Genomic DNA, 144,179 nt, shown 5'->3' with positions numbered 1-144,179 from the left:
GCCTGCACATTACACAGAGAATAGCATGGGGTAGAGAGACCAATAGTCCCATTTCAAGGGTCAGACCTCAGCATTTTCCATTTCTATTCTATCTAGGCGTATAACAGCACACATTTTACAGTACTGTGTGTTGTTAGAGGGGAAAATAGTCTGTAGAATACTGTCATGATGTTTCATGGTTAGCACATTGGCACCTGAGAAGTGGACTATTTTTTTAGGACAGAAAATGAATGGTCAGCAGACTCAGGATTAATATATTATCCTAGTCTACTTTTATTTACAAATAGACAATTCCCGCAGAATGGCTTTGAACAGATTTTAACCACCCAAAGCAACAACATTCTGGCTTGAATACTCAGTTACAGAAAAAGGATTTTTTCACAACTACTCCTTGGACAAATTCATTTTTCCTAGTAGCAGAGTGCATGTCTTATGTGTCCCTTCTTAAAGATTTGCTCAAAGGGCAAGCCCAGTATTTGAAACCAGAACCCAGCACATTAATGGTCACCTAATAGCATAAAAATGAGCTATACCTGGAACCAGCTAGAGCAAATGGCCCAGGATAGAGGACTCTGGAGATCTGTGGTTGGCGGCCCATACCCCGATTGGGGTGACGGGCATGAGTGAGTGAGTGAGTGATTTCCTGAGTTATGGTGAGCCAAACGGTGCAACCCCTTAATGGGGCTTGGATCCAAATTTGCAACACAAAAGAAGCCAGTGTAAGTAAGGGACCACATCTTCAGCAGGTGTAAATCATCATAACTTCACTGATGTGATGTCTATTCACAGCAACTAAGCATCTGACCCACCTGTTTTATTTTAAAGGGGCATTTCTATTAGAGATAATAGCATCTGTAATATTTTTACTTGCTGGCTGTTTACGTCAATTTGTTTTTCATTGGGGATTTGCTTTTCCATGTTTCATATTTAATCTTTCTATAAAGACTTATTCCCGCCTAAGGAATAAAGATGAAAAGGATACATTTTAGTTAGATTTATCCCATTACCACCACATGACTCTAAATTGTGTTATGTTATTAATATAAGTTAGATTCTCATGTGTCAGGTCCTCAGCTGCCATAAATTGGCATAGTTCCTCTGAAGAAAGGATAAATGCTCTGCTGATAAATGTCAGCTGAGAATGTAGCGCAAAAGAATTTATATGGCCTCCATCCTCCCCAGCCCAGTGCAATTTTCATGACTTAATTTAAAAACAAAAACAATTCTCCTGGGTAGTAAGCCGATACTCCATAGCCACCCCCCCATGCCACAACTTCAGGAGGCAGAGATGGCAAAAAATGGCCCCTACACTAAGTGCTTGAGATAATGGAGCCAGCGGTTAGCAGAGAGCCTGAATGAAGAGGTACAACTTACAGTGCCTTTTTAATGTTGCCTTTTTAATGGTGCCAGGTTCAGGTTTAGACACATGGCTGGAAGTAGCAGATTCAAGAGATGAGGGCCTGCTACCAAGAATATCCCATCCTGGCTGCTTCATGCTTGGAAGTGTTTGCATTCATTTAAATTACTGGCAGCATAATGGGAGGTATAGTATAGAGTTCATACCACAGCTGTATTTGCAACCCTTTTGTGCCACTTCCATTAATATCAATAGGAGTTTCAGGAGTGGTATGAAGACGTATCAGCTCTCAGCGATCAATGGTCATATGGTGCCAATTTGTCATAAATCCATATTACAACAAAGAGGTTTGAAGCAATTATAATGTTTGATGACACTATTACATCCTATGCTGCATGAACATTGCTTTACCAAAGTATCCACAGGACAAATTTGCCTATGCTAATACCAGCCAACACAAGATCACATGTCGTGTATGTGACATACATGACTCCCGGTTCCACTTTTATAAGATAAATGCTTTGCACAAGATTCCACTGTGCAACTCTCTGATGTCCTGGCTAAATTCTTACCCGATTTATTTCTGCAAGCAGCATGGGGCAGCCAAATATCAATGAAGGAAAGCCTGGTCAGTACCTTGTGACGTCACTTGTAAATGGAACGCACACCTTTGGTAGTTTTGTGGCAGATCTTCGTCTTGTAAACCTGTTCTTCCCAGGCCACTGCTGTGTTAAGTTCTCAGCTGAATTTCAAAGAACAGGTTTCAACTGTGGCATTTTGGAATTTGATGAGCATTCATTAATGTGGGAAGAAAATCTTAGCTGTCTAACTCATGTCAATGTATTCATTAAAAACATGGGGCTTGATTATGACCCTACTTTCTCCACTGAAGTTAGGTACAGTTCTCACTGCACAGATGTCATCATTAAAAAATTTCTTCTAGCGTATAAAATTCTCCTGTTTGAGAGAGTCTCTATACTTAAGATGGGGAATACTGGCAGAACCTGCAATATTTCTCAAACCAGTGGGAACTAGTAGGATCTCACAGTAAGTAAGATCAGAATAAGGTCCATACAGCTTGCATAGATGAGAAATCCAAGCAATTTCAATAAATGAAAGAACAGTCAACAGATTTTTTTAAATTTTCTGAAACTTCATCTTAAACAGAATTCTGCCACCTACCCACTCTACCCTATCCTACTACATAGCTTTGACAAGCACAGTTCATAGTGCAACACAAGTGATCTGATATTGCCTTATAATGTTTCAGAGGAACCGCAAAAGAGAGTTGTTTTGGGGCCTTTCGTCTCTCTTCTAGGCCCTGATTCTGCAAAGCACTGAAGCATGTGCTAAACTTCAAGCCTGTGACTAAGAGTCCATCCCTATGCACCATAACTTTCAGTACATGCTCAAGTGAAAACTACAAGAGTAGTCCCACTGGGTATGTCTACACTGCAATTCAATACCTGCAGCTCACCTGTGCCAGCTGACTTAGGCTAAGAGGGTTCAGGCTGTAGGCTCTACAATTGCAGTATAAATGTTTGGGCTCCGACGTTCTGGAGCCCATGGGGGGGAGGGTCACAGAGCCCAGGCTCCAGCCCAACACAAACATCTATATTGCAATTTTACAGCCCCAGAGCCCAAGCCCCGCAAGACTGAATCAGCTGACGTGGGCTAGCCGTGGGTGTTTAATTGGAGCGTTGACATATCCACTGACTTTAATGGGACTCCTCATGTCGTTGAAGTTAAGAACACATTTTAATACTGTCGTGGTTCAGGGCCATGGAGTATAGTGTAGGAAAATTATTTTGATTAAGATATCAAAGTTAGATAACAAAAGTTTGCTCATGGTATCAAAATTGGAGCACACAACAAATAAAGGAGGGAAATGAAACTGGATTCAGAAACATTTGGATATTGGATTTGTTCACTTAAATGATAAATTCAGTGTAGATGTGTAAACTAAGAAAGTTAGAGCCAATGAACCAAAATAGAGAGTACATATTAAAAAGAAAAACCATGCAGAAATACAACCACGCCGGCCACATAAGACATTTAGGGGTTACCATAAAAAAAAATCCTTGAAGTCATCAACTCTGTGTATTGCTGTAGTAAAACAGACTAACAGGAAACTGTTTACTGCAAGCAGAAGGGCCAGAATATAAATGGAAAGATGCACTAGTGTCACTGCAGAGGCTATACAGAATAGGATATTTAGTTCAAGAATAGCCATAGACCTGGCCTCGAGAGGATGCTACCGGGGGCAATCGTAATGACAAGTTTTAATAAACTATTGTTAAGAAGAGAGGTTGAAGAGGTCAAGCTCTCAGAGGTGACATCAAGGTGACACAACAGAAACATTCAACATTATGGAAGAAGTGGCTAAAACGAAATAAGATAAAATATTCATGTAGCAGCACCCGCTCCCAGCCCCTCCACAAACGCAGTCAGAGACCAACTGAAGTGCAGCACTTGTGTCCTTTTATTGTTTGTGTCCCTTCCCACCACCTGTTCCTCTGGAACAGGGCTAACAGGGGCCTGGCTTGTTTCTCCTAGCCAGCACCCTGTTACAATTCACCTTGGTGATGAGTTAAAATGACAAGACAAGAAGTAATAGTATACAAATTAACTATAAATATAAAGAGAGAATCATCCAAAAGCATAGGACTTGGTGGTAATAGGACTCAACTACCCAGCTATCTGGTGGGAAAATAATACAGCAGGGCACAGATTATCCAAAACATTCTTGGAAATGCATTTGAGACAATTTTTTTTTTTTTTTTTAATGGAGATATCCCATCTCCTAGAACGGGAAGGGACCTTGAAAGGTCATTGAGTCCAGCCCCCTGCCTTCACTAGCAGGACCAAGTATTGATTTTGCCCAAGATCCCTAAGTGGCCCCCTCAAGGATTGAACTCACAATCCTGGGTTTAGCAGGCCAATGCAGGACGGAGGGGGAGGGCAGAACTGGGCCCATACCGGTAAGAGCTCCATTTTACTTTCACCCCTGAGTTAAAGGGAAGTTTAAGGGGGGGGGGGAGATCAGGAGAGTTGGCAGTTTTTTTAAAGAGATATAATTAAGGGCACAGGAGCAAACTATCCTAATGTGTAGGAAAGAGGAAATATTGTAAGAGGCCCTCCTAGTTTACCAGGCAATCTTCATGACCTGAAACTCAAAAAAGAGTCCTACAAAAACTGGAAACTAGGTCAAGTTATGAAGAATGAATATAACCCCCCCCCCCCCCCCCACAAACATGTAGGGACAAAATTAGAAAGGCCAATGCATAAAACAAGATCAAACTAGCTAAGGACACAAAGGATAATAAAACATTTTACAAATACATTAGAAGCAAGAAGAAGACCAAGCACAAAGTAGGCCCATTACTCAATGAGGAGGGAAAGACAATAACAGAAAGGGGGGGACGGATAGCTCAGTGGTTTGCGCATTGGCCTGCTAAACTCAGGGTTGTGAGTTCAATCCTTGAGGGGGGCCACTCAGGGATCTGGGGCAAAATCAGTACTTGGTCCTGCTAGTGAAGGCAGGGGGCTGGACTTGATGACCTTTCAAGGTCCCTTCCAGTTCTAGGAGATGGGATATCTTCATTTAAAGGAGATAGGTATATTTAACATAGTGAACACCAGTGTAAAGGGATTAGGATCGGAGGCTAAAAAAGAACAAGTTAAGAATTACTTAGACAGGTTAGACATCTTCAAATCAGCAGGGTCTGATGAAATACATGTTAGCATGTACTTTAGAACTGGCTGAAGAGCTCTCTGAGCCATTAGTGACTCTGTTTGAGAACTCATGGAGGACAGGAGAGATCCCAGAGGAGTGGAAAAGGGCATATATAGTACCTAGCTATAAAAAGGGGAATAATGACAACCCAGTGAATTATAGACCAGTCAGCTCAACTTCATAATCAAATAATTTGTAAGCACCTAGAAGATAATAAGGTGATAAGTAACACTCAACATGCATTTGTCAAGAACAAAGCATATCAAACCAACTAATATCTTCTTTGACAGGGTAACAAGCCTTGTGGATGTGGGGAAGCAGTAGCTGTGCTATATCTCGACTTCAGTAAGGCTTTTGATAATGTCTCATCTGACACTTTAATAAGTAAACTAGGAAATATAACCAAGATGAATCTACTATAAAGGTGGGTGCACAACTGGCTGGAAAACTGTATTCAGAGTAGTTTTCAATGATTCACAGTCAAGCTGGAAGGGCATATGGCGTGGGGCCCCTCGGAAATCTGTTTAACTGATACATTGATACTCTTCATTCTGAGGAGATGTTGCTTGCCAGTCACCTACAGTGGGATCCACATATACTCAAAGAAGAAAGAACGGTTCCCTACCCTACTGTAACTGAGTTTACTTGAGCTGTTGTAGTCAGTGTGGATGTCACAACATGTCTTCCATCCTCAGTCTTTGGAGGCCTGAGCTATCACAGGCTTTGAGTGAAGAGGAAATTGAAGGAGGGTCATGGCCACTCTGCCCTTTAGGCCCTGGCCTGGGAACAAGAGGAGGCACAGGGCGCATGCGTGACCCCAATGGACGCTGCTATTCAAAAGATTCTGATCTCTCGAACATGAGGCACATGCGCAGGATCCACACTAACCACAACATCTCGAAGAACCACAGTCACTGTAGGGTAAATAAACATTCTTTATCATTATAGTATTATTTCTAGGCAGTGAGTACAAGCACATAGACCATTTGTTTTTAGTTTAAAAAACCAAAAACAAAATAAAAAGAAATTGTCAGAGCCACACTAAGCAATGTCTGCCTGCACGTTCTGAGCTAACTTTGTTCTGATGTTGGTTTTTGTGCCTCATTAACTGTGCAGTTATTTATCACATTGCATTTCATTACACTGTGTAATGTGACAGTGAGTGGTACAGGCTCATGTGATGTGTCAAAATCTGAAAAGTCATCTGGGGAAAATATTGTTTCAAAAAACACAGTGGAATAACTATCATTTTTAAAATGATGTAGATGGTTAACTTCTCTTCTAATATACCGATAACCACCTGAAATGGTTTCTAATGGTTTTCAGTACCAGGATGAAATTCACCCCTGTGCACAAGGGTCAGCATAAGACATGTACACCTCAGAAGTCCTATTTGGAGGGGTCTGGTGAGCTGAAGTAGAATTTAAGTAGATGTTGTGTTGGTCTCCTACACACGTTTCAGAAAGTGGGTTTCTTCCAAAACTGATCTTGCTAAACTGGGTCATACCAATGGCTGACTTACTCTGTTATCTTGTCTCCAACACAGCCAGTATCAGAGGAAGACAGCTTGTGCCTTGCGTCAAATAATTGCTTTGACAGTGTCCATAGAGAAATGTGCCTAGTCCTCCTCTTTGGAAGTAAGGTTGAAATAATGAAGATCCTTTAAGCATAAGGAAAACTGGAACATCTCATAAGAAAATGAAGGCATTGCTCTGAAAAGGTGTTTTGATTATGGGTATTCTGCTTATGCCTGTTCAAAGTGCTAGATTTACTGCCAAAAACTAGTTAATTTCCCCTACTACACAGCAAATATCACAACTGCAGTAGAACATGAAGTCTTAGACACATATTACACCAGACTTTCCTTTTTAAGATTCTGTTCCCTGGTCCTGCCATGCCAATTTCCCTGACCATTACCTCCAAACATAGTATCAGCAGTCAGGATGGAGTACATATCAGATTATCAGACTCATGAACAAAATGAATTAATATAACCCTTGCTAAGCACTTTGTGATCCTCAGATTAAAGTTGCTATTTTAGTACAAAGGATTATTATTATTACCAGTCATGAATCCCAATTCTGAACACCCCCAAAGTTTTGAGGTCTTTGAAATCCAGATCAAAGCCTATCTGTGAATTATGTGCTTTGGGCCCATCTCTAAATGCCATATCCTAAAGCTCCTTCCCAATATCAGAACACCCAATGGGTTTGAAGCATCCAGATAGTTTCAGTAAAAGCTTTTAAAAACTGTTTTTGTACCTGCTTTATACTGTTGGCTTCTCCTATTTATCATGCATTTAATAAGTGTACTCCACTGCCCTATATTGCTAAAGTAATTCATGTTTATTACTAGTATGGTTGTTAGCATTAAATTAAACGTTGGTATTATGGCTTTAACATTCTATAATCACATTTTGTATACTGGAAGGTTTTCAATTAACACACTTCGTTACTCAGTATGCAGTAGTGAATAGGATAATGAGACCCAATCTTTGCAGTTTTATTGATCTAATCACATCATCTGGATCTCTTTATTAGCCAGTTAAACCAAACCTTCCTTCCCAACCTATTTTAAGTGATATATTCTACTGTACAGAATGATTTCTCTATACTTTAGGGTCTCTACTCACGAAAGATCACCAGCCTGTTTTTGAGAGCTCTTTCATACTTGAGACATCCCTTTCCTTACCAAATTTCATTCTACTTCTCATTCTCATTACATTCTACTTACAAAAGTGCAAAAAGAGATCCCTCCCCATTACACGATACATAGACAGTCAACTAAAAAATTGAGCTGAGTCAGACAAAAAAAATAAAGGGGAATCTCTCAATAGCTCCCCAAGACTGCAGTCACTTAATAGCGATAGCTATACAGTAACCAGGCCTCAGTCATCCACTGCAGCATTTATGGCCACCCAGGCTGTACAAACAGGGGAACCCACATGCATGCCAAATGGTGCCAAACATTCCACCGTAATACACTGTTATCATTAAATTCTGGTTACTTAGAAACTGAGAAGGATTAAAACTCAATTCCTCTTCCCCAACTGGCTGGAAAACTGTATCGAGTAGTTGTCAATGGTTCACAGTCAAGTTGGAAGGGCATACAGAGTGGGGTTCCTCAGAGATCTGTCCTGGGTCGGATTCTATTCAATATCTTCATAAATTATTTGGACAATGGGATCAAGAGTACACTTATAAAACGTGCGGACAATAACAAGCTGGGAGAGGGCTGCAAGCACTCTGGAGAGCAGGATTAGAATTCAAAATGGTCTTGACAAACTGGAGAAATGGTCTGAAGTAAATAGGATGAAATTCAGTAAGGACAAATACAAAGTACTACACTTAGCATGGAATAATCAATTGCACAAATACAAAATGGGAAATGACTGCCTAGGAAGGAGTACTGTAGAAAAGGCTCTGGGGATTATAGTGCACAACAAACTAAATTCTCTCTACTCTGCGCTGATAAGGCCTCAACTGGAGTACGGTGTCCAATTCTGGATACCACACTTCAGGTAAGATGTGGACAAACTGGAGAAAGTCAGGAGGAAAGCAACAAAAATGATAAAAGATTTAGAAAACATGATTTATGAGGAAAGATTTAAAAAATTACTTTATTTAGTCTGGAGAAGAGAAGGCTGTGTCTGCAACAGGATAACGGACTTCAATACATAAAAGATTGTTATAAAGAGGAGGGTGAGAAATTGCTCTCCTTAGCCACTGAGGACAGGAGAGGAAGTATCGGGCTTAAATTACAGCAAGAGAGATTAGGTTAGACATTAGGACCCCTAACTGTCAAGATAATTAAGCACTGGAACAAATTACTTAGGGAGGTTGTGGAATCTTCATCATTGAAGGTTAAGAACAAGTTAGACAGACACCTGTCAGGAATGGTCTCGATAATATTAGTCCCGACTCAGTGCAGGGGACTGGACTAGTTGACCTATCAAGGTCCATTTCTATGATTCTATGATTCCTGATCAAATTATTTCAATCCAAATGTAAACACGATGTTCCAGATCATAGCCTGTCCTGTGTACCTAGCACTGGTTAGGAATTTTCTGGCAGAACGTTTTTCTGTCAGAAAAATACCAACTCAAACAATCAAAACATTTTGCATAAAAGGTGTTGATTTCAATTAAATGTTGGTTTGGAAACTGTCCTGAAATTATAATCTCTGCCCTGAAGAGTTTAACAACCATAGTCTTGTTTATTTAGATTGTTGGTGCAGCCAAGTATAGAACTCAGGTGCCATTAGGGTCACCAGATAGCAAGTGTGAAAAATCAGGACAGGGGGTGGGTGGTAATAAGGGCCTATATAAAAAAAAGCCCCAAATATCGGGACTGTCCCTATAAAATCGGGACATCTGGTCACCTTAGGTGCCATATCCACCAGCACATACTGGATCATGGTGTACATGATACTGGGAGCTTAGATTCCTTGGGTTCTAATCCTGGGTCTAATCTTGATTTGATGTGTGCTCTTGTCACCCACTGACTTCACATGAATTTATGGATGTTTAGCACCTATGAAAATCAGGACTTAAGGCCAATTTTCAGATCTTGTTGCCTAAATTTAGGAAACTGAATAAATATTGCTCTGACCTCTGAAACTCAGGTCTCTTATTTTGGTATTTAAACATGAATCTAGGTGTCTAACTTTAAGTACCAAAGATAGAACATGTTATCCTTAATCTCTCTTGGTCAGTTTCTTACTGTTGTGAACATAAATTTGTTAATGTTACTGCTTATGCAAGTGAGTTATATCTTCAAATTGTATAACACATTATTCATAACAGAGCAATGAAAATAACAGATTATTCAGTTTGATAGCCATTTTGAAAAAATAGATTGACCCGAAACAAAAAATTTCCAAAAATGGTGGTGAACCGAAAAGTCAAAAAAATGTCATTTTGGGTCCAACAAAATGTTTCATTCAATCCAAAATTAAATGAAATGTTTTGTTAAATGTAGACATTTAACTTTTTAAAAATAAAATTGAAGAAAATTTCAAAATGAAAAATCATTTAGCATTGAAAAATCAAAATGTTTCTTTTTGAAAATATAAACAATTTGTTTTGGCACTTATCTGAAACTTTTTTTTTGCACCCCCCGCCCCAATATGAACCAGTAGCATTCTGCCTATGTGTGTAAGGCATACATTCAATGCCCCCAGAATTAATTAAAAATGTGCTTCAAATGCTGTCCTGCGGGTTGATTCTGTCCAGCCCCAAATACGCACTGTTGAACAAAATGCCAACCTCTGCACAGCATGACCTCGCATGCTACCTACATATTCATGGTATTCAGTAGATCAGTTCATTTGCAAAGTTGGTAGCTTTCCTTCGAGTTATTCTAATGTTTGGAACTCATCCAGATGTGTTTTACAAATCTCACTTGAACCAGTCAATTAATTTACGTTTCAGTCTGTATATAAAAATTATTGGGTAAAATTAGAGTTCATGCTAAAATAGTATCTTAACACCAACACTTAATCAACCACTTTCCATTTACTACAGAGCTTAAGATGTCTTTGGAGCAAAATATTTGCTTGATGTTAATGAATGCAGCAGCAAAATTAAGCCAGAATAAATTAATTCAAACTACCAGCAAAACATCAGTAGATTGGTCTCCTTTTAAACATGCCTTTGTGAGGCAGGTTTTCACCCTTTAACATGATGGTTGTTTCCATAATAAGTTTTATATGAAGTATGTTACCAATTGGAACCACTCCTAAAACCTTCAGAGCAAAAGTGCTTGCTTATCACGAAATGTGCACAGATTGTTTTAAAAAGGAGTGCATCACTCCAGAGGTACTGAGCACCTGGTTCTTTTCTTCTGAAGTGTAAGGGAGTTGTGGGTGCTTAGCAGCTCAAAATTTCACACTCCACGCCTCTTCCTGCTATGGTGGAGTTGTCAAAAACATTCAGCATTGCCTTAAATCTGCTATTGGGAATTTTACCATTCAAGTTATTGGAAATTTTACCATTGATTTTACTGAAAGCAGAATTAGGCCAATGATGAGTGACTTTGAGAATTCCACTCATGTTCTTACCTTGAATCTTACAACATTGTTAGAAGATTGTTTGGTTTCCTACTCTGTATGATAATTTTGTGCGGATATGACTATTCAAAGCAGAAAATGCCCTAAGTACTGTTTTAAAACAAAGGACAAATTTCTGCTCTTAGACTTGCATGGTAGCCCCCAGACTCCAATATTCTGTTATTCCTGTATGCTTGATTGTTCTGGCATTGATATTATTCTGTGCATACATGTGTAGAACTACACCCTGGAGTGTCACCAGCCACATCACAATACAGAATGTTAACCTGATGGCTTTAGGGCATAACTGTTATGTGAGAAAATGCCAGTTACTTATCAATGGCAAAGACAGTCATCACATTTCTTAATCAGGCAATATAAAGCTCCAGAAAACATTTATATCAAAGAAGTTCCACTGTGAAGTGTCTCAGGCCTTCAGAAATGTATATTCTTCCACTATCCATAGATCAGGAAAAATGGCAACAGTATCATACACTGGGCATCGAGAGCACACATTTATTGTGGGGATAGTGTAACTTTTATAGAAATTGGTCTCTGTTAAAGCCTAAGAATATTAAGGGTTGGGCAGGAATGTAAGTCTTTGTGTTTTACATATATATTAAATTTTGTTTTCTTCCTTAGACACCCTTTTGGTCCCTTCTAACTCCAGTGGTTCTATGATTCCATAAGCTTTACCCATTTATTCACTGTTTTTGCATTATCTTATTAACCATTAAAAATAAATATATTGTTAGCTTTCTATTGCTCCTGTTCTCCCTGAATTCAATTGTCTCTTCATCACTATTCTAGGCAGGAAACTCTGACTTCTTCCTGGCATCTGCCCCCACTGCTCTCGTTCATCAGCACCATGACTTGATCCTGCCTATTCTGATTGTAAAGTCATGCTTAAGATCAGGTTAGCATATGCGTACACTGCAATCTGGATTGTCGCATATGTAGACATACCTGACCTACCTTTGACCTAGCTTCTGATCTAGCTGCGGCAGCATGGGTTGCAGCCACTTGAATATGTACCCCAGATATTGGGTAAGCAAGGCTAGCCTGTGCCATTGTCTCTACTGCGGCGGCTTCACTGCTATTGTGAATTGAGCTAGCTCAGGTATTCTACACATGCTAGAGTTGTATCTCCAGATTGCAGTGTAGCCATACCTTGGGTATAGCTACACTGCAGTAAAAGACCTGCGGCAAGGAACGGCTAGCTCAGGGCATTTGACTTGGGTTCACAGGGCTCGGGCTGTGGGGCTATAAAATTGCAGTGCAGACCTTTGGGCTTGGGCTGAGACACCACAAGAGTGGTGGGTTTCAGAGCCTGGGCTCCAGCCCAAGCCCAGACACCTACACTGCTATTGTTAGCCCCACAGCCTGAGCCCCATGAACCCTAGTCAGCTGACCCAGGTTCCGAGACACAGCGCTGCGGGGGTTTTTATAGCCCTGTAGACATACTCCTAGTTATTACAACTCCTTACACAACCTAACTCTTTAGTGAAGATAAGCCCTGAGCAGGGAGAAAGCATTGTAAGCTCTGACTCACCCACTACTCCATTGCTCTCCTCTTGCTCCTGCTGGTTCAGACAGTTCCTCCTAGAAAGGGGTGGAGATGGGGCTCCAGGGCCAAATGTACTTGGTGGGGCCCCTCACTCAACCCTGCAGTGTTACTGAATGTATTATGTTGAGTTTGCACTGAGGGCTACAGAACCTCTGAACTACAACTAGCCTTAACCCTCTGGTCTTGGCCCATTTAGTTTTATTTGTAATATATTTCATGACCCCTGACACTGGATCATTGTGCTCTGCTAAAATGTCCTTGATGGTCACAGCCATTAGAACTTTGCAAGCACAAAGGCTGAGATTCAGAAATTTGTAGTGAATTTCTCATGGGACTGAAATCATGGGATCGTTTAAAATATTGCTTACAGGCAGGACTAGCAAAAAGACTTGGACACAGAGAGAAATAATAAAATTGTCAAAAAAGACTTTGCTCCCCCTAAACACTGTGCCGGTGTCGGTCAACTATTGTCAGAGCAGAATGTCTCTCTAGACCTTTGGAAATCAAAGGCTAATTACAGTACGGGATCTGATCCTGCAAAGTGTAAGCAATTCCTGTGAGATGCTGAGTGCCCTCAAATCCCTGTGGGGATGTCTACACTTGACTTTTGTCCCAAATTTCTCACCATTGTTAGCCCAGACATAGTGCAAGGGTTGATGGCCACCTGTGTATTTGCCACTTTGTCATTTAGGCCTGCTCCAAGCAGGAATTGACAATACAGTGCTTAAAATGTTAGCAGCCATGTAGATCCCTGTATATATTAGTGCTGTTGCTGTTACTGGCAGAGCTGAATCAGTGGCAACAAAAGTGGGAATTTTTGGCAATAAAAGTCTAGTGCAAACAACCCAATTGACTTCATTAGAAGTTGAGCATGTTATGTCTCCGGATTCAGTTAAGCCAATCATGTCTTTTTAATGATCAATACTGACACTAATTGGATGAGAAGAACAGCAAACCACAAAAAACAAAAACAAAAAAAAATGGCCAATAAGTTAGCCAATAAGTGGGTCATTGTTAGCAAATGCAGCTGGCTTCCTCCATTCCTACTTTAGTCTCCGAACAGTCCCCATCTGGAATTGCTTCCAAATGCAAAGTTTTTTTAAACGGTGATAAACTGACTGTTCCGTGCCTTAAAGGGGCAGTAACACCTTATCCACAGTCACTCAAATTCCTAAAGTTCAATATACCACAGGTAACACTCTGAGTACATCTAACTGAGTTGCTGGACCTGTGTTGTACAGCCATACTACACTATGCAGACGTTCTGACTTGGATCTGAAACTGTGACCACACTGCAAAATGACAGGGCTTGCACTCAAGTCAGAGGGACTTGGGCTGTAATCCAACGCCCTAGCAGCATCTTAGGACCTGGGTCCTCCAGAGTCAGACTGATCTGTGTGTGAATGCAAGGGGGGCTTGGGCTCAAAACTGACTCAGAGCCCAGGCTTAGTGTGCAGAGTAGACATACCCAAAAGATGCTCAGTACCTCACAGAATAGAGCCTCAAACTATTGATAACATAACATCATAATTTCAAATCCCAGAAAACTTTCATTGCATCAAAGCAATCAACATTATCAACAGAGTTAACATGCTTCGGGCTTGATTCTGAAACTTCTGCTCTTGATTTAATCCTTGTCAATTTTAAAAAGGCAGCAGAAGTGGTCCTGGGAGTTAGAGACCAGATAGCCTTGCTTCATAACATAAACATGTGGATGAACATGATATGATAGGAACAATCCAGGATGACTTCTGTCAAAGAAAGTTATGATCTACTAGAATTCTTCATAAAAGGCCTTTGACAGTTCCAATAAATTATATGAATTAGTTCTCCTTTATCCATCTTTTTGATGACATTCAACATCACAGGATGTTATTAGGAAACTAAGGTAGTTATGGGAAGATCCATAAGGTTCAATCAAGAACTGGAAATTAATTAAGGTAAAAACCAGTAGGAATAAAATGCCAATTTTCAACATGGAAAATTGTTTGGGGTGCCCTATTGTTCCTAAGACCAATATTTGATACATTCATTAATTGTCAGAGCAAGGTGGCAAAGTCTGGAGATGGCACAAAATTATTCATTGTAGTCAAGACCAGAGAAGACTAAAGAACTTGACAGGGACTGAGCAAAGCTAGGTGAATGGGCAGCACAATAGCAGAGGAATTTCAGCACTGATGAATGCAAGGTAATCAACATAGGAAGTAATAATTTCAAGCACTCATATATGTTGTTGGCTTCTAAATGAAATGTAACTACCCAGGAAGAGACAAAGGCATCATTGGGAACGGCTTAAATGAAAACGTGTGCTTATTGTGCAGAAGCTATCAAAAAGCAAACAAATTCTATCCCATTCTTTATACACCCCATATTTCAGCAGTAATATATTATAGGGATCAAGGATACATGGTTACCTGGAATACTGTGTTCAGTTTTGTTCACGTGTCTTCAGAAAGGATATAGTAGAAACAGAAGGGGTACAAAGACAGGCAATGGAAACCATTACAGGCGTGGAGAGATTTCCATCGAAGGAGAGATTGAAGAGTCTGGGACTCTTTAGTTTAGAGAGGAGACAAATTTGAGAAGGCCTCAGAGATATACAAAATGCTGGATAGTACACAAAGGGTATGCCTATTTACCCTTGTATTACAAGTGGTGGCCTTGCAAAAAAAAAAAACAAAAAAAAAACCCACCAACCCTAAAAGGAAATGCTTTTCTACACAATTTATAATTAGCCTGTGGAACTCATTGCCACATATAATTGAAGCCCAGAATTTAATGGAATTTTTAAAATTTAGACACATCTATAGATAATTAGAACATCCAGAGTTACACTTGACAGGAGATTTTGGAGAAATAATCTCTTATGAGCAAGTGTGACGAACTGGGCCTGTTCTTACTGTGGTGTGTGCTGGAAGCGGGCTGGAGAGATGGCTGGGAGGCAGAGATGGCTCTGACCCCCCAAAGGGGGGTGGGCTGGGATGCCCTGGGACCCCAAGCTGGACCTAACTGAGGGGGGCCCTGTTGTCTGTGCCTGCAAGACCTGTCTTGGATTGTATTCCTGTCCTCCAAATAAACCTTCTGCTTTACTGGCTGGCTGAGAGTCATGGTGAATCGCAGGAAGCCGGGGGTGCAGGGCCCTGAGTCCCCCAATACTCCGTGACAGCAAGTTATTGCATAGTTGTTTATTACAAGGTATTCCTCTGGAGCATCTGGTACTGGCTACTGTCAAAGAACAGATACTGGGCTGGATGAACTAGTAGTCTGATCTGGTCTGACAATTCCTATGTTTCCAGCAGAAGTCCTATTATCTTCACTGTGATTACTCATGTGATTAAGGATCCCATGTTTGATTAACAGCTGTAGGGCTAGACTATGAGTTTTCTTTGTAATTATATCTTTGTCCTTTAAATTTCATTTAATATTTTGTAGGTAGACCCCATCATGCTGTATCAATGTAAAATTACTCATCTATGTATCGGGCCTGCACCTTGAGCAGTCAAAGTTCTCAATCCCTAGATTAACTCTTCCTACAATTCCTTCGTAAATATAATATAAAACTTTCTCGCCAATGAGTAGGTGCCTTTATGTCTATCTGCAATTAATTACATTTACCATATACCTACAACAGTAATAAAACAAAACAACATGAATTCCTTAATTCAGCAGTTTGGAAAGACAATACAGCTGGAAAAATAGGCCACCTTCGTTGCTGCCGTTCATCAAAAAGCTAATCTAACTCCTGTACTCAAAGAAAGGGTTACATTTTCATTTCAGTAGTGCTGATGCAGATGGATATTTGAATGGGATATTCAATTGCAACATGCTTTGATTCTGGCCCCAGGGTTCTCTTTAAGGAGAAGTCTGAGCTAGCCATAGAAGAATTGAAGTAATATACACCACAGAGGGAGAACAGGAGTCACTGCATAACATCACCACAAATCTTAGGCTTGAAGAGCCTCCTTCACTTTTCTGAATGTTGCACCACCAACAAAAATGGTTACTTACCTTACAGTAACTGTGGTTCTTCAACCTTTATTGTTCATATATATTCCCATCGTTGGTGTGTGTGTGTCCAATGAGTCCAGATTCTTTGGGCTTTCGATGTCCATTGGAGGCTGCACCTGTGCCCTCAGTGTCCTCATGCCGCCAACCAATGCAAAAAGGGCGGGGCAACCCCAATGCCCCTCAGTTTCTTGGCCAATACTGAATCTAGGTGTTCTCAGAGTTCATAGTAGTAGGGAAGTGGGGTGGATTGTGGAATTTATATGAACACATCTCAAAAAACCACAGGTAGTGTAAAGTAAGTAACAATTTCTTCTTTTTTGAGTACTTGTCCATCTATATTTCCAGTGTTGGTGACTGACCAAGCAGTGACCTAGATTACAGCAGAGGGAGCTAGGAGTCTACCTAAACATTGATTGTAGGGCAGCCCTATCAAAATTAGTATCAGATCTGGATGCTTCCACTGGGCAGTAATACTGGGCAAGTATCTGCACTGAACCCCAAGTAGCTGCCCTACATATCTCCAGCATGGAAACATTTCTCAGAGAAGAAACAGAGGTTGCTTGTGATCTAGTAGAGTAAGCAGTCAATCTCAGAGGTGGGTCTATGTTTGCTAATTCATAACATAGCTTTATGCAAGCAGAGACCCAGTCAGACAGCTTTTGTGTTGAAGTGGCCTGTCCTTTCACCTCGTCCTTCCAGGCTATGAATGGTCTGAGGGATACCCTCAATGACTTTTTCTCTGTAGATAGAGAGTGCCCTCAGAGCATCTAGGGTATGAAGTCATTTTTATTTGACTGGGTTTTTTTGGAAAAATTACAGGTAGATGTATAACCTGATTTAAATGAAAGCCAGAGAGAGTACTTTTAGTAAAAGATAAGGTGTGTCTTTATGAAAACTTGTATATGGGGGACCTGTCACCAGTGCTTGTAACTCTCCTGCCACCCTTCTAGCCAAAGTTATTGCTACCCGAAAGGCAGTTTTAACTGAAAGATGAAAGAGGAACATGCAGCTAACGGCTCAAATAGTTGGGCTTAACAACTCTGTGAAAACAACAGTTAGCGCCCAATGAGAGGTAGGTTTCCTAACTGGGAAATATAACCTCATAAGGCCCTTAGGAATCTGGCCAACATAGGGTTAGAACATGTAGAATGCCCCTGAACTGGAGGATAGAAATCTGAGATGGCTGCTGGGTGACCCCTGAGTGAGCTCACTGACAGTCCAGAGTTCTTTAATGAGAGAAGGTAGTCCAGTATGTCTGGCAACTGTGCCAGTTATGGGCATAAATGGTGGTGGTGGGCCAAGATAATAAATCTATTTCAGTTAACAGCATAGTATACCTCGGAGAGGGATTTCTACTGTGGATTAAGACCTTTGGTACTTTGATTGAAATAGGTTCATTCCACTGAAGTCAGCTAGCCAGTATCCAAGCTGTGAGGTGCAGGGAACGTGGATCTGGTTGGGGGCACTGACACGCTCTGCAATCCTAAATCTGGCTAGAGGGGTAACTGGATCAGAGCTTGGATAAAGAGATTTTTTAGGTTTGTATACCGGAATTGTCTCAGCCATGCTGGAGCTACCACGATCATTCTGGCTGAGTCCTGCCTGAGTTTTCTGAGAACGCTTGGGATTAATGCAACTGGAGGGTAAGTGTATATCAGGCCTGGGGACTCAGGCCACGGAATCAGGAATGCATCAGGTAGGATCCTGAATCTGCTCCCCTCTGGAACAGAATTTTTGACAGTTCTTGTTTTCTCTGTCTGAGAAATCTGTCTTGGATTATGTTATCCTTTATCAACCACTTATGGTCACTTGAAAAGTGTCTGCTGAGGTGATCTGCCAGCACCTTCTGTGTTCTGCTGGTGACAGGTGTATTGCTCTTAGAATAATTTCATGACGGATACAAAAATTCAACAGACATACAGCCTCCTGATATAGAGGAGTGGATGTTGTTCCCCCTTGCTTGTTTATAATCAAACATTGTCCATCATGATTTGAATGGTCAGTCCTTTTAAAAGCTGGAGGAAAGTTGTGCACATCCACTGTCAGGGCTTAACTCCAAGACATTTTTGTCAAGCTTGTTCTCTGAGGTGTCCATATGCCTTGTGTTTGATGGTTGTCTCAATAGGCTCCCCACCCCATTGTGTAGATATCATCAAACATTTGGTGGCAGAGAACAGAAGAGAGAGAGACACTCCCTTGCAGAGAGTCTTTTCACTTGTATTGACATATCCAGGTGATGTATGCTTGGCTGATATACAGACTTCAACCACCCAGGCATGCGGTAATGGTGAAGTCTGGCATGTTGAGTTACATAGGCGCAGGAGGCCATTTGACCTAGCACCCTGAGAAAAGTTCTCCCTGGTATCTTCAGGTGAGTCTGTAGGTGGAGGGATAGGTCTAGTTTGGCTTGAAATCTTTCCGGTGTAGACAAGTCATTGCTGTCCTGGAGTCCTACAAATTCTAACCCTTAAGTTGGAGTCAGTATTGACTTTTCTCTGCTTACTTCCAGACTTAAGGAGGCAATAAGTTGCAGATTCCACTGAAAAGAGTATGTTACTTGTTGGTGTGACTTTCCACAAGTGAATCAGTTGTTTAACTACAGGAACACCTGGACTTCTTGGATCCCAAAGTAAGCTACCCCTACCGCTAAGCATTTTGTCAATACTCTTGACTCTGTTAGTAAACTGAATGGTAACACTGTACTGGTAGTGGTAACTGCCAACTTAAAACCTCAGATACCTTCTGTGGGTAGGGTGAATTGCTACATGAAAATAATCATCTTGGAAGTCAAGAACTGAATGCCGTCGTGTGGATTTAAGATTGGAATTATTAATGCCTGAGTCAACATCCTGAATTTAAGCTTGTGGATAAAGACGTTCACCTGTCTCAGGTCCAGAATAGGGCAACAAGCCCTTTTCTTTTTCGGAATCAGAATATGAGTAAACCCCCTTTCCCCTTTGATCTTGAAGTGCCTCCTCCAATGTGTTGAGATTCAGAAGTAACTACACCTTTTGATGTACCATGCTCTTGTGTTGGGGTGGCTGAAAAGAGACAGGGATGCTGGGGGGGCTGGAGAGGGTCTGAAACTGGATGGAACAGCCCATCTCTATGATTTCCACAACCAATGGTCTGTAGTGATGGAGCTCCAGACCCCACAAAATGAAATAAAGGCTTCCCAAATGGAGGGCATATGTAGAGCTGGGTGAACATTTTCAGACAAATAGTTTCTTCACAGAAAAATGCAGTTTGGGATCTACTAAAACTATTCACAAATTCAGCACAAATTTGCCAAATAGTTACAGGCAAAAAAAAATGTTTTGAGCTATATCCACAAGAGGGGCCATTCAGAAAGGAGGAAGAGGACTTGGTGGTGGTTCCCCTCTTTCATTTTACAACCGTGCAGTTAAAGCACTATCTACAACAAATCATGAAAGAAAAGGCCACATTGCGAGTGTCGAATCTGGGATGCTGCAAGTTCTGACTCATAGCCACAGGTGGTGAGAAGGAACGGAGGGATGATTGGGGGTCACCCCACTCTTTATGGCCTTGGTAGGCCCCCAATGGAAATTATTGGACAAAAGAATCCAGCCTTGAGTGCATTCAGTACATCTGCACCAACAGTGGCATATATATGGACAAGCATTTAAAGAAGGGTCCAATCCTGCTCCCACCACTAAAGCTTCCATTACCTTCAACGGGAGCATTAGTGAGCCCCAGATAAAGAGCTCTGCATCGCACATTATGTGCCTCGCTGTGGGGTATGCTAATACATCTGAAAGAAGGAGAAAGTATTATTCTGTGCACCATAAAATAACCAAGTGGCCCAAGTCAGGCAAGGCATGTTGGGAATTGATTTCCTGAATATGTTTCTAAAATGTACTTTGCTCTTTTCCACATGATATCCCACAGCCTGATCTGGAGGCATAAAAATCACAAACAGCGACATTTTACAACACTCTTAAAAGAAGTCTATAAATCATCATAATCATATAATGCACCTCTTCATTAGAAAAATCGGTTTATTTTAAAGTATAGGAGTTCTAAAAGGTTACATATGAAAAATGCTCATGCTTTAGAGTGCAGTAGTTTTAAAGGGTTATATCTGAAAGAAACAGAAAGAAATATAGTACATACCTTTCATTTCCATAATGATCCGGAGAACCCGGTGGGATTGTAAATTGCAGACTGAGGGCTAGGAAGGATAGCTCTTTTATCTTTTTAAAACTAACAAAGAATTCAATAGTAATAATGCTAAATTATTACAAAGTCTTTGTAATAATCACACCAATACAGAGCTCCTTATCTACAAAGCGTTTTACAAATTGTAACTCATTAACCCTTACCTAATTTCTGTAAGCTACATAAGTGTCAATTACCCTCTTATAACAGGTCTGAAAATGTATTTGCAGAAGCAGCCTATAGTTTTAGCTGCCTTTATTTTGATGTTTCTAAAATTTGGCACCTCAAAATTAAGGTAAACATAATTAAAGGCCACACTTGAAAATGTGGCCCTGAACAACAAAGGGAGCCTCCGAACTTGGAAGCTCCTGAGGAAACTCAGGAAAGTTAAAATGAAACAACTAAAGCAGAGACCTTAATGAGCATACATTAAATTACATGAATCTCCATATGGATGCTCTCCTTCAGAGGTAAAGTGGGTTTAGTTCACTGTAGCTTAATCTGGAGCCATCCTTCTTGGCTCCTGGTGTTGTCCTCAATTGACCCCACTGTGACCCTTCCTTGTAAAATATATTTGGATTGGCCCTGGACTCTACTATTTCAATAGTTTGGTAAATGTTGAGAAAGTAGTTCCTGAAAATATTTTTAGAGCTAGATCTAGTTTACCAGCTGATTCTTACAAGATTTAGGAAGTTTAAAAGGTTTGCCAAGCTGCTATCAAATTTTGTAATTAGACTGCTGTTTGACCATGGGGGTGTGGACATTTTCCTAGGGAACTTTCAGTGCTGAACTGTAAATCTTTTATTCCTATTACTGGTGAAAGTAATGATTCTACATTCCTTATCGGGGATTAGATTCAATTTGTTTTTGCAAACAAGCACTTTCACAGTAAAAATCTTCTTTTACAACCGGTGCAATGACTATTGGACCCTGCATAAATTAAGGCAAAGAAAAAACCCTTTTCATCTTCTTGGCTACTTTCTATTCCCCGATGATCCCTGGATGGTATTTTAATGGGGACCAATCCTACAGCTCATATTTTTACAAAACTTCTTTTGACTTCAACTGTCATGTGTTATCTTATGAGAACAAGAATAGATGCCAGATCTCCCATTGACTTCAATGGGAGTGTTACCCAAGTAAAGTCCCACTTTGGACTATGCACATGCCTGTTAATTTCTCGGTATGCCCAGAGCCCTAGCCTGGCAGCCTGTTCTGCATTTCAGCTCAGATGGGAGATATCCCACATTTTTAGGAGGAAAAGAAAACGTTTCTCAGGCAAACTGCTAGCCATTTTCAGATTCTCAGAGCTCTAGTATGTTAGAAGTCTTGAGAGAGAAGAATTAGTGGGCAGAATACAGGTGACTGGATTAAAGGTGTGTAATAAATACAATGCATTACTGGACCTGACTTTGGTCTGGTCTACCCTAGAACATTTTGCTGGGATAGCTATGATGGCTAGGAGTGTGAACAAAGAAAAAAAATCACACACACTCTAGTTATGCCAGCAACACCCCTCCAGTGTAGACACAACTATGCCAACAGAAGAGTGCTTCTCTTGGTGTAGTTAACATCATCCAGTATAGCTAAGCTGACAGAACTCCTTCTGACGGCTTACACGGCCTCTCCACTAGGAGGCTCTGCTAGCATAGCTATACTGGCCAAGGCTCTGTAGTGTAGGCAAAGCCTTTAGCTAATAAATGTCTCCATCACGTGATATTTATAACTTAAATAGAAAAGGGTGTATGTGTAATAATACAATGTAGGCAACAGTATTGCCAATAGTAAGTTTATATAAGGAAAAAAATAATCTTTGTGTGGATAATGTTCAAATAAAAGTCAGCACCTTAAACTGGTATAACAACAGCCAAAATAGTAAAAAGAGAGACATTATGGGAACTAAAGGAAAACAAAAGTTTATTTGCTTGTTCTGCTCTTTCTGCTACGATTTTATAAAAAAGTTGCCGGCTTAATTTAGCACTGGCAATTGCCAGGCAATGGTAGAATTGTGTCTTAATTTTCAATTTCTTTGTATTTCTGGGTTTGCCACACTCTACCTCTAACTACACAGAAATCCAGCAATCAGAACAGAGAACAGAGAGTCAGGACACCTGGGCTCTATTCTTGTTACTGCCACTGACTAGTTCTGTGGCCACAGGCACTGTATTTGCCTCTTTGTGTTTCATAGTCCCCATTTATAAAAGGGGGATAATAATAGTTACCCTATTTGGAGTGTCACGAAGCAGAATTGATGCATTTCTGTAAGGTGCCTTAAGTTGGAAATATTTGCATAGAAGGTGCTGAAGTAGTGTAAAATATTGTTTATTTTGTGAAGCTGATTGTTTTTAGTTTTTATTATTATTTTGGAGTTTAAAAATAAATTTGAAAATATAAGCTAAGGAAGCATCTTCAGTATAAACTTGGAAGACTTGTAGGTTCTTTGATTGTGCTGGTGAAAAACAGGCTGAGCTTACGGTAGCTGAAGTTAATGGAGTTTTTGCCTATAAAGTGATGCAAAGAAATAAATATTAAGCCCTTAATTAGCACAGGCAAGAAAGGGCCAAGTGTGGACTGGGAGATTTTTTCAAGTCCAGTACTATATATTTTCTCTCAGCCCAATACCTATCTCCAACACCTGGTCTGTGATCTTTAACAATATACATATCCATGTTTTGAACTGCATTCAGAATTGCTGGACAGAGAGGAGATCAATGAAATAAAGATACCTCATTTGAAGGGGAGCCACATTCAGATTTCAGCAAAACATATACAAATGTAATCTGACATTACATGACTGAAGATGGCGTCTACTAAACCTCCTTCTGAAATACTCCCTTTTCCTCCCTTCATTTCCTCTGAACCAACAAACTTCCTGAGAGATACAATACACTGGCTCTTACAATATTTATCAAATCATTTGCAGGCTGCTGAAGGCACTGACAATCTCATTCTTTGGAAGTGTGGAGTGGAGTTTCCTGCAGAGCTCTATTTTTGGGTTGCTACTTTTTTATTTATAAGAATGACTTGTCTGTAGTCATTTTTGACACTGCATTCTATATGTAATGCTGATGTTCACGTTTACTATGCATTTGGTTAGTGCAGTGCTGGCAATACCATACAAGTTCTCTGAAACTGTGGACTAGGTTGTATAACTACCAATTCTATATCAGTTACACCTACTTTTCAGACTGCATGCTTACTTCTATCTATGAATACAGCTCACACGGCCATTCTGTAGGAGAAAGTTCATGTATCCACCTGCACAGATGTTACAGATACAGGATTCTGCTGTCTTCTATCTGCTTTTCCCCCCTTCTAGTATGAAAGCTACAGTACTTGACATGCATAGTGACACAATAAGGATTAAGTAGAAATTTAGAATCTGTCATGTCACTTCCAAGTATTCAGTGTCTTTTGGTCTTTCTTAAAATTGAATGAAGGAAGACAGTTATGGAAGTAGAGCTTTCAGGATTCCCACTTTTTGCCATTTTATTTCATGGACAAAGAAATTTGAAAGGATCAATTACTGGCAAGCAATATGACACCCAGGATTCTGGAGTCACCAAATAAACCAATATCTCAACTTCTTGTAGAGACTGATAAAACCTGTGATTCTAAGTTAATTTGATGCCAAACCATCTTTATATTTCAAAGAGCAATAAATAGCGAGTCTACAGCAAAGACAAAAATATGAGAGGGCAGAGGGCAAGCTTGAGCTGTGCCTATGTTCAGGAAGAATTAATTCTCAGTTTCTTTAGGGCCAAATCCTCGACCCAACCTGGTTTGGGATAGGCTGGGAGCTAAGGAGTTCTTCAGGGACAGAAAAGAAAAGAAACAACTGAAGTGCGCTTCCAACCCAGGGAGGAATGTGCAGTGAATCTACATAGTCATGGATCTACCAGCCCCTCTGCAGCCATCCGCCAGCACATAAAACCCTGGTCCCTGCTGAGGCACAGATTGCCCCCAAGGAGCTGTGGTTTGTCGCTTGCATTGGTTGCAGATTCATACCTTTGCTGTTCAGGTGTGGGGCAGTGGGTCTAGAGCCAATGTGATGGCTCAAGGCCTTAGCCTAGATGTCTCTTACCCTTGGAAGAGCCATTCGGAACAAACCCCACCTTGGGAGTGAGAGAAGAGGGATAGGAAGGAGAGCAAGGGGTGCTACTGAGACTTGTGTATGGGGGCGCGGGAGACAAGCTGGCTCTGATTAGGAAGGGGAGTCCAGAGATTCCTACCTGCTCCCCAGCCTGATCCTGGACACCGTGGCAGCCACTCCAGACCCTCTGGGTCCCACTCTCACCTCTGACCCCCTGTGCATGCACAAATTTAAGTGGAAGCGGAGGTCCCTACAACATCTCCATTATGGGAATAAAGTGCTAGCCCCCGCCCCTCCTTCCTCACCCTGACACCCCTTCCTCACCTGACACCCCACTCCCTAGCAATGCTTTGAGGAAAATTACATATGGATCTCCTCTCTCCAACAGGTGTTTGAATGGAGGAAATGCTCTGGGCCACTCCATTGTTTCTTAATATATACACTGTAACAATTCTACTGTAAATATTTCAGTATGATCATGCACATTCTATAGAGTCCATTGCAATGCCTACATGGTGCTTATAAAAAAAATGGGCTTAAAGCTTTTTTCCCCCCTATTTTTTTTTTCAGTTTTATCAGCAAAAGCCTTCAGGCAGATCTTTACAGGTATTTAGGCACCTAACTCCCACTGAAATAGAAAATTTAAAAATCTGGCCCTTAATCATTATTTTTTAGACAATCAAAAAAATCTCTCTTTCAAAATGTGATACTACCCAGGCACTGAAGAATAGGACTACACATAATGCATCATAAGCAGAGAAGAAGTTTATTTTTTTTTTTAATTCTCATTTACTGCTGCAATATGGTTGTATATATTACAGGCACTGGGTGCAGTGGCATGCATCTGTTATCCCGCTACTTGGGAGGCTGAGGCTAGTGGATCACTCAGGGATTTTGGGCTGTGGTGCGCTATGCCATTCGGGTGTCCGGTGTCACTGACAGCCTGGCCTGCGGGAGCTGAAGGATTGGCTAGAATGACGTGAATGACGTGTTATGATTGGCGCTCTCTCTATGAGGGCTGATGGATTGATTGATCAAGGTGATATTACAGGCATGGAATAAAGGTTATGAAAGAACAGTTCTCATCAACTAGGGAGAAATGGGACACTGAGCTCTAGTTGAAAGCCAGTACAGACACTGAAACAACTTTTGAATCGAACCTGGCCTAGAGATTGAGAAAATGCTGTCAGTCAAGTAGGTTGAAAAAAACATTGAAGGGTCTGTGACTAAAAGTTGTTGGCCTGAAATGGCTGTTCAATGGCCTATGCTAAATGAGTGTCATCACGTTCCGACTCCCTGTGGACAGGTCTCCACATCAAAAAAGTCATCATCTTAATTGGCACTAATTGGCATAATTGCTGTCGGTCTTAGCCGATAAACCAAGCATAGAAAGAGGCACGGAGCTTGAACTACCTTTCAATCCTGCACCTGTTCTGTGAGTAGAGCGAGGACTTCAATATCCAGAGCTATCAATCCAGAACCTTCCACAAACACTAAACTCCGGTCAAACAACTTCAGAAAACTGCAAGATCTCATTATCCACCACCTCAATATTTCTGTATGGCAAGATGCCTACATTGTCTCACTTATATTATTATTTAATGATAGTTAAAATAAACTGCTTCCTGATTCCTCTCTAACATTTGGACTGCAGATATTGGACTGAGACAGAAATCCAGAAATAGAGACTAGATCAGGATATTCTCCAATTTTTACACATTATTTCTTGAGAAAACCTTTCAGGAAAAGAGGACAAGTCTCTCTGGGACTCAAGGTCTTCCAAGAACATCCCACTACTTCATTCCTGTTCATCGGTACCACTGATTTACATTATATTCAGATGTGTATGAAAAGCTTCTCCTGCAAATCCAAAATTGCCCAGTTTTGTCTTTCGGCCAGTTTTACAAGAAGAAAAAAGAGACCAGTGCCATTTCAGAAGCTTTCAACATGCCAAAGGCACTGCTTCTGATTTATCAAGGATGAAAGTCATGTAATAATAAAAACCCACCTTACCCTCCCTTACTTTATGGCAGATTACCTATCCTTTACTGACTGCTCCATTTACATTACCTCTGGATTTATCCCATTTCATTATCATCCATTTCTGCATTACAAGGACAGTCAGTAATCTATGCATTGGATTGTTTTAGAGGTGCCAAATATTCATTTCTTGTATGCAGTTTGTTGTTTTCTGGATTCAAGATCAAACTACAAATATATTTTTTTCAAAAACAATTTTTATTACAGAGTGGCCTCGAACCCATCACAACTGTCTTTTGTTCACAGCCATGCTCACTGAATTGTTATGTTATTCAGGAGTTCACGCCAATGAATTGAGCTAATTTAGACACTTGCAATGCTTAGGATCAAGCATACAACAAACAATAAAACAGCGAGTTTAGTTTAATAGTTCTGCTTACTATTGTGGGCAAGAACAGTGTAGCCAGAAGTAGTCCAGAAGTGTCAAACAAAGTCCAAAGGGTCAATCAAATGAAATCAAAGTAGCCTATATTAGAAAAAAATTACTGCAAGAATGTAAAATATCTATCTGTATACAGCGGGAGATAATTTGAACCTAAATTGAAGTAGCTATTCTTTTACCCACAGACATATATAGAGTCTTCAACCAACAGACACATTCCAGTTATTGAAATGGGATCACATCAGTCTAAAATAGTTTCATACAACTGAAGAACTTGTCAATAGATGAAGGAACTATTGGCTAGCACATCTTTGTCTGAAACAGGAATGGATGTTGGAAAAGGAGTTGTTATTCTCCTATTACTGTTTGAAAGTGTGCTATAAGTTATATATAGTGTGGAAAGACTAGATTTTTAGTGTGGAGGGAAAACTATTGTCCCTTGGTCTCAATTCACTTGCTTTCTATTATGGCATCTCCAATCAATATATGCCTCAATGTCTTCAGCTTGGTTGAGTAACCAAGGCTACAAATGACTACTGTCCCCAAGAGTTTGCCGAAGTTCTCTAGTTAAGGAGGAGAACATAATTCTTATTTACAATCAGTTTCCAGAATAATCATAAACACGGCTAGGCCGCTAGTAAATTTTTCTTTTAACTTTCCTTTAGAGCTTCTGGCATTATAAGAATATTTCCCAATATTTTCTGAGATCAAATCCTCTTGTTATCATGCTATTTTTATTTCTATTTTACAAGCCCCTAAAGAACATTATTGCCTGGTCATCAACCAGTGCTCCATTTCATTTTATGTATCAAATTCCATCTCTCAGATTGAAATCCAATCTGTTTTAGATTATTCTTTAGGTGAAGCAAGCTGGAAACAGGAGTCCCGTCAAACAGGACTAGTGTCATAACTAGTGCTATGCAAAGCTTTCATGATGAAATCCAAAACAACGTAAAACCTGCATGGTTTCTGGGTTCATTATAATGCCAAAAACATTTTTAAAAAATCTTAAACTTTTCCATTCTTTTTTCTTATAACAAACCAAACAAATTCTAGGTGATAACTTACGGAACACATACAAAAAATACTATTCATGGAAATGATAAAAGACCAAGACACAATGCTTGAATTCCTGCGTATTAGCCACAGTATTTCCAGCACACAGATTTTAATGGCACAGACTAAGTTAAAAAAGAGACAATAAAAAGGAAATCAAAGTCAAGAGGGAAGTGGCGGCAGGGAGCGTGGGGATTAGTTGACCAGTTCTAGGAAACTGTCCCAAATGAATTTTTCCTGGAGTGTGCCACCTATTGTATACGATCCTTTCCTTCTCAGGCAGGACTGCCAGTCCATTGTATCGTCCTTTGTGCCTTGAGAGGGGAAGGCAAGGAGGAGAAGTTTAGGTTTTTTCCAGGATAGCAAAATTTGACATATGGCCAGTAAAACTTTATGTAGCGATCCTCTTTGTACGGCTGGGCAGATGACCAGTACACAGGTATCTGCTTTAAGGTCAAGTGAAATCTCCTGGATCATGTTAATTCTGATTTTAGTGCTATCTCAGGAGCTTGAAACAACAGGGCATAACCAGCACATATATGCACGTGTGGCTCCTTCACCCCTCACCTCCAGCATTGATCTTTGGGGCAGCTTTAATTTTATAAAGTCTCGGGGGTGACCAGCACACCCTAACGATGGTTTCTTTGTTGAATGAGATAATATTGAAGGCCCAAGCTTGCTTCCTTGATCTCTTATATTCTTCTATTCCACTGTGGGGGTGAGATATTTACTGCCAGTCCCTTCTTGCATTTTTGCCTTATTATATCTATATTAGCTCTTTAGTGCATCACTGGGAACTCATGCAGCATAACTGATAGCCTGGGGAAATACTATAACTCTCTACAAAATTTGTTGAGTTCTGGTGCTTCCAGGCCAAATTCTGAGGTGAGCTGGTGACTGTGATGGTTCTTGCATTACCCTAAATCACCTTGTTACCCCCCTGCGTTGTTCCCCAGCTCCGCCTCCAGTAGCAGGAATCTCGCTCCTTAGTTAGGTGTTAGCCCCCGAATACCACTTGCCTGTCAGCCACTCAAGTACTCTCCTCTGGGCAATACCAGCCCTTTCTTTGTCTTGCCAGTTAACAATAGTGTACCCCAGTCCCTGATCCCCTGTGAATTGTTCTTCTGTGATATGCAGCTCCTGATACTGGCTACGCACAGAAATACCAGTTCTGTTGTCCTCAAAGGAACAGTACGCACACCAGCTTGTAAGCGTCAGCTCAGGACCAGCACTTTGATTAACAAGACAGCACTGAGATAATAAACTCTCTTATTTTCAGCATAAAGAGCAAAGTCTAGAGATTCAGGAGATAGTGAGCAAGGATAGTAGGAATAATTGGTTACATATAAAACAAAATCATAACAGGCTATCAGGTAACTTCCTGTCTAAAGAAGTTTTCTCAAAGTCTTTTTTAGCGTTTTGAACCAAGATTGGCTGATATTCCATTTTCAAGAATGTAACACACTACACATTTACTTCCTTGGTGCAGGATGAAGGGGTGTCTTCTTGCCCCATCCAGGGCAAACCAACACTCCAACAAACAACAGTCCATTGCCCTCACGTCAGGCCTTTGTTCGGCCTCCGGGCTCACTAATCCTTACTATGGTATCGGGTTTTCAATAGTCATTACCCCTTGTCACGGAGTTTCCATTCTACCTTTCTCAATGGAAAGATAGAGGAACCAGGCCTTTCCTCGCCATGGTTTCTGGTCCAGAGACTTTTCAATAAGCAGTCAAGCTTGACTACACAGACCCCTTTGCTGCCTTCCTGGACCACTTCCTACCTTTCCCAGCTTCTTCCCAGGCTCACAGTGTACCAGCTCTCCCCTCTCTCTAAGCCTCTTCTACAGACTCACTGCAGAGCTTCTTAGCACTATCTGCCATCCAGCTGGTTCTGCTGCAGGTGAGTTTTATGTTTCTCTGGCAGGGCATCCCTTACTCAGCAGGAGTCTTCCTGACTCCAACCAGGCTTCCCCCACTGAGGGGGAGTCAGAGATGTGCCCTCCTTCCCAGTCAGCCCCCAACTGAGCCAGGTTCAGCCCTTTTAACTGCCCCTTCCAGGCTTGACATCCACTGCAGGGGTAGTGGGGCAAGGCTGATTGAACCCACAGGTTCAATTGAACCCCCTTTGACCCAGTGTGGGCTGGTATAGCCTCCATCACAGATGAAAGGAGAAATCTGGGAAGTGTGGACATGATGGGTCTGATTCTTCATTGCCTGGCATCCTGTGTAGCTAGTTGCACCTATATAAAAGGGAGTACAAAGTGGGTGTAAAACACTGCTATTCTGATTTAGTAGCCTTTTACATTCACTTTGCACAGGTGCAAGGCAAGGGAGAATCTGCCTCTAAAACTGGGATTTTCAAAGGAGCCATAATGAGTTATGTACCTAAATACCACCGAAATTCAATGAGTTGGATACCTAACTCCCTTACCCTCCTTTGAAAATCCTAGCCTTAAAAATAGAGAGAAATATTTGCTTACATTTACATTAGAACCAAAAGCTACAAGTGGAGGGACAAACCTGGACTACTTGTGCAAGCTGAAGCTGGCAGGTTTCCCACAGTCCTAATTAGAAACAACAGGCCTACTAAAGTAGTAACCTGTCTGCCCATTTTTAGATAGCAGGGGCTCCCAGGTTAGAAATTACATCTCTTTCAGTTTGACTCAGAGGTAACTCCCAGTCTATTCCTTGTGACAAGTCTGAAATTAATTCTGAACAGTGAAGATCTAGAATTTAGTCTCCATCAAATTCCTCCAGAGAGGAGGAATGTCCTGTGATTTGTCAGGGTCCATCAGAAAGAAATCTGTGGAGGGTTTAAAGCTACAGCTGTTAAATCATATGCCTGCTTTTTATACTTTGCTTCCCCAATCTTCAATTTTTACTCTTTTTGGCCTCAGTCAAACTAACAGATCACCTTGAAAAGAGAGTTTTCTGTGCATCACTTTGCTATGTTGAAGCATCCTCTATACACTCAGGAGCGGCGCCAGGGTTTTTGGCGCCCTAGACGGGGGTCCTTCCGCGCTCCCGGTCTTCGGGGCACTTCGGCGGCGGGTCCCGGAGCGAGTGAAGGACCCGCCGCAGAATTGCCACCGAAGACTCGGAGGGACCCCCCCCAAATCCTGGCACCCCCCAAATCCTGGCACCCTAGGCAACTGCCTAGGTCACCTAAATGGAAGCGCCGGCCCTGTATACACTAGACCTGTAAGACCCAGAGTCTCATCTGCTATAAACTGGCATTTCTCCACAATGTAGCAACACCAATTTACACCAGCTGAGGATCTAGCCCATTTTTCATGCTTCTCCATTTTCATTTACAATTTGGTTAGAGGGTCTCTTTACTTTCTAGATCCATCATCTTCAAGAAAACCATGATGGCATCCAGTGGTTTAAAATTTTCTAGAATATATGAGTTATGTCTCCAGTTTTTCCATTCATCTGAAAGATTGTCAGGAGTCTCCTTCATCTGACCAGTAAATGCCTTGGCATCCAGACAACACCTGATTTACAGAGCATATGTTGACAAATGACTTATGTCTTCTATAAGATTAATTACTAATCACAATAAGAAATAGGCTCAACTGTTCACAGGTTCAATGTAAACTCATTTTTGCTGTAGTTTATGGCATTAATATTTAAACAATTAGACTAGGTACTGGGGAGCAATATGAAGATTCACACTACGATACTTAGTAGAAAAAAAGAACTTTAAGTTTTCCTGCTTGATTCTTTGTCCTAGGAAGTAACACAAATCCAACCTGACTGGGACTTTGATCTTTCATTTTCACTGGACGGTTTTAGTAACTCAATTTGCAAAGCTATCTGTATTGAAATTCCTTCTCGTACCATTTGTGCACTGCTCCTCAATGTGGAATACAACAATCAAAAAGACTTTGAGAAATGTAAAATCACATCAGCTTAAGAATCTGCCAGTTGTTAGTTTTAGCCTTTTACTGCGAGTACATATTATATAAATAGCATATTACGTATGAAAAAGCTATGTTCAAAGTATAAGCAGAGTCTGAATGAATTCTCCTCTGACAGCTAGCTAGGAGGGGAGAGACTTGGTGGGTGTCCTGCTCACAGTTTTATTATGAACCCTGCTTGTGGCATTTTCCCAAATTAATGTTGTGTGACTTCCCTCCTTTCATTAAAAGTTTCTTTTTTACACTCAGACTTTGTGCTTGTGAGTGGGGAAGTATTGCCTCTCAGAGGCTCCCAGGGGTGGTTTGTAATTTTCCCAGGTCACTGGGTGGGGGCTCGAACTAGTTCTGTATTGTATTGTTGTATTGTTGAAAAGGAACCCCTAGATACTGAACCCAGCCCTGGTTGCTGCTGGCTCTACCTGGCAGAAGGGTTACAAAAGAAAGATAGATTGCAAATTTAAGCTCTTGAAAGCTAGAAAATGAAGTTGTCTGTGAAAACTTAATCTGATCTCTTTGTGTAACAATGATACAGTTGTTAATTATATTATCAGATACTATTCTTCCCAGAGGACCCAACCTCATTCAGTGCCCAGGATGGATGTACTTAAGGAATGAGGCAACTTTTCAATATTTTTCTCCTCATCGTTCATTTAGTGGACTCTGCCTTATTTGCTGCATGCCATCTAAAGCCTACAATAATACAGAATCAGATATTTCCTTATGATCAGAGCTAGGTTGCTCATTGCTGTAATAGCTGCATGCTTCAAAAACATTAATGATTCCTAACCTTTCTGAAACTGGTCAATCCATTTCTATTAAGTCTTCACCATTTCAGGAAGGACACACTTATGTAATCAGAATTTTGTGGTTGCAAAGAATTTTTTTCCCCCGGCCACATTGGCAGGATCTTGAGCAGACGAGGGTTTGAGGACCCACATGGGAAAGTGGTGGCTGCCCTCTTGGGAAGGATTTAGCAGGCATCGGCATCATTTGTTAGAAAATTGTTTGTGCAAAATTCACCTAATCCTGTGAATGCAGAAGTCGAGCACTGGTGGGCTTCAACCCTTCTTCAACAGAGCTGGACAATTTCCCCTCCACCCCAGAAAATAGTAAGTTCACCAAAAATATACTTTTGGAGCATTTCATGAATTTGGTAAATAGTTCACCAAAAAAATCCAAACCAAGCCTGTAAACAAAAGCTTCAGAAAATGGTGAAATGGTTCTTCCATTAGACTTTTTTAAAACGAAACATTGATTCAGAATGTCTCAATTGATCCGAACAACATTTTTTTGGCTTTACGTTTTCTTGTAAAGAACAAAAACAGTTTTAGTTTGAAACAAACTGATTTTCCCCCTGATTTTTTGGTTTGGCTACTGAATTGAAAAACCAGTTACCTACTCAGCTCTGCTCCTCATCTTTCCCCATAAATCTAAAGGCCTGGCCAGGAGATTAGGAAAAGATGGGTAATTCCTACTCAGGACTATGCCTAACTATCCTTGCTTCCGAAGTTCCAGGATTTTATGAGCAATGCACACAGTTCTTTTGAACTTTCCATAACAATGGGGTGAGGGCAGCAGATTCGTAGGACTTAAGGGCTCATGGCATCCCTGGGAATATCATTCCAGAAATATTAATTAACAAATAACGTGTTCAGAATGGTATAAAAAGCATGATAGTTCCCCAAAGACACAACTAACAGCACTACATAGTACGTTGGGATATATCCAAAGATTCATGGGTGAATCATAAAGGCAAATAGCACGACAAACCAGTCTATTACAGAATACATAGAATACCTTTGCAAAAAACTATGCTAGCAAAGGGAAAGCATGTATTAACCTGTAAGATGCAGTGGGTGCCATTTCAAAGACAACATTCACTCACACTCTCTGTTGAGATTCCATAGAATTTCCCTATACGTGAAATAAGAAATAAATGAAAGTGTTGTGGATACATTGCAGTGGTAAATGTTGACTTTTAACAGCAAGCCATATATAAAATAAATGGACACTTTATAGTCCCATTAAAAAATTATAGTGCAGAAGGACAATGAAGAGCATCTCTATTAATCTGAGATCTAAAAATTCTCTATTGGAACCCTATCCTTTCTTTGCTGCTTTTCCTTTCGCACCTCCATTCAGCATTGTATCATTTCCCCTGTGTTTTCCATGCAGGGTATTTTACCTAGGAGAAGTCGGAAAGTGTTTGTTTCTTTGACAGTGGCTGATAATGAGTTTATTGGTGTAAAGATGTTTCATAAGGGTCAATACATAGCTTTCTCTAGAGGGACTCAGAGTTTTTTCAGCACATAGTAAACTGAGAATGTACTTTTGCTGCTTCTGAATCATATCCATTCCTGCAAATTACTGTGATTTCACCATTTTTGTTATGGATGAGACATGGGGGAGGGGGAGAGAGAGAGAGAAAGAAAAATCAGGTCAGTACTCACAGCATGGTCCAACAAAATCACTCTTACAATGACACAAAAGTTATTAATATGAAATGTAACTAGACTATCATGTTACTCTTTTCATATCTCATTACCACCTGCTGAATTATATCATAATAATTAGAGAGACGTCAATATCTTTTCATGTCAGATCACTGAAGATCAAGCATGGAGATGATACAATTTGCATTTTATTATTCCAGCTATGTCATGCCTCTCTGTTTACTGACATAGCTTTCTTAGGTGACAATAGGTGTACATATCGCCATTATGGTAGAAGGGATCCTAGTATTTCTTCATATGAACAATTTGTTTGATGTTTTGGGATTCCCCCAGGCCAGTAAAGGGTTTGGTCACTGTCTGCCCTGTAACCCTGGGTATCCTATGGCTGTGCAGCTTTGGTCCAGAGCTCTGATCCAACAGTCTGCCAGCAACCCAGAGGCCTCACCCTGGCTTTGCCTAACCTGGTTACGCTTTGTAGGCTGACCTTGGTACCATTCCAGCCCCCAAATCATCCCACTGCAGAGACCAGTGCCTCTCACTAGACCCTTACAGGGACAGTGTTAGATTCACTGCCTCTCCAGAACCAGTCGAACTCCAGCCTGTCAACTTTTGAGAAGTACAACTTCCACACCACTGGTGACTTATAATGAAAGCAAAACAAAATTCATTAACAAAAGAGCCTGGTTTGAGCATTGGCCTGCTAAACCCAGGGTTTTGAGTTCAATCCTTGAGGGGGCCATTTAGGGGTATGGGGCAAAAATCTGTTGGATGATTTAATTGGGGATTGGTCCTGCTTTGAGCAGGGGGTTGAACTAGATGATCTCCTGAGGTCCCTTCCAACCCTGAGATTCTATGATTCTATGAAGTGATACCAAGTAAAAGAGTTAAGGACAGAGTGGGTTACAAGCAAATAAAAGTGAACACATGCATCTAAAAGTCTAAAACTTAATCTAGCAAGATACAGTCATTGTGGATGAGACACGCCATCTTGGACAGTCTCCTTTCCAGCTTTTTATTGGCCAGCCTGGGCAGGACCATCACAGGAATCAAAGCGCTGGGTTTCTGTGTCTTCTCAGGTGAAGGATAAAGATGGAGTCACATTCTGTGCCTTATATCCCCAAAGGGATGTTTTTGTCTTACAAGTCAGGAAGGCCTCCTGGGGATTCAGTTTCCTGTGTCTCTCTGGGGTGCAGAAGCCATGTTAATTCTCTATCTCTCAAATTCAGGTTCAGGATAATCCCCACTGGATTAACTTGATGGCTTTGTTTACTGCTAAGGTAAACCCACATTCCTTTGCCTAGGATTGATATATTTATCACCTTTACCTAGGCTAGGCGGTCTTGTCAAGTTCTAGTAACATCGTACAGAGGGCATTCATATCTTCACATATAATACATGCATTTAACAATATGTCTAACCGGCATGTTATTAGCAGTCATACAGTACCTCACAAGGCATATTTTGTACTTATATTATTGCAGCAGTGCTTGGGTGTGAATACAGCAGTGCCTACAGTCACAACATTACATGAAAAGAAGAACAGGAGTACTTGTGGCACCTTAGAGACTAACAAATTTGCCACAAGTACTCCTGTTCTTCTTTTTGCGGATACAGACTAACACGGCTGTTACTCTGAAACAACATTACATAACATTGCTGTGGTCCATTAATAACAAAATGCCAGCTTCCCATTGAAATTTGAACATCTGTTTCTCTGATTCTATGAATGTTTCCATCAGCTCATTTGTTCTAAAGGACTCATTTGTTCTAACTGTTCTAGGCCAATTTCCAATCTGATGGAAGATAACCAATTTTGCATTACTCATGATCAAGGGATGGGCCTAGAAGGGGAACAATGTCAATGAACTTTAGCTTTTGAAAATTAAAATGCTGATGGAAACATTCAGCAAGTGATTTGATTAATTCTGTTTATCCAAACCAGCAGTATATATATTTATTACTTCACAAATAACCCTGCTTTTTGGTATAGGATCTGCCACAGCTAAGTGAGATACTGTTCTGTAAGGAATAGTGCATGCTGGGACACATGGAACTCTGGTCACCATCTCTAAAAGGCCTGGAGATTCCCCGGGCTGTCAATACCTATCGATTGAGATCAGCTACCCAGTGGTATAAATAAAGAATTGAATTTATTATATGACACATTCTTATAGAGCACAAAAGCTTGATTTATAGGAGAATAGTTGCTGACTCTCACCAGTTGGTTACACTCATCCTCTTTCATATGCATGTGCTTTATTACTATGGGATAAACAATTTATACATAAATAATACAGATGCTTCTCAGTCTGGTGAGATTGCACAGATATCTGATCTTTCATCAAGCATCCTAAAAGCAGAAATCAGGGAGGTATTGTATGAAGACCTAACAAAATATAGGAATTTTGTTACCCAACAGTAACCGATGTTCTTCATTCGGAATTAAAGAGTTACTAAAATTCTACCAGGCTCCTTTCGTTGGTAGCTTCTGAGATCAATAGCATCAAATCAAATGCAGCACAACCTGACAAATGCACTGATGAAATATTCTAGTTTATAATATATGGGAACCTAAAGAACTGATTCACAAGGATAGAAAAAAATAAATCAAAGCATGAGTAAGATTTATGAGCTGCTGAATAATATGTGTACAATCTCAAATAGATAGTAATTATTTTCTTCTTTGGAATAGGAGAATATCTTGGATGTGGGGGTCAGATAAGATTATATTCTCGGCCAATATTGCTTGGAAGGAAGAGTTGCTATTATGATGATTTACTGAGATGGAGAAGGAGCTTAGCATAAACATAAGCAGACATGATCTCTGTGTCAAGGACAAAACAAGATTGTTCTATCTATTCCTGGACTATTTAGACACATATAGCATAGATTTTCAGAAGCGTTCAGTATTGGCTTAATTTTGTTTCTGTTGAAGTACATGGTCAAACCCACTGACCTCAATGGTGACCAATGCTAAGCACTTTTGAAAATCCTGTATTATTAACCTGGTGTCTTAAGGACACAACTGAAGTGACAAGTCTGAGTCCAGGCCCACTGAAGTCAATGGAAAGACTCCCAATGACAACAATGGGCACCGGGGCAGACACTAGCAGAGGCTTTCCTTGAAGAGCTTTGTGGAAAAAGCGAGCCACATTCTCTGACTTCAATGAACCTTCGCCCACTATCATCATCGAATTTGGCCCAGTATGTTTTAAGGAGAGATTTGAAGGAGACCAAGAAGATTGTTTGGAGCACAAAGAGAAGGAAACAGTTCCAAATGTAAGGGGTAGCATGAAGAAAGTATGAAAGCCTGTGGTGGTGAAGGATGCAAAAGAAGCAGATAGGTGGGAACAGGGGTGGGCAAACTACAGCCCGCAGGCCGCATCCGGCCCACCAGCCATTTTAATCTGGCCCTCAAGCTCCCACTGGGGAGCGGAGTCTGGGGCTTGCCCTGCTCCAGCCAGGGAATGGGGTCTGGGGCCACTCCGTGCAGCTTCTGAAAGCAGTGGCATGTCCCCCCTCCGGCTCCTACACACAGAAGCAGCCAGGGGGCTCTGCTCCACATGCTGCCCCCGCCCCAAGCACCACCTCTGCAGCTCCCATTGGCCAGGAACCACAGTCAATGGGAGCTGCAGGGGCGGCACCTGCAGACGGGGCGGCACGCAGCAGTGCCACCTGGCTGCACCTCCGCGTAGGAGCCATAGGGGGGATATGCTGCTGCTTCTGGGAGCTGCTTGAGGTAAGCACTGCCCAGAGCCTGCACCCCTGAGCCACCCCCCACACCCCAACCCCCTGCCCTGATCCCTCTCCTGCCCTCCAAACCCCTCGGTCCCAGCCCAGAGCACCCTCCTGTACCCCAAACCCCTCATTCTCAGCCCCACCCCAGAGCCTGTACCCCCAGCACCACCCCCACCCAAGCCCGGAGCCCCCTCCCATACCCTGAACTCCTCATTTCTGGCTCCATCCCGGAGCCCGCACCCCCAGCCAGAGCTCTCACCCCCTCCCGCACCCTAACCCCAATTTCATGAGCATTCATTGCCTGCCATACAATTTCTATACCCAGATGTCACCCTGGGGCCAGAAAGTTTGCCCACCCCTGGGAGGCTTGGGACTGGAAGTAAGAGGGGAATTGAAAGTAACGAGAGCAAAACAAAAATTAAAGATCGAAGTACTTCTTAGATAAGTGATGCGGATCCCAGACAATGGTTAGTGGGATGCCACAGCCGCACCTTATGCACCATGGTGTGACAACAGGAGAGGGGTAGAAGCCCTTTAGTTGACTCTATACCACCTACGGATTCTCCTGGGTAGCAGGGTGCTAGTAGGCCAGCGTTATGCTTCCACAGCAGATATTGCTCAGACAAGCTGAGCAGGATTCAAAAAAAAAAGGTTTGGATATTGATATGGTTAAGATCAATGTTGAAAGTTATAACAGTAAGATTGGGGGGGGGGGAACCAACCAAACATTTGGGAAGGGATATAAACCCTCACACTTCAGGACATAAGCCAACCTCTGACTAGCAGGGGGTAAGGAAGAAAATTTCCCTGAGTTGGTTATTCCATGACTTCTCCACTACAGGGTCTCTTGCATCTTTATTGGCTCAGAGCACATATTGCAGAATACATAGCGGTACTCAGAGCACCAGTACTTGTAAGTGTAAAGCACCACAGAACTCGGATTAAAAAAAAAACACCCAGTCATTTGTGTAAGTGTACAGCAAGCACTGCATCATTCATAGGTTCAGTTAAAAAACACAGGGTAATAATAATAATAATAAATGTACATCATACACTACACAGTTCCTAACAGCCTTCAGATCTTCGGGCCAGAGCACAGTCCAACACAGCACATTAATGTGGCTGACCGTTAAAGTGCTCTTTCAAAGTCTCTCTAAACTGCATAGCTTCGCACTGAACTCTTGGTAAGGCCCTTGTGTCTGGTTGCTCCAACTCAGCAGACAGCCACTCCACCTCTGCCCTCCTCCCTTGCAGCAACTTTCCCCCCTTTGCCTCACAGATGTTATGCAGGACACAACAGGAAGCTGTAAACATTGAGATATTTTTCTCACTCAGATCCAATCTTGTGAGTAAACAATGCCAGCATCCCCTCAATCTACCGAAAGCACATTCAACTGTTAGTCCGCACCTGCTGAGCTAGTAGGTGAATCTTTTCTTGGTGCTGTCAAGATGGCTAGTGTTTGGCTTTATGAGCCAGGGGGAGCAAGAGGTAAGCTGGGAGCCCCCAGGATCACTATTGGCATTTTAATATTGTCAATGGTAATCCACTGAGCAGGAAAGAATGTCTCTACTTGCAGCTTTCTGAACAGCCCTGTGTTCTTAAAGATGTGAGCCGCATGCACCTTCCCTTCCAAGCCCATGTTTGTATTAGTGAAGCATCCCCAGTGATCTACCAAGGCCTGCATAACAATAGAAAAACAGCTTTCTATTGAGGTACTCTGTGGCAAGGTTGGCTGAAGCCAAAATAGGGATGCGTGCACCATCTATTGCCACCGTGCACTTTGGAAACCCCATTGCTGCAAATCCATCCACTACGTCCTGCACATCGCTGAGCATCACAGTCCTGCGAAGCAGTAGATGATTAATGGCCCTGTACACTTGCATTTTCCAACTCTAAAATGATTTCCCGCTGACTAGTAGCAATCTGGCATTGAAAGCTTCCAGAGCGCTATCGCCACTTGCGTCTCAACTGTCAGTGGAGCTCTCATTCTGGTGACCCTGAGCTGGCAGGCTGGGACAAGCTCAGCACACAGATTCAGGCATGTGGACTTTTGCATCCAAAAGTTCTGCAGCTCCCGCATATCATCTCAGACCGCCATTATGATGCAATTCCACCAGTAAGTGCTAATGTCTCAGGCCCAGAAGTGGAGCTCCACTATCTGCAGCTGCTCTGTGAATGCCACCAACAACATTGAATTGGTTTTCGCTATGTCCCTCAGCAATCTGTCCCTGAAGAAATCCTCATGTCTCCCATTGATCCGGTTCTTCCTTCAGCTCTGCAAATACCAGAGGATTGTGCCTCCTTTAGTTGCAATGTCCGTGAATACAGTGCAGAGCTCTGCAGGTTCCATGCTTCTGTCAGAGATGGCAGAGTGAAAAGTGCTGCATGGGTTTGTGGGATTTAAAAAAATTAAAGGTGCAACGTTTATGGGATATGAATGACGTTACGGGATGGAGAAAGCTGCATACTGAAAACTTGAACCCTAATGCCCAGAGATACCGGTGTGACTCATTTTTACCCCCAACACATTGCAAAAATTTCCCCAAAGTCATTGTGCTGGGCAGTGGCACATTGCAATACCGACCTATGGTATACAGCACTTTGCATCAACACAAGCACTCCTGGTGAGTACGTGCAGCGCTGATATAAGCCGATGCAAACAGCCATGTATACATGCACACTACAGTTATATTAACTTCAGTGGCTGAATGCTGATGTAAATAGTAACAGCCAAAGTCTGTAGCGTAGACATGGCCTATATTTCAGAGCTGCTCAAAGCTGCTGTAGTGGGGCTAAGGTACAGGTGTATTTGTTATAGATCTGTTCACTGAGCCTTTGGAGATATTGCTGGAAAAAGTATATTTCCTTATGTAAGATGTAGGCTTTGGTCAACAAACTTTAATTATCTGAGTTTATATAAGCTTTTCTTAAAAAGTTTAAACACAACTAAACCTGAATAAAAATGTTTATGTAATGGCTCTCCATTAAAATCAACCCCTTCAAAATGGTCTTGTGGAACGGTTGCACATCTAGGGCAAATTCCTGAAGAACAGTCAGTCATTCTTCATACAAAACCCAAAATGAAATCAATGGGAGTTTAGTCTATAACGTAAGGACATTTAGGAGTTCAAGGTTTGGCTTTAAGCAGATGAAAGAAAAGGGGAAATAGGGAGGAATTTGAAAGCCTATTCACCAGCAACAGTCTCCTTGTAACAATTCTAACTAGGTCAATGAAATGTATGCAGAAACCGAGCAGGTATCGTACAAGTATCTTACAAATGCAGATAGCTAGGAATAAGCCAATGTATATTTAAAGAAGCAGGTCTGAAACTTCAGCATTAAAACTGTCAGCTAAATCTGTCTTTCTGTGAATAAAAATCAGTAATAATCTTGTCTCTAAACTTTTTAAGATGCATATAAGGGATATATTACAATGGCACTGAAAGCTAATGGAGTCTGGAATATGAGCCTCATCTTTAAAGTGATGTAACATAATTACACATAATGTTCTTCTGCTGCGTGACAAATTTACAGGAGTTGTTTGACTTCTTATAATTGCTTATTTGACATTAGCGCCCATGTAACTGAATCACACAGAGCTCTAGACCTGACACGTTTTGTGGGTTTCCACTTGTCAGAACCTTAGAATTGGACCAACTTTCTCTCTTTAAGTTCATCCAGGTAAAAATGTTTCATTTGGTCCTTGCTTTAGATTATCTGCACACAGCAATGGGGGTGGAGATTAGTCCTTCCGCCTCCTCCATGTTGGTAGAGGTTAGAAGCACCAAGGAAGCAACACACTGAATTTTGCACTACTCTGTCTCATGAACTGCAATCCCTGATTTAGAAACAGCATTACCATTCTGAAAAAAGTCTCTCTCCTGCCCTCCTCAGCAACACATGATGTAGTTATGTGGAATTTAAAGTGAAGAGGAATAAGAAGAGAGATGTCAATTTCTCAAGACTTTCCATGGCATATAGAGAAACACACTCCATGCACTAGTGAAGTTATCTAGTTCAAAGGTAAAAGTAGCTATCTCTGTATCCCTCTTGCCTACCCCATCCCAACACAATCATTTCCATATCCGTTTGCGACCCTAAGCACTCCTGTGTTAATATCCTACACATTACTGCATTAATACTTGAACAAAATATGCCTTATGAGCTATGAAAGCTAACACCACACTGGCTATTAATATCATTGTAAAATGCATGTGCTAACCTTACATGTGAAGTTATGAAGTCCCTAGTAGCATTCTGCAGAGAACGTGTTTAAGACAGTGACAGCCTAGCATTGCTAGATTAATTTTTAGACTTTTAAAAGCTTTTTTCACTTTTGTTGGTTTGTAACCATTTCTGATTTTATCCCTTATACTTGAACTCACTTAAAAGAAAACCCTCTCTCTCTGTCTCCTGTTAATAAGCTTGTTTTTCTTTTATTCTAAAAATCAACCCAGTGCTGTGTTTGACTTGAAGTGATTATTCACTCCAGTTAAAGCAACACGCTGCTGTGCTTTTGTCTCTCTAAAGGAGCAATGGACCTTATTACTTCTCTGAGTATTCCAGGAGCGGGCTGGACATTTCAGAGCAGATGGTTTTGGAGGAATTTGGGACTGGGGGGGTGTTAGGGTCACTTGGCTAGTAATAACCAAGGCTGGTGGAGACCAGAGTGCAGGTATGTTGTAACCAGAGCTGCTTGCCACACGGACACTCAGTGCATGTTTGTATGCTGGGTGAGAGCAACCATACAAGGAGCTATAGCAGCAGTGCATTTTAAAGTATTCAGGGATACAGGACAAGCAGTGACAATCTCTCACTGGTCTGGGTTGAACCCCAAAATGTGACATCTTTCCACAAACTCTACTCTTATTGTCCTTCATGTGGGAACAAATCATACAGTTAGTTGAAGTTTTTAAATCCTGATTTAAGGACTTCAGTAACTCAGCCAGCGGTTAGGGGTCTATTCAGTGATGAGCTGCCAAAATCTTAGGAACCAGTTCCCTACCGGGTCTTCGGCGGCGAGTCCTTCACTCGCTCCAGGTCTTCGGCGGCGGGTCCTTCAGTGCCGCCGAAGACCTGGAGCGAGTGAAGGACCCGCCGCCGAAGTGCCACCAAAGACCCGGTAGGGAACCGCCTGGTGAATACAAGCCCCACGTGCCTCCGAAAACAGTCTCCCCCCCCATCTTACCCCCACCCACCTCCTGCCCCCGACTGCCCCCCTCAGAACCCGCAACCCATCAACCCCCTCCACTCCTTGTCCCCTGACCATCCCCTCCTGAGACCCCCGACCCTAACTGCCCCCCAGGACCACAGCTCCTACCCAACTTGCCCCGCTCCCTGTCCCCTGACTGCCCTGACCCCATCCACCACCACCGTGACAGACCCCTGGGACTCCCATGCCTACCCAACCCCTGTCCCCTGACCGCCCCCCCAGAACCTCCGCCCCCTCCAACCGCTCCCTGTCCCTTATTCAACCCCTCCTCCCAGCCCCGGCCTGGCCCCCTTACCATGCTGCTCAGGGCAGTGGGTATGGATGCCTCGCAGCCCACTGGAGCTCGCAGCCCCACCCCCTTACCATGCCGCTCAAAGCGGCAGGAGCTTCAGAGCTGCCCAGGAGCGGTCCAGAGCGCTGGCGCCAGCGGCGCGGCACGCTGAGGCTCTGCAAGAGGGCGGAAGGCGGGGGAGGGGCTGGGGGAGCCTCCCCAGCTGGGAGCTCAAGCGGGCCAGACAGGACGGTCCTGCGGAATGGAGTTTGCCCACCCCTTTAACAACTGGTTCTAAACTGGCTTCTAAATTTAACAACCCACTTCGCGCGAATCGGTGCGAACTGGCTCCAGGTCACCACTGGGTCTATTACAGGAATGGGTAGGTGAGGTTCTGTGCTCTGTAATGTGCAGGAGGTCAGACTAGATGATCATGATTAAGGCTCAGAGTCTGTCATGGAAGTCAGGGATTCCATGACTTTTCAGGACCTCCATGACTTCTGCAGCTACAGCGGCCAGTGCAGCCCCAGAGCAGTGGTCTCGGAGCAGCAGCAGCACTGGAGTTTGGTTGCAAAAGACTTTAAAGGTTGTGTGTTTTTAAATATAAAAAAAACCCAGCACAATATGAATAAAGAAGATTTTGATTGTACAGAAAAACCTTAATTTCAGAATAAACACACAAACAGCTGGCATCAGCAAAGCTAAAGCTATCTCCCAGCAAAAGCAAACCAAATATTACAAAGATACTGCACAGAATGCAGTAAAAATAACTTTTAAAAAGTTGCTGCAAACAAAAGATTAATAATGTAGAAGCCAAAATGAATGAACGTTTAAAAAAGCAAAAAACAAAACAAAAAAACCAAACACACCCACCTTTTCATGCGTACAACTTGCTATACAGAACAGATTATCTATTACCACTGGAATGGCTCAGTGCCTTGAGAAAATGCAAACCAATGAATGTCCCAGAATAAAGACCACTACAGGATATGAAGAGGAATACTCTTCCGGGAAAAAGATTATTGCACATAAATCAAAACCCACCAGCAAAAGGACACCGCATTAGAAAGGAAGACAGTGTAAACACAACCAAACAGACCCTGAAATCAAACAACATAGTACAAAGGTTTACAGATCCAAGTCCAGACAAGAACAACAAAAGTTATTATTCAAAGCTAAAAACTCACTCTCCACAGCAAATAGTCACAACAAAAGGCCAACAAGCATTTCATTATTCAGTACTTGGCCGGCCCTTTCTTATGAAACTCAGTTCTTTTTGTGTAACTGTAAGAAAGTGGCGGCTCATTCTGATTTTACACCGGTATCATAAATCAAGAGTGATTCCATGGAGTTACCATATAAATTCTACAGAAGTAAGATGACAATCAGGCCTGGCAGGGAAAGACTCCCATGACTGTCACAGGCTTCCAGACTATCTTTTAACTCTTCTGCTGCAAAGGGCCTTTCATCACTAGAATGGGGAATAAAATAAATCTCAAAAAAACACAAACCAAACAAACAAAAACCCTCAACCAAACAACTCATGACAACTTCAAACAATGATGTGATTAATAAAGTCATCTGTTCTGTATTCTTTTTCCAGCATTATCTATGTAGGTGCTTATATAGCTTCCATCACTGAGTATCAAAGGAGATGAATATTTTAAAGAAAATATTCACTAATTTTTTTTTCTAAAAGGCAAACAGCTACACTAACTCAGAAGGCAGCTGAGTCACACAGCCGCCTTCTTCTTTTGTATGGTGTGGTAGGTAGTAACGACTACAAATTGATATCTAGATTCGATAGCCAGCACATTGCCACAGCAGTGAGCTGGTGAACATCCTTCAGGCCCCCAGCGAAAGAATAAAGGTGACACTCAGGTATGACGTGCTCCATCGTTTATGCCTGGGGACCAGAGTCACATTCAGGTGTTTGCTTCATTCTTCATTTAAAGAGGGTCTCCCAGGAGATGTCCTGATGCCATTCAAAACCTGGTGGCTCCTCAGCAGGGTCAACGACGAATGGTTTGTTTTGAGCGGTTGAAATGCTCCATGTGGCTCTCCATTGAGCCTCAGTATTGAAGTTGAGCATAAGGGTCTCGATGCGGTTCCACAGACGGTTGCAGGATTTTAATCTTGTCTTTGTTAAGTGCTGGTGTTTTTCGTGCTTGGTGCAAATTCACTAATTTACCAATGTTGTCAACTGGCCATTGAACGTCGCATTTCCAACCTCCCTGTGAAAGTAGCAACGAGTCACACAGCAAATATATAGCTCTGACGAGAGTCCACCACAAAGCCAAGGAGGGGGTTAACAAGTCCTCTGTTGCAGCTCAATTGACAGTAGCAGTTTTGCTTCTTTCAAGTGCCAGAAGTATTTATGAAAGCAGACAGCCTTTTTTTTTTTTTTTTTAAGAGGCAGAAGTACAGCAACTGGGAGGGAGCGATGGAGCCACAACCCCATCACCTGGACCACACAAAGGGGGAAGGCTCCTTATAGCCACTCCCCACACTCTACATACACAAGGGCCAGGCAGATTCTGTGCCTTGGTAGGAGGGGTTCTACAGAAGAAGAAAGGGGGAGGCTGTCTGGGGTTCCCAGCCTATGTTTGTGAGCTTTTGGAGGACATAGACTGAGGTTCCTGAACACGGGGGGAAGGCACAGTGAAATCTCTGTCACAACAACTCCTTTCCCCTTTCATTTATTTATTTTCTACTCTCCTCCCATTCCCATCTCTTCTCCACTCTGCCCGCTGCTTCCCCCCCTCCCTTTACTTCTCTCTCTCCTTTTCTATTTCTCTCAAACTGTACTTTCATCTGAGGGCTTCTTTGATTTGCCTTTTCCTACCTCTCCCTTCTTTGCACTCTGCTCTCATTACAACACCTTTTCCCTGTGCTTTTCTTTATCTCCTTCCTCTACTCATTCCCCTCTCTCTCCCCCGCACAGTTCTTGCGCAGGTGTTCAGGATACTCCTATTAGACAGAATGTGCCCTCACCATACATCCGTCGTGTTGATTTGTAATGAGGGCGGTGGTCTGGGTTAGCTGCTTGGAAAGAGTTAGTGAAAGTGTTAATGAAATGTTAATGAAAGCTAAAGATTGCCACAGAGGAATATTTCCAAGTCATGGATTTAGACTGTTTCATTGTGAACAGACAGACAAACTTCTATAGGTACTAAGTGTTAAGCAGTATGCAAGAAGGATACCATGAAAGAGGGAGGTTTCAATATCCACAGATCTTGCTCAATACATGATCATATAAAGCAGCTATAACTAAGGGCACCATTCAGCTAAAACCTCCCGTACACAATGGGTACTTCATAACCCAGCGCTTACACATACAGATTTAGGTTTCCTTAGGCTCTGAATTTGGCCAAACACTCTCACCCTTTTCCTCTAAGCACAAAGGCTGAAAATATCATTGAGATAGACAGAATATGTCCATCTTTAGTGCAACCGAGACCCTTATCTTAAAACAATCAGATATGCACATTAGGCAAAGATGGTGGAATTCTTTACAAGACTGCTAGGCCATATGGCAAATATCAACTTACTGGGAGAGCCTCCTTTTTCAACAGATTATAAAACTTGAGAAGATGATGGTGTGGGAAGGGCAGATTGAGAATATATCCGAAGTCATCCTTTTTGAAGAAATATCTTCCCTGTTTTGCTATTTTGGTACTAGAATTTGGCTGGGCCTTGGCAACCGTTACCAGTACCTCGGGGGTTAACTACAATTTCAGTACACTGAAATCACAGTCCTTCAGGGTCAGTTCTTAACCCTCTTGAATCAAGTCACTTTAACTAAGCAATAGAAAAAGTTTCTGCAGCCACATCACATTTCCGAGGATTAGCGGAGTTAGATGCAAAGTGCAAGATATAGAGTATTCTACCAGACTTCATAGACATATCTGAAGTATGAGAGATTTAGTATCACTCTGCAAAATAGTTTGTCCTTATTGGAGCCTCCTCTTATACCTCTCATCCTTTCCTCCCACCTCACTCTTGTAAAAATCTCCACTACACTAAGGAAATCAGTAAAAAATAACACCAATAATAGAAATGCCAAGGTATGGCATAGATTTCTGTGATGTGATGTCCTTTAGTTGGGAAAAATTTGTATTTGTTTTCTCTACTTCGCGTCTTTTTTCTTGTAATAACTTATATTTAGAGTTCCTTTTTTACTCAGAAGGATTCCAAAGAACTTTACAGACGCTGTATAAACAAACCCCAACAGGATCCCTTCCTCAGCACTAAAATGCTGTCTCCTCTGGAATGACAGCAATGCTCAATATTTTAAGGATGAAAATTAAGATTAACTTCTCTAGCGGTAACCACTGAGATAATTTCAGTAGTTCTGCAGAACATAACGGCCCAAAATTAGCACATGGCACCAGCATGGTAGGGTTAATACTCCAACTCCTATGGAAACTACCAGCCAATAGGTAATGCCTACAGATACTGAGGCACGCAGTGCTACATCTCATCCACAGAACGGAATCTCCAGCCGCACAATACTTCCTCCCACATACAGCTCCCTGTTACACAAGCTATTCTCATTGCTATGAATTCAAATGAAGGAGTGTGTTAAAGTGTTTGCTTGGCATCATGAGTCAACTGTGCATGACTAATAATCAATGAGTAACATAGCGGGTATTTGACTAGCTGGTATGTATACTGGACAGTAGACGGCTAACTCCTTTTCAGCAGCTTGGCTCCCATCTACTCTATTTGATTTGTAAGCTCTTCGGGGCATGAGCAGTCTCTCACTGAGGCTATGTCTACACTTGAAGCTAAGGGTGAGAGATTCACAGCTTGGGCAGACATAGTTTTGCTAACTCTCATGGAGCTAGCGTGCTAAAAACAGCCACGCTAACATGGGCAGTGGCAGCATGGGCTAGCCGCCGTGAAAATAAACCGGCCTGGATCCCATGGGTATGTATTTGGGGCATCTAGCCCGTGCTGCAACTGTTGCTGCCTATGCTACCATGGCTATGTTACTATTGTTAGTGTACCAGCTTGATGAGAGCTACTGTGAGTATATCTATGCGCTCTGGGAATCACACCCCCAGCTCCAAGTGCAGACATAGCTGAAGTGTTCAAAGAGTGCTAGCACAACGGGACTGATCTCAGCTGGAGCCTCCATAATACAAATAATAGTTCCACTTCCCTTTTATTAATACCAGCCAGTGAGTAGGTTTTATGGATTCTGTATCTTTCTAGTGAACAGAAAAGTTTTGAGTAGAGCCACTGTTAGCTATTCAGCTCAGAAAACAAGTTTCTTGCAGATTAAGATGAGAACAAAACCTCACTGGTTTACCCTTTGATTTCTTTCTAGCTTGCTTTTACTTCCACACACAAAAAAAGCAGTAGGAGAGGTTCTTGTTTTTCCAGAGAGACACTTGTTCAAATAGGTTTTGAAAAATTGGTTAGAGATGAGCTGAATCCTCATAAACAATGGTTTGATGAGCACAGGGACACTTTTGAACATGCCTTTAGAGACATTTCTGCTCCTGAGGTGGCTGTAGGCCCATATCTAAACAAAGTCTTGACTGTTTTGAAATGAAGTTGCTATTTTGAAGGCTGAGCCTCACTCTGCAGCATTTACATCTCTCTCAAGCGGTTTCCCCAATTTCCAAATAAAGGGCTGTCAAGTAAAGTGGGTGCCTCACAGAAGCATCAGTGGTGGATACTGCGCTAGATGCCATGTTACAGCTAAACTATGTGAAGAGACAAGAAACTCCCTCTCTGCTTAGACTCTTCACTTTGGAGAGCTGTTTTTGTTTACCCTGGTAGGTTCCTCCAAGCACCCACAACAGCTCTGCTGTACTCTCACTTAACCTCTATCTACTTTAATTTACTCTTCTTCAAAACGGAAATAATATTTACCTGTTTCACAGGAATGTTATGATGTTTATTATTGTGAAAGTCCTTTGAGAGTCTTAAATGAAAGGGGCTGTGTATATAACACATATGCAAAGCATTATTTTCAGTACTGAGCAGTTGTTTAAATACTAGAAAAGAAACACAGAAAGCTAGGGATAATCCACTTCAGCAGGGGCTAGGAGATGTAGCATTCCTAAACCATCTGGCTTATGTTATCAATGGGAATTCAGCTTTAATGGAAGCTGCCATGGTTAGACAAGACTCATTTAGAGTGGCAGAACTGCATTTCCAGAAGTAGCTGCAGGGGTCAGTCAGTAAACACATCCAAAGCAAAATTCCAACGGCACATACCCTGCCTCCTTCCAGGAGGAACAGAGCCAGTTCTTTTCAACAAGAGCATTTGAACTGTGAGAGAGTCTGCTAGTTCTGCCCGTGCAACTCACTAGTCTGTTTTTCAGCCCAGCTTCACCACCCTCTCACTTCATAAAGCTGCCACGCTATAGAATGGTCACTTCCCTTTCAGAGATCTGTACCATAAAAAACACCAAAGCAGGAAGCAGCAAATAAATGGCGTTGTTGGGACCAATTCCTGTTCCTGGGAGGGAAATTAGCTTTGGCTAGAATCATACTTATTTTACATTTGGATGAAAGCTTTCCTGAATGCTTGCAAAACACTTTACAAATAAACTGATTTACAAGTTATATGCAACGATTACGTCAACCACCATGGAAATGCAGCCACCCTGGGATCAAGCATCGCAACTATTTAATAGAGTCCACTAGAACTACACAATAGATTTCCGATGGAACATTAAACTACAAGGGCAATTTAGCTGGGTCAAATTAATTGCCCAGTTTAGAATTTTTTCAGAGTAGCAGGGTTTATATTAGAACAGATCATGTAATTCCTCCTGAATTTATTCAGAGAGTTTTGCCACTTTTCTCCCTGTTCATACAATGCACATGACCAGAGTGAGATCCTTAATTTATTCATTATTTGAAATTACTGTTAAGCATTTTTCACAGGTTTTGTTTACTCTATTACTTCTAATTTGATGCCTGCAATTCAACATTCAAGCTGTGTTGCTTAGTCATAAAACGGTATTGTCTCTTCTTCAATGAAGGATAATAACTCCTACAGTCCGATTTTCGGAGTGAATGCTCACACAGTGTTTGAATGTGATAGCATCTGTCATAACTATAAAGGGAAGGGTAACAACCCTCCTGTATACAATAGTATAAAATCCCTCCTGGCCAGAGGCACCAAAATCCTTTTACCTGTAAAGGGTTAAGAAGCTCAGGTAACCTGGCTGACACCTGACCCAAAGGACCAATAAGGGGACAAGATACTTTCAAATCTTGCAGGGAGGGGGAGAGAAAGGCTTTTGTTTGTGCTCTTTGTTTTGGTGGTGTTCGCTCTTGGGACTAAGAGGGACTGGACATCAATTCATGTTCTCCAAATCTTTCTGAACAAGTCTCTCATATTTCAAACTTGTAAGTAACAGCCAGGCAAGGCATATTAGTTTATCTTTGTTTTCTCAACTTGTGAATTTTACCTTTGCTAGAGGAAGATTTATCCCTGTTTTGTTGTAACTTTGAAACTAAAGCTAGAGGGGATTCCTCTGGGCTCTTTGAATCTGATTACCCCGTAAAGTTATTTTCCATCCTGATTTTACAGAGATGATTTTTACATTTTCTTTTTAATAAAATCCTTCTTTTAAGAACCTGAGTTTTCCATTGTCCAAAGACCCAGGGGTTTGGGTCTTTGATCACTTTGTAACCAATTGGTTAGGATATTATTCTCACGCCTCCCCTGGAAAGGGGGTGTAAGGGCTTGGGGGGATATTTTGGGGGAAGAGGAACACCAAGTGGTCCTTTCCCTTTTTCTTGTTAAATCACTTGGTGGTGGCAGCGTACCAGGTTTTAACCTAAGCTGGTAGAAATAAGCTTAGGGGGATTTCATGCGGGTCCCCACATCTGTACCCTAGAGTTCAGAGTGGGGAAGGAACCCTGACAGCATCAAATTCACCTTCCGTGAGTAAAGCAAATGCAGGAATGGTTGGGGAAAGTGAATACAAAAGGGATACAAAAGTAATCTCAAATAATTCTTATTTACATTCAAATGAATATTAACTCACTGTTATATCATCCACATACCTATCTCTCATTAAAAGTACAACAAACCTCAACCAGTCAGGTCCTTGATTTTATCTCCCATCCCAATGATAGTGTGACACTGCACCCCATATTCTTCACAGTGATATTATTATGATGCAAAAAGAAGAACAGGAGTACTTGTGGCACCTTAGAGACTAACAAATTTATTAGAGCATAAACTTTCGTGGACTACAGCCCACTTCTTCTATATGCATCCGAAGAAGTGGGCTGTAGTCCACGAAAGCTTATGCTCTAATAAATTTGTTAGTCTCTAAGGTGCCACAAGTACTCCTGTTCTTCTTTTTGCGGATACAGACTAACACGGCTGCTACTCTGAAACCTGTCATTATTATGATGGAGTATGGCATAATTCTGATGTATTTTATGCAAGATAAGGCATGTAAGATGTCATAGGAAAGGTTGATTTGCTGAATATGATTATCCTATTTGTATGCATGTATCATTTTTGTATCTGAAGTTAGGAATATTGACTATGTATCCATTCACATGTAGCTATTCCATGGCAATGCCCACTAGGCAAAACGCTCTGTCTAGATGGCTGGCTGGGAAGGGCCCATTCAGCTTAATGAGCCATTAGAGAGAATAGGCCTTAAGAGAAGTTTGTCTCCCACCTGGGGAGCCTTCCTGAGGATGCTACAGACAGCCTCCAAGTAATGGCTTCTGTGACACTACAGGGATATGTGACCAAGTCACCTGGTACTGAACTCTATCTTGGGATGTCAGTATTTTTCCACTGATGGACATGGGAACCATTTGAAACAAAGGATTCCCGCCATACGCAAAAGCTATACAAAGGTAGGGGGAGTAACATCATCTTGTTTCTTCACTGACTCCCTGTAGCAAAGCGAGACTCACCAGTGTGGCGCCTCCCGCTGGTTGTCCTGGGAATTAGCTCGATTCCAGCTTGGAGCACACTCTGCTGGCTGGTGGAACCCCCAACCCTCTAAACCCACCTTGCCTCAGTGACTACTGCCAGTCATCATCTAGCCCCCACTCACTGGGGCAGTCTGCAGTCTGTAATGGCCACTTATCATTAGCAAGGGGTTAGGACCTGCTGCCTTTGCCTATTCCCAGGCTGTATCTCTGCAGCCCCAGTACCTCTGTGGGCCTTCAACAAGGCCTGGAGCCTGCGGTTTTACCAGGCTGGAGCTCCCCAGCTCCCTTGTCCTATTCCCCAGCACTGCTCCAGTGTAGGTGCCTTCCTCTCAGACAGCTAGCCCTTCTCCCTCCAGAGCTGGAGAGAGAGACTTCCTCAGCTCCTGGCCCACAGCCCTCTTATCAGGGCCAGGAGCCAATTGAGCTGGCCCCAGCTGTGGCTGCTTCCCCAATCAGCCTAGGTTGGCTGCTTTTAATCCCTGTTTATGGGAGTGGGGCAGTCACCCCACTACACTCCCCCACCCAAGAAGACTCTTGGAAACACCTGAGGAACAAAGTCTGAACTTGGGGAAGTGCTGGACCCCGGCTAAAGGAATATTTAGCCTGTGAATGGACCACCTGGGGATTCCAAGCTGTAAGCAGGTTCAGCTTGCCCCTTAAGAATCTGAGGGTGAGAATTTGCCATTCATATCCGATCTATGTAGAATATTAAGCTTAGTTTGCATTTTTTGGTTTATTTGCTAGGTAATCTGCTTTGATCTGTTTGCTATCCCTTAAAATCTCTCTTTTGTAGTTAATAAACTTGTTTTTGCTATATCTAAAACCAGTAAGTGGAAGTCGTAACAGCTTTTTGCCCCCAAGTTGTATATTCCTCTCCACATTGGGGGAGGGGGTGGATTTCATGAGTTTATGCTGTAGCTTCCTGTGCAGCACAAGATGGTATAATTTTGGGTTTACACTCCAGAGGTGGTGCATGCCTTAGGAACTGGGAGGGGCCCCTAGCTGGAACCTTCACATGCAGGGACTGGTCAGAGCATCTGCATGTAACTGCAGCTGGATGTGTCCCTACCTGTGTGTATGCTGGGAAAAGTGCAGGCTAGAGCCTGAAGAGGGCTTGGCAGTTTACCACAGCAGTATAGTATAAAAGGGAGCCCAGGCTGGTGGGTGAGGGGGCCTCAGTGGTACTCCAGTTCCAGGTGGCACCCCTGAGGGAACTCATCACCTCCAGCATGCACATTGCTCCATAACAATGCTGGAGCACAGGTTTACATACAGCATACAGAAGGATGAGTATCCACATAAAGTCGCAACAATGAGCAATATTAGCAGGTGTCCACGGTTTAAAAAAAAAAAAAAGATATCAGTTCAGCAAGACTATGAAAAATACATGAGGATTCCTTGGATTTAAATGTATACAGGGTTTGTGTGCGTGTGTGTGCACGTGCTCCTCCACAGAAATGGTGATACTGTGAACCTTTTAAAAGATAAATCCAACCAACCATTCAATGAGAAATATATAGGCTGAGAAGCGAGACTAGGTGAGGACATTTTACAGGGTGGAATAAGGGCTGCAACTGATGTGTGAAGTATGGTGACGATGAGCTTCCAGAAACATCAGGCAACAATCACACATTTGGGAGCTCTGAAGCATGAGCACATATGACTGACTGTCAGGCTGAGGTGTTGCCACAAGTGTCAATGATCAGTGTAAGGGACAAGCAAGCCTGCAACCTGCAGTGGTAGGAATGTGGTAGAGTCCTTGGAGAAGAGTGTTACAGATTTATAGTCATTTAAAGTGGTAAGGAGGAAAATGAGTAAAAGGAAAAGGAAGATGGAAAGGTGAATCTTTCTTTTCTTAGCAACTTGGATGCTCCTCTTAACTGAAAAATGTATTGACCCATGCCAGGACTCCCATCCTATCCAGTCTCAATTCTCAAAGCAGATAGGCTACGGTAATACAACCCTAATGCAAAAGCTGCTTGTAATGATATAATATATATGTTTTTAAACTAAAGTAGAGCCATCTGAGATTGTACTGGTGTCTTGATTACTTTGTACTAGAGCTCAGAATTCCCTTTTTTGGTGTCTATATTATAAACTGGAATGGTCCCGATATTCTGCCCATTTAAACTGCTACAAATCAGGAGTAATTCTATGGAATCCTAACGAGCCACACCAGGGTAAAACTGGTGTGATGATGGCATGTGTGTGCACATGCACATGGCCTGGGCAATCGAGTCTGATCGATATCTTCAAGGGCATCAGGGCAAGCTTCCTAAGTGCTTCAAAAGAGACCTGGGATCCGCTTCCCATTGCACCAATTTAAATCAGGAAGCCAGTGGGCAGTTGGAATCATTCCTTGGGAGTGAGAGAGGAATTCTCTCTCCTTATGCATTCGATGCTTTGCCTACATGAGACAGCTAACAAAGGCAACAATTTAGTCCGCTCTGAGGATAGTTTTCATAACATGGACATCGGTCTATTGTAAATGAGCCTGAACCCACCAATTTATTCCATCCAAGCCATCAAGCAGGAATGGCTTTGTTATTGCCCTGATTTGAACCAGTGACCCAAAACCAAAAAATTACATCCCATCCCTGGTCCCCTGAGCCAACCGGCCACTTTGAACTTTTCTGACGTTAATTTTTAAAAAGCAAAGCTGGGATTATAAAAAGATGAAATAGTTTGAACAGCCCCACAACAACAAATTGTCTGGTCAATTTATGACCCACTTCAACCAATTATTGCCTCTTGTGATAAGACCTCAGTGACAAACAGAAGATTTTTGTCTTAAAACGACTATCCTATAGAAACAAGCAAAGCCATATTTTTGTAGCTGAAAATTAGAAATCTATTATTGATATGAACATTAATTTTAGGATTCCTACCCAAGATTTGAAAGATGATGTAAAATGTGAAGATATATAACCATCATCATCCTGTACAATCTCCTTTTTATTATACATGGAGCCTATTTCCTCCCTGCATGAATATTTTATTCTGAATATGTATTTCGACTTCTTATTTAGCACTTTCCCCACAAGCTTCATTTTTGTTCCCTTCCAGCCACACATTATTCAGAGAGAAGGTGAGTAAGAGGACTTCCCACTGATATAATCTACAGCCCTCATCTTACATTTAGCAATCCAATATAAATCAAAACATCCCAAACAATTAAAAGACTCAAACTACCTGCAAATTGGGTATCACTTCATATCTCACTTGATATCACTTTCCTGAGGCTCTACACTCCTAATTGTAAATCACAGTGCATGGATAGCGTTTTTAGGTCTTGTAAAACTACCGCCAGTCCAGTTGATATATATTTTGGAGAATTCTTACATGGCATTCTTGTGCACAGTAATTTGCATGGTTTGTCACATGTATTTCTTTGCATCGGTGGATTCACTTGGTACTTGTCACATGAAAAAAGCCCTACCACTAAGCAGTTGGCCATTAAAAATAAAAAAGACAAAGGCCTTGATCTTCACAGTGACTAGTGATTTTTGGGTGCCCAATTGGAGACACTTTAAAGGGCCTGATTTTCAGAGGGTGGGAGCTGAGTACTTTATGAAAAACAGGCCCCTTTAGGGTGTTTCAAGAAGAGAACACAAAAACAGAGGCATCCATATTTGAAGAGTAAAAGAAATTTTTCTATTAGTAGTGGTCAATAGACCTGGCACCCCACCATGTATATTTTACTGAGAGACCATGTCCACTGAATTCTTTCTTTAAAACTCTAGCAGGTAGCCAGGTGAGATGCAGGGGAGGCTGAGGAAGGTTAAGGCAGAAGTTCTACAGTAATGCAGAAAGAGACAGAGTGTGTGTAGATTTAAATATTACCTGGTTTTCTTTATTCTAACCAAGTTCCTTGTTCTGTGCTAGAAGAAAGTAACCCCTTCTATGATTTTTCACTGGACATTTACTGAATGGTATCACAAATTAGTCATCTAGAGGATGAGTTGTCACCCCAAGGTCTTAATGTGCTCCTTTAAGATCCTGAGTCCAATTCACTTCTCACTTACATCCAATGGGATAAGAAATTTGCTTGATTTTTTTTACATCAACGTCTAACACTCCCTCACTAAGGTGAAATACCGCAGTGATGAGTACAGTATAGATCGCTACAAGGGTGAAGGTTCACATTTTAATGTTGTCAGCTACTGTGCACTAAATATACATTTTGCCATCAACATTTTGACAACAAGAGCAGTGGCCCAGCGTGAGTCCCCAGGTGCAGATGAGTGACTATTTCAGAGAAGGATGGCCCCGTAGTTAAGCCTGGGACTTAGGAGACCTGGCTTCAGTTACTCACTCTGCCCCAGACTTCCTATGCAAGGGTGGGCAAGTCACTGTGCCTCAGTTTCCCCCATCTGTAATAGGGGACTAACACAATGCTATTTCACTGTCTCACAGCAGTGGCAGTGGGGAGCTGCTTAAGTTCCAATGACAGCTAGAAAGAATATTGTAGAGCAAGGCTGTTTGTGGATAGCCTGCTACAGTAGCTGTAATTGGGGACAAGAAGTTGGTTTCCCTCAATTTTGTATTTAATTTCTCTAGGTTTAAGTACACTATCTAACAGAAGAAACTTAATTTAATGGATCTGGAAAACATAATCTTCATGGTCTTTTATGCTTGCTTTGTTCATACTACAGATACTAAAATTCCCTTTTTAGAGACTGAAGATACAACTTTGTTATTAAAATATATGTGCATCATGGCCTTACAAATCTCTAATAAACTGGGGATTAGTCTAGGAGTAGGACAGATAGACAGTATATTTCATTCAATCTCTTTAAAATAATGATGCATGCAACTTCAAGTCATTACTTTTTAATGGTCTTAAGCCTATTTAATAGCACAGTAATATTACAGAAAAGGAACAGAGAATTATTTCCACATTTAATTTTCATCACAAAAGTGAAAGTGGTTCTATGGCAGATAAGCAGCTAAAGCTGCTTGGTACCTTAACTGGGATATGACTGCATTAGCTCTGCTACATTACAGCAGAGCTAATGAAACAAAGCAAAACGATCAGTTTCAGACTCCTTAAAGCATTACAAAGTAATGTCTGGCTTGCTCCCAGGGATTTCCACACAGGTTCTAGTGTCAGAAGGCAGTGTACCTGATTGTGCTTAAAGTGTGAACAACTTCAGCCTATGTGAATGGGCTGATTCCTTACCCCATCTTCAACAGTCTGCACAGATCCTGATTTAGGACCCTGTTGCCCCTGAGAAGGGGCAGCACATAGAGACACAGCCCCAGGCCAGACCAGGAACAAACTGATGGGTCATAATCCAGTTTCTGGTTCTCTTCTTGCTCAGAGAAAGGGGTGAGCAAAGGAGGGGAAGAACATTATCTGGACCATCCCTCTATTTATAAATATTTCCTTTGGCACACTGGCTCAGCTGTGCTGGCTGGTGCATTGGCTCTGCCTGCTTCTTGACCCTCCTTCCCCACCAGCAAAGAAGGGGAAGTAGCAGCCCCATGGATTCTATTTTTCTCCTCACGCTGTGACCGACGATATGAATAGCCAGCATAAAGAAGTAAGGGGGCACCTGATATCCCCTTAGTTTCCTATGTGGGTCCATAGCCACGGTCACAACCTGGTCCTGAATGTCCAAACCCTTCTTGGGGTTCAGCTTTACTGGTTACCCAAAATAAACACAGGGAAAATCTCAACCTCAATTTCTTTCCCTGAGCTAGGCTGTTGATAGTGTTCTAATCCTCCTCTGGCTTAGCTCCCTAATTCCTTCTGCCTCAGAGAGGTGCCCCTCACTTCCACCCATCTATCCTAGTTGGAATTAAGGGGACTCACCTGCAAGAATGGCTCACCTGTAATTGCTCTGAAACTTAACAACACTTGAGATTTTAGTGACAATGCAAGAGCCCTGCATTCCCACATAAGGTTTTAGGGTACATCTGCACTGCAGTAAAAGACTAGGAATTATTTGGGGGAAGTTCTATGGCTTATGTTAGACAGGAGGCCAGACTAGATCACAAAGGTCCCTCCTGGCCTTGGAATTGGTGAATGTACAAGTCACACACTCCCCTGGGTCTCTCTTCTTTCCCTTCCAAATGCAAATCTAAACTTCCCAGCATGGTCCCATCTCTCACAATCAGACAGATTTTAACCGCCCTGGCCCAGCCACATTTTTTAAATAACTGCATGGGTCTCCCTCAGATTTTTCATGCGCATGCCCTATTCTCTGCTCATTGTATGTGATGTCCGAGATGGACAAATAGATTTTGAGTTGAGTCTCATTCATTTTTGGTTACTATGTACAAGTTCCAGTGCCTCCAGCATAATCCAGATGGGCACAAGTGGTGAAATACAAATCTGGATCCAGATGTCAGATGCACTAAAATACTTGAGGCTGTTCGGGTTTTGGTTTTGTTTCAACTCACTGTAAAAAGAGGTTCCAGTTATAAAATGTGGCTATGGATCCAAGTTTGGATTTCAAACACACTAGCAGTTTAGTACTGTTCACAAACTAGGAATTTACGGGGCCTCTAGCTGACTTAGGTCCTCGTAAGATATATGTAGTGGCTGTGGAGAAACAATTCACCAAGAAGTGGGGGAAAACCTTTGCCTTTTTTATCCTATTCTTGTCCATGCAGCCAAAGTGTTGGAAAGGGGCTCAGTCCTGCAGTATGCTATGCATTCTGGCCCCGATCCAACAAAGCACTTAAACACGTGCTTAGTTTAAAGTACTTCCATTTAAGCACATTTATAAGTGTTTTGCTGAACCAAGACCGGAGTGTTCAGTAACTCGCAGAAAGAAGCACTAAGCTGTGCTGAAAGTGGTCTGAAAAGGGCGGGGAGGGCACTATCCTTTTCTCCAGAAATGAAACCAAGATCCCGTCTGCCTGTCCCTCTGCTCCCCCCCCACCAGTTCTGTCCTCACATCTTTTGTTCTGCCCCCTCCTGCTTCACCTCCAGGGCCAGCCCACAACATTTTGGCACCTGAGGCGGGGAGCTCAAATGATACCCCCATACCGCCTCGTTTGGGCCAAAACTTTGAAAGGTTTCAATTCTGCCTTCTTCCTGTTCTACTCCTCTCATGGTACTGCTCTGCTACCTACCCCAATAAAGGAGAACTAACAACTTAAAATGCCTTGTTCAAACATTTTAAGTAACACAACTTTCAAACGCCTGAACAGCAAATGTAACTTTTCTTGTCTGCATAGTAAACACTGGAATTTTTATTTGTTTGAATAATCTAAGTGGTGCTTTCCATGCCTTCTTGGTTGCAAAGATTTGAACTGCTTCCTGAAGGTCCACTGTCCGGACCAGCTCATGCTCGATTGAGATAGTTGCAAGGCCGACCAGCCTCTCCTGTGCCAGGCTGGGAGTTGCGAGGAGGAACCATCCACTTGCTTACAGGAGGGGAGGTGCTCTGAGCTGCTGGGCTCCCCTCTTTCTGCTCTGGCCTCCCCACCTCTGAGAACACCATCATCTCCAGAGGAGACGGCAAAGAGCTCTGCTTACATCTTGTAGCAGCTCTGATTGGCTGCTTATACCCCAGGAGATGGGGAAATAGGAAAAGCAGCCAAAGGGGGATCCCCAAGGCAGGGCTGAAATGTGAATCTCTTAGCAACTGGGCTCAAGATGTAGAATTTTATTTGCCCGAGAGCACTTTAACCACTGGCACTAATCCAGAGCTAGTTTAGTTGACATTTTACAGACAGGAAAAACTTGGTATTAACACAGGAAGATTTTGCATTTGACCTCTGTGGGCCTGGTTCTCCTCTCATTTACTTTCAGTTACTGGGGTAATTCTTCTGGGTTCAACGGTGCTACTCCTGGTTTACACTAGTAGAGAGGAGGAATCAGATTTTTTAGCTTTTCTGCTAAAACATCACACACACATATTTGTCCTTTTCATTAAAAAAAAAAAAATCCCACTGCAACATAATCATGGCATTCTATAGACACACTCTTGCAGCTAATTTAACTTGGAAAAAAATCAGATTTAAGCAAAGATCACGTACCTCAGCAAACAGGGAGTATTTCTTTGGCTGAGGTTTAGAATCTTTTTCCTCTTACTATTATAACATGGTTGAAGTTCAAGCCATTTTTTTCTGGCAGACGTTTCCATAGCCAGTGCTTCACCAATAATTGGTTTCTCCAGGACAGTCAGGGTTTCTGCAAGATCCCGCTTTCAATGGTGTAATTACGGGATAGAATATCCGAGTGTTTGGAGATCTTTTATCTCAGCACTTCAGTTTCATGCACAGAAAATACTGGGGGGATAGCAAAGGAGTATATATCAGGCACTTAAATGGAGCACAGCAGCATCATGTCTCTCCTGTGCTTCTGTTCTAGAGCATGCACATTCCCCTAGAGAAATCTCCTGTTACCTGTGCAGTAGAAAATAACCTGCTTATATTCTGAAGTAGTTACTTTAACCTGGCAAACCTCGGTCTAGTATTTAGCAGGAAAGTTGTACATTTTCCTTAAAGCTTGTATAAGTGAATGGCACAAGAACCTCTATTTCTCAGTGCTGTAGCCTGAGCCATAGGAGAATACAACACATGGAGATGCCAAACGTGGAGATTTTGGCTCCTTAGGTCCCATCAGCCACATGATGCAGAAGAGAACAAAGTAGTAAAGGGAAGAAGGAGTGGGAGTACATGCTGGAGGAGAGGGAGTCAAGGGATACAAAGCACCCGAAGCCCCTTGAAGGAGGGAAACAGGACACACACAGTTGGACCTCTGTGGATTGTGGTGAAGAGGGAAGTTAATGCTGAAAGCGCTAAGCTGTTCTGTACATAATGCTTTCAATTGGATTCTTAGCTTGCAAATTGTGCTGTCTATCCCCCCCTCCCCATTTAATAGTTCGCTCCCATTCCCTTTCTTCACTCTTCTGCTGAAGCAGGTTTGCCTATTGTCTTCTATCTGGTTCTCTTCAGAAAATGGAAACATATAAAGCATTGGACAGTTCAAGGCACCTCCTTTGGACTGCCATTGAGTGGGACAAAAGACTCTAGAGGACATCTGAGAAGGACCATGCGTACTAACTGGATATGATGTTACAGGATGAAAAAGGAGAAGAATTGGAGAAGCACAATTGAGGGCTGATACATGGGGGAAGCCTGGTTATGCTGTTCCTCTCTCTACATAATCTTAATTTTACTCATTCTCCTTTCACATCAGTCCTTCAGCTAGCATTCCAAAATGGCAGCTACTCTACATATTCTATAAGATGACTTCCATGGCACCTATCAATCATGGAGTTGTGTGTGTGTGCGCGCGTGTGCGTGCGTGTATAAAATAGGGCTAAATTGTGAGCAGGTGTACATAGACTTCAGTGGAGTTTTGATTTACACCAGCTGAGGAGATAACCCACAAATATCTCTCTCTCTCACACACACACACACACGACAGTCAAACCTTTTCCAATTTTGAGTAGGTAATGAAATAACAATGTCAGAGTATTTCCCTATACTCCCTACTTGTAATTAGCTATATTTCAACAATACTACAAATAATGCAGTAATGTTATATGTTGACTGGGGAGGGGATTTTCAAAAGCGCTAAGGTGTTTGGAGCACAAGTTCCATTGACTGACAATGGGATTTGTGCGGCTACATTATAATGGTGTTTTTGAAAGTCTTCCTTAAGCCATTATAAAGCTTTCCACGGTGATCACTGTGTATACATACACTTAAAGCTGACCAATATCTCTGTTACTTCCTTGCTGTACCTGTTAACTCTTTAAGTAATACAGAAATTTGCTCTTTATAATGGAATAAAATTCATTTCAGTCCCTCATTAATTCAGGAGGTTGGAATGGTCTGAGTGATTAGCAGTAAAGAGCTATGACAATTTATACATGGTGAGTAACGCTATTTCAGACTCTGATATTTATATTCAGGTGAATGTCACAGAATGAGTTACACATGCTAAAGATGAACATAAATATTTAGTATTCTAAGCTAAGTCTACTGGCATGATTAATTTGGTCTTAATTTTGTATCTCACCATAGTCTTGACTACCAGCTATTCATTTAAAGGAGTATTTCCTCCTTAATTTAAACTCCTGAACAAATATTTGTATGAATGTTATTTTGCATTATTCACCCCTGGGGGAAAATAACCTAAATCCTGAATAATCAAAGGATGGAAGCAATTTAGAAAGCAACAATAATTGTTGCTTTAAATTTACTAATTTATTTGTAAATCTTATTCTCTGTGGCATGCATCATGGGCTCTCAACATGGGAGTCAAAAATAGGTGAGTCACCCTGCCCTTCCAATACTGCTAAATCGGAGGGGTATTGTGGTTAGCTCATGGCAGAGGAGACACAAGGGGTGGGGGTCAAGTAGGGTCACATCTCCCTCCCCCCGATTTGTTGCTCTGTTTGGACTGAACATGCTCACACAGAAGGAAGCTGCCCTCACACTGTCCCTCCCCGCACTCTACTTTCGGCAGACATGCTTCGTCTCTGGCTCATGGGTAGATGGAAAAGGAGATCCTGGAATGGAAAATGTTGACAACTATTAGTTTATTTTACATGGCCCCTTCCACTAGTGTGAATGGGGAGGGGAGGGTGGACAGCACGGGGTTTATACAAGTGGATTGGAGAGAGAGGGTTTGCACAAGTGGTAGAGGAGAGACGGCTCCTCCCCCTTTAGTTAACAGTCTCCTCTGCCGAAAATCTGTTTTGGAGTTGGGGCAGGGAGGGGAAGAGGAGAAGCTAGTTTTCAAATCATGTTCTCCTCTAAGTCCAGTGGATAGCCTCAAAGGAGTTAAGGACTCTGTGTTTGTACCTCTCTTGAAGGTGGGAATAGGAGTTTGTGCAGGTGTGTGGGGAAAGCCAATGGCAGTTCAACTCCTAATTCAGCATGGGGCTTATACGGTGGACTTTGAAAGCATTGATGAATCTGTCTTTCTTCCAATTAAGCCAGTTCCCTGAAAGGCTGATGTATGTTTATTCTAAAGCAAATCGAACAGTATAGGAAGAGATCTTAAAGTATAACTTAAAAAGCTGTTGTTAGATGGCTGCAAACCAGCCAGGCTTTAAAAACACCAGGATCTTGTTAATGGATATGACTGGAGTTTACCACTCTGGGAAAGCAATATCCCACCAAGAGCTGTCATCAGAGGGAGGACTTCCAAATTCATGCGATAAGGGTTTTCTGGAAATGGCCCTTTAAGCAAATAGCTGGTAGGCAAGACTGAGTGAGATGCAAAGTTAAGACCAAATTAATCATGGCAGTAGATTTATCTTGGAAAATTAAATATTTACGTGCATATATATTTACTTTCCTCTGATGTCTGAATGGTTGAGCTTTATTGGTAAAGCTCATAGAAAGCAACATTTAAAAGTCTCCTGGGAGGTTATTTGCAGAAAATACATTTAAAATGCGCACTCACAACGTTTGCTCTGGAAGTCCAATCCTACTGCTGGCTGTGTGCGCACAACTACGATGGGAGCCATGTAGACAAGACAAGCACATGTGCAACAGAAAACACGATGATCAGGCCCTGGAGGTGCTCATGCCCTCACCCAGGTCACAAACTGAAACTATTCCATATAACTGATCTAACCAGTTACAACAAATGAACACAGCTCAAACTTTGGAACACTCAGGTCAGCACCTTGCACTGCTGAATTTGGAAAGATACACTGAAACAACAAAGTCAAGGAAAACACAATCCACTTGTGTATAATGGGTGAGCAGAAGGGGCTAAATCAATTGAATGAATTATATTTAATTGAGAACTACTCTTCTCTAACATTTTCCAACCTGAATCTCATTTAGTTACTTTCTGCCCCTGTTTCTCTGTCCCTCTCCCTAGCTCCCTAAACAATTTACAAACTCTTTGCGATTTAGAATCATAGGGGTGAAATTCACCACTGGCAGAGGGCTAGCAGAGCCATGCCTAAACCGCTCTGATCTTTAACTAGTTTTCTTTGAATTCACACTGACCACATTTTGTCCCTTACCTTCTTCATTTTTCAGAGACAGCTGCACATTGTGTTTTTTTAGCATTCCTCAGCCTTCTTCCACATGGCTGGATTTTAATACTTCACCTGATTGCACCTCACTCACTAGATTTCTTATTTTCCTAAAATTTGCTTCCCTGAAATCTAATACCTTTATACTGCTACATTCTACAAGACCATTTCTTACTCTTCACATGGTCACCAGCTCCAGGCTTCCTTATAGCTTTCATGTTCTCATTTGATTCCCTGGTGTAGATCCAGGGTGATTCTGTAGCAGACGCCCACTGTCCTTATCTTTTGTTTTTCCACTGTCTGCTTCTTTCCTTGCCCATAGAATTTCATCGTCAAGTTCTTTCTTGTCAAATTACAGATCACCAGTGTTGGAAATATTTTAAGTAGACAGTGCTATTCCTCCACCTATTCTTCCCTTTCCATAAACTCACACTACTGCAATCCAAAGAAGTTTTTCCCCTACATCGCATCCATGGCAATACAGTACAAAAACAAAGTAGAAATGGACGTGCTATACAGAAAAAGCAGCATGATGCAAGGAGTATATACACCCCTGACCCACATTAAGGTTGGTTGCCAGGGGAGACTGAGATTTTCTGTGAAATCTTGAACCCTATTAAAAGGGAGACACACATGGGAATTTCATAACTGTGAAATTACTGTCATTAGTGTATTATTTACCTTGAAAGAGACTGAAAGCTGAGATGTTTTGGTCACACTAACATGGGGAGTATCCTTAACAAGAGAGCATCAAGAACACAGGAGGTAGATTATTAACAAAACAAAAACATACAAACACCTTACCGATTTTAGCACGTTCAAAAAAAGCTCTCTACAGAGGGGAAAAAAACCCTTCCTAAAAAATTCTTGCCTGCAAACAAAGATACAAGAGTATCACCCATATTGGCAATGACAAAATTAGTAGACATACATTAGCACACAGCTTCAGGTGTCTGTCTACCTACCATTATTTACAAGGGATACAGATAAGAATATAAGGAAATAATAGTTTATTCTATTCAAGCCTTCATTGCAACTGATGATGGAAAGAGACTAGCTCCTAAAGCGATCTGTTAACGTACATGAGTAAATATAATAGAAAGTTCAATCAGAGCAAAACTGGAATACATATTCATACTCACGTTCCTCCCTCTAAGGTCTAAAGAAACAGGAAGTTAGAGACAAAGGCAGCAAGACTATTATCTCAGTTTGATTAAGTATTATGAATGCAGGTTAATTTGTTTTATATACTAGAACCACATTATGAGAATTTTCTCAGGAAATCCAGAATCAAAGAAATTGAGGCCCAATCCAACACATTTTGAAAGCAGGACAGGGTCTTTCCATTGACTTCACTGGGCATCAAGGGAGGCCTTAAGTAGGGAAAAAGCAGCACTTATCTGAAAACCGTAAGTGGGGAAATTAGCCCTTTATGACCATATACTGGCCTGTTCATCTTGTGCAGAGCCGTTTGTGAGCTATTTTTCTATAAGAGGTGGACAAACTGGTTTAGACAAAATAATGACCCAACTTGATCGGGAACTAAACATATATCAGGTACAGAAATACTTGGATAATATGTTTTCCTCTTATTCTTCATTTTCATGGACCTCAGCCTTTCTGCCATTTCAGGCAGGGACTTGTAGGAGAAATTCTGTTCTGTAAAAGGGTTCCTCTTATGGAATTTCCAGCACAATTGAAGACAAAGTCCCAGAAATCTCTCAAGAAAACTTGCTCTAATGGAGGTTGCCAGCTCAGTTTTGCAAAGGAAGACAGTGTGGCTGCATAGCCAAACTGTCTGAGGTTCATCCATCACTAGTTTCTACTTCTAGGGTTTTCCCAAACACAGCCTGTGTTTACTCTGTACCTACGCCTACTCCTACAGGCGCTCAACACATTTACTCTCTACTGCCATCCAAGTCAAAGGGAACTGTGGTGCTAAGCACCTTGCAGAATCAGGACTACCAGGATTTCTTTTTTGGTATCTGATTGCGTGCACGCATCTTGGGCAAAAACTCCCCTATATGTTAATTTAAGCATTTTGTCCTTGTCCTAAAAGACATGCACAACCTAGCTCTCTTTTGCCTCCCTGGTGCAGATCTTCCACCCTGCACCACCCCTCAGTTCATGGCCCCTCTTAGTCTTCCTCTCCCACTCATCTTCATATCTCCGTCTATGGAACCCACTCCCTAGCCCGGTCTGCCGTCTTCTTCACTCTCTTTTCAAACAGCTCCTCAAAATTCCCTTCTTCCAACAAGCCTATTAACCCCCCGCCCCCCATCTCCCATCCCCTCTAAAAAAAAAAAAAAAAAAAAAAGTGTGTGTATTTTTAAAAAGCCCTCAACAAACCCATAAGGGAGTACAAGACACTTACAGCTCTTCCCCCTCTAGCTGTTGTTTCTAGAGATCATATAAAGTCAAAGAAGCAAAGACTTTTTCCTTTTTGTTTAGAAGATACCCAGCATCCTTTAGAAGTTATATAAAAGATACATTACTTATCAATATTATTAGCACTGCGAGCTTTTACTGAGTAAGAAGTGTGGGACTAGGCCATTTGTGCAGAGGTTTATTATTCTTATTGTATGCCTTATTTTTCCTGGTCAATCTTGCACAATTTTCTTCTCCATTGCTTTTGCAGAAATACCACACTCGCATAGAGATTAAAATTACAGCAGAGCAGCAGGGATGAGCACGGTGGAAAGGAAGGGGTCAGATCAGTGCAGTGGGGGTCACTGGGGGGGGGGGGGGACTTCAGCTCTGTCCCTCCCCCCCCAAAAAAATTCACACCCATGCTGCCCATCTTTCCTCCCCACCTCCTATATCCCCTCCCCAGCTCCTTAATCTGTGAGTTCCATGCCAATGCCCACTTCTCCATGGGGAGCAGGGTGAAGGAGGTAGAACTGGGCGGTGCTGGACAGGCACGGAAACAGGAAAAGATGCGAGGCAGTGAAGGACCAATATTCAGTCCGTGCATTCTGTGGTTAAGTAACAACTGCCAGAAGCAGTGGAGGTGAAGAGCTGGACTGTTGGACATGGAGATGCTGAGAAGCTGTGTTTAAAACCAAGCAAATTAAATGCCCCAGAACTTCATTAATGCACAGCTAAGGTATCTCAGTGTTGTCTTGTGACCTTCCAGAACTCTGTTTTCTGCTACACTCAAAGACCGAGAGCCAGGAAATACAAATTGATGAACATGCCATTCCTGCACCACAATCTTAACTCAGGCATCTGGAGCTGGCAATAGCCACTGGGAATGGTTCAGTAAAGATGGTGCCATAAGAATTGGACATGAGGAAGGACTGGCAGTGCACAGGGACTAGTCATGAGGATTGTCAGCAGTCTGGAGGCATACATGACTGTGGTCTCTGGGGCTAATTGAGGTGCAAATGCCTCTGAGGGACTCAGGGCAAGAGGGAATGGGTGGAGTAGACTCAGTTTGAGTGTAGGCCATGTGTAGATAGCTCTTGTTTGCTATGCTTGATCTAAACCAACATTTTACCTTGGAAAGAGAAGTTGTTAGTCTGTGTTCCACAACGCTTGCATGTTCTGTTCTCAAAGCATTTTGTAGCATCTGTATAGGCAGAGTGCTAGTAGGCTCTGTAGGCACATTCAGGGCCGGCTCCAGGCACCAGCGAAGAAAGCAGGTGCTTGGGGTGGCCAATGGAAAGGGACGGCATGTCCGGGTCTTCGGCAGCAATTCGGCGGCGGGTCCCTCAGTCCCTCTCGGAGGGAAGGACCCACTGCCGAATTGCCGCCGAACAATGAAGCAATGTGGTAGAGCTACCGCCAAAGTGCCGCCAATCGCGGCTTTATTTTTTTTTCCCGCTTCGCCGCTTGGTGCGGCAAAAAAGCTGGAGCTGGCCCTGAGCACATTGGGGCATCGTGCAAAAAAATCAATGTTAAGGTTGTGTTGTAGGGGTGGCATATGCCTTAACTTTGTGTTTCCTGGCTTTGAGGTTTGAGGTTAGCTGAATTCCATGTTTTGAAAGGGTACAAGGCAGCTCTGGGCAACCTTAAGTCTACATTAAGTTTTTGCACATTTAATCAACATTACATGACCAATGAAAAATCTTTGCCTGCGCTGCAGGCTACAAACAACTTAGCCAACATACATCAGAAGGACATACAATATATAAATTTCCCAACATCTCTTATTATTTGTATTACAGTACTGCCTAGAGACCTCAACTGGGATCAGGGCCTTATTGTGCTAGACACAGTACTAACATAATTAAAGACAACCCCACTCTGAATATAATACAATTTAAATGGTCAAGACAGAAAAAAAGGCAAAATATATATTACTTATACCCCATTTGCAGTATTTGCAGCTACCAATTTTATTTAGGAGGTCAGCAATTAGCTTTATCAATACAGTATGTATTGTCCTTTTTTAGGTTTTTGGCATGTCTTGGCTGTGACATGCTCAGACAAGCCAGAAGGACATGCTTTCAATTCACTGACAGGGGTGAGACATCACTGAACTTTGAAGCAAATACTTCACATTTGAATAAGCAATTTCCATTCACTTGTGTTCTTGGTTATAGGGTTTGTGAAGATCTGAAACAGTTAAATAAAATAAAGACAATTTCACATATTTGTTCCTTATCCTGATTAAAAACCTCTCCAGTAGTCTAGAGTGATGGTTCAAATCCCAATGGCATTATGAAGATTGTTCATCCTTACGCTTTTATATATATTCTTTGTTTAGATTTCAGATGCCTTAGATATTTTAGTATTGGAATTGTTGATGTTTATGGTTACTTGTATTTGAAGAAGTCAAGTCAAGGTCACAGACAACTTCCAATCAAATAGTAGCCTCAGGATAGGACCGAAAGGAATAGAGGTGGCTCCCCACCTCCCCCCCCCACCCCCAAATGTGGTCTCATATTGGGAAGTGCACTAATGTTGGTCCTCTTTGGCTTAAGTTACACTATGTTTTCTTCTTGCCAATACTGTTGTATAGCAGAATGAAACAAAGTTAGTACAGAGTCTTGACTTCAGTCCTGATTCAGCAAAGCTTTCAAGCACATTAAATTGAAACTCATGCTTAGTCCAGTTGATTTCAGTGAGATTACACACATACTTAAAGCTGCTGAATCAGAGCCCAGTGTAGCTACTTAGCACAGAGTAACTGAAGAGGCCTCTGTGGGAAACAAAGTAAAAGGTTGCTGCACATCAGTGTGTGTCATCTCATCAACAGATTTTAAATATAAATAAACTTTGATATTCATCAGAAGATCTGTTTACGCACATGCACCATAGCTGAAAGAGCCCCGTGTGTAAAGTTTAGTCACCCTTTGATAATAAAAAGGCTTTGCACCAGCTTTTATGTACTGTCTATGAGCAATCCTCAGGTTTAGCTTTGAGCACAGATATGCTTCGGGCCCTGACTTTTTACAGCTTCCAAACAGATTTGCAATTCATGGGCGCATCTGCTCCCCCCTTACAAATCCATGTCCAATTCCACCCCATCTATATCAACATCTTAGGCTCGCCACAAATCATAAAAGCCTTTCTTCCTGTGAAAAAAGGATACTAGACTTATATAATGGTGCAAATGAAGGCCCACAGATCCTTAATCATGTACCACAAATGCAGAATGTGTTCTGATAAAGAATAATCTCTGTACTGAATGATTTGTAATTGTTGATATTATGCATCACAACTTCTGCTCGAGTGGCTTTTAGACCAGTCATTTGTCCATATGCACCGGTGAGTACACTCAGATCCAGTGCACTCACCAAAAACCACAACAATTTAGAGTTACTGTGACAGGGCTAAAGTGGAGACTGCGGTGTCTCAGTAAAAACAAGATGATTTGGTTCCTATTTTCCTACTGTTAAGGTAAACACAATTCCAGCACATAAGAACTCTTTTGTATATTAGGACATATACTAGATAGTAACATACAAAAGACAAGATATAAAACATAGAAAATAAGATTGGTTCAGTATTGAAAGAGACAGCAAGTCAATTTCCTCTGCTACTTCTGATGGCTTGATTCTGAAATAAGATAAACTGTAAATTATGGAAGGATCACCCCCAAAGTAGCTTGTCTGAATTAAAAGAAAAAAACTATTATATATTGTAAAATTCTCTTTTTCATCAAGCCAAACACCTGCTCTGTTTTAATGGAGTTTGGATGGTTAAATACAAAGTAATGTCATTTAGTGATAGCAATGAATTACAGATGTTATAAATGAAAAAGAGCTATTGCTCTATGCAGTGCTGTTGTAGTCTTGTCAGTGCAGGATATTAGAGAAACAAGATGGGTGAGGTAACACCTTTGATTGGACCAACTTCCGTTGGTGAGAGAGATGTTTAAGCTCCAGAGCTTGTCTCTCTCACCAATAGAAGTTGGTCCTATAAAGGTATTACCTGACCCACCTTGTCTCTCTAAAGAGCTATTGGATCATCCAATCTAGTCCCTGCCAAATATAGGATTGTACCCTATAGGATAATTTCTAGTGTTTAGAAAATTTAGTCTAGTTTTAAAAGTCCAAAGATATGGGACTTTTCCTAGAGAGAAAAATGGACAGCCTAAGAGAGCCTCTCCTCTTGAAGTCTTCAAACATGCCTTTCTAAGAGATATGCTTTAGTTTAACAAGAAGTTATTGACGTAATAGACAAGAATAATTCCTTCTACTACTGGAATTATTGGGTGAAAACTATATCCCCGGGATTCTAAGCAGGAGGTCAGATTACATGATCACAGTTGTTCCTTCTGAGCTTAAAATAAGAATGGCACTGTCAAAGTTTTTTTGCCTTAATTTGATCTCATTATTCCTACTTCTAGTCCAATGATCCACACTAAAGTAATTCCTCTCAATCCTGGGTGTTAACATTTTTTGTGTTTTTTTGTATGGACCAAACCTCCTGAATGAATCCTAAAGAGAAAGTAGAAGGGGAGGAGGCTCTCTGGATGTTGCTCTTATTTTTTCAAAGAGCACATTTTTAATTTTAAGAGTTTTTTTTTTAGGGTTTTACATACTTGTTCATAAGCAACAATATCTATACAATAGTCACACCCTGAAAATAAAGGACAACCAGTAAGTCACTTCTTGAAAAGAATGATGATTTCACAAATAAAGAGGAACTACAAGACATTCCTACCTTTTGTCTTCCTAGCAGTGATTCTCAAGGAAACTGGAAGACAAAGAGAGATATGGGTCTATTTTAAAACATAGTATCCAGTGGCCACCTTTTTGCAGGAAAAATGAAAATGTGTTTATTCATACTCTTACCTGCTTATTACCTTTAATGTGCTGTGACTAATTCACCTAAACATAGGGTACCATAGCAATCATGCTCAGCTTCAGAAACTCAAAGTGATGAGGTGCACTGTGCTAACACTAAATATATGTATTTGTCAAATGCTGTAAATGTGATTTTATTTCAGGGAAACTAAACATATCTACCTATGATATATGATTACCCTTTTGTAATTATGTTTGGACAAGTAAAATGAGTTTCCTGTAACCTTTGTGCTTTCAGTTTTAAAGGACCGTAGCAAAAGGCTAGTAAAGTATATTCCTGTACAGTTTTCTCATTTCGAATATCCTTTTTAAAATTAACTCATAGCAGCATATTTCTGTGTTTATCCATTACTAATCCATAATTCTTTACGAACTGAACTCTCTCCCCCCTCATTAAGACTTTGTCTTTCTAGTTGTCATGCCAATAGAGGGAAAAGTCATGTCATACATATGCATGAATAAACAAAGTAGGTGCTCATTTACTCATAACACATATTGAACTAATATTTTGTTTGTTGATAAGTGTTTCCAGTTTTGTCTGCTATTAAATATGCCATTAAAATGAGTGGTCTAGTGTGTCCTACTCTTTAGAAGATGATTTACAACATATGAGATCTAAATGAATGTGCAACATGATGTGGGGTTCATAGAAATCTGACAGATTTATTAAAACCCTTCCCACTCTATATTGTAAACATTTCTCAAAGTGAGGTTTCCTAATAATTTTGCCTACTAGCATTTCATATGAAAATAGCTTACAGTGAGAGACTTAAGGAGCTCAATCGGTTTAGCTTACTGCAAAGAAAAATCAGGTGGTGACTTGATTGTGGGAGAAATTACCAACTCCCAAAGAGCTGCTTAATCTAGCAGGGGCAAGGCATAACAAGAACCATAGGCTTTTTGAGGCAGGGAACATCTTTTTGTTCTCTGTTTGTACAGTGACTAGCACAGGGGTTGGCAACCTATGACATGCGTGCCAAAGACAGCACGCGAGCCGATTTTTAATGGCACGCTGCTGAATGCCGGGGTCCCGGCAGGCAGCAGCATGACATTAAAAATCCAGCCCAGCCCGGCCCGCTCTTCTCCGCCTTCTGGCTCCCCCCGTGCGGGGGCAGGGGGCCGGGGGCAGAAGCTTGGTCCTGCCGGCTCCCCTACCTCTTCCCACAGTGTGCTGGATTCCTGCCCCTCCTCCTCCTCTTCGTTCCTCCCTCCCTGCCGGCTGATCAGCTGATGGCCCTTGCGAGGGAGAGGGTCGGGGAGGAGTGGAGTCAGCTTGCTAGCTGCTCCCCCCGGAGGCAGAGAAGAAGCGGGAACAGGGCCTTGGGGAAGGGTGGGGGGTGGAATAGGGGCATATCCCCTCCAGCCCCCTGCCATGAGCACCCCACGGCCCCAGCCCACACCCCCAGCCCTGACTCCCGCCATACACACCCAGCCCTCTGCCCTGAGCCCTGCAGCCCCGCACACACCCCAGGCCCCTGCCCTGAGCCCTGTACCCCCCCTCACACACACACACAGCCCTCTGCCCTGAGCCCTGCAGCCCCGCACACCCCCTAGGCCCGTGCCCTGAGCCCCGCACACCTCCCAGGCTCCTGCCCTGAGCCCTGTACCCCCCTCACACACACCCAGCCCTCTGCTTGACTCCTTCAGCCCCCCCCCACGACACCAGCCCTGACTCTGGCACCCCCACACATACCCAGGCCCCCCCATACCCTGTGCCCTGACACCTGCACCCCCCTCACATGCCACCAGCCCTCTGCCCTGACTCTTGCACCCCCCACATCCCCAGCCCCCACACACACCATGCACCCCCCATATCCTGACTCTTGCATCCCCCCACATCCCCACCCCCACCCTGAGCACCAAACGGGAGCTCCTGCACACACACACCCACATTCCCACCTGCACCCCTTGCACCAAATGGGAGCTGCCCAGGTAAGCGCTCCATACCCAGACCTCCTGCCCCAACCCTGAGCCCCCTCCCTCATTCTAGCTCCTGGCCAGACCCTACACCCCAACCCCCAGCCTGCTCCTTCACCTCCAGCCCTGTGCTCAGTGCACTCCCACCCTCAGTTCAGTGCAGAGAGAGAGGAAGAGAATGGGCCAGAACCAGGGAGAAGGTAGGTGCCCACTGTATGTGGGCAGGGCCGGGACCCCTGACCGGCAGCAGGCTGAGCAGGTCCGGCAGCCGGGATCCCGGCTGGCAGGAGCCAGCGGACGGAACCCCTGAGCGGCAGCGGGCTGAGCTGCTCAGCCCACTGCCAGTCTGGGGTCCTGGCTGCCGGTCCCGCACAGCCCGCTGCCGGTCTGGGGTTCTGGCTGCCAGACCCTTGCCAGCCGGGGTCCCGGCAGCAGGCCCCGCTCAGCCTGCTGCCGGCCTAGGTGAACAGAACCCCAGACCAGCAGTGGGCTGAGCAGGCTGGCAGCGCAAGATCAACATTTTAATTTAATTTTAAATGAAGCTTCTTAAACATTTTGAAAATCTTGTTTATTTTACAATACAAGAATAGTTTAGTTATATAATATATAGACTTATAACAAGAGACTTTCTAAAAAACATTAAAATGTATTACCGGCACGCAAAACCTTAAATTAGAGTGAATAAATGAAGACTCGGCACACCACTTCTGAAAGGTTGCCGACCCCTGGTTTAGCACAACGACTAGCGTTCCTCATCACTAGCATACTACTACTACTACTCCTCCTCCTCCTCCTCACCAGCATCATCACTGGCAGGAAGTTACAACTAGACAAAGTCAACTTAGAAATAAGGGACAGATCTTCAGAACAAAGAGTGATTACTTTTGTAACTAGTGGGTTCTCCATCTCTCTAACTACTGGCCCTGCAAACTCAACCTGGGATGTGCAAGTCAAGCTGTATTCCTCCCTTCTCATACTTCAGTACTAGGAATGAGAACCTTGGAGGCTAAATTGGCTCCTCATTGACACCAGTGCACTATTGTACCTTCAGTGAGTTTGTACAGGTGTAACTGAAACAGATTAGACAATTCTGTTGATGATGCACATGAATGAAAGAATCCAGCGATCTCTTTCAAATCTGTGCTGGCTCAATAACAGTAACAAGCGTAGAGCAAGACTGACTTGCATGCTCTGGCTGCTTTGCAATGCTGGTGAATCTGGCCCTTATTTTGTCATTGAAGTCAGCAGATATAATACACTCACAGAGCAGGTCTGTTGAGTAAAAAGGGGCCATTTTTTTCCTAGTCATCTTCCATGGCAGAACCATACAAACACTGAGAGGATCTAACTGTGATCAAAAAGGAAGTATTTTCATAACATAAATGATAGTGGCAATACATACTTGTGTGAGTGATATCAGAATTTGGCATTACATCTACAGTCAATGAATTTTTTCCTGTGTTCTTACCTGGCTCTCACTCATGCCCTTAATGTAGGATAAAGTTTGCAAAAGGTTGTTACTCTTGTCAAAGATAGTCAGATACCAATATTTGTCTGTAGCAAGAGGCAATTAAGGAAAAAGTGAATACAATTCTCAAACAAGGCCTGAAGGAAGTTCCTTGGATGCCTGAAGCTAAGCCTATCATATAAACTGAAAGCTGAAATTTTGAGGGCAACTATTTCTCTGAACATTTTTCCTGGTGTTTTTCCACAGAAGTCCCTTTCATCCTTGAAATACGTCCATGACACGACTATTATTAGTGACTAGGCTCAAAAATGTGCCACCTTATATGATCCGAATGGGTCCAGTAAAGAATTCTTTGAAAAGTACCATTAAGATGATTTATAGCCTAATTTTGGTTGCTATCGCATTTAGAGTCAGACTTATGACTGTGGGGCGGGAGGGAAGAGTCTCCCACTCACTTGAAATTCAGGAAAAGATTTCAGTATTGTGAGAGAAGCGCGAATGGCTGAAAAGTCATATTTTTAAGTTTATAGTGGCTACTCCTGGTTTGGTGTTGCTATGGTGACAAAGACAGCCTATACTAGTTTTGCAGCTGTTAGGTTATGGAGCTCCGAATGATACCTCTCAAGAATGCAGTTTTAGCCACTTTAGTCCAAGAATCCATCTAATAGGAGTTTATTACAATACATATATTATATTGGCACTTGCATTTCTCTGCATAGTTTTAAAAGCTGATTATAATAACAGCCATTACTCTGCAAAATTAACAACTAATGTGGATTAACAGAATGCAAACAATGAATATGTAATGCAAGAAAGCTGTGTACACCTTAGAGGTAGGTAATCTTAATTATTGCTATCAACCCTTTCTATTGCCCTAGACTAAAGTTTAAAAGATAGTGACCTAGAGCACTCCATCTTAGTGTGTTTCAAACTCTGATCCAAAGAAGCAGCGAGATACATTGGATCATAAAAACACAGGTCAAAATTAAAAGCAGATGGAGAACGAGGATAAATCTAGTTGATCCTCGCTCTCCATTTTAATACTTTAATTGTAATACCTTAATTTACGTAGCAGCTTTTAACAGGGGATCTCAAAGCACTATATTTGTGAGGAGGGGTGTACACCCCCCAACACCCACCAGTCCCTTTCAATTTCACCACGCGACACCCTGTGAGGTGGGTAATTTTTAACCTCATTTTATGATGAGGAAAGTCTCCAATTCCGAAGGTTTCAATTTTGGGGTTCTGAATACAACATAACATACCTTAAGCGTGATTTTCTAAATGCTGAGCCCCAACATGTGCCATGATTCAGCACCTCTGAAAAATGAGTCTACTTATTGAAGTGTCTAAATAGGGCGGCCAGCGTTCAGGTTTTTGATACTCGGTTTCAACATTACCAACCCAAGTGTTTAAAAATGAGACATGTGCCCCAAAATCATGAGTTTTTAAAAATAAAACAAAACGTTGGATTCTTTTTGTTTGCCTTGTTGTGTTTAAGCCTTTCAGATACACTTGTGTACATTTCCACGGTTTCCTCTGCTATCACGAGGGCTAGAAACTTAAGGCTCGTCTACACACACACACACACACACACACACACACACACACACACCCAACTCCTTTCCCCAGAATGGATACAATTATATAGGTATAAATGTGCTTTATACTGGTTGGGGACACACCAGCACAGAAAGGGGTACACAGCATCTTTATACCAGTAGAACTGCATCCACACAAGGGTCTGTACCAGTATAACTATGTCAGTTTAAAAAAAACAAAACAAAACAGTCATACTCCTCATAGACCTATACTTTGTATAGACCAGACCTAATATTTTTTTCATTAAAAATGAGATTCTCACATTAATCTTATGACTTCAGGACCTTGGTATTTAAGAAACACAGCAAATACTAGCCTGAAATTTGCAACAACAACAAAAAAAGGTCACGAGAGCTGGTAACTGCAATTTTGGGTCATAAAGTCAAATCCAGTCTTGCCCAAGCTCTACACATTTAAAAATCTCCATTTAGTTCAGGTCTGCAGGATTTATCCCAGAATGATTTGATGATACATGTCTGGGAACCATACTAATGGATTAGTCTTTCAAATGAAATGCAGTGCCATATCCCCAGTCCCACCCCAGACACAGATGCACGCCCTATCCAGTTCAGCATAACCATATGTGAAATATTGTTATCTCTAGCAATGATTCTTTGAAATGTGTCTCTTGCAGATCGGTTCACTTTGCGACTTCCTGTTCCAAACTTCTTCCTTTCTACCACCTCACTGCCCCATTATCAGCCTGAAAACCATTCTCGCAACTGTATTTCAAATGGAACCACAGTATCATCCAGTGGCCATTTAAGCTAATTCATACTGCATAACTCCTCTGAATGTTCCCAAGAACCATCAACTCCTACACTCTGATATTTGAAGAGGGCACTCTGAATTAACAATTATAGACCCTGCTAGACTCATTGATGGGCTTTCCCCCCACCACTGTCTCCTTTTTTAATTTCCATGGGATTCTACTTTTTGCTCTTTTGCAGAAGTCCTAGAACTAGATTTTCATCTAGCCTCAAGTCAATATATAGTTTATAGATCTGTGTCTGACAGCAAGATTTTATTACAAAGAGTAGGCGCATATTGTTGTTTGAATGTACCAAATATGGTCGTGCATTTGCATCCACAAAGTGGACTGGCCCAGCAAACACAAGTGCATATGTCTGCTGCCATTCCTTAATGTAGGCAGAGCAACATGATCATAATTCTGCTATGATACCAATGGTTCTATATTATGCCTCACAGATTCCGTACATGGATGCAAGGATGTGCTTTCCTTGAATCATTTCATCACAGTAGAATACCTAAAAAGCGGTATTCTCTGCAATCACTGCAAATACCGTTAGTAGTCTTCCATCTCAGCTCTAAATCCCGTTTAGACTCCTTATAAAAGAGCAGAGGTAACAGTGGGTTCAGTTATTCTGGGGGTTGGTTTGATGTTTTTGATCAAATCCATATGTGAAAAAACCCACTCCTCTTTTGAATCTAAAAAGGAAGAGCCCTTAATTACCAATCCTGTTACAGTAATGCCCTCCATGAGCCTTTTTCTCTACCTCCACTAGCAGAGTATTATTTTTCTCTGCGATACCAGCTGCATCCTTACTTTTAAGCTCTAAATTGAGCAAATCAAATCAACCTAACAATTGCTTAGGCATGTGTTGAATTCATCTAATATTATTCACAATTACTCTCATGTGATCTCAATGAAAATTCAAAACGCTAATTTCACATAGTTTAGCGTCATGTGTTCCTAGCATTTTTTTTTTTTGGCCCAGCAAAATAACCTGTGCATTTAAACATATGCCTAATTGTCACTGGTTTTAAATTAGTATCTGCCTCTTGCTGTATCTTTGGTTTTCTAAACTTCCATCTGTGGATGAAATGCCTGTGGTTTACAGCATGCATATGGCATACAATTAGTCCCTGGCATTTTTCTCATTCCACAGAAGCTTGTAATAAATGCCTATTAACATTACTATAATGAAAGATGACTTTCTGATCATGAATGCTGGACCCCGGGAAGCTTGGTGAAGAACAGAGAGCAAAAGTTGGGGATAAAAGGACTGCTGGTGAACTTTTCATTTTTTCCCCACATTTGGATTGTACAGTACCATGGGATTTCAAATATTGGAACATACTGAATTAAAATGTACAATTACAAAATTCTTACCAAAGAGAATTATGCTCCTATTCAAATTTACCTTAGAACCTACCAAGCATGGCACATGAATGATCTCAACAGGACACCTCCCTTGACTCACCCCATCCTCTTTATTGCCCCCTTCCCCTATCCCACACAACTCTTTACTGCTGCATAAGTGCTCATGTTCCTAGCACTTACGTGTTACCAACCAATGCTTCTAAATATAACACTGTTTCCAGCACAGTGCTTAAATGGTAAACAGAGAATTTAGAATCCTGAGGTTTGGTGCAAACCCACATTTACAGTACGCACAGAAGGAAATTTTGTTTTGTAAGCTATCTATAAATTTGGAAAAGAAAACTATTATTGGATTACTGTAAGTTTTTTGCTTGGTTTTGTTACTAAAATAGATTTTTGGGAAATCCTGATCTGTTTCCCAGCACTTATTTCAGAAAGCGTATTTTGGCAGAACATGACCTGATCCATAAGAGTCTAATATAGGGTTGCCAATTTTGGTTGGACTTATTCCTAGAGGTTTCATCACATGACAATCTTTAATTAAAAATTCATGTTTAATTTCTGGAGACTCTAGGACAATCCAGGAGGGTTTGCAACCCTATTATTGAGAAAACAGACAGCTAAATACTTTTATTTTGTGCTTATATAAGGTGATTGGTTTTTTCTTATTTTTTAATCTTCCAAATTTCCCTAGTAGCTCTAATCTGTAATAGAATATTAAACTGTAAAACATCTCACGTAGCTTTGTTGGTCATAGTTACTGATAAGATTTGATTCCTACTGTTTTTAAAAGCCAAGTGACAGGCTTTGTCAGTGCTTACATGACCTTTCTAAAGTAGTGGCCCAGTAGGAACTGCGTCAATTGCACTAACCTCTCGATGAACAATACACTGCAGAACCAGTGGGAGAGCAAGTCTTGATGCCTGTACTTGAATAAGAGCACCTTAGGAGAACACATTTATGAAATAGCGACAGGTCTGAAAGGTTATTCTCAATGTAGCTACTATTTCTCAGAAGTAAGTGTGGTTGTTTTCCAGCGACGCTCTCCCTGATTGGATTGGGCTATTACGTTGGGGCCTGGATCTGAAGGAGCAGGACGACAACAACGATTTATATGATACGGTCTTTATATATATGGAGCCTTTGTTCATACAATTGTACTGTATTTAGGGAGCACTAAAGTTACGTCAAGAACTGACAAAAGCCGGGAACTTGAAGGCCTGCTGCTCTCTAAGTTGTGTGTGGAATAAAAGGCATGCTGGTGTATCTGAAGTGCGCATCTTTTCAATCGGCTATATCTTACTCTCTCCCTCAAATTCACTCATACACAGAAGCCGTCCTACAATGAGGGAGTCCCCCTGGACTGGTGAAATCCCAAACAGCAATCCTGCATCACAGACCTTTTTTGGGCTAAAGATAAGGGCCCCCTTTTTTGCCTGCAGTGATTCTTACACTTTTGCAAACACTCTACAAATGGAGTTTACAAATGTAAAGTGTCTAAAGTTTACCACAAAACTCAGACTCAAAAATTATTCCCAGTGGTTTGACTCAGCAGACTCCAGGGCCAGCTCCAGGCACCAGCCCACCAAGCTCGTGCTTGGGGCGGCACCTGGAGGGGGGCAGCGCGGTGCTCCGGCTCCGGCTGCCGGGGAGAGCGGAGCCGCAGTGGGCTCGCCGCCCTCCTCCCAGGGCTCCGGCCGCCAGCGGAACCACGGCGGGCTCGCCGCCCTCCCCTGCCACGCTCGGGGGGGGGGGGGGGGGGAAGAGGGCAGCGGGAGGCTTTTTTGCCTGGGGCAGCAAAAAAGCCAGAGCCGGCCCTGGCAGACTCCATACAACTTTGAAGCTTTCTCAGCTAAGCTAAAGTACAATGCGTGCCTGAGTTTGAGCTAAAACAAAATCCAGTCCCGCCCACTGAAGTCATTGCAAGGTTTGTCACTAACTTCAGTTGGAGCAGGATCAAGCTCCAATCCAAGTGAAGTCACTGCAGGTGCACAGTAGTTCTTCACATTCCTTATTCAGTGAAGGAAAGTATGAGCAGGAAAGGAAGGGAGTCCTGGCAACAGAAAATCAAGCAGAAGAGTCCAGACATTAGGATCTTGGCAACAAACATCTTATTTCAGAACTTGAGGCTGTCTGGGATACCATGTAGAACATTGCAAGATGTGCTGGGGTAACCCAAGCCCACAAAAATGCTCCCATCTTATACAAATTGTTATCCCTTTTGGCTCAAGTGGTCGGCAAATATTCATGGAATGGTGGGTTGGTTTCATAAACAATTTCTTCTTCTAACAGAAAGAAAGGTATTTCTTTGGTGCAATCCTATTTATGTACAAAGATTGTACAAAGAGTCCCACTTCCATGAACGCAGTAGGAACAGACAACCCAAAGCAGTTTCCTTGTTCACAGTTCTAAGCCTACCTCTCCAGCCAGCTCTCTGCCCAGAAAAGTCTCTCGCTTGGCTTTCTCTCATGACTACACTACAAACACTTCTCTTGCTGTCTCCTGCTTTCAGGCTGCTCTCTCGGTTTTCCTGCACATCTTTCTGCCTGCTTCGGACCTAGATAGATAGATAGATAGATAGATCTATATCAAGAGAGAGGGAGAGAGTGCGCGCACGCGCGCTGCAACCAAATCAATCCCCAACTCCTGCTGTATATTCAGACTAGTCTTTGGGCAGTGGCTTCCCTTGTTTCAGCTATCGCTAAACAAAAGAACATTTAATTGTTCCCTCATTTAGTCTGAATGGAAGGTGGCTAGTATACCCCATGAGCTTCAACAAGATCTGTGACTGCCCACAGATCAAATAAATGCTTGCTGGGAGCCACCCGACCTCCAGCAGAACATTATTAATATCCAAAAACTGAATTAGCCATTAAAAGTTTGCAAAACCTACCTGGTTTCATGTCCCCAAAATAAAGACCATGTATGGCAAGAAGGACTAAATCTGCAAGAGTAGACCCCCAATAGAAACCTGCAGTAAAACTTTCACTGTAAAACTGTGTGAATTAGAGGTGACAAAATCCAGATATTTACTTTTTTACTTCCTCCAATCTCCAGTTTGTCATTTTTCCTCCCCTTGGACAAAAGTATGTCTATAGTCTGGTGTGGTGTAATAAACACAACATTGGATAGTGCATAGTCAATTCCAGCTGTGTTACGTGGCAGCACCGTCATACTTAGTGTTTTTCCAAACACATTAGCACATTCTCCTAATGTTCCAGGGACTATAAGAAATAAAATAAAACCTAAACTGTGCAACCTCTGTAAAATCCTGGAGCTGACCTGGCACAATCACACAATTCAAAATGGGATTTTTATCAAAGTATTTTCATCCCCAGTCAATAAGGGTCTGTATTTATAGATCATTTTTCATGTACATTGGCCACCGACTGCTCTTTCTATCTCTACACTGGTAAATATTTTTTTCCTTGTACAAAGGAAATAAGAACATCATAACCAAGATGAATTCCTGCATTAGAGCCTGGTAGCTGAGATGACAGTGACATACAGCATGATTTTAGAGTACTGTAATATCAGAAGTGTACAGTAAATTTGAGTTAGGGACGTAGCCTTGAGTTTTTATAGCTACAGTCCAAGGAGAGCAAAGATGAAGAGTGTGCCTACTCCAGCAACGCAGAGTCAAGTTGGCTCATTCAGAATAATCTGCCATGTCAATTAAATGTAACCTATAGATTGATCTTCCTGCAGGAGCCAGTCCAGGTGCTGTAGTTGGCATTTTGGCCTGTTTCATACAACCCTCCAAAATGGATCAATAAAAGGCAGGTAGAGTGCAATATATGGTGCCTATGTGTCTGGCTAAAAGAATTAATTAACTCAGTAAATGCTATTTAGCCACTTTAGTCCTGCTAGATAAATATAGGTATTGTATGGTTTATTCCATATGATGTAATTTAAAGGATTTAGGTTATTTTAGTACTGAAAAAAGGTGCAATTTTCAAGTGGGTGGGGACAGGGGAGGTATAATTTTGTACCTCTGCTTTCTGGGAGACTTTTCAGTATCAGTTTTATTTCCAAACTGTAGCTAGTTGAAAAGCAGACACAGTACATATCATATAAGTGAAGCGTATTTGGTTTTTAATACATTTATAGTAGGTCTCAATTTTTCAGCAGACATGAAGCCTGGGTCTTAGGAAATTAGAATTATTTAGGAGACAGACAATAGATGAAATCATCTTTTGCTTCTGTTGTCATGCACATAAATAAATGACTACAGCCCTGTCTATGTTCCAAGTTGCATTAATGTAATCAAAGCTGAGATTTTTAAACCCATTTATTTAAGCTTGTGAAAAATCCCGAGTGCGGACACTCTTAAATAAGTGCAAATCTGCCTTATATTGATCAACTGTGTTTATAAGACAGCTTTATACCCAATTAAGAGTGTCCATACTGGAATGTGCACTGGTCTAACTAAACTGTTCTTTTTTTTTAAAAAAAAGGACACACTTTTAGGGCAGGTCTACACTACAAAATTAGGTTAATTTTATAGAAGTTGATTTTTAGCAACTGATTTTATACAGTCGATCATGCGTGTCCCCACTAAGTGCATTAGGTCGACCAAGTGCGTCCTCAATACTGTGGCTAGCATCGACTCACGGAGTGGTGCACTGTGGGTAGCTATCCCACAGTCCTCGCTTCCCATTGGAATTCTGGCTTAAGCTCCCAATACCTGATGGGGCAAAAACATTGTCACGGGTGGTTTCGGGTACACGTCGTCGGTCTCTCCCCGAAAGTAACGGCAAACAATCGTTTCGTGCCTTTTTTCCTGGGTTATCCATTCAGACGCCATAGCATGGCAAGCATGGAGCCCGCTCAGCTGCATTATCGTGCAGTATATTCAGAGCCTCGTGCATTATCCTGCAGTATATTCAGAGCCTAGCTAGGAGCCGCCAGCATGAGGACGATTGTGAGGAGGACATGGACACAGACGTTCCTGAAAGCACGGGATGTGGTAATTGGAATATCATGGTGGCATTGGGGTATATTGATACAGTGGAACGCCAATTATGGGCTTGGCAAACAAGCACAGACTGATGGGACCACATAGTGTTGCGGGTATGGGATGATTCCCAGTGGCTGTGAAACTTTCGCATGCATAAGGCCACTTTCATGGAACTTTGTGAGTTGCTTTCCCCCACCCTGAAGCGCAGGAATACCAAGATGAGAGCAGCCCGGACAGTTGAGAAGTGAGTGGCGATAGCCCTGTGGAAGCTTGCAACGCCTGACTGGTACAGTCAGAATACAGCTTTTTAGGTATTCTACTGTGATGAAATGATTCTTCATCAAGGAAAGCACATCCTTGCATCCACGTATGGAATCTTTGAGGCAGAATACAGAACCATTGGTATCATAGCAGAATTATGATCGTGTTGCTCTGCCTACATTAAGGAATGGTAGCAGACATGTGCACTTGTGTTTGCTGGGCCAGTCCACTCTGGGCTAGCTCCTGGAGGCCAATACCATCGAATTGCACAGCGCTGCATCTGCACTACCCCAAATTCGACCCAGGAAGGTTGATTTTAGCGCTACTCCCCTCGCCGGGGAGGAGTACAGCAGTAGATTTTTAAGAGCTCTTTAGGTCGGCGGAACAGGGTTCGCTGTGTAGCCGCATTGCTTATAAAATCGACCTAGCGCGGCTAAATTCAACCTAACCTCGTAGTGTAGACCAGACCTTAGTTAAACTGCTGCAACTCTGAATATAGACAAAGCCTAACTGCCAAGCTTGTTAGCTGCTTTGCATAAGCTGATGCATGCGCAAGCCTGGGCCCGCAAGGATTTCCGTGGAGCTCTGTGCAGGTGTCTGCCCACCTAGAGCAACTTGCAGGATTAGGGCCTAACATTTTCCATTTGAAAATCCTGCCATTTATTCAGGCTTCTTCCTTCTGGGATGTAGCAAAACCATGCTAATCTGCAGAGTTATAATAGTCACTAAAAACCTGGTGATATTTTCCCCCCATCTCTCAGCCACGATTTAATGCAATTACTGAGACTTCATCATTACAATACACACACAGAGCAATGCACCTAGTCTAGTCTATCATACATTACAAATGATATAAACTAAACTACAAACTATAAAAATCAACAGAGTACATTTACGTGAGGCATCATTTCCCCTTTTATGAATGATCAAAGAAGTGAAGCAGCACAGTCCTGAAAACTCCTCAACTCAAACTTGGGCCACCAGCACTACATTGTGCCATCAGGGGAGTTCTGCTCAAAAACTGATGTTGCATTACAGCTCCCATTTATTAGAAGGGAGGTTCTACCTTAGTTGCCTTTCAATAAAAAAAATTGCCATTATTCATGGATACGAAACAAACATCCAAGATCAATTAGTTAGAATTACCTGGTGTACTTGGATTTCAGCTAGAGAGCACAGGATAAATGGCTGTTATGGGCATTTGTCATTTAAAAGTCTACCAACAAAACAGCAGTGCATTTTTCTAGCTCAATATTACAAATCAAGACCCAAATCTTGTGAAGACATACATACATGCTTAACTTCACACACTGCAAGTAACCCCATTGATTCAATGGGACAAACAACAGAATGTAAAGTAAAGCACTAAGTCTGCAGGATCAGGGCCCCCCAAAAAATCTCTTCCACCCACATCCATTTCAGCCCTCTCAAAATACCCTTCTCCCTGATTATATGAGAGGGGGAAATTAGGTGTTACTTGTACCCAGATTTGGTTATGTCAATAAACTCTACCCTACATTAAACTCCTTCCACTGGAACTCACTCCAAGCAGGGCATATGTTATTGTTCCAAATGGAATCTGATCAGCATTTAGAGCTAACTGTTTGTGTCTGCTCAATACCCTGTTATATAAGAATTCATAGTCATCTGGCATGCAGAACTGTTATTGACATCAGAGGAAGCGATCTACCCTGAACAAGTGCAGTTTATGCACCAGTGCCTATGGAAAATCCCCATGTGTCCTAAATTAGGGAGAGACACTTGCATGATTTTGAAAGAGAAGAATAGCACCTTTAGTATTATATTAGTCAACTCACTAACATGATGCAGATGGACTATTTTGGGACATGGAGCCTGAGTAAAGTGGATATTGAATTCTCCTAATAAGATTGCTGCACTTTGCTCTTCATATTTGTAAGTTTATATAAAATGTCATAAATGTATGTATAAATAATAAAGAAACATTTCTTGCGGTTTGAAATAATCCATACAAATCCTATCACAATAACAGCCTCTCCAAATTTTACCCCTAGGGTTTCTGATAACTCTGTCCAATAAAGAGTACAATAATTTCATCAGGCAAGAACCAGAAAGGCAGGATGGTAACTGGGTTTGGGAAATAATGGTAATGAAACTCTACACATGCAGCTCTTCAAACTGGCACTGATTTGATAAAAATGGAAAGTGCAAAGTCATTTTAGGCTCATTTTTTTACATCTTTCAGAGAGTTAAATACTTTTAAAGTGATTGCTTGAAACCCTGGGCTTTCTAATAAAACTCTCTCTATGGGCTAGACAGACAAAGATGTTACTGGTAGTATTTCTAATCACGCTTGGACCATGGGCTCAATCCTTTTTCATTCCTTACTCAGTCTAAGCTCCCATTGGCTTAACCACCATACATCCCTTGGTTGAATTTTAATAGCCTCAGCTGGCACTTGGGCAGCCGCCACAGAGATAACGAAGACTGAACTAATTTATTTTCTCACCTCATAGGGGTGGCCTTTCTAGGCAGAAGTTGAGATATACTGGCAGGGTGGTATGTGGAGACTTTTACTTCTGCGGCCCATGTTGTATGTACTCTATTTTTTAACAGGGGTTTTATTATTATTTGTGTTGCAATAGCACCTGGAAGCCCCAATGGAGAACAGAGCACTGTCCATATGGTTATATACCCGAGTACAATCTAGACTAACGAGCAGCTGTGCCATTCTTGCCATGCAACCTTGGGTGCCTTACGATGTCTTGCGGAAAGAGTTTCCAGCTGGGCCGCTCACAAGCAGACTTCTAGCTTGCAAGCCACACACTGAATGTTTGTGTGAAACTGCAGCCTGCCAGCCACACTTGGGTTACACTCTGGCTCTCCCCAGCCTTGGTTATACTGCAGGGTGATCCCAACATACTCCCGGACTTAGATTTCCCCTCAGAAATGTACGTCCTGTACTGCCCAGCCCTCTCCTGGGCAAGACAAGTCCATTATTCTTGAATAGAAGTAACATGCACACATCTTGTCACCACAAATGGAGTTTCCCAGACACTTCAATTTAAACACACTGGATTAGAAAAAGGGCACGTCCACACTATACATTTAAGTTGACCTGAGTTAGGTTGATTTACAGCCACCGCATTAATTACTGCGGTTTTTCACATCCATGCTACCCTCCTTCTGTCAGTGTTGTGCATCCTCAGCAGGAGCATTTCCACTGACTTAAGGGGGCAATGTGGGGGGCTGCTCCCTGGGCTCTTGGCTCCCTGCTCCCCACTGGGAGCCCAGGTGGCAGCCTGGCTGGGAGTCAGGAGGGCTCTAGCTGGAGCCCCCCACCTGGCCCAGGATGGCCACCTGCGCTGTCAGCCTGGCACATGGTTCACAGCAGGGAGCCTACCTTACTTGTCAATTTCACGGCTGCAGCAGGGAGCTGTAAAATTGAAAAGAAGGACAGTCCACAGCCCACATAAGTGTATTGCCCTAACTACACTGATATAAGCCCTATGCTGCTTGTGGAGGTGGACTTATGTTGCTGTAGTAGGGCACTTACACTGGCGGGGGCAAGGCTGTAGTGTAGACACTGACATAATTATGTCAACATAAACTGGGAATAGAAACTAGGTCTCCCAACTCCCTGTCCAGTAGACAATGTTGTATAGGTCTGTAAACACGTCATCTGTCATCAGCACTAAACTCACTTCACTACTTTGGGAGGAAGCTCTAGCACCAGAGGAAATAAATGGGGAGCCAGATCTCTTTCGCTCTTATTTACATCAGAGCATGAGGACCACATGCTGACATTGCCTCTGTCCAATGCCTTCGCCAAAAGATACAAATGTTTTCAGAATCCTTAGAGCAGAATTATTTAGAAAAATATGGTAGGTAGCAGGGCCGGGTCTAGGTTTTTTGCTGCCCCAAGCAAAAACATTTTTTGGCTGCCCCCCACCACAGCCCTGGGCTCACCCCGCCCCCTCCCCCAACTGCACCCTCCTGCTGTCCCAGCCCTGGGTCACTGGTAACTTGCTCCCAGGGTGGGTCATTCAGCAGGAATTTTGGATGTGCACAGAACACAGACAGGATTGGTTCTCATATGGTTACAGAACTGCAGTGAAGTGGAACAATTTTCAGCTTGTGTGATTGGAGGATATCTGGATGCATATTATAAGACTGTCCTACATAAATGAGGAAAAGCTGAGATACCTTTATTATTCTTTTGTTCCACTCTTTGTTTCTATGGGGACTGCACTATCACGATCTTCCTTTTAAACAAATAAAACAAACTTAAAAGAAAAAAAAAAGCAATGGCTGTTGAAAATAGCAATTCCAGTCCTAATAACCACTGGGAAACATTTCTTGCTCAATTTATTCTACTTTTTCTACAGCAAGTTACAGTGGATCAGTATATTTGATTTGGGGGAAATGAAGTAACAGCTGCCCAAATTGAGCTTGAGCACTCCTGAATTTTGAGGGTGTTCAAATCTGGAAGGCAGGTGCTAGATTCCCTTTCTGAATATGAGCTATATCTGGAGAGGAAAAGTCAATTTCTGCTTCCATGGCTCAGAAGTGGAAATCCTCCTAAGTGCCTGGTACTGTATCTAAAGCTGACCAGGTCCAGAGCCTCCCCTCCCTTACTTTTCATTTTAAATTCTAGTGGGATCCACATACCTCCCTTGCTAGGCTTCAGATAGAGAGGTTAGTCCCCCCAATTCCTTCTTTGGGGGAGAGCCCAGGGCTGGGGAGGCAAGAGGTGCGGGGGGGGGGGGGGGAGAAGAGCCCAGGGCTGGGGCAGCAGGGGTTGCGGCGGGGGGGGGGGAGAGGAAGAGCCCAGGGCTGGGGTAGCAGGGATTGCGGCGGGGGGGGAGAGGAAGAGCCCAGGGCTGGGGCAGCAGGGGTTGCGGCGGGGGTGGGGGGTGGGGGAAGAGCCCAGGGCTGGGGCGGCAGGAGTTGCGGGTGGGGGTCAGAGCTGGGGCAGCAGAGGGTGTGAGCGGGGGGAGCCCGGGGGGGGGGGGGGGGGGGACAGCAAAAAACCTAGAGCTGGCTCTGTTCCTACCATTCACAGCAAGCTGCAGATTTCAGTTCCATACTCCTTTCCCACACCCTTTCCTGTTGCTAGTGGCCAAGGGAATGCTGGGAAATGTAGTTCTTTCCCTGCTCCAGGGCTGGCTCTATAGGCAGGGAACTAACCAAGGAACTACAGCTCCTAGGGCCCCCTGTTGCTTCTCAGCTCCCATGCTGGATTCTTGAGCCTCTTGCAAATCTGCCGCCCCAAGCAACTGCTTGCTTTGCTGGTGCCTGGAGCCGGCCCTGGTAGGTAGTCTCCAAATGGATAGGAAAGTGCTGGTTTGACATTAACCAATGTCATCTATCATCAGGTAGAGCATGAACTTAGCATTCAATAAAAATAAATCTAGAGTCACTCTACAGCTGGCCCATATTCAACTGACAAATATCCAGCTCTGCATTTCTATGCAATCAACATGAACAGCAGCTGCTTTACTACTGAATTTCATTGGGACAACATTTTTCCTACTTTACTTGTTTACTTTTTTGAACATACATTACACATTTCTCTTTTCATTTTATGCTCTTCCCTCAAAAATATGCAAGAATAAATCATTCCTTCTACGTCTCTAATATGATTTTGTCACATTCTAAAAGGTCAGAGCATGTAACTGATAACATATGAGAGAGAGAGAAAATTAATGTTTATAGAGGATTGGGTTAGAGGAGTATTGTCATGACAGTTTCAGACTTTATATTTCTGTTGCCATTCTACAAACCTTTGCAACAGGAAAGTAATTCATAGGTGACCTAGCAAGTAGAGGTGTGCAAATATCTGTTTTTTTGGTTTGCTGGCAGTTCCAAAAAAGTTTCATTTTGTTAGATACAAAATGTTTTGTTCAGATTTCAAGCATTTTAAATTTAGATAAGATTGGAGATTTCTAAACAAAAAGTTGTTTTGAATCAAAACATTTTTCTTTAAAAATATTGAGATGACAAACTTTCAGAAAGTCAATTCTCCCCCCCCCCCCTTTTTTTTTTTTTGACTGAAACTATTCAGCAAAAAACTGACCTGAAATCACAAAAAACATGTTGGCATCACCAAATCTGCATTTTTTGCCCAGCTCTACTGGCAAGGGAGACATGTACAAGCTTACGAGTAGAAACATTTTCACTGTTTGCTCTTTTGTCATTCCCTTATTTTTGTTGATCAAGTGCAATACACAATTAACCCTGATTTGTATAAAATGCTACATGCATTTGAATTATGTAGGTATCACTAATGTAATATACTTTGTTTAAACCAGTGGCTCTCAACCTTTCCAGACTACTGTATCCCTTTCAGGAATTTGATTGGTCTTGTGTACCCCAAGTTTAATCTCACTTAAAAACTACTTGCTTACAAACTCAGACATGAAAATACAAAAGTGCCTCAGCACATTATTACTGACAAACTCCTTGCTTTTTCATTTTTACCATATAATTATAAAATAAAGCAATTAGAATATAAATATTGAACTTACATTTCAGTGCATAGTATATACACTATACTACAGAGCAGTATAAACAAAGTCATTGTCTGTATGAAATTTTTATTCAAATTGACTTCACTAGTGCTTTTTATGTAGCCGGTTGTAAAACTAGGCAAATATCTAGATGAATTGATGTAGCCCTGGGAAGACCTCTGCATACCCCTAGTTGAGAACCACTGGTTTAAATTATATAGTCCCCCCGGATGGTTAATTTAAAACATTACATGGCTTTTTCTTTGTCATATCCATACTTGACAACTCCCTGAAGAGCTTGGCAGGAGAGAAGTAGAGACAGCCATTCCCACTTATAAACATACTAGCCACTTGGAAGGGAGGCATCTGGCCCAGGACAGAGTAGGACTCAGGCCATGGCCTCCTAAAGACAAGAGTGGTTGGAGGCATGGGTCGCTCTTACAGAAACCCCTCCATGAAAACTAGCAGGGGAGGGACAAATACCAACACCCTCCCCCCGAGCGAACCTGCATGGTTCCTTTCACATAACCCAACTGAAACACACTGCAAGACTTGTGTTGTCTTGGCTACTTCTGAGCCATCGCTTATTCTTTCTTGCTTCTTTGGTCTATTATGGAGTTAGTTAACTCATTGAAGAAATCAATTGGATTTTTCTATTATTCAGCTTATACCCTTGAGGCATCACTTACAAACTTAACTGAGTATCCGGTGTTAAATGGAAAAAATGGATGTTTCTCTGTTTATATCAAAGTGACTTTTGTGGACATCGTTCCTAGTTAGAGGCACTGATGTATTTATCCTAACAGTTTTGGATACTGAGGTGACCCCATGGCACTGCTAGGGAGGTAGGCTGGGAAGAATTAGCCTACCTCTCTAATTCAGGAATGAGGGGAACAGAGCTGAGCTGGTATTAAGACAATAAGATAAGAAAAGAAGCTTAAAACTAACAGAGACTGACTGACAACCAGTGCAGCCAAGTCAAACAAACTACATGCTTATTCCATCTGACACTAAGCACTCAAGATCTTAGCAGCACTGTCTACCAAGCCGTAATCTCTTAATTGCACATTCAGGGATCTTATAAGAAAAAAAATTACAGTAACCAAAAGAGTGGATGAAACAAAAGCATGAAGGAGGACCTGAACAGCAGCAAGAATCAGACAAGGACATACTTCGGCTAGGTGATAGAAAGCAGATTTCAACACATCAGCAAGGAATGAGAGTCAAATAATGAAGAGAATGTGTCTAGACCCCTGTGGTTTATTGATCTGTTTAAATGGATTTAATGTTTGTCAATGGTATTGGATTGATGGTCCTACGAACCAAATTTCTCTAATTTTATCCATTTATTTCTATAGCAAAGATGCATCTGTTCAGAGATGTCAGCTGCCTGCTATCACATACAATGTTATGATGGGGTCTAGTAGCTCCTCCAGGGAGGCCCTGGCAGCATGGTGGCACTACTACTTCTCAGCATATGCGCAACATTCCTCAGGTGGCATACGACCGGGATTCATCACCCAATTTGATTTGCTGGTTGGATCATTAGCTTCCCCAGCTTGGGCCGGGTACTGATGGGGAGTGCAACGTGAATGCTGATCCCTGCCCCCCATTGCTGGCACTAGTGCTTCTTGAATGCAAAGGTGAAGCGTCCCAGCCAGCAGGCCTGCAGCACTCTATAAGCACAAGATGGTGCATACAAAAGGGTTCGTCAAGACTATGCATCACCGACAAGATCATTGGGAGCTCATGCTACATTTTTCCACCAATAGTGCTTAGAAGCACTGTATAATATGTTCCCTTCACGGCTTCCTGAGGCATTTTGCCTGCCTCCACCCTGGGCAGAAAGAGTGTCCTAAACCCCATTACTCAACCAGTACATCACTGAATCCAGACTAGTGCTACTCAGATAGCTCTTACAGCAATAATTATAATCAGTGCTCTGGTGAAAGAGTTAATGAGATGGTTGTCTAAAGCCATTGTCTATGAGCTACAAAGCTTGCAGCAAAAATCTGGCATAATCCCATAAAAATATGTGGTAAAAGAAATGTTAAGACTAATTACTGGTTCTTCAGCATATGAAGGAAATTTAAACCTATGTGAACAAATCTACTAACACGAGGAAACCTTCACAGATTAAGGAGTCATGTTATAAATACAGAGGCCTTTGTAACATCGGAGATAACAGATTTGCTGGAGTAAATCTGAAGCCATTTTACAAAGACATAATTTTACTGCTGTTGAGTCTATAGAAGCTAAACTATAAGAGAAACAGTAGCACATAAGTCACCCAGTGTCTCAGAAGTGCCCAAGGAGGGCAGAGTGGTAGACTGTGTTGAAATATGGTTTGTTTGAACACAAGAGTACCTTTGTGAAATTGCTATGGGATATCATATTAAAATTCCGTCTGTTTAAAAATGCTCCCATATTGGTCTCTCCGCGTGTGGTAACTATTGTTTGTTCAGAATTCAAAAGCCACTGGTGTGGAACAATACACATTATAATGGGCTGCAATATATTTTTTCTAGTCTAAAAATATCTCTAGGTACTGTAGATTTTAACCTTTGGCAAACAATTCATCTTTGCCCTAATCAATTAACTATTGGTTTTCTGGTTTTGACAAAGTACATAGAAATAATGGGAATACAAACTCTGTATATACAAAGAAGGTACAACTTAGGAAATACCCCACCTATCGGGATGCTAAATACCACTATTTATTTTTACCCTTATATTAGACATCCTGGAAACACTGATGGCTAATAAACAGATTTAATTCCCAGATTAGATCCATATCTCCAAACTGTAATTTCACTTCTGTAAATTCAGCTGCTTAAGAGAATGAAGGTGGAAAGTCTGATGGGCTGGTGATGTAATTTCAAGAACGAAATTACAGGAATGATGAGAAGGCTCCAGAAAAAAAACAAAAACTAATAATTTCCCCTCCTCCCGACTCATAGGTGCCTCTGGGGCAAGAACTGGAACAGGCAGGAAACTATCCATCTTACTTATGTATTTATTATGAAAGCATTCTCATGTACTAGGTCTTCATCACCATAGTAACCAAGCACCTATGTGCCTGGGTATGCACTTTTGATACCTGAAGTTTAGTGCATTGGTTTAGCTTCTAACCAATTATTGTAATCAAATCTTATCAATTATGACTGAACACAAATTTAATTGTTGTTCCTTCTTAATGTAATATTTTGTTGTTTGTTCAAAGTGAATTAGCACAGTAGTCTTAAAATAGTTTGCACAACAATACTGTCCCTTTAGAATTGCTCTCATCCTGCAAAGTAAGTGCTATTAAATAACAGAGTTCCCTAAAAGAGGAACTTGCAGTATACGAGAAATTATGAAGAACTTAGACGTTATTTAATTCAAAGTCTATAAAAGACCATATTAATGAGTCCCCTGCTCGCCAAACTATCCCTTATGGGCTGTGGCACCTTAGTCATGTGAGCAGTTACTCACTCAATGGGATAGCTCATGCAATATGAGTAAGGGATTCACAATCTGACCATATGAATGTAGATCCTTCTCTTTCTCCCCCACCGTAAACTGATCCTCATTTTCTTCAGACATATTCATTATTTGTAAATATTGGCCAAATAGTTTGGATGAATAATTTTCAGATTATGGGTTGGTACACAAGTTCACATTAGTTTGTGAATTGATCCCATAATGTTGGATGTTTGTTCCTTTAGAGTAATTAGTTTTAAAATGTAGGTGAAGATTGGATTAAAAAAATGGGTCTGATGCTCCTAAACCATTGGCGATGCATTTGAAAACAAAGCCTTTTGCAGGGGGGGGGGGAGAGATCTAGAAAGTCTACATTAAAAGAATGCACAGCCAACATTTGGCCGCCCTGGGCAATCTGTTACAAATACACTAACAAACAAAACAGACCTTCATGCAAGCTCTTTGGGATGGGGATTGTCTCTGTTTGTACAGTGCTCAGTAATGAAGCCCCCATAATATTGAGGCCATTGGGAGTTCCCATAATATAATGGTTCAGTAGCAACTAGATGACATTAATGTTAATAGACTCCACAGAATCCCCACTGGACTCTTAGAACACTGTTACCCATAGCAAACTTAATTCAATTATTTATTGATATAGCCAGGAGTCAGGGTTTGTTTTTATTATGGAACCAAATGAACTAAAACAAGAAAAGGTGTAGTATCTAGACCTCTAAGATGGGCTAGCCCAGAAAGCCAAGAGTTCTTTGTGTCCTCCTTCATCTGCCAAGTGCCTGACCTCCTAAAGGCACTCCAGGCTGGTATTATTGGAAATACCACCTACAGATAATAGCTCATCTGGGAAGACATAACACTGGTCTACAATTTTTGAGACGTCGTCTGCTTCAGAGATAAAATGTGCTATTTATTATGTATTTTGATGTGCTGAATTCAAATATGACAATTAAAACAACTGATTGGCTACTGTTTCTAAGATATTTAAGTTTTTACATTTTATGTCTATGTATATTGTGTAGATAGTAGAATTTTAATTATAAATTGTAAACCTAGGTCTTTTCATGTGTTTATGAATTGGAATTGAGGGCAAAACATTGCCATTATGCAGTAAAACAGCTTTAAGTCTCGTCTTCGATGAATCAATAAACAGTCTCCACTCATTTGGATCATGAACGATGTTGAGGGCTGCCATCACACCACTGATGTTGTTGCAGGCTAGAAGATCACCTTCCATGAAGAAGAATGGGACAAGATCCTTTTGACGGTCACAGAACATGGAAACCCTAACATCACCTGCCGGGAGATTCCACTGCTGTAGTCTGGAGCCCAACAGCTCTGCCTTACTCTTGGGTAGTTCCAAATCCCTGACAAGGTCATTCAATTCACCTTGTGTTATGAGGTGTGGTTCAGAGGAGGAGGATGGGAGAAAATGTGGGTCCTGTGACATTGATGGTTCAGGACAAGAAGTTTCATCCTCTTCCTCGTCTGACTCAAGTGAGAATGATTCTGGTGCATCAGGAACCGGCAGTCCTTCTCTGTGGGGTACTGGGCGTATAGCTGATGGAATGTTTGGATAATGCACAGTCCACTTTTTCTTCTTTGACACACCTTTCCCAACTGGAGGCACCATGCAGAAGTAACAATTGCTGGTATGATCTGTTGGCTCTCTCCAAATCATTGGCACTGCAAAAGGCATAGATTTCTTTTTCCTGTTCAACCACTGGCGAAGATTTGTTGCACAAGTGTTGTTGCATATGTGTGGGGCCCACCTCTTGTCCTGATCTCCAATTTTGCAGCCAAAATAAAGGTGATAGGCTTTCTTAACCATAGTGGTTATACTGCACTTTTGTGATGCAAAAGTCACTTCACCACAAACAAAGCAGAAGTTATCTGCACTGTTCACACGAGTACGAGGCATCTCTGCTCACTTTGGCTAAACAGAAATGTGTCCCTTTGCAAAATCAAACTCTGACAAATAAGAGAGCATGACACTGTTTGATTTCTAGAGCTGATATAGGGCAATTTGTTCAGTAGAGTGATGTAAGCTTCGTTATGATTGCATCATCCATGACTTCTAGGAATAACATGATGCAATTCATATCATGTATGATGCAATACCAGCTTCAGATTGCATCATTCATTGTTTTGCCTAAAAAGCAAGTACTGTCCAAACCCAGTCATAGATTTATTCATAGATCCAGTCAAAGATGTATTTTAGTCATTTCTGGTTTAAATTGAGATCTCTTCCCTTTATAACTCATTTATCCTCCACCATTCCCAAGTCAAGGGTCGTATATACTGACCCAATAGCATATTTTGAAAACTAGAGCCAATCAACAATTTTAAGCATCATTTTCATTCTCAGTGACCCAGAATTAGTAAAGTTTGACTACATTTATTTCAGCAGCATTTTGGCTGTAGAGCAGTGTAATCGAGTGACAGGAAATCAGCATCTGGTACTATCTCAATGTCATTTCTGGAAATACAACCCCTTTTCACAGTTGTGCTACCAACATGAGTTGGAAAAAGGTGAAACTCATTCAGTTTGAAAGTTCTACAATTTGGCTACCAATACACTTAGCTCCCTACTCTCTCCCAAATTACTCACATTTTGCCAGAACGGTTCACTTACTAATCTGTGTTACATAGTTAGGAAGAGAATGATTACTCTTTGCCCAATTAAACTGAATACAAGAAGCTATGGTACAACCAGTGGAGTGTTGTTCAAACAAAACATACGCTTCCAGATGATCTCACTGATGATCAGTAATCAGACATAGCATGTTTCTTACTTGCAGAGAGTGAGTAGGCATTCAGTTACGGTTTTAATTAAAAGTAACTTGGTTACAGTACTGGTTCAATGTAAATAAATTGAATGCATTTCGTAGGAGTGTCTTGGATGAAACCTTAAAAACCACAGGTCCAAGTGTCAACTGAATAAAGTATTAAATATGTCCTTTGAGGGTCGCAATATACACAGATTGAATCTATTTCCCCATGTTAAGTATCCTCACACCTCTTGTCAGCTGTCTGAAATGGGCCATCTTGATTATCACTACATAAGTTTTTTTTCTCCTGCTGATAATCCATTGCTCATCTTAATTAATTAGCCTCTTAGAGTTGATATGGCTACTTCCACCTTTTCATGTTCTGTATGTATATATATCTCCTTACTACATGTTCTATTCTATGCATCTGATGAAGTGGGCTGTAGCCCACGAAAGCTTATGCTCAAATAAAATTTGTTAGTCTCTAAGGCTATGTCTACACTATGGGGGGGAAATCGATTTCAGATACGCAAATTCAGCTACGGGAATAGCGTAGCTGAATTCGACGCATCTGATCCGACTTACCCCGCTGTGAGGATGGCGGCAAATCGACCGCCGTGGCTCCCCCGTCGACGGCACTTACTCTTAACTGGGCTGGTGGAGTACGCGCGTCGATTCGGGGATCAATTATCACGTACCGACGAGACGCAATATATCGGCGAGAGATCGATTTCTACCTGCCGATCCGGGCGGGTAGTGAAGACCAGCCACAGGTGCCACAAGTACTCCTGTTCAGTTTTCAGAGAGTGAGTTATGTTCATACAATCTCCAGTTTTGCATGAAATAGTTCTCAATATAAATCACAAATTTCAGGGAGGGGGAAGGAGCCTAGGAGATCTGGATCCTTACTTCCAACTCTATCTCAGACTTTCCGTGTGGCCTGGGCGAGTGATTTAACTTAAGATTTTCCATTAATAAAGTGGGGGTAACAGTACACATTTCTCTCAAGGTAACAGAGGCAGAGTTAATTTGTAAAACTTGAGATCCTTGGATGTACAGGTTATACAAGTGCAATCCATTCTTATTTATGTGGGCTAGTCAGCTAATAACAATACTATTACTACTAATTAACAGCACCCTCAGTAATTCCAATAAGACTGGTGTGGAATTAGGGACTTCAGTTTTTTTTTTAAAATGGGAATAATGTAGAGTAATGAAAGCATAGTAAGGCCCAGAGCCTGCTAGTCATTTTGCACAGGTGACAGTGAGGCCGATGCTGCATGGCTGCCCAGGTCAGTTCTCCACTGATTAATTTATATTAGCTGAACCCAGCTACTTCCATTTTGCCAATCTATTACTTTAATTCCAAAACACACTGTTTTTTTCTTAAAGCCCCAGGCCCTAGAATCACATGAGAATCTCACCTTTCATTTTAAAAAAAGACGACATCGCTAGCCCTCATGGGTGTGGAACAAAGCTTGAAAACATGAATTTTAAAGTCCCCCAAACCCATCAGGCAAATATCCAAAAGCATATGGTTTTAGTGAAGTCTCATGACATTTTGAGGCAAAGACCATGTTATTTTTTTTAACATTTGTGGTTGGCAATGTTGCAGCTTGAATTTTCTTTTCATAACTATTTACTCAATTCAACTATAAATCCTCTGTAATTTGATTTTTCAACCCCCATAGCGGTCATCTCCAAGCCTTTCTGCCAGGAAATGGAAGAGCATCTGTCTCCTAGATTTTGACTATAAGACAACAGTGGGTGTCAAAGTGGTCAAGGCCACTTCCTAGGTCACTAAAAGTTTGCTGTCTAGTGGAGCCAGCTGAAAAATGAAAGGATCCTACAGAAAATCAATGGCACCTCCATTAAAGTGCAGTCTCTTGCAGTGAAGAATTTGCAAAACCCACAGGGAAGCAACTTTTTCTACCACAGTTAGTTTCTAGTCTCTTGTAACAGATAACTCTATAGCCTGGTTTGAACCCTCGTAAAACAGAAGGTGATATCAGGTATGTATCCAAGACTAGTGTTTAGTCTCCCCAGATGCTTATACTTTCTGTAGTGGCAAAGTATGACCAGGCTACACATATTGCTGTCCTGAATAAAATCTCTAGTGTTTCCTTCTTCAGTGTTGTTCCACATGAGAGAACCCTTCTCGTTTGGTACGGGCTTCTTGACATACAAGTCCTGCCTTTCTACTTCTTTAGTTGTTGCCTCCCTCTGTTAAGCTAAGGTGATGAATTCATGAAAGACAGCTTTGTCTTGTGATTTGAACAATGAACGAGGAGCAAGAAACTACCGAGTTCTGATTCTAGCTCTATCTATAAAGTAAGTGGCCTCAGTAGGGTAACCAGATGTCCCGATTTTATAGGGACAGTCCTGATTTTTGGATCTTTTTCCTATATAGGTTCCTATTACCCCCCACCCTCATCCCGATTTTTCACATTTGCTGTCTGGTCACCCTGGGCCTCAGACAAATCTATTAACGTCTGATAGCAAAATCCTACCCTCAACTGCTCCAATGTCAAGCCAGAGTAGCTTCTGTCCCTCAACAAGTCATCATGTCAAGATGAATCTTAGCGTAGCAAAGACTGAGCAGTTCTTCTAGTGAGTCACCCAAAAGATAACAACATACAAAGTTTTAAAGCATATTGTACACATGCTCAGGTACTTAGGCAACGAGTGGCCTGACACTAGTTAAACAAATTCATAAAGTTCAGCAAGAAGTCAAGGAAAAGTCATTTAACTAATTTCCCTAAATTAATGGACAATATTATCAGTATACATTAAAATAATATTAAAAATTCAGCAAACTTGGATACAAAACTTCTGGTTTCACATATGCCTAACTTAAAATTCACAATGTAGTTTGTATAGATGGTAAAATTGCTAAGAGGAAGCCAGAGGAGACAGACAGCATCACTTATTGCATGCTAAACCAGCTTTTCCACATAACATTGAATTTCTCTTCATTGTTAGAGTTAATGTATTCTCCAGGAACAAAGCAACATTAGAAAAATCCAAATCTCTCCTCACCCAAAATAGCTATTCTCCCAAGAAAGAATTAAAAGTATTTAGACAGGATATGCAGTAAATATCTAATTTAGCCATTTGACTTGTTTGGAGAGAGAGATGAACCATGGCAAATATAGCCAACTGGACAGTGCTGATAATTATTCAGCATAAGCCAAACTAACCAGATGGGCACTTTGAACTGGTTAGAAGGACAGGTGGTCATAGTGCTTTCATATAACTATCCTCAAAGCACTACATCCAAAGAACAGTGCCAACTGATAGTGTATTATTACAAGAAAACCCACTTTCAGAGAGCTTCATTCTGCCAGCTTAACTCCTGTTAAGTAGCACTTATTCATAAAGGGGATGAAGAGTCCAGAAGGAGGTAACATCCACTAATGAACAGCTAGTGTGGTGGACCTACTGTCCCAGGAGGAGGGTGGGTAGGGAAATAGCTTGTAGCATCCTACCTCAAGGCCTGAAAACAACCACAAGCTCTAAATTTATTGAACCTAATGCTGCTTTGACCTAGAAGTAGTCAGACCCTTTACACAACAGTATAACCATTCACAACCTCATGGCGTTTCTAAAACAAAACATTTGTTGCAACAGGAGAAATTTAATCTCTGACCTTTATTTACGTTTCTCCCAATTCCCCAAACAATCAGCCTGCAACTGGAACAGGATGATATTGACAGGTTGATTTCTATTCCCAAACAATGGAGAGTCTGTCACTCCTCCTCCTTGACAGTATATTGACATCAGTGTGGAATTACAAGGTCACGTTGATTTGCAGCCCCTTGGGGGTTACAGAAGCCACAATCATCTGTCATAGCCCTCAGCATTCCATTAGAAGCTTGCTGATCTATCTCCAAATTTGCTAGTATGGCGAACATCTGTAGAGGAATCTCATTGCCCGCAACAAAAAACAGAGAGAGAGAGAGAGAGAGAGAGTCAGTCAGTGGTACACACAAGAATAAATTAAGTTTCCAAGAGGCATGAGGAGATATCAAGTTATCATTTATGATCTGTTAGATGGGACAAATTATGTTACATCCTCACTTTTTATTTAATTTTCTAAAGACAATGTGGGGATCCTTGCAGATAGTCAGTTGGAAGCGGGACAGTGACACTGATCTGAGAATAGGCTGGTTAGTCAAGGTACTTTTGATGTTCCCCATCCCAGTGTCACAGAACATAGCAGTGATGGATTAGGAATATAAAAACAGGCATACTGGGTCAGACCAAAGGCCCATCTAGCCCAGTATCCTGTCTTCTGACAGTGGCCAATGCCAGGTACTTCAGAGTGAATGAACAGGTAATCATCAAGTGAGCCATTCCCAATCTTCTAGCAAACATCCTGGCTAATAGCTATTGACCATCTTGACTAATAGTTATTGATGGACCTATCCTTCATGAATTTATCTAGTTCTTTTTTGAACCCTGTTATAGTCTTGGCCTTCACAACATTGTCTGGCAAAGAGTTCCGCAGGTTGACTGTGTGTTGTGTGACAAAATACTTCCTTTTGTTTGTTTTAAACCAACTGCCTATTAATTTCATTTGGTGACCCCTAGTTCTTGTGCTATGAGGAGTAAATAACATTTTCTTATTTATTTTCTCCACACCAGTCATGATTTTATAGACCTCTATCATATCCCCCCCAAGTCATCTCTTTTCTCTCTCTCCTCAGATGGAAGCTCTTCTATACCCCTAAATCATTTTTGTTGCCCTTTTCTGTACCTTTTCCAATTCCAATATATCTTTTTTGAGATGGGGTGACAACATCTGCATGCAGTATTCAAGATGCTGGTATACCATGGATTTAGATAGCAGCATTCTGATATTTACTGCTTGTCTATCCCTTTCCTAATGGTTCTTAATATTGCTAGCTTTTATGACTGTCGCTAGACAGAGTGAATGTTTTCAGAGAACTATCCATAATGACTCCAAGATCTTTTTTTTTGAGTGGTAGCAGCTAATCTAGATACCATCATTTTATATGTATAGTAGGGGTTATGTTTTACAATGTTTATTGCTTTGCCTTTATCAACACTGAATTTCATCTGCCATTTTGTTGCCCAGTCACCCAGTTTTGTGAGATCCCATTGTAACTCTTCATGGTCTGCTTTGGACTTAACTATCTTGAGTAGTTTTGGATCATCTGCAAATTTTGCCACCTTACTGTTTACCCCTTTTTTCCAGATCATTTAGGAATATATTGAATAGGACTGGTTCCAGTACAGACCCCTGGGAGACACCACTGTATGTATACACCTCGCTCCATTCTGAAAACTGACCATGTATTCCTACCCTTTGTTTACTATCTTTTAACCATTCCCTTAAGGGGGCATTCTGCTCTGAAGATAGCATTGTGGGACCCCATGTTCATTGCATCCCCAATTTCTCCATCAGAGGTGCTCAGTTTCCAGCAGTCCTCTGACTCACAATGGAAGGAAGTGGATTCTTTCCTTCTCGTATTAATATTAGGACTTCAGCAGGCCAAATTATACCTCCAGTGATGGAGTGGCTTACCTGGTCTAGTATCATGTTGTTCAAGTCTCAGTTTCCCCTCCATCAGTGCCCCACTTTCTCCTCAGAGATCAGCAATCTCCCTCTGGCTGGGCAGTTGATTTGGGGTTTAGTCCTTTAGTCAAACCAATGAATCCTCCCCTGCAGGGGCACAATCAAGTCCAGCAGAGAGTCCAAGTCTTCCACCCGCCTCTCTTGAAGGCCTGTCATTCTTCTCCCCTCTCCAGGCCATGACAATTTTCTGTCCAAGGCCTTCCATCGGCTGCAGGAGTTTTTCCACTGCCATTTAGTGTTAGCATTAGAGAGCTCAAGGCCTGCCTCTACTCAAGGTTCTAGCCAAGGGACTCTATTCTGTGCGCAGCTGGCAGCTGTCATACTCCAGGAATGCATGTTTCTGTGCTTCACAGGGCCACCTCCTCCAAAGCTTTGCTTGCTAGCTTTCTTCTTTCCAGACAACCCATCTCAGGATCCTTCTCCCTAGATCATTCCCTGGCCCTTACCCAATCCCTCTTCAGCTCATTTCCCCAGGTCACCATGAGTCTGGTCTCTCCTTGAAATGAGCAGGCAGTTCTTGTATAGTCCCGCCTCTTTTCCCAGCAGGCCTTGTTGTAGGCTGTGGTCCCATTCTGGGGAATTACAAGTCTCATATTGCCTCTGGCAAAGGGCCCAAATTTAGAGCAGAGATTGGCTGGATCCAGGCCTGACTCGAAAGGGACAGCTCACTTAATATGATGCCTGTGCAAGCCTCATTTTCTTCAAATTATGCCCTTTGATACCTTTGAGTAACCTTATTGCTAATGACTTAATAAATGGAGCTTTGTGGCAAATGAACATAAAAGAGGCAAGAACAAAGCTGAAGCAAAATTCATTAAAAAAAGTTTGACTCTGAAGTGTTTTCTGAAAGTTTTTCGCAGCATTTGCCCATACTGAAAGAGGATTGTAAAACAAAAAGCCATGAAGGGGGGGAAAAAAATCTGGTTTTGCAGGATTTATTGAAATCAAACCCTTCTAATATGTGGAAGGACTTGAGGCCTCCTCATGAAGGCAAAAGGAATTTTGAGGAAGCCAATGGGAGTTTGACATGCATTGGGAGTACAAGCTGTGGCCTATAAACAGTTACAGAAGTGACTTAGTGAATGGAGATAGAAAGAGAAGGTCAAATATAGCAAAGGAAACTGTTCATGATGATATGATCAAACTGAGATAAGAGATCACGAATGGTCTGTGCACAGAAGAGGACAATTCCAGTTACTCTAAATGACAACAACTCAGGAAAGGTGCCTGGACACATAAGAGAGCTATTTACTTCTAAAATGCTTGAGGGGAAAAAAAAAAAAAATCAGAGCTGTACAGGAAAAGAGGCAGTTATGATGGAACATGTAGGTACAAAGTGACCTTAGGGAATAAAGATTAGATACTTATAAGGAGGAGGAAGCTGTGTCTATATCAAGGAGTGACATACCCAGTTTAACAACCACAGCATAGACGAGTGACAGGAAATAAGCCAGGTATGATAAATAAGATAGATGGAAAACTTCCAAGGTTTAGTGATCAAGATACTGTGAGCTGTAATATTTTCCTGAGGGTGTTATTTCAAAGAAAGCAATTTAAAAAGTTTTTTTTTTAAATGGTTTAAAGGAGTGTGAATTGAAGAAAAACTGATTGTACTCCATTATTGTCTACAACACTTGGGAGTGTAAAAGTGGAAAGCATTTAAGTCATGGTTAAAGAGTGTGTGCACTACACTCAGCACAGTAACATCAGCTGAGTAATTTCAAATAGGCCAAATCATGCAGCCGTTCAGGCACAACTCAGGCTGAAATTGCTGGATTTGGGTTTAGTATCTAGAGGAGTATGTACTAAGCATCACAAACCAGCATAGACGGCAATGATGAAATGAATGTTCATGTGAACAGATTAACAAAATTCATGCAGTGGAGGACATTGACTACTAGGCCAAGGGGAGATAAAATAGCAACAGACTGAAGAAATGAGTAATGAATATTAAATAGAGCATCCTGACTTCGGGCTAAATTTGAGTTTGTTTGTTTAAGCTTATACTGGTTTACCCTTTTCCTTGTGTAGAGGCTGATTTACATTGACATCATCTGGCAGCATTAAGGAGCATTACATTCACACCTATGTTAAGGCCCCCTTTTACACTGCCAGAGCAATGGAGATGGGCTGTCTGATTTTGTGCTCAGGGAGGGATTCTGGCAAAATAATGGCCCATTTACTCAGTGACACCAGCTACAGTTTACAAGATGATCCTGAAGAAACCGAGCCTAATGTCATCATTTGATTCAATTCCACGATATCATCAACTTGAAAACAGGGCAAGAAAAGGCCAGACCTTAGCCTTCATCTGTCTTTTTTTTTCATTTCAGTTTCCTGTTTCCTCTCTTATACACTGGGGCCATGTCAGCTACGCACTAGTGAGAATGTATTTCTTTGTGCTGATGACAAAGAATGCAACCATCATACACTCCCTTAAGAAAAAAAGATATTTACAGTTAAAGTTGAATAGTGGGGCATCTTTTCCTCTAGCTGGGTTTTTCTAAGTGCCTTAAATGTATTGAAGTGGACACATAAGGGATCAGACGTCCAGCTGGTATAAATCAACACAGGTTTACTGACTTCAATAGAAATACTCCAGTAAGTTCCAAATGGTCCAACACTCTCTGTGTCAGCAGGGAGTGTCTCAAGGTTATTATGGGAAACATTACGTCGAACCATTGGGTTACTTCTTTAATTTGATACACTGTCATAATTTGGCCACAAAACAGGTGCATGTTAGTGGAGCTGAAGTAGAATTTATGTGGCTTTCTGGCACAGTTGCCAATATTTGAGGTTTTCTCAGGGGACCATAGAGGCTAAGACTCTGTGGATGGCAAGGAAGTTGTGTGCACAATATGGTGAATTTTTTGAAACTTTAAATTAGAACTATCTCTTATTAGAGAGTCAAAAATTATGGTATTTTCAGGCTGTTCTGCCCTCTTGCCAGCCCAGAGGTCCACTCAGTATTTTCTTTGCCCCTTAGGTAGCATCACCACCTGATGTTTCATCACAATAAGGCAATGCCAGAAAGACCCAGCAAAAGCCAGAGCAAATATTCAACACGTGTGGGGGAGGCAGAGAATACTGAATTGGAGCTCAGAGATGCAAGCTGAAATCTAGAGATTTGCTCATTTCTACACCAGTTCCTGACAGGCTCAGGGAGCCTGCATCTGGAACAGCTCTGCTTCTCAACACAATCCGGCTCCCACTACCTTTTATTTCTTAGAGGGAAAATGTTGTAGCCTCCTACTGTGACGGAGGGCAACCCCTAGGCCTACCACCTTTTCTGTGCCCACTGTGGATGTCTTATACCTCTCCTGTGGTATTTTTTTAAACTCACTTATCCAGTGCCTCCTTGCTCCACTCACCCTAGGAACAGAGCTAGATCTGCTGACACTGGTCACTGGCTTGTAGTCAGCAGCGAAGAATAGCAAGAGGGGATGAATGGCCCCTCTAACAGCAGCTTCAAGTGACCAGCTTCAAGAGGTTTTTGGTTTTTTTCCAATCCCAGCCATTCAGTATAGATAGGGGACCTAGAAGAGGGCTATGTCTCAAGACTGTCCAGCTCATAGTAGTGCTATGTTTTGGGTGACAAAATCTCAAGAGAAGTTCCCTCTAAGTAGGGTGACCATATGTCCTGTTTTTGTTAGGACAGTCCCCTTTTTAAGCTCTGTCCCAAACGTCACAATTTTTTTTGGCAACAATGGGTATTTATCCCATTTGTTCTTGCCTTAGGGGGCTGCAGAGGAATGTTCGGGCAAGAGCAAATGGGACACATGCCCGGTTTTGCCAAAATAGTTGTGATGTCAGCTTGGGCGGGTGGCCCCGCATAGTGGGGCTTGGGTGAGCGGTGATGCCAGGTGGGGCTGGCCTGAGCCACCTAGCATCATTGCTTACCCAGTGTCCCATTTTCACTGTAGGGAAATATGGTCACCCTACCTCTAAGCCACAAATTTTTTTCCTGACAATAGTAGGATAATCTACAAAGGGGAGAGACTGGAGAAGATCAGTTTTATAGGATATTATGCTCCCCCATCTGTATGAGGGTGCCCTGTTAAGTAAGCCCAGCAGCCTTCTAGTATTTGGACCATGATGCTTAATATCAACTCTAGACATTATATCTGCAAAACAAGGTTAAAAGAAACAGAATATGAATGGAAAGTCATATGTTTATCCAGGCAATTTGATAACAGCCTCCTTTGTAACGCTGTTCCAACACTTCTACTTGGGCCACTCACTTTTTTTGTGAGGCGATCGAGGACAAATAAGGGAAACCAACAACATTCCATTTCTGTACCTAGTACACAGAGAGTGGATAGATGTTGCTTTGCTGGAGCACTAAAATGGGATGCAGGAGATCTGGGTATGATTCCCAGGATCTGCCACAGATTTCCTCTCTCTGGCCTCAGTTTCCCATCTTAAAATGGGGATACTACTTCATTTCTCCTAACCGTTGTCCATCTCATCTACCTACACTGGAAGCTCGTCAGGGAGGGGCTGTCTCTTACTATGTTTTGGTACAGGGGTAGTCCATTTTTTTTTTGGTCAGGATCCAAATTTCTTAGTCAAGGTATAATCAAGATCCAAACTCCAGAGAAAATAATAAAAAACCAACAACAGCAACAATGATAAGTAAACAAAAAGATTTTGTAGTCCATTCAAGAGCATCTGGCAGTCTGGCTTTGTCCCATAGCCGGTCTATTGACTACCCCGGCCTAGGACAATGGGGACCTGAACATGGTTTGGGTCTCTGGGGAAGCCAGCGTAATACAAACATGCTCACATTATGTAATTCTGAAGTGGGCACCATTAAAACATGAGTATACTTTAAAACATCTTCCTATATTGACAGTGGTCGATACTGCTGCACCACAATTGCTGCAGAATGCCAAAGGTTAATAGTAGGGAACCTACCAAACTATTAAAAAGGAATTGGGAGGTGCAGGGTAAAATTATAAATAGAAAAATCTCTGTAAAATAAATAGGCAATATAGCTGGAGCCGGCAAAGGAACTGAACTTCAGAATTAAGGCCACGTTTCTATAATCCTTCAATTGTGTTTCATTATAGCAGCACACATGATGATGTAGGATGGACAGTAAGATCACTTATGGTTTTACAAAAGCCGGTTCCAAACGTGTGCTGAACCAATAGGAAAACAATGTTGGCTAGCCTGCAGACGGTCTCATTCTTCAACTGCACAAAAACCTGGGAATGGCACTATATGAGAGCAATTTGTTTTTGTCATGATGCAGTCGTCTAGAAATCGTATTTGTCCATCTGTTATTCGGCATCCTTCCTTTTCCTAAGGCACAGCACATATTGCCTTTATGCTGGAAGGAATTTAGGATTCTAGGTTGGCAAATGAGTTCATTGATCATAATGAAATATGGCAAAATATCAATAGTTCCTGTTCTGAGACATTACAAGGATTCACAGTGACTGGTTCCATGAACAGTAAAAGAAAATTCTGTTTCAACTTTTATTTGGAGTTTGATTGTCACCAGTGTAACTTAACTAATAGCAAAACTTAATTTTCTCCTACTAGTAAAGTACAATGTAGGAATGTGTAGGGTCCAGCTGGACAAAGCTTTAGCTACATGAGTACATGAGCTACTCATGTAAATAGGTCCACTGCTTAATACAGCTACTTGACATACAGGAATAATCTTTACTCTTGAAAGGTTTGCATGATCTGGTCTCATATCTTCTAATTATGGGCTATGGTGACCACAAAGAAGGAGGATCAGTTTCTACCGTGTCCATTGCCTTTTAAAAGGTGAAATTCACCCTTATGCAGAGGGCCAGTCCAAGACCTATACACACTGCATAGACCTTGTGTTGGTTCTCTGTCCAGGAATGAATTTCACTGTAACGGAACCAAAAAGTGCTCATAAGTTATTACTTCCACCACTTTTTTCATTTTCCAACCCAGCAAAATCAGTTAGTAATAATGCCAAGAAAGAAAGGAATTTATTGCTAGATTAGTACTGAATAGCTAAAACACCTGAAAGGAACTGCAATCCAGATTCACGGAGGTTAAAATCTCTCTCCATTCAGATTTTTAAAAAATTATTGGCCTGATTTTCAGAAGTGCTGAGTACCCAGAGCTCCCATTGACCTGGCTGGGAACTATAGGTGCTCAGCACCTTTGAAGCCATCGGGTTACAGGGGACTAACACTGCAAGAAACATAAGTGTGACGTTTATCTAGAAGCCTTCAACTCAGGCAGTGGCACAGTGCATTCGTAGTTACCAGTAATGATTTTAACCTAGTCTAGATGGACCAATCTTTCAAGTGGAGAGAGGTGATTTCAATTACATACTAATTTATATCTGGGCCTCTCCTGTGAGCAGCTTGTGCCAAATTGAATATGGTGCTTTTGTGATATGGGATTACAGTTAAAAGAATTAAGGAGGAACTACCTAATTAATTTCAGTTAATTTTATTAAAAGACTTATGTCTGTATGTGAACCAGCCTCCCAGAGGTGAAAGAGTGCAGTAGTATTTCATTCGCAAGGCCAGCCAGCCTCCATAACACATTATAATTAATAGAATTGTTGCCAGTGCAGCAGATCTGTATTTGCATATCTAAATAGCACACATGGATATCCGGTCTTCTCTTTTAGTGCAGAACTTCACAGCAGATACTGTTGTCTACTTAAAATGCTGTGGGCAGCCCAGTCTTTGCTGGGGGTGACATATCTTTATGCATTTGATTGCTATTGTTTTGCTGTAGATTACGGTTTTCAAATGTCATTGTGATCTACACAAAATGACAATAGCTGTAATTATACTGAGTAAGGAGGTAACATTCTGAGGTAAGGTGCTATTTACAACTAGGATGACACTTTATAAGAGCTAAGACACAGTCCTGGCATGAAGCAGAGTAAACAGGCTGTATGTGGACTAATTACCTGGAGGCTTGGGAAGGTCTGAACTTTCTTCTCTTAGCTGGGGTACAGCACTGAGCATCTACATGCCCTCTCCATGACTTCTAGAAGACTTCAACACTGCCCAATCCACAGCCACTACATGCAGGGTTAAGCCCCAGGGATAACCTGCCTAGTTGCAGACCCACTGACCCCTCCTGCATCTATCAAGTCCTTCCCACAGTCTGTCAGTGCCAGTCCTCAAAAGTCCCCTTTGAAGGTCTGCTAATGTGATCTTTGTGATTCTACAACCTTGGATGGCTGTTTGAACCCTGACCGGCTACATGCAGTGGAAGTCTAGTGATTCTACTATGGTCCTGTCTTACCAAGGCTTTTACTGAACCAACCATGTCTACTAAGGGTAGTTAAACACTGGAACAAATTACATAGTGAGATTGTGGAATTGCTGTCCTTGGAGGTTTTTAGGAACAGGTTAGACAAACACCTGTCGGGGATGGTCTAGATAATATGTAGCCCTGCCTCAGTGCAGAGGACAGCACTAAATGAACCATCAAGATCCCATCCAGTCCTCCATTTCTTCGATTCTATGTGCCACCCCTATAAACACTGATGCGCATGCTTAACTTTAGATGTAGAAGAAGTCAAGTTATACATTGACGTCAACTAGACTATTCACAGTGTGCAAGATTAAGCATTTGTGAAAGCGGTTGCAGGACTGGAGCCTCAGGGAGTGCTTCTTACAATATTCTGTTAGACCATATGTCCACTGTAAATGCAAAGTCTAACAACTGACTGTGGGGCCCACCCCATTCTCCCTTGCTCTTCCCCAAATCTGACCTCCTTGCCTTTTTCCATCCCTCGTTGTGGCACCTTTCCTTCCAGCAGGAAAAGCAGAATTTATAATGAGATTGGTGTCAATGCAGAAGTCAAACCAATTTTTATTTCTCCATGTGACACCAGTTCTGTATAAAAATACCCTTTGCAGAAATTCAGCTCTGTGCAATCTTCCTAAAGGTTTAGAAGATATGCTGTCCAGAGACATCGGGATTATTATTTAAAATGCTATTCAAACCATACTGTAGCATTCATGGAGTTATTTAGAATACTCTTAGTCCAGCCTGCCAAGAGCCTGACCTGCTATCACTAGTCATCGTCATTCTACTCTTAACATACCAAGTTCCAAACTTGGCGATATGGTTAAGCCTACTCATAACCAATCTGTAAGCACTGTACAGAAGAACTGCAGGAATGGGTAACGTCTGCAAAAGTCGTGCTTAAAGCAGATCAATAAAATTCACCTTTTGAGAAGAATGGAGCTTTCCCAATACTGTTTATGTGCATGCAGATAGTCAGTCCTATCTCAATTTGCTCAGCTAGATTAGAAACCTAATATCAATGGTTTAAACTAAAAAGCCTTGGAAGTGCTTACTTTTTCTTTTACTTATGTACAACATGAGGTTTTATTAGCCAATGATTCCTGTTGCAGGGTACAGTATCTAAGGTCTTGTAGCCTTGCATAGCCACTGGTATAAATTAAGATTATAATTTAAAATCAATATAATCAAATTTATGCAAATCTTCGTGTGAACACTCATATTTCAACATTACACTGGATTATTTTGGTTTAGCTCAAGTCAGTTAGAAACAGGTTTAACACAACCAAAATAAGCCATTCTTAAATCAAAATAAGTTTGTCCATGCAGCCTTTTGCGTCAGTTTAACTATATTGTTTTAAAGCCAATTAAGGTTATACCAATGCAATTTTCTTATGCAGAACAGACCTAAGAAAAAAGGAATAGGACTGTAAAACAAAACATTAAAAATACATAGGCAAATGCACATACTAATTTTATAGTACATATTTTAATGTAAAGGCAATGAGTGGGTAAGTTTTTTGTAATTAGTAACTGCACAGGAGCAGTTGATTTCACAATACCTGCAGGTGAATAGCTCTTCGTCGGTTAAAACAATCACAACATTTCTTTAGTGCATATTCTGTACACTATATCCTACAGGATCAACTAAAATAGAGTAAAAATGAAAAACAGAATGTGACACTTTCCTGGTATGGCTGATTTTTTTCTGAAATCCTTTAGAGATTTTCCATTTTCACACAGTTTTAGTTAACTCTCTACCATATGCTCTGCAGTATATGTATTAAAGAAATCCTATGCATGACCCCAAGTGAGAATCTGGCCTTATGTTTTTCTTCTCTCAGAAGATACTAGAATATATTGAATTCTATTTAAATTACCAATTTCTAAACTTCTCCTATGCTTCCAGGCTAGGAAAGGGATTAGCTACTTGATGTTAAAACTCTTTAAAAAATTCAGTGTGTATTTTCTAAATGTCTATCAATCACAATCACTGAATGATCAGCATAGCTGTTGTCCTACCTGGAGCCTGACATGCCTCTGTCAGCAGAGGCTGGGTAGAGAAGAGGACTAGGATGAAAAAATTATTACTTAAAATGTAGTGCATGACTGATCTCTCTCTCTCTCTCTCTCGCTTTCTTCCCATCCCCTCAGCCCTTCTGTCTCCAGCTAACCCAAACACACTCGGATGTTTGACTACTGTAGATTGTACATGCATCCTATGGCCATGTTGTCATCTTCAGTATATCATAGGCCTTATAAACAGACAGAACCTCTTTTGTGTTTATAAGCAGCTTTTTGGAACAGGGAATGCCATGTACGATATGCTCGCATGGTGCCTAGCACAATGGGGTCCCCACTGTTTGAAGCCTCCATGTACGAGTGCAATATAAACACGTAATAGTAAAATATACAAATAATGCTCAAGTATAATCTGTAATACCAGAAGAGCTTCAGCAGGTGGCAGCAAAGGGAGACCTGACTCAGGCCCATATCACAAAACTGGGTTCCCATCACTTTCAGACTAGAGAGAACCGGAAGGTGACACAGATGAAGGCTACCCGGTGAGATCAGATGCATCAGTTAGGGCTAAACTATGCTGATCTTCCTCAGATTGTTGGTGTGCACTTACAAGAGGAAGTGTTTCACAATATAGCTTTGGGGGGAATTGACGGGCTTTAAATAGGTATTTTAAAAAGTAACTGCTACCTTTTTCAGTTGAGAAAGGATTAGGAAAGTAACGTAACGGGCATTTGCTTAATTACTGCTTTTACATATTTTAGCCTTCCATTTGCACCACCTTCTGATGTGCAATTTCTGAAGAGGTAGCTGCTTGACCTCTGGGTTCCATGATGTCAAAATAAAAATAGATTGTTTTGCTTTAGATAGTAATTAGTAATTGCTAAATTTGCATCCAAATATTGCCCCTTATCAGTTAGATTGAATGTTAAGAAGAGTCACATCCCAAAGTTTCACAAAACTGAACTGCATCTGCCTTTTACTCTGCATGAATAATAATGTCACATTTTAAAAGTCAGTTGCACATACTGTGTAGTAACAGATAAAAATGTCCTCACCTGCATGGTGATAAGGTTATAGCTCTATTCCCTCAATTAAGATTTTTAATTTCTCCAAAAACAAGTGTTGTACGTGAATTCAAACCAAGGAATTACTGTGCCACATTTGTTATTTATAAAAAAAAAAAACTTACAAAGAAGAGCCAGAGAGAAAGAGCCTTGTATTTTATTGTTGTTTTAAACCTATTGTCATCTTCAAAATGGCATCAGTTATTGTGGTGGCTTTAAGTACTTAATGCAAAACCCATTTTTCTTTGTCAAATGCTTTACATGATATGAGGCGATATTAGGCACACAGACGGAGTACTTTTCTCAGCAACTCAGCCAAGCATGTGTGTCTTTCTCCTACTCTCCCCCCTCCCCCCGGATTTATGTTATGAAAAGATACATATATTGAAACAAATCATTTTCTCTGCACATGAAAAACAAAAAGATAGACATAGAAGAGGTGGTGGAGAAAATAGAACAGCTGTAAATAATTTGAATCCCAAAATATATTTAAAGGCAAGTTCAACATATGTTTCAATTGTTGTGATAAAACATACTGAGCTTATCAAGAAGCAGTATTTGGATGACAGTTTGTATGTGGCTTGAAGATAAGGGAACAAAGCAATTTTCTAGCGCTCTCCAATCCTTCAAGTGGGCAATTTTTAAAATCCCTGTAAATGAAAGATGACGTTATGAGGAGAAATAAGGTGTATTTGGTTATTTTTGCTCCTAATTTTATTCAAAGAATTTATGAAAGTGGTGTACTCAAATACTGTCAAAGAGCTACAGGGTACAGTGCTTACTACCAGAAGTAGTTCCATTCCCTTCAGTGGGGACTCCCAGCAATAAGTACATACTACACCTGATAGAGTTTGCAAGACTGGACCTTAAATGATTGCTGCATTTGATACAGCTTAGAACAACATGCATTAAAGTTTTAGTTTAATAAAATGCAGAGTAGTTTTACTTCCACATCCAATGGGTCCATTACCATAAATACAGAGGGCTCTTACACAAATACAGAGGATGCAGAGAAGTTTGGGGAGAAAAAAAAAAAAAAACCACGCTTCTTCCTCTCCCTCCCACATGACAAACACTGCCCTCTTCCCAACACTAAGCAAGTTAAAGGGAAAAGTCCAGCACATTAAGTTAAGAGACAACTACTGTAGGCCTCAGTCTACCAGGACACACATATGCATAACTTAAACACATTAATAGTCCCACTGATATCACATGCTTAAGCGCTTTGCTCAATTAGGGCCTTAAATCATTATCCAAAGACCATTTCTGTCAATGGGAATCTTTCCATGGATGTCAGAGGGCTTTCGATCAGGCCCTTAGTGCATAGTTCTTCACCCATTAAGTTGATGGCAAATCTCTCGCGGGGTTTAATCAGAGCAGGATTGGGCTCTTAAATCTTTGTACTCTCCATATTCTCAATAGCAAACCAACATGATGGTAGGAATGATAAAGATAATGGATTTCAAGAAGGCAAAATTTAACAAACTCAGGGAGTTGGTAGGATCCCATGAGAAGCAAGTCTAAGGGGGAAAAACAGTTCAAGAGAGTGGCCAGTTTTTCAAAGAGAGACATTATTAAGGGTAGAAGAGCAAACTATCCCACAGCGTAGGAAAGATAGGAAGTACGGCAAAAGACCTGACTTAACCAGGAGATCTACAATAATCTGAAACTCAACCCCCCCCCACCCCAAGAGTCCTGCAAATGTGAAAACTAGATCAAATTACAAAGGATGAATATAAACAAATAACACAAGTATGAAGGGACAAAATTAGAAAGGCACAAAACAAGATTACTTTATCTAGAGACATAAAGGGTAACAAGAAAACATTCTACAAATACATTACAAGCATGAGGAAGACCAAGGACAGGGTAAGTCTGTTACTCAATGGGGGGGGCGGGGGAGGGAGGAACAACAGAATATGTGGAAATGGCAGAAGCGCTAAATGACAGTTTCAGTTTTCATCAAAAAGGTGAGTAGTGATTGGACATCTAACATAGTGAATGCCAGTGAAAATGAAGTAGGATCAGAGGCTAAAATAGGAAAAGAACAAGTTAAAGACTAGTTAGATGTTTTCAAGTCACCAGAGCCTGATTAGATATATCCTAGAATACTCAAGGAGCTGATGAAGGAGATATCTGAGCCATTAGTGATCATCTTCGAAAAGTCATGGAGGACTGGAAAAGAGCAAATAGAGTGCTAATCTATAAAAAGGGGAATAAGGACAACCCAGGGGATTACAAACCAGTCAGCTTAACTTCAGCACCTGGAAAGATAATGGCGCAAATAATTAAGCAATCAGTTTGCAAACACTTATCTTCTAAGGCGATAAGTAAGGTTACAATTTTGTCATGGTTATTTTTAGTAAAAGTCATGGACAGGTTATGGGCAACAAATAAAAATTCATTGGAGCCCATGACCCGTCTGTGACTTTACTAAAAATAACCAGGGGGGCAGGGCTAGACAGTGGGGAGGAATAACAGCTGGAGACCCATGGGGGGTGGGACTGACAGGCTGAGCCCCGCCTTCAGCCTCCCGCCGCACGGAATCCGTGACTGCGATGACCTCTGTGACTAAATCATAGCCTTAGTGATAAGTAACCGTTAGCATGGCTTGGTCAAGAACAAATTATGTCAAACCAATCTAATAGCTTTCTTTGACAGGGTAACAAGCCATGTGAATAGGGGGAAGCAGTAGATGTGGTATATCTCAATGTTAGTAAGGCTTTTGATACTGTCTCACATGACCTTCTCATAAAGAAACTAGGGAAATACAACCTAGATGGAGCTACTGTAAGATGGGTGCATAACTGGTTCCCAGAGAGTAGTTGCCTGTGAACCACTGATATCAGTTCTGGGTCTGGTTCTGTTCAATATCTTCATCAATGACTTAGACAATGGCATAGGGAGTACACTGATAAAGTTTGCGGCTGATACCACACTGGGAGGGGTTGCAAGTGCTTTGGAGGATAGGATTAAAATTCAAAATGATCTGGACAAACTGGAGAAATAGTCTGGAGAAAATAGGATTAATTCAATAAGGCCAAATGCAAAATACTCCACTTAGGAAGGAACAAACAGTTGCACACATACAAAATGGGAAATGGATGCCTAGGAAGGAGTTCTGCAGAATGGCTCTGGAGGTTACAAGCTAAGTATGAGTCAACATTATAACACAGTTGCAAAAGAAGCAAACATCATTCTGGGATGTATTAGGAGGAATGTTGTAAGCAAGACACAAGTAGTAATTCTTCCACTCTACTCCATGCTGATTAGGCCTCAATTGTAGTATGATGTCCAGTTCTAGATGCCACATTTCAGGAAAGATGTGGACAAATTGGAGAAAGTCCAGAGAAGAGCAACACAAATGATTAAAGGTCTAGAAAACATGATCTATGGGGGCAGATTGAAAAAAAATGGGTTTGTTTAGTTTGTAGAAGAGAAGTCTGAGGGGGAACACGATAACAGTTTTCAAATGCATAAAAGGTTGCAACAAGGAGGAGGGAGATAAATTTAACCTCTCTTTAGCCTCCTAGGCTAGGACAAGAAGCAATGGGCTTAAATTGCAGCAAGGGGGGTTTAGTCTGAACACTAGGAAAAGCTAACTATCAGGGCAGTTAAGCACTGGAACAAATTGCCTAGGGAGGTTGTGGAATCTCTGTCGTTGGCAATTTTTAATAGCAGGTTAGACAAACACCTGTCAGAGATGGTCTAGAGAATACTTAGTTCTGCCTTGAGTGCAGGGAACTGGACTAGAAGACCTCTCGAGGTCCCTTCCAGTCCTACGACTCTATGATTCTATGATCGCTGCATATGCAGAAGTACACCACGAGAAATCCAGGAATATTAAAAGGTAAAGGCCTGATACAGAAATGCTAATCGATGTCAACAGGGTGAGAGCTGGCCAAATTAAAATGTAGTGTAAGAGGATGCAAATCAGTTGGCGTCAGCGGAGTAGTGCTGGGACAGAATTTTGACCTATGCACTCCCCTTGATTGATTTTAAGAACATTTAATGAAACGTAAATTCACTGAGAAGTATCATAACTGTTTTAATATCCCTAAAAGATGTGTAGTTTTCTTTCTATGAAAGCAGTTCTCTTATGCATTTTAGCACAGGTTCTTCTAAAAAAATAATATTTCCACACTGGAAACTAATGTAATATTTGTAACAGTTCAAACATTATTTTACAGGGATAATGGTTCATTATTTTTAAATACTCTGGAGGCAATGCAGAGATTTGAAAGCAAAAAGCAGAAGGAATATAAACAAATATTAATGCCTGTTTCATCTGCCGTGTAACATGGTGATCTGCCAGATTCTTTGTCTGAAATTCTGCTAGAATTTGATTATTAAAAGCAAGACTGCTTTTTTTGGCGCACCATGCTTATTATCAGTAATAAAAAGACAGAAATTAATAAGTGAATGCAACTGTTATTACTAGATAGTGTTTAAACCATTGTGGAACTTGAAAATGAATTGGGGCCACCTTTCGCAATTTCATATTCCTTCAGCAGAGGTTTTCCGAAAGCTACATTTTGCAATTATTCTGCATGATGTGTTGCATTCTGGTTTGGATCACTTATGCCACATTATGATGCATTCTTTGCAGGGTCCCACAAGGACTTTTATGTTTTACAAGATGCTTTTTAATTTATTCTGAAATGGCTTCAGAACTCAGGGCACACACGTAGCTTTCTGACTGGTTCTCACTGATGTCAAACAAATGTCAGTAGTGCCCAGAATGACTTTTGCCTTATAAATTCCATTACGTAACAGAGATGGCACACTCCAGACAGTGCATTTCTAAAGGCCCATTGCCAGAGAAGGGGCAACTAGTTCAGGTAAATTAAGAAATGACTGGAAATTTTATCCAAGCCCCTGAACCAGACAAACAAACAAACTCTGTCCAAATAAAGTCCTCTCCTCCCACCTGCATTTTCTATTCCATTTCTCTCATAATAAAAATAATAAAAAAAAAAAACAATTGGGGGGGTTGAATCAAATCTGAAACTTTTGAGAATTTTCAGTGAATTGAAAAAGTCTATTTCTGGACTGTTCAATGGCACCGATTCGAACCTGGGTCTCCCACATCTCAGATAAGTACCCTAACCAGTGGGCTAAAGATGATAAAGGTATGAAGAAGGGTGGGAAGGCATTGGAAGTAGAAGAGATGACATTCCCAGAATGACATTTGCCTCCTGTTTTGTGAAGGGCCAAAACTTATTTATGTCAAATTCATGAACAGGAACAGTTTTGGATCAACCGAAATAGCATTTTTCAGCAAATTAATTATTTGAAAATTTTCACCCAGCTCCGCTCTCACCACTAATTCAGCCAGCCTCCCCTCTCCATGGTTCACACCCCATGCAATCGCTCACATACTTCATTGGTCCTATTTTATATTCCAGTTCAGCCAGTGATGAGCTCCCAAAATCCTAATAACCAGTTCCCTACCGGGTCCTCGGCGGCACTTCGGCGGGAGGGGGGGGGCCTTCACTCGCTCCGGGTTTTTGGCGGCATTTCAGTGGCGGGTCCTTCACCCGGAGCAAGTGAAGATCCCCCCGCCACCAAAGTGCCACTGAAGACCCATCAGGGAACCGCGCAGTGAGTACAAGCCCCACGTGCCTGTCTCCCCCCCACACACCCACCTGACCCCAACCCACTTCCTGCCCTGACTGCCCCCCTCAGAACCCATAACCCATAAACCCCCCCGTTCCTTGTCTCCACCACCCCCACCCGAGACCCCCCCCACCCTAACTGCCCCCCCAGGACCCCACCTCCTACCCAACTCACCCCACTCCCTGTCCCCTGACTGCCCCGACCCTATCCACCACCACCGCGATAGACCCCCAGAACTCCCACGCCTACCCAACCCCCCACATTCCCAGTCCCTTGCCCACCCTCTCCCCCTTATCCAACCCCTCCTCCCAGGCCCGTCCCCCTTACCATGCTGCTCAAAGCGGCAGGAGCTGCAGAGCTGCCCAGAGTGCTGGCGCCGGCAGCGCGGGACTCTGCAAGAGGGAGGGGAAACGGGGGAGGGGAAACGGGGAAGCCTCCTTAGCTGGGAATTCAGGCAGGCCGGACAGGACGGATCCGTGGGCCGGATGTGGCCCGCGGACCAGAGTTTGCCCACCCGCCAGCCCCTTTACAACTGGTTCTACACTAGCTTCTAAATTTAACAACCGGTTCTTGCGAACCGGCGCAAACCGGCTCCAGCTCACCACTGAGTTCAGCCAATACTTGGTTCCTCCTTGTCATTCCAATATTCCATCCATTCAACTTCCAAACCTACTCCCAGTGCAGCTGCCAACCCAGTCTCTGACTGCCCCATTGCCACTTGCATTTACAATGCTACTTAACGCAACCTCTGGCTTCCTCTCTCTGGCCCAATTCTGTCTCCTCCCAATAGAAACTTGACTCTAGCCCATCTACGTTGGGTCATCGGGTTCCAAATTTGACTTATTCTCCCCTGCAATCAGAGAAGAACAGCTCTGAATGAGGATAGATTGACTCTTCTCTATTAATCTGATAAAAAAATAAATTGATGAACACAGCAATCATAACTTCCAACTTTAGGGCCTGATCCAATGCCCTTTGAAAGCAAGATCCCCATAGACTCCAATGAACTGTGGATCAGACGCTTAGTGCAAATACAGATACATGAGTAAAATGGGGCATTGTTCGATCTTTGAAAGATATCTTCTTTCCACATCCATAATGTCCATGGCTTTGGACATTAACTCAGTGAAACAGGAAAACACCTTCTACTCCTGAAGTTTTTGTTGATACATTATTTTTACCTCTTTGACTAAACAAATGGCTGATGGAGGAGAAAAAAGGGAAATAGTCTAGTGTTACAAAAATCTGAGCCAGAAGGGAAGGAAGAAATTGCCCTGACTCTAAAGTGGCAGCACTTTCTAGAGCCAAGCTCTATCTGTATCTTTAGCTTTTCCTGACACACACTGCCCCATTGCTATAGGTATGTTGTGTTTGATAAACTAGTAATTTTAACTATTACAGTAGAACCTCAGAGTTAGAGAATTACGAACTGACCAGTCAACCCCCCCCCCCCCCACACACACACACACACACCTCATTTGGAACTGGAAGTATACAATCAGGCAGCAGCAGACATACACACAAAAAGCAAATACAGCAGTGTTAAACATAAACTACCGAAAAATAAAGGGAAAGCAGCATTTTTCTTCTGAATAGTAAAGTTTCAAAGCTGTATGAAGTCCATGTTCAGTTGTAAACTTTTGAAAGAACCATAACGTTTTGTTCAGAGTTACGAACGACCGCCATTCATGAGATGTTTGTAACTCTGAGGTTCTACTATAGTCCTATAAGATTTTTTTCCAAAATTAACCCAGAAACATCACACATGATGATAGATCATAGAAATTGAGGTTGGAAGGGACCTCGAAAAGACATTAGTCCATTCCCCTGTGCTGAGGCAAGATCAAGTATACATAGACCATCCCTGACAGACATCTTTCTAGCATATTCTTTAAAGCCTCCAATGATGGGGGATTCTACGGCCTCCCTTGATAACTTATTCCAGTACTTGACTATTCTTACACTTAGAAAAATTTTCCTAGTATCCAGCCCAAATCTCCCTTGCTGCAGATTAAACTGATTATTTCTTGTCCTGCCCTCTGAGGGCATGGAGACCAGTGATGACCATCCTCTTTATAAACACACTTACGCTATCTGAATTCCATTATCAGGTCCCCTTCCAGTCTTTTTTTCCTCTCAAGACTACACATGCCCAGTTTCTTTAACCTTTTCTCATAGCTCAAGTTTGCTAAACCTTTTGTCATTTTTGTTGCTCTCCTCTGCATTCTTTCCTATTTGCCCACATCTTTCTTAAAGTGGGGCACTCAGAACTGGACACAGTACCCCAGCTGAGGCCTCAGCAGTGCCAAGAACAGCAGACAGTTACCTCCCAGGTCTTACATAGGACACTTCTGTTAATCCACCCCAGAATTGTGTTTGCTATTTTCATTGCAGCATCACACTGCTGAGTCATATTAAATTTGTGACCTACTATAACTCTCAGATCCTTTTCTGCAGTATGACTGCCTAGCCAGTTATTCCCAATTCTATATTTGTGCATTTGATTTTTCCTCCTTAAGTCTAATACTTTGCACTTGCCTTTATTGAATTTCATGTGGTTGATTTCAGACCAAGTCTCCAATTTATCCAGGTCATTTTGAATTCTAATCAAGTCCTCCAAAGTGCTTGCAACTCCTCCAGGTATGGTGCCATCCACAAATTCTATAAGTGTACTCTCTGCTCCATCAGCCAAGTCATTAATGAAAATATTGAACAGTACTGGACCCAGGACAGACCCCTGCAGAACCCCACTAGATTCTTCTCCCAGTTTGACAGCAAACCATTGATAGCTTCCCTTTGGGTATGGTTTTTCAACCAGGGTGCATCCACCTTATAGTGCGTGCACCTCAATCACACTTGCCTACTATGCTTATGAGAATATGCACTTAGATGAAACATTTCATACGAAATCTTACAGGGAACACTTAACGAAGGATATGCAAAACTATTCATTTATAGCCATCAAAATCAATACACCCTAATAAGGGTTCTATTTAAAAGGCAGCTGGGCTCACTGAATGATCGTTTTTAACGTATCTACCAAGGTTTCTTTGCCCTGTGGCTCACTTTTTGAAAAAGGAAAAGGAAAAAACACATATAGCTGGTCATATTTTGTCTCTCTCTGAATTTCTCAACCCTCTTTCCCCCATAACTCCAACTTAACCCACAAGGTCTCTAACATGTATAGGCATTTTTTCAGCTTCAAAACATATAGTAACTCCTCACTTAAAATCGTCATGGTTAACATTTTTTCGTTGTTACATTGCTGATTAATTAGGGAACATGCTCGTTTAAAGTTGTGCAATGCTCCCTTCTAATGTCGTTTGGCAGCTGCCTGCTTTGTCCACTGTTTGCAGGAAGAGAAGCCCGGTGGAGCTAGCTGGTGGGGGCTTGGAACCAGGGTGGACTGGAAGCCCCGCCCCCAATCAGCTCCCCGCTCCCCTAAGTTCCCCGGGCAGCAGCTGCCCAGCAGGTTAGCAATTGCCGGCAGTTCAGCTGTCCCTCCCCCCACTGCCATGTGCTGCTCCTGCCCTCTGCCTTGGAGTTGCTCCAAGACTCCTGCTTGCTGTGCAGGGGGGGGGGGGCGGAGAGGAGGAGGGGGGCTGTCAGGGTATCCCCCTCCCCACCGCTTACCCCATCTTCCATAGAGTAGTGGGGACTCACAACAGGGCTCAGGACTGAGGGAGCTTTCTGGCAGCAGCTGCGGTCTCAACAAGCTGATCTAATTAACAAGGCAGTGTACTTAAGAGTAGGGTCAGCATACTTAAAGGGCAATGTGCATCTCTCTCTCTCACACACACACGGTGTGTGTCTCTGTCTGCGATGCTGACTCCCCTCCCTCCATTCCTGCTGCCTTGTAGAGTGTGAGAGTTAACCCTTGAGGGTTCAGCCAATTGCTAGTTTACCATTTAGCAGTAAGGCATTCCCTGGGAAATATCCCACCCTCTGACTCCTCCACCTCAACCAAGCTTCACAATCATCATCACTGTGTACCAGTTTTAAATGGTTTGTTTAAAACTTATACTCTGTGTGTGTGTGTGTGTCTTTTGTCTGGTGAAAAAAAATTCCTTGGAACCTAACCCCCTCATTTACATTAATTCTTATGGGGAAATTGGATTTGCTTAACATCATTTTGGTTAAAGTTGCATTTTTCAGGAACATAACTACAATGTTAAGTGAGGAGTTACTGTACCTCACATAATATGACCCACTCATGTAAATTAGGCAAAAATTCCAGATACAGGCTCAATATGTCCTTGCGTTATTCTGTTGCCTTTTTTTTTTTTTTTTTTTTTTTTTTAAAAAAGGACATTCCACAGTCACGGTCCTATACTTTATAAGTATATCCACTGGACTTGAATGGTAGACATCATTGTCAGAAGTAGGTTTCTGTAAGACACACTAAGCTGAAAATGTACTTAGACCTTCAGTGAGCTAGCCCTGCCTATATAACACCCTCTAAAATGTTTTCCCCCCTCTGCTGTCTATTCCATTCCCAATGCCTAGACACTGATTCTGTACTTTTACATTTTCCATTGTCTCGGTTTTGTGTCATGATTTAAAACATTGCTAACAAACGGGACTGATAAAGCTTATGCTTCCAGACGGGAAAAATCTTAACAGCATAAAAGGTAACAAATGATTGTGTTTACTCTGTGGTAAGGTATTATGTACAGTACACCCAGATGAGGAATTTGAATTGACAGGTCCTAAAATCAATATGGATAGCAACAGCTTGAAAGAAAAGAAAAATCATCCAGAGATTTAGCTTCAAACCTTTCTGAAGCCACTTGATGACAGTTATGACTAAAAACAATTGTATGAGAAACACGCACTTGGGGAATAGCATTTACACGGGAAAACAAATAGTGCTTTAGCCAACTTCCAAGCTCTCTGGAGAAACTAAGCAAATTATACCCCAACCACACACCCAAATAAGGCAATAATAGACTAATTCTCACAGGATTTGATCCAAAAATTGTCATCACAAACAATCCCTGTTAATCTTACTTTAGCCATTACATCAAATAGGTAAGAGAAACTTAAGCATAGCATTACATATATTAACTATATATGCTAGCCATGCATTAAAATTTACATTATAGAAGGAAATGGAGCTTGTGTTTTGAGTACTAGCCACTACTGTACTAGAGAGATTTTTATGGTCACCAAAGGTGCTCTGTTGCAAGTGAGGCAGGCTTAGCACAGTTTATGCTGGTTCCCTGGTTTTGCCCTCCTCAGAAGATGCAAAGCCCTTTTATATCAGTATAATTACATTTATACCAATACAAGCTCTCACGTAGAAGTGTAATAACTACCCTGCCCCCCTCCCCCCAAACTGACAGTTTTAAGTGTAGAGCAAGCCTTCGAGGAATCCCCATTGGCAGCCTGGCTCCCTTCTCTTGAGTTACTGCTGAGATTTGAAAGAGACATTTATGGCACAGCTATGTGTGAACTGCTTTTGGATGCAGGAATAGTAATAATACAATACCACAGTGGGGCCTGAGCTCACTCATGCAGAATAAAAGTTTTGAAAGTATAGGAAAAGAGAGCCTACTCCTCAAGCTGAGTGCAATCACTTCCCCCTGACTTCATAGGAAGTTGAAGGCATTCAGCATCTTCCATTATTGAGTCCAAGGTCATAGACAATATTATGTTATTCATGCAGATGTTTGTCATGAGGTGCTTGGGTCCCCATCTCATTTGTTCACTCATATGGTTTGTTATTTAAAGTATGTGTCATTCTCCAAACATTACTATCATGGTACTGGGGTGTGATATTAGCTTCTAGGTTGCTCATTATTACTCAGAATCTACTATGATGATGATGTCCGTTTATTTATCCAAAGCTCCTCCTGACATTTAGGAAGTTTCCTGTGTTGTACGCACAAGTCCTAGATAGCAGAGAAGGTACACTGGGAATATACGTAGATGAAAAAAAGCAATGTCAGATTAAAGGATAGAAAATAAAAATCCATATTTTAATTCCCTCTCGTCCTCCCACCCCCATAATTTAGGCATATACTATTTTCATCATCCTGTAAATCTTAAATCTCCACTGTGTCTAATCAATTGTCAGAAATCTCATTCTGAAGGCATTGCCTTTCCCCAAATATCTGTGTCATGCCTGTAGAAACTGTATTTTTAATTATGCAGCACTGTGGATTTGTAAGTGGGAAAGTCTTCAGTTGCACCATAATGCTGTACAATGTTTAGTAATTAAGTGAGAAGACAATTTATTAGAGCACTGTGTGCACGTCTTGATAATTGGGAAGTCTAAGTACCGTAGATTAGCATTTTCTTCCTTAACACTAATTCAGAAATGGGCCAAATCTCAGGGGCCTGATTTTCCTCTTGAACCAAATTTACACCAGTGTAACTCAATTAACTTTACTGGAGTTGTTGCTGATTTACACCAGCAAAACCCAAAGGAGAATCAGGCCTCAAGAATATTATCCTAAATATGCAGGTTACCATGTGAAAGAGTCTAACATGAGAAGATCTCCTGTATATTTAAAATAAGGGTTCATGTTACAAGTAGTAACATTTGAGACTAGTTTGGGCAAAGGTTTGAGAATACAGCACCCCTGCAAACATCCCTGGAGAATTATAGTTTTAAAAAGCCACACACAATGCAAGGCTCTTACACCCTTCACATTACTTTTTCTGTGTAAGACCCAATCCTGCAAACCCTCACTGACATGAGTAGCCCATACCCAGTACAATGGACAGCGTAGGTAAGGACTACTCATGTGAGTCAGTGTTTGCAGGATCAGGTCCCTTTCCTCAAAGAAAGGAATCAGGTTTTTGTTGCTATCTGGTTTGTCCTGTTTTTTTCCCAATACTGCAGTGCCTAGGCTGGGTTCTAGAACATCAGACGCTTATTTTGGGTCCAGTCCTTTAACCTTTGCTCCTGTGAGCAGTCCCAGTGAGATCCAGGGGAGTATAATCACAAGAATCCATGAGTGGAGTGAGCCCATGCTCCCTTATGCCTAGGCAAAATGGGTCAAATTAAAGCAGTTATGAAGTCTTAGTGATACAGTGCACTGGCTGTTTGCCTTTGGAGACCAAGGTTCATATTCTGAGATAGTTTAAGTGGAAATGAGTCAAGGTGCTACCCAGTGTGACACATCAGACTCTCTGCTAAAGAAGGGCCCTGGTATGAGTATCAGGATTCAAATATTACTTTTGACATAAGAACAGATTATTCCATTTCAGGGGAATAGCACTTTTTTGCCACCTAAATATTAAAGCAGGAGCAAAAGGTGACTACTAAAGTTAAGACTACACCACAGTTTCAGATGCTCATGATTTAAAAATAAATAAAATGGACTCCTGGCATAACTCAGCTGAGAATCAGGTCTAGAAGTTTTTTTTGCTCAGCATGGAGCAGATTTTGATGAGTAAGACAGAGCCTGGGTACAATTTTCCACCGTGTTAGCGGGCATGACTCCATTTTGAAAAGGCTTTAGATGTCATAAGGCTGGTGTAAATGGGCAAAGAGCCACTGAAGTCAACAAAACTGCACCAATTAGCAGCAGAGAATTTGGCCCATTTTTTGGTTTTGTTATGACCATGATTTCTATAATAAAAGCCTTATGTACTATAACTTTCATTCCTCGAGATGAAATTCATGCTTGTTCTCCATTTCAAATTGAACAGTATTGGCAACACCCTTTTGGTCAGTACTAGGCCTGTCTGACGGGCCGAGTCATGTGTGGAAGCTTCCATTACAGCCTGCAATGTCTTTTCATTCTACAGTAGCTGCCTGCACTTTACCTGATCTTACCCGATGCCGGTGCTCTCTCTCAATATTGCTTACAGTTTGGTTTTGAAGTTATTTAACTAGTACGTGGGAGCTTCAGCTCTGAATTGCCTTTGTTTTTTTATAGTTGCGATCAGATTCTTAATGGTGCTGTAAAGGAATTAGTTTTATTAATAATAGAAAACATTAAGTAGTTACATCATCATCGCCCCACAATATTCCATTCAGATACCCAGCATCACCAGAAAGATTAGAGTAATTCAAACAAGGACACTAGCTACAGACAAAAGCTTTTTATTAATTATTTACCAATCTGCAGGGTTTCAATGCCACACAGAGTTAACTTAGCTTTCCAGATTAATTATTCAAATCTTTACAGTTCAAGAACAAGGCAGCTAGAAGAGGCACAACACACAGCAGTTCCTAGCAAAGCAACTCTCTTCTGTCCCAGGTCTCAATAGTTTACCTGGCTCGGTGGCACCTTGCCAAATCCCATCCGAAGGATCAGTCAATATATAAATTCAGACCAATTATAACATTTCTTATCCTCTCAACCAGGGCCGCCCAGAGGCGGGGGGGCAAGTGGGGCAATTTGCCCCAGGCCTGGGCCCTGCAGGGGCCCCACGAGCCCTGGCCGAGAATCCCTTCCCTGACTAGAGGCACCTTTTTAATTTTTACTCACCCAGCGGCGGTCCGGGTTTTCGGCAGCACTTCAGAGGTGGGCCCTTCAGTCACTCTGGGTCTTCGGCGGCGGGTCCTTCAGTGCTGCCGAAGATGTGGAGCGAGTGAAGGACCCACCTCCCCCGCTGACTCAGAGCAGGTGGTGCCTTATTTTATGTCCGCTCCCCCGCTTTGCCCCAGGCCCCCTGAATCCTCTGGGTGGCCCTGTGCTCAACCCCTCCCCTGTGTTTATAATTATTAGCATTAGAGGCTCCGCCTACCCCTAGGCACTAGTAAACAGTATCAGTAACATCAAGCAAACATGTCAGAGAAGGAACATAATTGCCAAGTGGATCAGACAAGTAGTCCATATAAGGCTGTATTCGGTTTCTGAAAGTGCCCAGCTCCAGCTGCTTTCAAGAAACCCTGAAATAAGCAGTTATGGGGAAACCTGTCCTTGTGGAAAGTTTCTTTCTAACCCTCCCATAGTTAGAGATTGGCTTATGCCCTGGAGCTGGAGGGGTTTTACCCTCCCCCAAACTCGTGTGTGTTGAATATTTAGTACTAAAGCTTAGATAACTGTGTTAGCTATAAAAGAGTCCAATTCTTTTTAAAACCGTGCTAAGCCCTTGGCTTTTAAGTAGATCATGGAGCAACTAGTTCAACCAGCTAATGGTGCATTATGTGGAAAAGGTGGCATGCCCAAGACACCCCCTCCACCTTCAGTCTCCACAGAGTGGTCGATAATAGGTTTATTATTTTTCCCTAACTAGGAGGAGTCTGGACCTGATCCCTCTCAAATTTCAAGGCCAGAATGGACCTCCTTGTATAACACAGGCCATAGAACTTCCCACCCCCCCCCAATAATTCCTAGAGCAAATCTGAAGTGAAGCAGCTGTTGCTTTTTCCTGCACAGTCGCTGATGTTGTGAGAATGACATTTGAAGTATGATACGAAGACGTCTGATTTTCAATTTTATCATGTCTTGCCATGCTCCCGGGAGGATAGGCCATGCTGACATTACTGAGCATTGCTCAAAGTGGTGCCTCACAGCAATGATGTTACACAGACGGATACAGCAGTTTGGCATATTAAACAATGGTTTTGCATTTAAATGAGGTGGCATAATAAGAAAATCCACTGTCCAGTTTGGGTTAAAAGTTCAGTTTTCGCGGTCTACTTTGTGATGTTTACTTCCACTCGCATTCAAATGCCTTACTGAAGTCTAAGTATATTATATCAAACTTTTAATCTCATCAAAAATGATATCAAGTTAGTTTGACAGGATCTATTTTCCATAAATCCATGTTGATTTGCATCAATTATATTATCCTCCTTTAATTATTTATGAATCAGGTCCCAGATCAGACACTCCATTATCTTGCCCTGTATTGATGTCAGGCCCATAGGCCTTTAATGTCATCCCATTAACCCTGTTTAAAAACTAGCACATTAGCTATCTTCCAGTATTCTGAAACTTCCCCAGTGCTCCAAGACTTATTGAAAAGTCAATTAACGGTCCAGCAAACTCCTGAGCCAGTTCTTTAAAAAAGTTATGAGCTAAGTTAAGAGGGGCTAAGTTTAGCAACCTCCATTTAACATCCTCCAGTGATACAAGTGGAATGGGAAGAGTGTTATCACGATATGATGAGATCAGTGGTTCTCAAACTGTGGGTCAGGACCCCAAAATGGGGTCGCCAGGGCCAGCATTAGACTTGCTTGGACCCGAGGCTGAAGCCCAAGCTTCACCTCCACTCGGGGTGGCAGGGCAAAGGCTGAAGCCCTCTCTCTCCCCACCTGAGGTGGCAGTGCTTGGGCTCTGACACACACCCCACCACCCGGGGTCATGTAGTAACTTCACCAGAATGGGGGTCATGGGGCAATGAAGTTTGAGAACCCCTGGACTACATCATCTGTCCCTCCCCCACCCACTGAATACAGAATAAGAATATGTATTGAACACGTCTGCATTTTCTGCAATTGCTAATTCTACCATTTCCATCTAGTAATGAACCAATACCATTGTCAAGATTTTTTGTTCTAATATATTTTAAAACACTCATTCTTATTGTCTTTAATTCTGCTGGCCATAGGTTTCTTCTTGTGTCCCTTGGCTTCCCTCATCAATTTTGTACAATTCCTAATTTCTCATTAATATTAGTTACTATCAACTTTTATACACACACACATATTTACAGCTGCCTTCACTTCCCCCGTAAAGCCAGGTCAGTTTTTTAAACTGTACAGACTTGCCCCAAAATCCACAATCGAGGAACATCTAGTAAGGTGTTTTAAAAATTATTCCCAATTATCTTTCATATTTTTCTGATTAAATTCTTCCTCCCAGCTGATCTGGCTCATAATTATTTTCAGTTTTGTGAAATTGGCTCTATTAAACCACAGAATATTTTTTTAATACATTTTACTGGTCTGGACAATGTTCTGCTTGCACATTATAAATGCGATCAAGTCACAATCACTTTTACCTAAGCTACCATTTATTTTTTGGTCTGTGATCATAGTTTCTCTTTTTCTGTCAAGAAAAAAAAAATCTAACAAAGAACACTCCTGTGTTTGCTGCAACACTTTTTAAATTATAAATCTTTATGAATTTTTAAATCTATAATGTTTAAAAGTTCCAAGGATGCTTTAGTACTGGCAACATGAAACCTCCAATATGTGTCACTCAAATTGAAGCTCATTCTCTTTGTGGCAGTTACCTATGCAGTAACCTCCATGGTCTAGCGAATGGGATGGGATGAGGAGAGTGAACTCACTTGCTCAAATGGCAGATGTCAGTGTCCATCTTCAACAGTTCCCAGGAATGGTCCATACAATGCAGAGCCCAATTATGCAGTAACAACAAGTCTGTATCCCTTTATTCTTGCATATGGGTCCTTGGATCTAGCTCCCATTGATTTAGTTTTCCCAAGGATCAATCCCTTAAACAAGGCTAGAATTAGGTTCTTAGTGGCAATAAAAAAGTTCCTAAACAAGGTATCTGGACATCCTCTTTACATTTGAACCAATGGCTAGGCTAGAGATTGGTGAATAGCTTCTCCCATTGCCTCATGCAATGGGTACATGAGAATGGACCTCCAGACTGGGATTTTCAAGTGTCTTGGAGAGTTAGGTACCCAAATCCTAGAGATTTCAATGGGATTTGAATGCCTAACTCCCATAGACTCCTTTGAAAATCTCAGCCTGGAGGTCCATTCTTGCCTGTATCTCAAACTGCAGCAGTTGACAGCTTAGGCAACCTCCAAAAAAAAAAGTTTCCTAATGGATTATAAATTATAGAAAGAACATTCTTTGCTATATAATTAATGGAAATTTACCATTTTTAAGCTTCCTGCAGGAAATTTTCCATGTCAAATCAATTTGCAGATGGGACCCAAGAGGCAGAAAAATCACAACTCCTTCAGTACGCTTCTTCATTAGATTGTTGCTGCGGGTTTAATTTTCAGTCACATTCTTTGATGACTTTGATCTTTGATGACAGTGTTAACTCTATTTGGTCCTCAGTACCACATTGATTTTTAAACAGTCTTTTGAGATACCCGCACTAATTATTTTGCTGGAAGTTTAATTAAATCTTTTCACACAGGAATAAGCTTTTCCCCACCCCACTTTGGAATAGCTGCTAAACATTAGAAGCCATGTAATCAGTGAAAAGGGAGGATGAATTATAATAGCTGGCAGACATGCACAGAAGGAAATGAAGCAGAATGTGGCTGCTAAGTACCAATTTCAGTGCAAGCAAATGTCTACTAGCCTTCTCAGCATCCATTGTCCAACACACACAACAGAATTCATGCCTGTTTGAGAGCAACAGGGGCTTTTGAAAATCTGGATTTGTTCTATTTTCAGTATAAATAGTTCTGTATACAATGTTTCCATTTGAATCAGACATTACATTTATACGTAACAGTGGCACGGTTGGAATTTTAAGGGTTTCACATGAGGGTGTGTTAAATTTAGACTCTGATGATTATAATGGATGTAAAAATATCTTAATTAACATTTTGATATTTACAAGACTGACACAAAATTGCAGGCAACTCTGATGACATTTTTATGAAAAAAAGGGAAGAAATGGAACAAGTTTCTCTTTAGGAACACACAGTTCTTTTGTCTGCGGTTTGTGTGTCTGGGGCTGTAACTAACATTTTTCTACCAGAGTCCTAGGGGTTTAGAACATTAGAATACACTGGAGATTAATTGTTCCCCAATGCCTCCCAGCCATGCATTCTGGGATGGGAAAGAGGGTTTTTAATTTTTAGGGATTTCCTCCTCTCTCCATTTATTCCTTCCCACACTTTCCACTAGCAAAATGAATGAATTGTTCACCACAAGTAACTCACCCAGCTCTAATTGGCAAATTGCTGTCTCAAAGATGCAAAACCTACATCCAGAGAACTTTATGCATGCATACACCATATATGTATGAGTAGATACACACATTTTTCATGCTGAATCAACTGATACCTGTTTAGGACTCGAGTTAGCATGCTCCTACATTCAAAGGCTGGGCAAAGCATTCCCTAGGTCAGACATCTGTTTATCAACTAACATATGTTCTAATGCTAATGGTATAAAATAGTGACAGTTATATATAAATAGTGCATTTTTGAAGAACACATCAATATCTGTTTCAAAAACATGCTATTCTTTCTATAAATGCTGTTTAGGAGCAAAAGAAAACTGTTTGGAAGCATAAGATTAACTAAATAAGCCCATAGTGTGAAGGAGCATACGGATCAGACACAGTACAGGTTAGGCTCTGACAGAAAAAAATCAAATGAAAAAGTCCCATTCAATTACATCACATAATGGCAGACAGCTAAAAAGTGACAAATTTATAAGTGCTTACATACAAATGCTAGAAGTCTAAAGACTAAGATGGGTGAACTTGAGTGCCTGGTATTAAATGAGGATATTGATATAATAGGCATCACAGAAACTTGGTGGAATGATGATAATTAATGGGCCATGCTAATACCAGAGTAAAAAATATATAGGAATGATGGAATAGATCATGCTGGTGGGGGAGTGGCACTTTATGTGAAAGGAAGCAGAGAGAGAGAGTCAAATATAGTAAAAAAATCTTAAATGATCCACACCATACCATAGAATCTCTATGGATAGAAATTCCATCCTTGAATAATAAGAATAGAGCAGTAGGGATCACTACCGACCACCTGACCAGGTTGGTGATGTGACCATGAAATGATCAGGGAAGTTAGAGAGGCTATAAAAATAGAAAACTCAGTAATAATGGGGAATTTCGACTATCCCCCTATTTACTGGGTACATGGCACCTCAGGACAGGTTGCAGAGATAAAGTTTCTTGAAACCTTAAATGACTGCTTCTTGGAGAAGCTAGTCCTGGAACCCACAAGAGGAGAGGCAATTCTTGATTTTAGTCCTAAGTGGAGCACAGGATCTCATCCAAGAGGTGAATATAGCTGAACCACTTGGTAGTAGCGACCATAATATATTTACATTTAACATGGAGGGGAAGCATCAAAGAAGCCCACCACAGTAGCATTTAACTTCAGAAAGGGGAACCACACAAAAATGAGGAAGCTAGTTAAACAGAAATTAAAAAGGTACAGTCCCCAAAGTGAAATGCCTGCAAGCTGCATGGAAACTTTTTTAAAACCACCAAAGAGGCTCAAATTAATGCCTCTATATAAATCTATGGTATGCCCACAACTGGAATACTGCATGCAGGGCTGGTCGCCCCACCTCAAAAAAAAGTATTAGAATTGGAAGAAGTACAGAGAAGGGCAACAAAAGTGATTGGGGGTATGGAATAGCTTCCATATGAGGAGAGATTAATAAAACTGGGACTATGATAGAGGTCTATAAAATCTTGACTCGTGTGGAGGAAGTGAGTAAGGAAATGTTATTTATTCCTTCACACAACACAAGAACTAGGGGTCACCCAAATTAAATTAATAGGCAGCAGGTTTAAAACAAAACAAAAGAATGTACCTCTTCACACAACATACAGTCAGCTGTAGAACTCATTGCCAGGGGAACGTTGTGCAGGCCAAAACTATAACAAGGTTAAAAACAAAAACAAAAAAACTAAACAAGTTCATGGAGGACAGGTCCATCAGTTACTATTGGCCAAGATGGTCAGGGATGCAGCACCATGCTCTGAGTGTCCTTAGTCTCTGTTTGCCAGAAGCTGGGAGTGGACAACAGGCAATTGATCACTTGATGATTGCCTGTTCTGTGCATTTCCCCTGAAGCACCTGGCATTGGCCACTGTCAAAAGACAGGATACTGCGCTAGATGGACCATTGGTCTGACCCAGTATGGCCACTCTTATGGTTAAGAAGTATGCAAAAAGCAGAATTAACGCTTACCGACTGGTGAAATAAAGTAGTGAAATATATTCGTGTTCTAATCTGAATTTTAATTCAGTAGAATTTACTCCACACACACTCACAGATCTAATTCCATTGGCTTCAACAGGACTATATAAGGGTTTTCAGGATTGGACCCTAAATTAGCAGAGGATCCAGTTTACTCAGTCCCAAGCACCACATGTGGTGAGTTCAAAATGATCAAAGTAGACTTCATACAAGGAAAGCGAATAGGAGCCTTTGCTAGGAAAGTGCAAAGAAGAAAGGAAGCAACTCCACAGAAACTGTATCGGAGGTGGTGTTTGGTGATGGAGATGAGCTGAATAGAAAAGACAGTGCAAACCAAGGCCTCTCTCAAAACAAGCATGGGTGCTAAGGGAATGAGTTGAAGGCCCCCCATAGGGACTTCGTTCTTCATGTCACATAGCTAACACGTCCAATTCAACAGCACACACTGAGCACAACCGGTTGAGGAAAAGGCTAGTTATTTTTGGACCTTGAAAGAATGACCTTGTGCATTGAGTACAGAACTCCTCATCCAGACAAGACTAAAAACAGGCACTGCTGTCAGTAAATAAACTGAAACGCAGACCATAACACTGCACAGTCTTAATCCGTCTGAAGCAGTGGTCTGCAGACACATGGGCATCCGTAGACTATGTCTAAGATTTCCAAATAGGTCCGCACCTCCATTTGAAAATTTTTAAGGGTCTGCAAATGAAAAAAAAGTTGACAACCACTGATCTAAAGACATACATTAGAGACTGCACCAGAACCCATTCTCAGTATGACAGAGTCATGCTTCGTGCAGGTCCCTAGGAAGGGGGGAAAGTTGGCTTTGCATACCCTTTGTGGCTACTTGGCTAGGATAATAGATTCAGCCCCCTGGTCAATTTTTCCTGGCTTCCCAAGTGTTCATCTTGGCATAATAAACACAACTCTTACACAGAAGTTTGATAGTTATTAGCTGCATTTTGGGGGAAAAAAATCATTTGCACTCAAGTTGTCCGATGAAATGTCTTTCCATTTTTAGAAGACCTATTATTGAAACTTGATTCTACTTGCCCCTATGCAAAAATCCTGTAAAATTTATTAAGAAAATCTTTTTATGGGTTATTTTAAAGATATTAAACACATTAGCCTAGGGAATGTATCCTTGCTATAGAATTATATAGATAGTTAAAAACACTATAGATAAGTTATAATTCTCTTTCAAGTTCCACCAACTGTACTAAATGTCTTTGAAACCTTTTCAGTTTCTCCTGTAGTAAATTCTACAAGATATTTCCATATGTGCAATGAACTTTCACCTTCCTCATCTTCAGTGTACAATCCTGTGCTCTTACAATGGACCCTTTTTAGTATCACAGCACATCCCAAAGGAACATAGTCTCCTTGCAGTTTGAATGCAACCTGACAAATTTAAACACACCCTCTTGAATCTCAAATCAGTCACCATACTCTACAATAGCATCTGTGCTCATTGTGTCAAGTGTTCAGGATATACTCATTATTGTATCAAACGAAACTACTGCTGTGGTGCAAACTATGGTTAAAAAGCTTCAGGGCAGGGATAATCCCTTGCTTTGATGTACATACAGTATCTAGAATAGTGGAGCAGCTGGGCCCCAATCTCAGTGGAGACTACTGTAATACAGTAACTGGCTATGCAAGGGGAAACTGTTAAAATGACTACACTGAAGTAAAAAAACAAAAAGAGAAAACTGGTGCTTTGCTATCTTTGTTCAGGGAAAAGAATCTTTGGTGGGAGCTCGTAAATATTGTACATTTTCAGGCATAAGTGATCTTCAAGTGGATGGTGTCTCATAGTGAGGAAACTCAGAAGCTGTACACTAAATTCTTACTGCTTCAGGGTTCTCATGCTCTTGCTGGAGCAATTTCTAGAACAGTGCACAATACAGAATAATTATTGAAGCTGTATGAAGCTGGCAGTCAGCAAAACCAATAGAGGGACCAATCCTGCAGTCCAGCCAGCATGCAAAACCCCCATTGAGTTCACTCTTGGGACTAAAATGCTTGAAATAAGCTAAAAACCAGTTCCTATGGTGATGTGAGTGCTTCCCTTGGAACCAGACACGCCCTATAAGCCTTCTGTCTTGCAGAACATGAGTGCAGAAAACCCCTTTTCAGTGGCATATTCTCAAGCACTATTGCAAATGTAATAAATGCCATCTTCAGTATCTGTCCCTGACCTGTAGAAGACTATGGGATATTGTACAGAGATGCAAGTGTAATGCCTAGAAAGTGGCCTTTACTTTCCAACAGGGCCGGCTCTGGGTTTTTTGCCGCCCCAGGCAAAAAAGCCTCTCGCCGCCCCGCCCCCCCGCCCAGCGTGGCAGGGGAGGGCACCGAGCCCGGCCGCAGGCCGCTCTCCCCAACCGGCCAGAGTGCCGGGGGGAGGGCGGCGAGCCTGCCGCGGCTCCGCTGGCGGCCGGAGCCCCGGGAGGAGGGCGGAGAGCCTGGCCGGGGCTCCGCTCTCCCCGGCGGCCAGAGCGCCGGGAAGAGAGCGGCGAGCCCACCGCGGCTCCGCTCTCCCCAGCTGCCAGAGCGCCGGGGGGAGGGCAGCGAGCTGGCCAGGGCTCCGCTCTCCCCGGCGGCCAGAGCGCCGGGTGGAGGGCAGAGAGCCCGCCGCAGCTCCGCTCTCCCCGGCGGCCAGAGTGCCGGAGGGAGGGCGGAGTGGCGGCCAGAGCGCCGGGTGGAGGGCGGAGAGCCTGCCGCGGCTCCGCTCTCCCCAGCGGCCAGAGCGCCGGGGGGAGGACGGAGTGCCGGCCGGGGCTCCGCTCTCCCCGGCGGCCAGAGTGCCGGAGGGAGGGCAGCGAGCCCGCCGTGGCTCCGCTCTCCCCGGTGGCCAGAGCGCCGGGGGGAGGGTGGAGTGGCGGCCAGAGCGCCGGGTGGAGGGCGGCGAGCCTGCCGCGGCTCCGCTCTCCCCGGCGGCCAGAGCGCCGGGGGGAGGGCGGAGTGCCGGCTGGGGCTCCGCTCTCCCTGGCGGCCAGAGCCGGAGCACTGCGCCGCCCCCCTCCAGGTGCCGCCCCAAGCACAAGCTTGGTGGGCTGGTGCCTGGAGCTGGCCCTGCTTTCCAATGACTCCTGCTGAAGGAAAAACTGCACCAGCTTCTCTCAACAGCCTCTCCTGGCTGACCATTGATCCACAGAGTAATTTGTAATGGGAAACTAACAAACCTGAGGAGGAATAATTTCCCAGAGAGCTGGGAACATCCTGGGAACATCAGAGAACTTTGAAACTAACCCAGCCCATCAACCCACTAGTACAGTTCCCAGCATACACCATAGTAATATTTTACATGGCTAAATTACAAAGAAACTTGTTACAGTGAAAGGATTTAATTAAACTTGGCATCTCAAGTATAGAATTTGTGTGTTTGACACAGACTAAGTCCATCTCTAAATACTGTTACTATCAATTTTATTTCTGCAGGCACAATATTGACCCTGCACTGGCCTTAGAACCCGCAGAGGGACGAATTGAGACCAGGGTGTTTACATCTCTAATTTTAGCAGGTTTTTCCAATCAAGAGCAGTCTGAGAATCCCCAAGTAGCCACATCTTTGCAGTGTGTTTCTGTGTAACTAGGTTATTGGAAATATTGTTCAGGCCCTTTTAGCAATATTACAGGTTTTGTATCTTTACACATCAGCAAGCATTAGTGAGTCAACATGGCTAAATGGAAGTGATATTTGCACCTGCCAGCCACACTTCTTGTCAGAGCTGAAAGTCATTTTGAAACTGCTAGAGGGTCAATGGGGAGGAATTCAGGCTAATTAGCACACAAGTTATCTGGTCCAATTATTCAACATAAAAAATAGCTGCAGAAGAAGAAACAGCCCCAATCTCATATGCTAGAATGTTTCCTGTAATGCCTTAGGAACACAATACAGCTGGAAACCTTATGTTCCTCATCTCTCAAATTAAGATCTGTAAGCTTTTTAAAATAAAATAAGTCACCCCAAGTAAACAGTTAAATCAAATCTGCTATCTGAAAAGGAAAGAAAAAAATATCTACCATAAAGACAGATTGGTAGTTAGATTTGTTTAGAGGCTATTGAATGTTTAAGAAAGTCCCCCATTTTGATCAGAGTGGGAGAAAATATAGATCTCTGTGGAAATTTGATTAGAATGGATTTTCTTCCCCAGCTTCAGTTCAAGTAGAGTACATTCACCCTTCATAGGGTTTGTTCATTGTTTTCTACTACACATGAAGCCAGCTCAATTTCAGACCTCATTGTTAGACAAGGCGAGACATTCAAACTAACATTCAGTAACTTCTTCAATCCAGCAGTAAGTAACAGCCACAGAGAAGTTGTTTGTTCTAAGTTAGCTAAATCTAGGGACTTGAGCAGAAAGGGGGTCCACACAGGGCCGGTGCTACTATTTAGGCCAAGGAGGCAGTTGCCTAGGGCACCAAGATTTGGGGGCGCGAAAAAGCAGCACCCCCAATTTTTTTTTTTTTTTTTTTTTTAAACACAGCGGCCACTGTGCTGCGAGAGAGAGGGAGTCTGAGCTGCCGGCAGGCAGCCTAGGGGAACACCTGGGTCAGAGCTGCCGCACAGATCCCTGGGCCGGGGGGTGAGGAGCTGCCGCAGGGGGGTGCCTCAGGGCGGGGGGGGAGGGGGAAGCTGCCGCATGGCTGGGGGCGGGGGCACGCAAGGTGGAAGTTTTGCCTAGGGTGCGAAACTTCCTTGCACCGGCCCTGGGTCCACAAATCTCTCTTTTCTAGGATATTTGTGAAGAATATAAATTAAGGAATATCTGAGATATTTGGGAATAGGTTTCACCAATAATCAGAGTTAAACACACATTTAATAGAAATTATTCAGCCAAGTCTTAACTCTTTTCTCCAAACATTTTTAAAGGTTCAAAAGTGGCAACATTTTCCATCTGTTCCCTACATCCCTACCTTTGCCAGTATTCCATTCAGTGGGCTGGGTTCTCTGGTCGGTCCATTTCTGCTGTGCTCAGGCTTGCTACAGATCAGCCAGGCCACTTGTATTCACCTGGTCTAAGAGCTGCACCAGTGAGAATAGGCAGGGCCATATAAAGGCCATTTACAACTTAAATATGGCTATTCTTAAATGTTAACCTGTTTTCCAAGGTGACCTAGCTATGGCAATTCAGCATGGAAACAGATAAAAGTAGATTAGGAAGAGCCACTCCAGGTGCAGAAGTGTGAGCACACCTCATTGCTCTAATTGTCACTGATGAGGCAATGAAATGATAACACCTACCGCTTTTAGATAGTGCTCTTCAACTGGAGATCTCAGAGCACTCTGCAAAGGAGGGGAAATATTAGTGCTACCTTCCTGTCGCTGCTCCTGCAGTGCAGGGATTTCAGGGTTCTAAGAAAGAAGGGCCAGAGTATCTCTGAAAAATCTTGATCTACATCAGCATAGGATTTAAAAGCAGAAATCACAGAGGAGATTACAATGAAATAACTTCAATATGCAAAATAGCAAAGGGGGGGAGGGGAGAGTAACACTCCCAAGTTTGAAGAATGTTTATATTTGATAGATTCTTACAGTTCCTCCAAATAACCTGCATGTCCCTAGGAAAACACTTATCACAGACCTAGGCCCCAGTTCTGGGCTGGGTTCAAGCGGAGTCTGGGGCAGTCTAGGAGAAGGCACCTCCTCAGTTCAGGGGATGGCAGGAGTTAGATCAACTCTCAGTGTGAACTAGAGCAGCCCTGGAGACTGCTCATATTTACATTCTGATTGCAATTGTCCTCTCAAGGCTCCAGCCGGCAATAGCTGGTGCAGAGCATGCTCCAGTTACACCCCTTCTCTCTTTAGGGCAACCCCCCAGCACACTCCTGCATCAGCCACTGTGAAGAAGCCTGTCCTAGGACTACTCTGCCACCCCATATCTCTCCAGGGATCCTGCTTTATCCTGCCATTCCCAGAATGAGAAGATCCAGCTGCCTCCTTTACACCACTGGTAGAGTAGAAAGAGGCCAGGACACAGCCTGGAATCAATCAGCCCTCTTCAAATTAAGTGAAATTAAGTCTGCATAGAAACTAGTCCTTCTCCTCTCATCCTCCAGGGCCCAAATATCAGAGGGAGGGAAAAGAAACAAAAAGGACCCCCCCATGCCAAACCCAGAGCACATTACCCAGTCCTCAGAAAATACATTCCCCCAGGGACTGGACAGTCCCAAATTGGTGACAGATATCCTTATTTTACATAGAGGAAAACTAAAGCACAAAAAACTTAAGGCCCAAAGGAGAAATTTTAAAGTGCCTAAGGGATTTAGGAGCCCATGTGCCACTAACTTTTAAATATCAGAGGGGTAGCCGTGTTAGTCTGAATCTGTAAAAAGCAACAGAGGGTCCTGTGTTAATCCTTCTGTTAGTCTTAAAGGTGCCACAGGACCCTCTGTTGCTTTTAACTTTTAAATGGGACTTGTGCTTCTAAATCCCTTTAGCACTTTTTAAATACTTCCCCACCCCCAGTTTCAACTGCTACTAATTTTGAGTTCCCAGCTTAAGACACAAAGGGCCTGGTTTGCAAAGACTGCACCGCACCAGCTTAGACTTCTCTCTGCCAGCAAGCCCACTTTTCAGCTCCCGTGTTTGGGAAGAAAAAAATGTGTTTCTGCCAGGAAAGCTCATCACACTGACTGTCAAGATGCATTGATGGGATGAGAGATGAAATGAAAGGAGAGGAAATAGAAGCAGTTCAAGGGAGTTTTTATTAGTTTTACAATGCTTTGAAATAAATAATACTTTGAAACTTCTCGGTTTCGGTCTCAGTCTCGCCCCACCTTTATGCTTTTCATCTAATGTTGTATCTATAACCATCTCTCTGCCACCTTTAGCATTAAGCGTATCTGACAGTTTCCTGATCGTCATGTGTAACTAACAAAGAGATGCTAAGTTGAAGTGGCAAAGATCAGGGGGAAAGTGAACAAATGTGAACAATGAAAAAATGAGGAGACATTCGGGAGAGGGAGAAAAAAGAAGATGAAAAGAGCAGTCAATCGGACTACTCGTGTTGAAAACTAAACGTGAGCATAAGTGCTTTGCTGGACTGGGGTCAGAGCACTCAGCACTGCACAGGATCAAAGCCTTAAATCGTGAGCCAAAGCTCACTGAAGTCAGTGGAAGTCTATTGAGGGTAATAGATTTTGGATCAGACCCTTAAACCACTCTCCTCACCATCATTACCTATGGGCAGGAATGGAAGCCTGCACACCTCCAGTACAGCCATGCCATACCGCAACCAGCTACTAGGAGACTGAACAGAATAAATCAAGCTTGATACAATGAAGACTTGCCCGCTCCTAACATCCATGTTCTGCTGTAGCACCTAATACCCAAACCACAAGCAGTGTTGGATATTTTAACTATGTTTCAAACTTTAATTTGTCATTAAGCCAACATGTCAAGAGCATTCACATTTTTGTTTGATTGAAAATATGTTTAATTCGTGGTCCACTGAAGCACTGAGAAAACCCATCAAAGCATATAATTCAGAAAGAAGCAAATCTGCCCAGCAGAACTGTTAATCTTGAGACAGTCTGTAGAATTCTAGAATTAAAGACAAACACATCTTTCATATTGGCAAATTATATTGTTTACAAGTCTTCCTGCAGCCTTGTTGAAGCAGCAGCTAATGATCCTTCTCCTTTTAGTAATCTACTCCCTGATGCTTGAAGTATTTTTGCATTAAAAAAAAAAAGACTGGAATAACCTGAGCATCTTGAATGGGTGTGTTATAAACACCAGGGGATGTAAAAAAGAACCAATATGGCAATCACCCACACCTGGGATAGAATATCTTGATTTTTATTTAAAGAGTCCTAGGCAGTATAATCCTATGAACCCAGCTGTCCCCCCAAAAGCACATTTAAGAGCCTATTTCAACTATTAATTTCACTGCTTACTAGCATCTAAAGGTATCTTGAATCTGTAGCTGTCTTCTTAGCAAATTCCTGGAAATTAATGTTGCAACAATCACAAAAAATAACCCACACCCTTAACAGGCGAACATGGGTAAACAGAGAAACAATGGGTAATTTTTATTATTAAGCACTGTACATAGAATTGGAGTTAGAACTGTTCCATGCCTCAAAGAGTCAAATAAGATCTAACACAAGATCACGAGAGAGAAGTTTTAGGGGTTACTGATGGTAAGTGATAAAACAGCCTTCCCACCGAGGTGGTTTTGAATGCTGGTTGCTAGCCACCTGGAAGGCTAACAATTACAAAGACAGGGGCTACAACTTCCAGACACTTTAAAAATTAATCTAAATATTGCTTTTGCGCTTCAAGCATTATCTCTCTATACCTCCCCATACACACCCATACACCTAAAGCATGATATCATCCACATGTTGGAGGTCCTTGAGGATAAATACATTAGCTGATTGGGAAGTGCTTTGAGACATACTGTATAAGAGCAAGGTATTATTATTTTTATTTAAATATTAAATGGATTTTGGGAATCCAAACTGTCTCTTGAAAGGAAGAGTCCAAGGAAAATTCTTTTCAGGACCATTATTTTACCAAGGGAGTTTTCTGGTCTGACATTCAGACCTGTTTGCATATAGATACTATGGTGCTGAATGAATTAGAAATACTTTTAAAGAGAGAGATATTCCAATTTGTTTTTCAAACTGCTAACTATAATCACTGTATTAATTGAGACACCAATTTTACCTGAAAAAAAATATGGCAGCCTATAGAGCAGTGTTTATTTTATTCACAATCATGGGGCTAGATTAGACCGTCAGAATTAAGGATTTGTAGCAGAATAAGATAGCAACTGCTTTATCACCATATTCATTGTGTTTCAATTTGAACCTCAGGGTATGCTGAACTGAGAGAAGCTTTATGTGAAATCAATGCACACTGTGTATACACAGCCTGTTTCAAGTATTGGTGTGCAGGCTGGTCTGTGTTTTAATGGAAATGTCATCTACTGTAAGTAGCCAGCCGTGATACCACTGAAAGATGTGTTTAGATTGGCAATGCTAAATAGTGTTATGATATTGCAAGTATTTTTGATGTGCCTGTAAGCCGAAAGCTATAACGGCCTGTGGAGAACTTGCTTCGTACAAATCAAGTTACAGTGGATTGATAGTTAGTATAGCCACAGTTGCATTTAAAAAATAGCTAGAGAACAGTATTTCGACATAATATTTGACTCCATTCTTTGAATCACATTTAATCCTCCACTTGGCTCCCCACAGCTTGGTATGAGAGGAAGGATGATTTTGGGATTAAGGCACTAGATAGGGACTCAGGAGGCCTGGATTCAATTCTCTGCGCTGCCACAGACTCCCCATGTGACCGTGAGCAAATCATTTAATCTCTCTAAACCTCAGTTCCCACATGCATAGTATAGATAACAGTATTTCCTTCCCTCCACCCTTTGCCTGTCATGTGTATTCAGACTGTGGGCTCGTCAGGCACTGCATGTGTGCAGAGCACCTAGGTACTGCTGTAATACAATCAATAATAATAATTAATACAGAAGGCAAAACACACATTTCCTATCTTATTGTGAATGAGCGAAGATGGGAGGATGGGCAGAATCAGTAGATTATTGGCTAAATTGCTATAACTTAAAACAACAAATGGCAACATGTCCTGGCACCAGTGGAAGTGGAATGCAATGGCTGTGCGCAAGCTGTCACCATTAGAACTGGATGAATAACCAACTTTTTAGTTCAGTGGCTAGTTCGAAATATAGTGGGAAAAAATGTTTCAGATTGAACCACAACTCAATAAAGAAAACAAGAGAAAAAAGATTTGGGGTCAAATTAACATTTTGTGGGTTTTTGGGGCGGGTGGGTGAGGGGGTTCGTAAAATGTTTTAAATTTAATAAAATGTTGGGAAATTCCAAAACAATGTCCTTTGGAAACAAAACAGTCAAAACATTTTGTTTTGGAAATGCTAAAACAAACCATTTTTGACATTTCCAACTTTTTTTTTTAACCCAGACCTTTTCAGTTGACCTAAATCTACATTTTTTGACAAATAAAAATACTACTTGCATGAAAAATTTCACCCAGCTCTAGTCACCAACCTAAATCCAGAGTATTTCAACTGCTCAACATCTAACCAGCCTGCTTAAGCCTTGGGCGCAAATGTAACCAGGCATTTCCAAGGCCAATTCAGGATCTGCTACCCCAGGCAGGTTACTACATGAGAAAAGCCCAAACACCTGAACAAGAGCTCAGGCATTCCTACAGATCCAATGTTAATCGCACACCTCTGTTTGACCCTCTTCACTTACAGAACTTCATCGCTTGGCAAACAGTGGCACAGTTCTACCGTGTTCTAATGATCTGGAGTGATTAAATATCAGAAAAAGTTAATGGTGCAAAGTAGCAAAAGCTCAGATCTTTTGAACAGGAAGTTTATTTTTTTAAAAAACTTCTGGATGGTTCTCTGGATAAAAAGATGGTTATCTGTAGCTATGTAACCCACACACCTTCTGGGTGTGGGGTTGT

At 41.9% G+C, this 144,179-nt stretch overlaps 1 long non-coding RNA gene across 1 annotated transcript; it reads right to left on the bottom strand.

Moving 5' to 3' along the window:
* Window positions 1–67,564: 67,564 nt before the first annotated feature.
* On the bottom strand, window positions 67,565–138,807 carry LOC135973857 (uncharacterized). Its single transcript, XR_010590892.1, has 3 exons — window positions 138,620–138,807; window positions 72,089–72,121; window positions 67,565–69,532 (listed from the first exon to the last, which is right to left on the bottom strand). It is a non-coding gene; the product is annotated as an uncharacterized LOC135973857 (long non-coding RNA).
* Window positions 138,808–144,179: the final 5,372 nt, after the last annotated feature.

The sequence above is a fragment of the Chrysemys picta genome, chromosome 10 (genome assembly GCF_011386835.1).
Source record: "Chrysemys picta bellii isolate R12L10 chromosome 10, ASM1138683v2, whole genome shotgun sequence".
Classification (NCBI taxonomy): Eukaryota; Metazoa; Chordata; order Testudines; family Emydidae; genus Chrysemys; species Chrysemys picta.
The sequence above is the reverse complement of the archived record's forward strand: the minus strand, read 5'-3'. Positions and strand labels throughout refer to the sequence as shown.